Raw genomic sequence first — 142,371 nt, forward strand, 5'->3', positions numbered from 1 at the left:
GAGACAGACGCATAAACACAGGATTACTGTGCACTGTGGTGTTACAGCAGCATTCTCTCTATATAAAGAATTCTTCCTAGGGAAGGCAGAGAGATGGGGAAACAGTGCAGGGATTAAGAAGCATAATTGGTAGGTACAAAATAGGGAGATGTTAAGAATAATATAGGAAAGGGTGGAGCCAGAGAACTTATATGCATGACGAATGGACATGAACTAAGGACGGGGGAGAGGATCGCTGTAGGGAAGCAGGGTACTGGGCAGAGGGGAGCAAAGGGAAAAAAAATGGGAAGAACTGTAACAACATAATAAAATATACTTTTTAAAAAAAAGGAATTGTTCCTTTTGTTTGCTTCCACACAAAGAGTTTTTTAAATCTTATACTTTAGTAGTGTTATGAAAAAAGGATCAAAGTGTGGTAGGCAGCAGTCCTGATGTGAGCAGAGCAAGGACCCTAGGCTACCTGGGGAAGGTCACCAGGATGGAAAATTCCTGGTATCTAGGAAAGGGCAAAACTCGACTGGGACTTCAGCCCCAGGGTGACTTTCCTCCCCCTTGTGTATTGCTGGTCATGAGGCTTGGGCCCTCCCCTGACCTTTCCTGCCTTGGCATGTCGCTAGTCACGCAGGAGAGACCTCCCCCTTAGCGGGGGAATGAACAATGAGGTCGGAGCAGAGCCCGTAAGCATTAAGGCCGTAGCACAATGAGATTCTGCCCCTTGTACATCTAGGCTTCAGCCCTTTCAGCTCCAGGCCCAGAAAACGCTCCCCACCCCACCCCCTCTCTGTCTCTTACCCCATCCTGTATTTCTGGGAATCTCCGCAGCTCATCCCCAATGGGCCATCTGGTTTGGATGGAAAATAAGCCCAATAGGTAGAGCACACCTAGAAAGAGAGGGTCTCCGAAAGGGCTTTGCCCTACTTGCCAGTGGGCAGGAGTGAGTACTCAGTTTCTCTTACTTGACTTACACAAGTTCCTCCAGGGCCCTGGGGCTAACTCGGAGCAGCCCATTAAAACCATTCCTTTGGTGTCTGCAGTTTTATCTTTAAAAATGCAGGCGAAAATATGTCATTGGTATTTAAATAAAAAAGAAAATGCAGGCGAGTTTTATATTCTACTGCACAGCATATCCCTGTTTGTTTCAATATGGACACGTGTAAAGTAGCCTACTGGTTAAATTGCTTTAATTCCTACTGCCAACTTTTTTCCCCCCGACAACCAATTTTTGGGTAAAAAAGAAGTTCCAGAAGCAGCTTTGGTATCTCTCAACACCCTGCTGCTGTGTGCTCCCGAGAAACCAGCCCTGGGTGATCCCGCCGCTTGCCCAATGCCTTCCAGAACAAACACAGAGTGTCTGGACGCTCTCCTCTGCCCACTGAGGGTGCTTATGGGAACCAGAGAGGCTGGTGGCAGAGAATGTCTGCCCGCTCAGCCCCAGGGCCTGGCACAATTAAGGGGATGGTTATGATTAAATAAGAAAACAGCATTTCCTTACTTGGGGATAAAACTTCTCTGTGAGAATGTTTAAATTTTGCATTTCCATTTTGGGGATATGTTTTAAAAGATGGGTAGGCATATGAATGCCAGCCTCAACAACTGTATTCTGTTAGCACGTCGAATCAGGGTCCCAGGCTAGTACTTTCAATATCACGGGATAAGGAGAAAAGAACCAAGGGTGACTTCGCACAGATTGTGGACTGAATGTTTGTGTCCCTTCAAAATTCCTATGTTGAAATCAAATCCCCAATGTGATATTTGGAGGCAAGGCCTTTAGGAGGTGATAAGGTCATGAGGGTGGGGCCCTCACAGAGGAGGCCAGATTTAAAAAAGAAAAAAAAAGAGGCCGAAGAGCCAGCCTGCTCTCTTTCCACCATGTGAGGATACAAGAAGTAAGCAAAGGAAAAAAAAAAAAAAAGAAGCGAGCAGTTTGCAACCCAGAGGAGGGCTCTCCCCCTAGAAGCCAGCCGCACTGGCACTCTGGTCTCAGACCTCCGACCTCCAAAACTGGGTGAAATCAATTTTTGTTGTGCATAAGCCACCCAGTCTATAGTACTTTGTTATAGGAGCCCAAACGGACCAAGACAGTATGTAAGCAATGCATTTGCACCAAAGGAGGGCCAAATGCAGCACAATGTGCTGCTCTAACAAAGGAGCCAAAGCTGTGTCATGGGGAAAGCACAGTCTTTTCCCTAAATGGTGCTGGGAAAACTGGGCAGCCGTGTGCAAACCGGTGAAACTGAACGGCTAGTTTACACTACACACAAAAAAATAATTCAAAATGGATTAAAGACTTGAATGTAAGACCTGAAACCTTAAAACTCCTGGAAGGAAACATAGGCAATAAACTCCATGGTATCATCTTGACAATGATTTTTTGGTATTTGATCAAAGCAAAAGCCAAAAAAAAAAAAAAAAAAAAAAAGTAAAAACAAACAAGGAGGACTACATTAAACTACAAAACTCCACAGCAAAGAAAAAAATCAACAAAAAGAAAAGATAATCTATCAGATGGGAGAGAATATTTCCAAATCATCCATCTAATAAGTTAATATCCAAAAATCATAAAGAATTCATATAACTCAAGATTTAAAAAAAAAAACAAAAAACCAACCCCAATCTGATTTAAAAATGGGCAGAAGGTGTGATAAGACATTTTTCCAAAAAAAGACGTACAGATGGCCAACATGTAAAGGTGCTCAGCATCACTAACCATCAGGGAAATGCAAATCAAAACAGCAGTGAGGTATCGCTTCACACCTGTCAGAATGGCTGTCATAAAAAAGACAAGCAATAGGTGTGGAGGATGTGGCGAAAAGGGAAGCACCACGCATGGTTGGTGAGAAGGTAACTTGGGGCAGCCATGGTGGAACACATTATGGAGTTTCCTCAAAAAATTAAACCTGGAATTACGCACCCTGCAATTCCACTTCTGGCGTTTATACCCAAAAGAATTAAAATCAGGGACTCAAATAGACATTTGTACACTCATGTTCACAGCACTATTCACAATAGCAGAAAGATGGAAGCAACCCAAGTGTCCATTCACGGATGAATAAGTAAATAAAATATGGTATAAATATACAATGGAGTATTATTCAGCCTTAAAAAAAAAGGATATTCTGAACTTCCGGCCAAGATTGAGGCATAGGTAGACATGCTGCATCTCCCTCCACAACCATAAAAAGGAATATAACTACCTCCAAACTAAAAACAACCAGAACTACCAACAAACAAAGATGTAAAGAAGTAACACTCTTCCAGACATGTAGGAGGGGTGGTGGCTGTGGTGGTGGCAGTGGCAGCAGCAAGGCACTGGCTGTGGCCAGGTGGCAGAAAGCACAGTCATGTATTATAAAAGCTGGGAGGGACACCTGGGGAGTGATCCCAGCCCCAGGCCAGACCGCACAGCTCACAGTTCCAGTGCTGGGGAAAAGAAAACCTCAGTACTTCTGACTGAAAACCAGTGGGGGGTAGGGGCAGTGAAAGAAACTGCTGGTCTTGCAGCAGAGTCTGTTTGTTTAGAGGGTACCCATGGTCCTAGAATGGCCACGGACCCACCCATTCTGGGAACCATGACCATAGCAACAGCTAGAGAGGTGCCAGTCCCATAGGGGAAGCAGGAGGAGTACCTGGAAAAGGGGCGAGTGCTGAGCAAGTGGCTTTATTCCCTCTCAGACCCCTCCCTAACATGTAGCACTGAACATGGTGAAACAGGTCATCCTGTACTGATCAGTACCTAAGGCTCCACCCCTTACAGTGTAACATGTATGACAGCTCTACCTAAGACACAGAGGCAAACACAGGAGCCTATCAAGTTGAGGAGACAGAGAAGTATGGCCCAAAAAGGGGAACGGATCAACGTTCCAGTGGAAGAACTAAGCAACAAGAAGATAGCCAATCTGTTAGGTTGAGTTCAAAACACTGGTAATAAAGATGCTCACAGACTTGACAGATATGCTTGAGTACAGCAAACGCAGAAGGGAACATGTGAAGGCTATGCTAAGTGAAACAAAGGAAAATCCACACAAAACTAATGATGAAGGGAAGGAAACTGGAGTTCAAATCAATGATTTGCAACACAAGGAAGAAATAAACAGTCAACTAGTACAGAATGAGGAAGCAAGAATTGAAAAAAAAAAATGAGGAGAGGCTTAGGAACCTCTGGGACAACTTTAAACGTGCCAACATTCAAACCATAGGGGTGCCATAAGAAGAGGAAGAGCAAGAAATTGAAAACTTACTTGAAAAAAAATAATGTAGGAAAACTTCCCTAATTTGGGGAAGGAAGTATACATACAAGTTCAGGCACAGAGAGTCCCAAACAAGCTAAACCCAAAGAGGACCACACCGAGACACATCATAATTGAGATGCCAAAGTTTAAAGATAAAGAGAGGATCTTAAAAGCAATAGGAGAAGAGTTACCTACAAAGGGGTTCCTCTAAGATTATCAGCTGATTTCTCAAAAGAAACTTTGCAGGCGAGAAGTATTTAAAGTGATGAAAAGCAAGGACATGCAACCAAGATTACTCTATCCAGCAAAGCTATCATTTAGAATGGAAGGGCAGATAAAGTGCTTCCCAGACAAGGTAAAGCTAAAGGAGTTCATCATCACCAAGCCCTTATTATATGAAATGTTAAAGAGATTTGTTTCAGAAAAAGAAGATCAAAATTGTGAACACTAAAATGACAACAAACTCACAACCATCACCAACTGAATCTAAAAAATAAGAACAAAATCCAACTAAGCAAACCAGAACAGAAACAGAATCATAGGTACGGGGGTCATTTGGAGGGTTATCAGCTGGGAGGGGGAAGGGGGAGAAATGGGGACATGGTGCAGGGACTAAGAGGCATAATCGGTTGGTACAAAATAGACAGGGGGAAGTTAAGAATAATACAGGAAAGGGTGATGCCAAAGAACTTACATGCACGACCCATGGACTTAAACTAAGAGGGTCAGATTTTTTGGAGGGAATTGGGTACTGGGTGGAGGGGAGCAAGGGGAAACAAAAATGGGACCACTGTAACAGCATAATCAATAACATACACTTTTTAAAAAGGGTATTCTGACACATGCTACAAAATGGATGAAGCTTGAAGGCACTAAGTGACGTCAGTCAGCCTCAAAAGAACAAACACTGTATGATTCCACTTAGATAAGGTACTGAGAGGAGTCAAATCCATAGAGGAAGTAGGAGCGCGGTTGCCAGGGGCTGGGGGAGGGGAAATGAGGCGTTGTTTAGTGAGCACCGTGTCTCAGCTGGGGACGATGGAAAGGTCCTAGAGAGGGTGGTGGTGGTGGGTGCGCAACCACGTGAAGGTGCTTACTGCAGCTAGACTGCACGCTTCAAGGGGTTGAAATGGTGAATTCTGCTATGCGTATTTTACCACAATAAAAAACACAGGGAAAATAGTTTAGCAAGTCCATATTCACAGCAGCAGAAGCGTGACCTGGCTCTCAGATCTCCTCCCAGCACACCGGTAGCCGCTGCTTACTTCCCTGGGCCCACAAGTGCTCTGTCAGGCACTCTGATCCTCCGACGAGGGACTTACAGGGGGCCTCCAAGGCCCGAGGTAAACACAGCGAGGGAAACCAGCCAATGTGCAGTGCTTTCGAACTGAAGACCAAGGGGGCCTGGTCAGTCTGCTGAAGCTCCGCAGACACACCATCCAAGTCAGTCCTCGATATACGTTGTGGGGCCCTACCTCAATTTAACACTGTGACGTTCTGAGTAACAATTAAACGGTCGGATCTACGATGGCATTTTCCAGAGTGCATTCCATGGGATGTTCATAAATGTTACCTGGGATGAGAGAACTCGGTGGTCACATACAGTTTGGAAACACTGGATTAAAGCAGGGTAACCAGCTTCTTTCCTGCAGAATTCTCAGAGACTTTAATGCGCAGTGTGTGACCCGGGTCCCCAAGGAGGGAGGCTTGGATGATACGCACACAGTGTTTGCCAACTGGATTTGACCACACAGCGCTTTGTCACGATCATGTGAGGGACTGATGTTCCATAAACACACTTTGGAAAAACTTGCATTTAGAGAAAAGCAATAAAATAGGAGATGAATATACACAGGCCAGGGGGTTGGCAAACTGTCGCCTTGGGGCCTAATCCCTCCAGCTGCCTGTTTTTGTACAGAGCTAAGAATGGGTTTTACATGCTAAATGGCTATGTTTGAAATAGTTATGCAAGTCCTTGCATAACCTTCTGGGTTTGCCTCTTGGCTCCCAAAGCCCAAAATATTTATTATCTGACTCTTTAAGAAGAAGTTTGCCAACTCCCGCATTAGGCAATGAAAATATTTGAAGACTATTAATTCTAGGGTGAATCATACATTATTTTTATTCACCTTCACACCTCTGTTGGAAGGACTTTCTCGTCCCCATTTTACAGAAGAGGATGCTACGTATCAGAGGTACAGAGAGTTACCAGAGCCAGAACTCACACCCAGCTCTGCGTAACCTCCAAGTCCGCAACTGTTCCTTTGTCAGTGGTTTACAAAGTGGGGTCCTTGCATCCTGGGGTGGCAGATAAGACTTTCCTCTGAAGCACGGTAAGCAATTAGATCTTTTAATTATACATTTTTTAGCTTATCCTTTAGACACTTCAGTTTTGTATATACATATTTTATTATGGTAAGTCAGCTAAAATGAGCCTAATCAGCAGCCAGTCATTTTTAAGGAGCCTAAGAAAGTACCCTCTTTTCTCCTCACCGGAGTTCAAAACTGAGCGAGACAGAGAGGGATCTGGGAGCCGGAGAACAAAATGTCATCTTTATTCTTGAGACAGCCACGGCTGCATCTGGCTCGGGTGAAGTGGCCTGTATCCCAGAATCAGACATACTCACTGACCCAGGCCCAGGCGCCCCTGAAAAGCACGGGACTCCTTTGGTGGGCACCCTTATAATCATGAAGCCTCCCTGTTAGGAGCTGGGTGGACAGTGTACTCCCTGAGGCCATATGACCCCACGCAGAGGAGATGGAGGGGCTGAGCTATGTGTGCCTGACTCCTGTTCTCCTAAATATCAGCCATCGAGATAATTTCCTCTTCTTTCCTAGGGAGACAGAGAGGGCTGGAGCATTGGTCTAATGAAGGGTCCCTCACATGAACGGGAGGCCAGGCATGCTGTGTAAAAAATTTCCCACCTAACAGTCTTGGACATGATATATTCATTTAGTAAACCTGAAAATTCTATCGATAGCACACAATGAAAAATGTCTGAAGAGCACTGTTCTATATACTATACCGTACAAATGTGTAGCCAACTTCCATACAGTTGAAAGGAATTAGGGAAAATGTAGTTTGTTGGAGGATCTGGGCATCCAGGGTCTTAAGAGATGAACCGGGGGCCTTATTTACTTGAATTTGAATGCTCAGAATACTACCATGAATTTACAAGTCTCTAAAGGAAAACTTGTTTGTGAGAGAACAAACCCCCTTCCTGGTGTATTCTCGGAGCAGTTTCCTACCTGTGGCTGTCTCCCAAGGGGAGATCCACTCAGATTTCTCCGAGTTAGACCAATAGCAAACAGGAACTTCAGAGAAGTACTGGGTGCTATGATGCTGTCGAAGTTAGCATTGAAGACTGGGTTGCACGCAGAGGGGTGTCACAGCTGGAGTGAGTGGAACTAATTAGTGGGATCAGCTAAGGGTGAGCGGGGAGAGTTACAGCTGGAATGAGTGGAACTAATTAATGGGATCAGCTACAGGTATGATTCAGAGAGAATCGAAGGTAGGGGTGAAATGTAAAATCTGACGTTTTCCAGGTTTATTAGTTTTCCGGCATGAAACCCTGCTCCTGCTAGATAGATGCTCTGTGAATGGCTTCATGGTCAGGTCCGTTTGAACAATACTGCACATTATTATATAATAGGCTTTGAGAAGGCCCGCCTTGAAGAAACTCTTTTTATCACCCAGCATTTATGAAACTAATGGGCCCACTGAACACTAATTTCAAAATATTTATTGATATTTGTTCTGGAAAACACACTTTGGAAAATGGTGAATGAAGATTACAGATTTGGGAGCTTCCAGGTCTTACAATGTAAGGGGTTTTGGAGTTACATACCCAAGTCCCTCCTCAGATTAGCCATGACCATGGGTAAACTTGGTCTCTCAGACTATTAATTTCCGTGAATAAAATGGGTATAATTCCTACCTGGATGTGTAGTGAAGATTAAGTAGGTATCTACAAGGTTCCCAGCCAATAGCATGTGCTCGACAAAAGTTAGACCTTTTCCTTAGTTAGAACTTAGGTTTTTGAAAGAGGAAGTGTTTTTTGAGGATGATCGTGAACCCAGGAAATAATGACATCAGGGTGAGATCTGTGCTTTGATTAGCATTTGGGAGGGGGCACAGTATGGGGTACAAGGCCATGCATAGGACCAGACGTGGCACTAGCTCTGGGAGACTTGACCCAGTGCCTTCACATGCAAAATGCAGGTGTGTACTTCTTCACGGAGAATTTTTAGGATGAAATAAAAGTGTACGTAGCATGGCCCACAGGTCTAGAACACAGCACATGCTCAGAAAATTAATGGCGACATTGATAATAGTAGTACGAAACACTTTTTCACACTCCAGACTATGCCAGGTGAGGTGCTGAGTCTGGCCATTTCCCAGAAATGGAACATGCACCCTACTTCCTCACAAAGGTTTTTTTTAAAGATGCAGACTCCTGCTGATTCCGACTTCCAGGGGACGCAGCCCAGGAAGGTACACTTTGACAGCTCCCTGGCTAATTCTTTTTTATTTTTAAAAAGTTATTTATTTACTTATTTTTAGAGGGGAAGGGAGGGAGAAAGACTGGGAGAGAGACATCAGTGCGTGGTTGCCTCTCGTGCATCCCCGACTGGGACCCGGCAGGCAACACAGGCATGCGCCCTGAATGGGAATCGAACCAGTGATCCCTTGGTTTGCAGGCCAGGGCTCAGTCCACTGACCCACAGCAGCCAGGGCTCCCTGTCTAATCCTTATGGTCACTAAAACCTCAGGGCCATTGACTGGGAAGCATGGGTAGCAAGAATGTGAGGAGCAGATGGACACTGAACTGGACGAGGGATGGACATTAAAGACCCTGGACTCAGAGTGGCCCCACAAATTCACCATGACCCTTTGGAGGCGGGTGTTGGCAGGTGTGTGGTGAGAGCTGGTGGTCGGTGCAGCACTCCTGGAAAAGTGTAAGGGGAACGATGGGCGCTGGTTCCAGGTGAGACCTGCAGGAAGGGGTTGGGAGGAGCGCCCCTGGGAACAGGTCAGGTCTGGTCCCTGACCACGTCCAGTCCCCATCCCTTCCCATCCCATGAGGCCCCAGGCCCTCTGCACCTGCCGGGGAAGCCCAGGCCATCGGCACTTGTAGTCTATGGCTAAATGCTCTTAGTTTGGGAGATCTGGGAGATCAGGGGGGCCTGAACCATGTGATTTTCCTTCCAGATGGGAACAGATATAATAGAGTATATGAATGACCAGTGCCCCTAAGCATGGTCTGCCAGAGGGCACTGCTTTCCTTATGATGTTTCCTCCAAGGGAGGATGAATAGTGGGTGTAACGCCCCTTCGCAGCTCTTCTGTTCAGGGGCTCTGCCGCTCCTATCCTTCTCTCCCTAGGAAGCTGGGTGGTGGTGTCATTTTGTTTAAAGACCGACCGGGAACCAAGAAGGCTCCACATCGGGGTTGGCTTGGTCTTGGCTCTGTCCTTGGGGAAGTAATAAGAGGTCAGGCAATGGCTTCCACCTCCAAGGAGCAGGCGGCTGGGCCAGTCCCTGCGGAGCCTCTGCCCTCCAGCACACACTCCTGCGTCGGCAGGCAGCAGCGAGGAGCTCAAGACTCCCTGGCCGTGTGAGGGTGGGCAGAGCTGAGAACAGGCGGGAGACACCCAGCTTTCCCTTGGCTTCCAGATGCCGTAGTTAAAAGAATCAAGGTGCACTGGGGCCCGAAGAGAAACGCCACTCGTGTTTCTGGGCAAGGCCCAGACATCAAAGCTCACACAGACGTCCGTTCTCTGATCTCAGAACTCCCAGCCGGGACGCCGGGACCCAAAGCTGGGCGTCCTTTCTTCAGCCAAAGCAAGTGCACAGACACTGCATCTTCCCAATGAAGCTTGAAACCAGTCAAGCACTTTTTTATTTAAAAAAAAGAGAAAAAGTCTAATGGTAAGTACATAGTCTATACATGCTACAGCTACCTGCTCATCTGCCCTCCCCCTCACATTATATATCCTCATGTATTTTTTTGTGTTAAAAGGAAACAAAAACCACCACCAGAATTTGTCTGTTTGCCGAGGGTACAGGGGTCTCCAGCATCATCCCGTGAGGGGACACAAGGTGGCGGGCCAATGCCGTCAGAGCCCACTGTTCCCGGAGGGATGCAAGAAATGGCCTACTTCCTTGGTGGCTCCCTGAAGCAGGACATGTGGGCTCAGGTGACCCCTGGAAGAGTGAAAGGGGCACCATTAACAATGACATGGGCACAAAGGCATAGATAGGCCCACACAGGGGTCAAATATGGACACCTTCACGGTCTTTAGAATCGCTCGTTGCTGGAACAAGCCTGGCGGGCACCCCCCTGGGTGAGTCTATAGAAGAACCCAAAGTGAAGGCTCCTGGCCGTGGCACTGGGTTTGGCTTCTTCTAGGAAACAGAGACTGAGCCCTCTCGTCCCTGAGTGGAACAAGGAAGGCCTCCCTTGGGGTAAAGAACATAAATGGGAAGGAACGTGGAATGCCGAAGCACGAGGAGAGGCTCAGTAACCTGCAGGGGAGCACCGGAAACCAGACATCACCCCACGGAGCTGGACGGTCACACCTGTGGGAAGGGTCCTCAGCGGGTGGTCCGTGAGTGGGCAGCCAACGCCTGTGGGGCCTCCTGGTTTTAACTCTGCAAAGTCAGAACCTCAGCCAAGTTCGAAGCAATTCTTCTAGGCTAAGGGAGGGCGCCCTGCACCCTCCAACCTCAGTGTGAGCCAGTGACCACTCATTCAGGCCACAGTTTGACACCAGGGGATGCACGCAATGGCTGTTTGAAGCAAAAGTCCTGAAGGATGGGTCTGGACAGCCAAGGGGGACAAGACTGCCATGCATGGCTAAGGCTGCTATGTGCCCACTGTCACAGTCCAAAGGGAAGGGCAAGGCTCCCAAGAGCAGGCACACCCAACACTTAAGAGACTCAGCACAATGGAAGGCGGGGAGCCAACCACAGGCCGTCTCATTCTTGACGTCAAGGTGCAGCTGTGTGAGGGCAGGAGCAAGTCCTTGTTAATACCACTCAGTGCTGGTACTTGGTACAGGCTGAATAATACTAGACGGTCCACGCCTCAGGTCCAAACTGAATATGGCGTTTGTCCTTCTCTGTTCCACCTGGTGACGAAATCCCAGTGGGCTCAGAAATGTTTTCAGGCCTAGGACGCAGCCTAAGAAATCGATGATGTGGCGAGGCTCCCAGTGTCGACTGCGAGGCTGACCTGGGCCCTCGTCATTCCTCTGGAGGTGACGGCATTACAGGTGGCTCCAGCTGGAGCCCACCTCTCCCCGAGTCCCAACCTGGAACAAGGACATGACCCCACCAAAAGACAAAGAACATATGAGTGAAAAATTTAAGCCAAGGCCTATTTTATCAATGGGTGGCCCTTAAACCTCAACATTGTCTGAAGATTTGGGGGCACCACCAGCTGTAGTTCTCCTCTAAGATGTAAGATAAAACAGAGGAAGTAAGTGGGGATGAGGAAAGCAGACAACCCCACCTTTGTCTGCCTTTCAGACTGGCATTCACTAGTGACCTAGTGACACGTGTAATCGTGGAGCGGTGGAGGAGAAACTCAAAGTCAGAGGAGGGTCACCTGCTTCCCTGGGAGTCCCAAGCATGTCTCACTGCTGACGGCACTGTGGGGACACCCCTGGATTCAAGTCTCAGCTTGGTCACTGGCACTATTTGGATAAAGCTAGGAATGGGGACCTCACCCCCTGAGCTTCGGCTTTCTCACTGCAGGTTGGGACTGATGCCATACACCTCACAGGCTTATCGTGGGGACGGAGTTAAAGGAGGGAGCGTGTTTGAACCCCGGTGACCTGGCAGAGCTTGGCGTGGGGGCTGTTCCTCAGGCCCAGGCCATTTCCACGGCCGTAACTCCAGGGGAGTTTTGCCTGCGCTCCGTCAATGGCTCAAAAATAGTGGCCACCGTCCTGGATGCTGTAAACCTAAGTCCACAGGCAAGGACAGCGAGGGAGAGCCATTGCCACCAAGAGCCCCAACTCCCAGGCGCCTGGGGAAGTGACCACCGCTGTGGCAATGAACTCGAGAGAGGTGTGCTCAGGACACAGTGTATCCCGAGGAAGAAGTGAACAGAGAGGAACGTGGCTTCAGTACCTTCAGTTCCCATCAGGATAATAACAATAACAACAACAACAATAATAATAATAAAAGGCAAGTTCTTTCATTTGCAGGAAAATGGTCTGGCCAGAGAAAGGAGGAAGCAGTCCCTTCCCACCCAGCTGATCCCAGGAGGAGGGAACGAGATCCAAGTCAAACCCCTCTGGCAAATCAGCAAACACCCTGCCAGGCAGGGAGCCGCACACAGCCTGGTCTACACAGCCCCTAGCACATGGTAGGCACTCACAGAATACTTGGAAATGTCGATAAAAGCAGAAAGTGACTCAGAAAAAGAAATTTTTGTTTTGCCTTTTGAAATGTATGAGTCAAACCCTAACAGCTTCATAAAAGCGGTTTAAGCCAAAGTGGATCACTCAGGAAAACATGCTACGGGACCTCCCCCTGAGTGAGGGGACGGTGAAGAGGTGGGTGGCCCTGCTCCAGGCACCTCTGCCTTCCCCCCAGGGGTCTGGGCATAGGGCCAAGGGGTGAGCAGGTGCAGTGAGGAGCACTTGAGGGCCCGGCCCCAAGGTTCTCGGGGACAGGTCTTACAGACTGACTGAATGAATAGGAGGTACTGTAGGCCTGAGGGAGCTCCTTCTCCTGCAGAAATACCCAGAGGTCATGTGATGGGGGTTGGAGGAGGGGAGAGGACCTTTGGCATTGCAGGTGGACAGCAAGCATCCCCAGGAAAGCTGATTTTGTGGTTCCAAAAGCACTGCAGCCAATGGACCCTCTGAATGGGAGACTCTGGGGCCGGACAGGGCCACTTCGTCTTCTCCTGCAGGGCAGGGCAGGATGGGGAGGGGTGCGGCCCGCTCACCCCCAGACGGCCTGGTGCTCAGGCAGAAGCTCCGGTCTGGGAGGTGGCAACCCGGGGTCCTGGTTCTAGTTCTGGACGTGACCGTGACTCTAGGTGAACCGCACCATCACAATGGGTGGGAAGGCTGCCCTAGGTCCCTGCAGTGAGACAGAGAGGGCGAGTGCCCAGGGACCATGAACTATGAAAGCCAGAGAAGAGCAGAAGCAGCAGCAGAGAGTGACAGGAGGTGTCGGCCTGGCCCTTGGGTCCCTGTCCCCTGAGGGGGCCACTGCTTGTTACGCTCAGCTTGATGGAGACCCAGTAGCTGCTGCTGGAGCCACCAGGGTCCCTGGAGGCTGGCATGAGAGACCACCTCAGCTCCCTTGGTGCCATCAGCTCTCTCGCTCTGGGACACCAGCGCAGGAGCAAAAAACGGGGCTCTGGCACCCACACTTCTCCCTCCCGCTGCCTGGTCTGCCCCTTCCAGGGTGAAGGGCACAGGCTCAGAAGTCGGGCCAGCCTGGATTCAAATCCTCTCCCCTCCTCTTCCTAGCCAGGTGCCTCGGGCACCCTGAGCGGAGTTTCCTCATCTCTAGAACGCGTGTTCTATGACAAGAGAGGTGGCTGTGACCATGAATGTCAAGTGCCGCCTACGGACCCTGGCACTGACTAGCTACTCAGCAGAGGCGCGCTCCTCCAGGAGCGTGGCTTATGAACGGTCCCCCTTTTCAAACAAACATTGAGATTCATGCTCCATCTCGACAGTGAAATGCCCCAGGGTGGGGCGGGGGTTGTCCAGGCTGGACCTTCAGGGCTGGTCAGGCTCCCAGGACAGAGGATGGGAGGCAGGATGGCCGAGGGGACCTCCGGGCCCACGAGTGGGCCAGCTGCATCTGGCCTGAGGCCTTGGAGAGGACACCCCCCGCCCTGGGATTGGCCACAGAGCCCACTTCTACAGTGTGAAGTCCTTCCTGGTGCCAGGCGTTTTGGAAACTGGGTGAATCAAGTCACTGGGCTTTTAGAGACATGGAGAAGTTCACAGACCAGATAAGGTGCCAGGGGGCTGCCCCTTCCTACGCTGGGTCCAGGCGACGAGAAATCCTCCCCGCAGTGTCTCCAGATGGTGGGTTCTGGTCCTGGTGGCCTTGAAGAGTCACAGTTCCACTGCCGGGCGGGCAGGGAAGCTCAGTGTGAAGGCCACCGGCCTCAAGGCAGAGCCTGTGAGTGGAGAGGAAGCAAGCGTGTGGCCTCTGAGCCTCCAGGGGCTGCCGCGGTGGGATGTCCAAGTCCGCCTGCGGGGAAGGAAGAAGCCACAGTTCTCCGGAGCCTGCCTTCCCTCAAAGCTGCATGGAGAACGATAAATTAAGAGGCATATTAAATATGTGGGCAAAACCAGCAGGGGACACAGGCCATCCGCCGGGGAGGGAGGAGGCTAGGGCTTCTTTCTGAGATAGTTGGAAGGAATCCACCCTTCCCAGGAGGGCGCCCCGCTGAGGACCTGGCAGAACCACCAGCCACTGCTGTTCTTCTCCCGGACCTCGAACACTGTCCCCTCCTGGAAGCTGCTCGCGTCTTCATCTCCTTCAAAGTTGGCCACGGCCACGTACAAGTCCTTCGGGCTGCTGGCACTGGGGCAGGGGGTCGCGGCCGCTCTCTCCCTGTTTTCTCCGATCTTGCCCACCATCCGCGGCCCCAGCCCGCCTTTGCCTTGATGGTCATCTTGCCCCCCTGAGGAGTTGGAGAGAAAAGGCCTGGCTTTCGGAGGGACCAGCAGGGCCCGGCCCGGGGAAGGAGCTGCCCTGCCTTCGCCGGCATCCCGCTGCGGCCCTCGGGCCTCTGGGATCGGCCGGGCTGAGGTTTTCTTCGGGGGCGGTGGTCTGCGGGGTGGGATCATGGGTCGCTGCTGGGGAGCCTCTTGGAGAGGTGCGGGCACATTCTTAGGCACAGGATCCGTGGCCTTGGCTGGCCTCGGCGGAGCTCTGCAGGGTATCTCCTTGGGGCTGAGTCCGTCCTGTTTGCCTGTCCAGTCCTGTGCACGACCAGGCCCATCTCCTGGGGGGACGCTGCGGCTGAAGGCCACGTCCTGGCCCCCGACAGCCTGGGGGCTGCTCTCTCCATCCAACAAGGACTTCTCTTGGGACTTGGCAGGCCTGAGCTTGCTCCTGAGGTTGCAGATGTCCACTTGGTCTTCGCCCTGAGGTGGCTCTGTCCTGGGGGAAGGGGCTGGTTTTGGCCTCACCTGAGGTTTGGACTTTAAGAAGGGATTCTGGGGGACAGCTTCTGGTTTCTCCTCCGGGGGGTCGGCTTTGGGTTTGGAGATGGGCCGGAGGTTGGGCTTCTTCACTTCCTTGGCCAATACTTTATGGCCACATTCCAGCCCCATCTCATTTTTCAATTGGAACAACTTGCTTTTGTCAGGTTTGGGCTCTGGCCTCCGACCGTCGCGGGCCGGGGGGTTGTGTTTAGCTGGAATCATTGGCAAAAGCATGCCGGGAGGCTTGGGTGGGGAGCCCCTGAGCTGCTCCGTCCTCTGCCGCTCCCGCTCCTGCAGCTCCCCTTCCGACTTGATGATGGATTCTTTCCGGGGAGGGAGGCTGGGCTTCTCCTCCAGGTCGCGGTCCGAGATCTCCTCGTAGCCCGCACACGACGTGTCTGAAGACGCCTTTCTCAGGACCTCCTTACCGCCCTTCCAGTCTTTGGACCATGGGACCCCAGAGTCCACGGCCCCGAGCGGTGCGTCGGGCAGGGGCCGAGAGGGGCCACTGGCCTCACTGCCCGCGTTGTTCTCCATCACGGCTGCATCCCCCAGCCGGAGCTGCGTCACCTCGCTGGGCAAGGGGGCCAGAAAGTTGGGTCTCGAGGCATTGCTGGTCTTCTTATACTTGTCGATGAAGGTTGCTGGGGCCCATCCTTCCTTATCTTCAATCTGAATGTACCACCAGCCACTCAAGTTCTTCTCGATCACCTGAACAGGAGGACAGAGGAAAGTACTTAGTAGGTTAGGATTCCAGAGCCAGTGGACCAGGACACCGTAGGAGACCCACATGCATCTGAGTTCCAGAAGCAGGGATTTGCGCTCAGAGGGCCCAGACAACATGTCTGGTGGACCAGCCATGGAGACTGCCATGTACAGGAAAATCTCATATGGGGGATAGGTACTTGTCTCTAACTTCGGATTTTCCCAGAAGCAGTCTCGGACACCTGGACTTGGGGATAGGTAGTTCACATGAGAGATGGCTTCACGAAGTGACAAGTGAGGGAACGGGGAGTGTGAGGCCCTATTATGAGCTTAATCCACCAGGGACCCACCAAGAGACCATGAAGAATCAGACTGTCCCACTGCGGGTGGAGACATTTGCCTCTGGACTTAAGAGTTCTGCCCCGACCCAGGTTATTAACTCCTCCCTTTCTGGGCAGTGCAGTCAGGCTACATAGGAGATGGGAAGCTGTCGGCTGCGGGGACCTGTAGCAGCTGCAGGTCACCTCAGATGGGTGAGGCTGCAGGGTGGGCCCCCATCGGTGTCCGCTACAGTTCTGAAGAAGGACAGGTGAAACCCGCATACAGCCCACACTGGCCCTGGTTGCTGAGCCTTTGGTTGCATACCAGATCAAGTGGTTGGCTGGTGCTTGCAAGCCTTGCTGGGTGAGAAATGCGTATCCTTAAACGTGCGAATCACACTCCGCTCAAGTTTACATACAGGGGAACTGATGTAGAAGGAGGGAAAACAAGCTTTCCTCTCATTGCCTTCTCCCTCTGGGATACACACCCACCGAACGGAACAGTGGGTAGAATCACCCACGCCATTTAAGACGCTGTTACCTGTTGCCTTTCATTCAGTACCGTATGTCTAAATTCACACAGGTGAAAGGGATGCATGCTGCATGCTATGAGCTGAACTGTATCCGCCCAAAAGTACCGTGTTGAAGCCCTTACTGCTGTACCTTAGAATGTGGTTCCATTCGGAGATCGAGGCTTTGAAGAGGTAATTGAGTTAAAGGGGCCCATTAAGGCGAGCCCTAATCCTGCATGGAAGAGATCAGGACTCAAGAATTAACATACAGGATGAGGGACAACCATGCGAGAACACAGGGAGAAGACGGCCATCTACTAGCCAGGGTGAGAAGCTCCAGGAGAAACCCGCCCTGCCGACACTTTGAACTTGGACTTCCAGCCTGCAGAACTGCGAGGAAATAAGTCCCTGTTGTTTAAGCCACACAGTCGGTGGTCCTTTGGGTTGGCAGCCTGAGCTAATTAATACCCGCAGTTCTCTGGCAGGCTCTGTGCATAGGCGATCTGATTAATGCTCACAACAGCCCCATGAGGTCAACCTCCATTTGACAGAAGCAGAACCGAGCCTCAAGAGCGCTGAGGACTCTCAGAGAGAGGGTCAGGGGAGTCAGCGGTGGAGGTGGGAGTCAAAGGCAGGCTGGTGGGCTCTACAGCCTGAGCCTTTTCCACTCTCTGACCCTGTCCCAAAAAGGGGGCCCTGCTTGGGGAGGAGCTGGGCCTGGGATGACAAAATGCTGGGGGCAAAGAGGGCTGCGGGCCTAGTTCTGCTGCTGTGCTCTGCGCCCAGATCAGAGAGGAATGGGGGGCACAGAGCCGGTGCAGGAGGCAGAGGCTAGGCTCCGGGGCCTGTAGTCCTGGGTTCTCGTTTTGCCTTCCCCACGTACGGTTTGAATGGCCCTGCACAGACCACATTCCCGAGATTCCGCAGCACAAAAAAGAGATAATAGTAAAAAAGATGACGCACGTGCAGGTTTTCCTGATGATCACACAAGCCAAGACAGATGCCGAAAGGTAAATGTTACCTATTATTAACTTACAGCAGAGATTACTGAGAGAGCAGGACACACGTGACAGGCATATACCTAAGTCCCACTGGACTCTCTCCAGGAAAGGGCATGAGAAATGTAAGCCCTTCACCTGAAGGTGACTAGCATCTCATCAACACTTGGTAGCTATGGTAACAATTAAGGTGATTCTGGGCATACAAGTCATTGTGGGCACATCCATGAATTCAACAATTCTAATACTAAGTATGAACAAGAATCAAAACGAAATATATCAGTGAGGCTTTACTAAACTTACACACTCTGCAAAGTATTATGGCAGAAGCTCTAAACACTTGTGTTATTAATCACAACGTATGGGAGTTTTCATTTATTAGAGAGAAGCTAAGAGCTATTAGGAATAAAAGCAAATGCAAAACCAAAAGAATGAGGAGAAAGCAAAAGAGCCTGGGCTTGAAAACCAAACAGACCTGGGTTCAAATCCCAGCTCCACCACTTACTACGTATGTAACCTGGAGCAATTCACATAACCTCGCTTTGGGTCAGGTACAGCTGTAAGATAGGCCGAAGACAGTGACTTCTCGGGACTCTGATTAGTCACCAAGTATGTAAGGTACCTGGTGCAGAGAGATATCATCACCATCATTAAACATGTTATAAAGATGCACAGACTAGGCAAGGAATTAGGTGGGCTAATAGCCCCATTCTAATATCTATAACACTGTAGCTCCATTAATGAATACTGAAGGCTAATGTGTTGTTGAAATGAACCAGGAAGCAAAACTGGAGAAGAGGAAAATTAAGTATACAAAATTTATCACAAGAAAACAATACTTCACTTCTGGTCAAGACAGCTGTGAAGGCAGATATGGCTCACCTCCTCCCACAACCACATCAAAATTACAACTAAAACCTAGAACAACCATCATTGGACATCAAACTGAATGGAAGTCTGACAGCTGCAGAATTAAAGAAACCACATCCACCCAGACTGGCAGGAGGGGCACAGGCACAGAACGAAATGGCCCCACACCCATGTGTGGTAGAATAAAATTCGGGAGGGCTATCTCAGCAGTGAGGAGTCCCAGTCCCACCCCAGCCCCCCACCCCACCCCCCAACCCCGCCCAGGGTTCTAGTGCCAGGAAGGTAAGTCCTCACAGCTGCTGGCTGCGTAACCCAGTGGGGATTGAGTCAGTGGAAGAAATTGTTAGAGCCCCAAAGGTTCCTCTTAGAGCACCCACACACAGACTCACCCGCTCAGACTCACTCCCTCTGAGCTCTAGCACTGGGGTAACAGCTTGAAAGGCACCAGTGGCTTACTGGGAGGAACTGAAATGCCTGCCATCAAGGCGAGCAGAGGCCATGGTCCCTTTCCTGGACCCTCCCCCCATATAGCCATAGAGCCAGCAAGCTGGTGCTACATCTGAGACTCCATCGACCTGGCTGACACTGTTTGACCCGCCTTGGAGATCCCCAGAGATTCCCCCCAATCCAACTTACGGGCCCACCCAAGCTGCTTTTCCATATGAATGGCTGGTCTTGGCTCATGCTTCACAACTTCTTAAATCCTCTCAATTAAGCAACAGCCGGCCTCAGTGAGCCCCAGGCCCGGCACTAGCAGCAGCCAGCCTAGATTCACAGCTTGGCTCTGCCTGGGAATCTCCAAACCCAGCATAAGTAGTAGCCATCTCAGATTGCTATACAGCTTAGGCAGGGTGGCCCTGGGAAAAACACAGGTGGGGGCTGACCTTGCCCTGCACCACCTGGGAAACCCCAGGGTCAGCACACCCACGGGACAACTATGTCAGAGCACCACCACCCTGCCCCTGCTCAGCTGACCCTCCACGGAGGGTGGAGGTTGGTGGTCAGTGGTCACAGCCAGTCCTTGCAGCTGACTGGCCTGGGTAAGTCCCTCCCATTGACCTGCCAACAGCAACCAAGGCTCAACTACAAGAGGAGGGTGTACTCAGCGCACACAAAGGGCACATATTGTGTACCCACCTTGGGTGAAAGGGGAGCTGTACCACTGGGCCCTATAGGACACCCACTACATTAGGCCATGCTACCAATATGCAGAGTCAAAGCAGCTCTATTTTATACATAGAAACAACACAGGGAGGCTGCCGAAAACAAGGAGAAAAAGAAACATGGCCCAAATGAAAGAACAGATGAAAACTCTGGAAAAAAGAGCTAAATGAAATGGAGATAAGCAATCTATCAGATGCAGAGTTCAAAACATTGGTTAGCAGGATGCTCAAGGAACTTAGTGAGGACCTCAACAGCATGAAAACGATCGTCAGAAATGAAGGATTCACTAACTGAAAAAAAGAACCATTTATAGGGAATCAGTAGTAGAGTGGATGAAGCTGAGGATCAAATCAATGATTTGGAATATAAGGAAGCAAAGAACAACCAACTAAAACAACAACAAGAAAAAAGAATTAAAAAAAAAAATTAGGATGGTATAAGCAGCCTCTGGGATAACTTCATGCGGTCCAACATTTGCCTCATAGGGGTGCCAGAAGGAGAAGAGAAGGAGCAAGCCACTGGAAATCTATCTGAAAAAGTAATGAAAGAAAACTTCCTTAATTTGTTGAAGGAAATAAGACATCAAGGTCCAGGAAGCACAGAAAGTCCCAAACAAGATGGATGCAACATGGCCCACGCCAATATACATCATAATTAAAATGCCAAAGGTTAAAGATAAAGAGAGACTCTTAAAAGCAGCAAGAGAAAAGAAGTTAGTGACCTACAGGGCAGTTCTCACAAGACTGTCAGCTGATTTCCCAAAAGGAACTCTGCAGGCAAGAAGGGACTGGCAAGAAATATTCAAAGTAATGAAAGGCAAGGACCTACAGCCAAGACTGCTCTACTAAGTGATTATGATATGAAATGTTAAAGGAACTTATTTAAGAAAAAAAAATCAAAACTATGAACCATAAAATGGCAGTAAATACATATCTATCAACAACTGAATCTAAAAAACAAACTAAGTAAACAAGAGCAGAGACAGAATCATGAATATGAAGGTGTTTTGATGGTTGCCGGATGGGAGGGGACATGGGGGATGGTTGCAGAGGGGAGGGGACTAAGAAGTACAAACAGGTAGTCACAGAATAGCCATGGGGATGTAAAGTACATTTAGGAAATGGAGCAGCCAAAGAACTTATATTCATGACCCGTGGACATGAACAATGGTGGGGGTGTGGGAGGTGCTGGGTGGAGGGGCACAAAGGGGGAAAAATCAGGACAACTGTAATAGCATAATCAATAAAATATAATTTTTTTAAAAAAGAGAGAACAATACTTGGTTAAGCCAAAAGCCATATAATGCTATTAACCAATGTTACCACAATAAATTTTTTTTAAAAAAGGATCTCAGGTAGGCAAAAAGACAGCAGGTCCGCTCACCTCGACCTTCAGGCCTGCCTGGAAGCTGATGCCATCGGGGATGGTTGTCTGGAATTCAGCAATGGTGTAGTACTCTTCCTCCACTTGGGGTGGGATGGGGGGCTTGGGCAGGTTGAGACCTCGAGGCTGGTAGGATTAAACAGAGTGCTCAGTCCAATGGAAGTCCATTACGATGGCATTGAAAGGGGGGAATGGGAGGTGCAAAGGGACTGGGGCGCAAGATCATCCTCACAGGGGTGCTGCTGAACCCATGGGACAAAACAAAGAGGACCCCTCAGATCACTGCCTCCTCGATGAGTTATTGGCCCTTCAGCTTTAGAGCGAAAAGAAGAAACATTTGCCTATAATCATGAAACTTTGAGGCAAGACAATGTTCTTCTCTGAACTTAAGAGGCAGCGAGGGTTGTGGGAAGAACACAGGTTTGCAAGGTAGACCCATCTGGGTTAGAAACACTGAGTATGTGTGTGGCTGGGGAGCCTCAGTTCCGTCTCCTGTGGGACGCAGATCATAAAAGCATCTACCTGGCAGGGTCACCATAAGCCCCACCTAAGTAAAGGCAGCGACCCACGCAGCACACTGCATGGCACCCAGCAGGTGCTCACTAAATGGCAAACAGTAAAAAAAGATGACCCATTTTTCAATGTATTGATTAGAAAGGCACCAAAAGAATTAAAAGTGTATGAAAGGAAAATACCAGAATGGCACCACAGATGATTTTTGTGCCTCATCCCAGTTCCGGTTGCAGGCCCCCTTATTTGAGAAGGCCGACCTAAGACAAAGGGAAGCAGGCTCAGGAAGCAGAGGACACATCCCAAGGCCTTGGTGTCACAAAGCCACAGGCAACTTGTTATTCCACCTGTTCACGGGACTAGCGCCTGTCTGGCCTGCTTCATGAGGTCACCATGTGGACCAGAATGGAACTTTTTTGGAAAGGGCCAGGTACGTGTGAGAGGCTGCTGTCAGGTCCAGGGCTGGCTCCCCAGGAGCAAGGGCCCACTTACTATGGTCATATCCCGGCGAGGAGGGGGTCTCTGCCTCATCTTGGGCGATCCTGTAAAAAGACAAGATCTTATTTCACATACGTGTCGGACTCTACAGATGAAATTCCTGAGGTGGATACCAGGAAAGATCTGTTCTGTCTTGTACAAGATAAGGCGCAACACTCGGCACATGCCTTAGGGAACTGCTGTGACCCTTCCCGTGAGAAGAGCTGGATCAGGAAGGGGCTGTTCAGAGTTTGGCTCAGGACGGCTGTGGGCTGAAGCACTGGAAAGCTTTCCAGGAAGGGCAAAAGTGGAGGCTTCCGAATAACGCAAAGGTGGGCTTCAATAAGCTACTTAACTCTTTGAGCCCCAAGGCCCTCATCTGCAGAAGGAGAGTAACACCTGCCTCCCAGGGGCAGTGGTGATGAAAGTAAACAATATGTGTGAGGCTCTTGGTACACAGCAGATATGCCATATCTGTTACCACCTCTGGCTTCGTGTTCTAGAACGAATCCAAATTAAACAACATGTAAACAGAACCAAACTTGGGCTGATGAATTCAGGAGTTTTGACTCTGGAATTGAGTTGCCCTTACTCTGGGCCTCAGGCTCAGGAGGAGGATGACTTTGCAGTGGTCCAAAGCTCCTGGCTAAAGGCAGAATATTGAGAAAGGCATCCCATGTATTGCCAGAGCTGGTTTAGCATGGGTCTACACAGAGGTGTAGTTTGGCAGTTGGGGTGTTTATTTAATCTCTTAAATAAACACTTCTCCTGTCTTCTATTAGTATAAATGGCAACAGAGGTTTAGCCAGACACTTAGTTGCCTGTATAAAGACTACATTTCCCTGATTCCCTTGCAGCTAGGTATTGCCATGTGACTAAGTTCTGGCCATAGGATGTGAGAGCAGGAATAGTGTAGCTTCTGAGTCTAGTCAGCCATCCAAGATTAGGAAGGTGAGGGCAACCCTCGATAGATGCAGCATAACAAGATTCCTTATGGCATGCAGTTGCCATAATAGCCCCGGACATATATCTGAACTCTTTTATAACAAAGAAGCAAATATCTAAATGATTTGTTATTGGGCATATATATGTGGTCTGGTGTGTGGTGTGTGGTGTGTGTGTGTGTGTGTGTGTGTGTGTGTGTGTGTCTTTGTTTAAGTATCTGAATGGACCTTAACAAGGGGTGTCAGATTTTTATTTGCTCCCCTAGGTTCCTGGGAATCCTCCTGTGCTCTTGGCCATGACAGATTAGAATCCCAGAAACTAGGTGCTGGACAGAACCGCTGCCAGGGCTTGTCAGTGCTTTCTGAGAGCAGCTAAGCAGAGAATATGAGACTCAAGAAGTTCTTGGACTAAAAGAGTCACATAAACAGCTAGAGAAGCCCTGCCAAGGACAAGTGACTTCGCCCCTATAGCTAATAGGAAGCCGCATGCCCGAGGCCGGAGCCCGGGGAGTACAGCAGACAATAGGGAACTCTCCTCCCCTCAGGTGTGCTGGGAACAGTAAGTGGTGAAACACAAACTTGCTTCGAAAAGCAAGACGGATAAAGAACTGTTGTTAGAGTAAACCCAACTTAAAAGGGTCAATTTTTTCTTCCTCTGGCTCAGAAATGAGGCCATGCGGAGAGAGCCCTGGCACTGGAGTCAGACGGGCCTGGGTTCAAGTCCCGGCCCCACCATGTACTAGCTGGGTGGCCTTGGACAAACCGCTGAATTTCTCTGTTTTCCAATCTGTAAAATAAAAGTAAGAAGGGCCTCCAAGGCAGTTATGCACAGTCAGCGAGACTATTTATAATGCTCCAGGCACACAGCAGGGGCCTGAGAAGCGGCAGCTCTCTGATCATCACTAGATGGTGGAAAACGCGGTCTGTCTCCATGCCTCCGGTTCTATGTTGCTTGTTTGTTTGTTTTGTTCATTAAGTTCCTCTCATAGGTGAGATCATATGGTATTTGTCTTTCACTCCCTGGCTTATTTCACTTAGCATCGACCAGAGGGGAGGGGGAAGGGAGATAACGGGGAAGGAAGGGGAAGGGTCTAGTCGGGGAACAGGTATAAAGGACCCGTGGACACGGACGGCAGGGTGGGGACTGACTGTGGGAGGAGGATGGGGCGGGGGCAGGGCAGAGGAGAGCAATGAGGGGAAAAGGGGACACCTGTAATAGAACAACAATGAAAAAAAGAGAAAGAAAGAAAGAAAAAAGAAAAAAACATGGTCTGGAGCAGGAAAGCATCGTTTTTCCACCCAGGTTCCGCAACTTGCTGGCTACATGACCTGGAACGAGTTACCCGGGGTTTCTGAACCTCTGCTTCCTTATCTCCAGCCCTAGGGACAGTAGATGAGGAGCACTGAGCACAGAGCCGCAGGCTGGTCCCCCAGCCCCTGGGACGCGGGTGGGTGTCACTCACTCGGCTTGACGTCGCCGTCTGGCACCGGGCGGCCTTCAGACCGGCAGTCCCTCTGGTTGCTGAGCAGCTCCTTCTCCCGGCCCGCCAGGTTCTGCGGCCGCGAGACTCCATCCAGGTCAAGGACGCCCACGTGGGCGGACGAGCCGGGGCCCAGCTTTGGGGGCAAGGGCTCCCCGCTGCTCTTCTTTAGGTACGAGGCTGGGGCCCAGCCCTCTTTGCCCTGGTACCTGGGAGGAGGAGGAAGCATGCTGGTCAGGCTACGCCGCCACCCACGGGGAGAAGCCACACTCCTGCTGCGAACCGCACTTCGGGGCCCGGACGGCAGGAATGATGGGCTGGTCACACGTGCCCAGGGCCAGAGGCTGGCACGCCGCCCACTGCCTTGTGATGACGCCTAAGCCCACTCAAGGCCTTCCAGCCTTGTCCCCCACAGCAGCCCCCATGTCCCGCCCACCCACCCCACTCAGCCTGTAGCCGCGCGGCCACCTTTCAGCTCCCTGCTCCTGCTCTTGGAGACCCTCTGCCTGCAAAGCAACGCCCCCGCCCCTGCTTCTGTTCCCCAGCACTGCTTCCTACCATTTCCCCTCTCAGGCCTTTCCTGAGCCTCCCTGAGAGCGAAGCCCTCCCTCCAGCATGCCCCCTCGCCTGCACGCACCACCGTCCCGGTACCTACAACACACGGACCCTTGGTGGGCTGGCCCCCCCGCTCAGAACGCGAGCTCCGGGGCCGGGCCACGGTTGGTCCATCTCTGTGTGTGTCAAGGGTCTCAGTGCTGGAGAAGTGAATAAATAAAAGGACAAGGGGACCAACTGCAAACGGGCTTGGCAGGGGGAGTTGCCTCTGCTGTAGCCGCTGTCCCCTTATGGCCATCGCTGTGATGACCACATGATTGATAATAATGACAATAACTGGGACTTAGTGGGCACGCACTGTTCTGCGCTTTGTACTTGGTAGCCATTGATGGATCGCACCCAGCCGGTCCTGCAGGAGGTGGACACGCACTCAGGCCCGGGCTGCCAGCACCTGTCTGTGCGCCTGACTCCTTGGTTAAATGGGCATTCGGATGGCAATGAAGCAGGTGGGGCTGGTCCCTGGTCTTCGCAAGGACCAGTGGGGTATCCTTGAACTGCAGACTCACAGAGATCTGGACAGACCAGTTCCCCAGGTTCTAAAGGGAATCACTTAATCCTCTGCATGAGCTCAGTTTATGGCATGGCCCCAGGGGTGGGTCTGGACCACAGGTGGCCTAGAGCTGCTCACTCTGTGACAGCCAATGGCACATGTCCCTTCTGAACCCCATGTTTAAAGACATCACACTGGACGCCTGAAATTGGCCATGGAGGGAGCACTAACATCATGGAAACTGGCAAACACCGAGACTCCGCATTTTTCCCTTGGAGAGCAGTCGTTAGACACCCACCTGCACCCCAGTGGCCTGGCCTGGAAAACAGGTGCCTACCCCTTTGGGGGAGTTGGGCACACCTGGCTGACTGTCAGTGATACACCATCAGGCTAAGTATCTTGTCAAGAATTACTTTAAGAACTAAATAGCACTGTGTTTCAATGAAAAAAGGTCCTTTTATAACTAAAAACAAATTTATAAGGAGACAGAAGTCTGCAGAGTTTCTCATCTACCAATCTTAAAATACCTACTCGCTGAGTGGGAATAAATCTTGTCTAAACTGGAAAATGGCACACTATATACAATCTTAAGCCTCCCATACGAGACAGTTCATTTGGGGACACAAAGCCATAAGCAGAGAGGTAACCCATGCAGTGGTGAGTGGGCTTTGGGGCGAGGAAGGTAGGGGTTCAAATCCTGGTTCTGCCACTTTCTCCCTTCAGTCAAACCTTTGGACGACTGCACCTTTGCTGACATCGTGCTGCAGCCTCAGGACAGACCCAGAGCCAATGAAGCCATTCCCTAATTCCAGAGCCACAAGTTTTGGGATACATAATCTGTTAGGCAGCAATGTAGCATATATGCTCAAGATGTTATGTATCACGTCATTACTCCTGCAGACCGCAGTTCTGAGGGTCCCCTCGCTCAGGAAGCCTTCCTGGCCCCTGGGCTCAGAAGCCCCTGTTCTGTGCTCCAAACTCCCCTGTGCGTCTCTCCGGCATATCCCGCACCAGCCTGGCCTGGGATGGTGTGTGAGCCTGTCCTCAGTGCCCGTTGCCGTGAATTACTACTGGCTTGGTCCACTGTTGACTCCCCAACTCCCAGAACAGTGCTCGGCCCAGACCAGATCCTCGGTGTGTGTTTGCTGAGGGAACAACTCAAGAACCACACACTCAGCCCCACATGAGTAGCTCGAACATGCTGCCTCATGTCACGGCACAGACGCTGGGTCACAGGGACCTCAGGCTTCCTCTCTTGCCCCAGTTTCCTGTGGTTATTGCCTGGCGACTAGGGTGACTGAGAAGGGGGTTCCCAGGACTCCTTCCTAAAGCTGGGAAAGCACCAGGCAGACCAGCTCGAGTTGGTGTCGTGACACAGGCGGAGAAGCTGTGACCAAGTGTTTGAAATGCCTTCCCCGCTGGACTCCGAGAGACCTGTCCTGGCCCCAGAGCCGGGTCTAAGAGGGGAGTCACACGCGCAGCAGCTCCGCCTTCAGCTACTTGTTAAGAGGAACCTCTGGGGGAGACCAGCCTTGCTCAGCAGGGTTGCTGCTCTCTGTGGTTCCTTGTGTTTGGAGGAGGTTTTGCTTACTGTGGATTTTGAGAGAAGGATCTGAGTCGGGAGGGAAGCCAAATGGCACAGAGGAGAAGCGGCCCTTTATGGCTCAGGCCAAAACCTCACCCCATCGGCAATGGCTTACCGACCTCTGTGCAGCTGCAGCCCACGTGACCTGAAACCCACCCAGCTGCAGTGGGTACCTGATCTTCCACCAGCCTTCCAGGTTTTTCTGAATGACCTCCACCACAGCACCTCTCTCCAGGTTCATTTCATCCTGGTCACGAGCCGTGTACGGGTAGATGACTGTGTACTTCTCCTCTGTGGGGACAAAGGGATGCTGGGGTAAGTCGAGGACACTGATGGCCAGTACTGTGATCTGTGAGATGTGCTTGCCCATCAGATGGAAAGATTTCCTTGAGACTTCTGTGCACTGCCCCCAGGTCCTCACGTAGCCCTGGATGATCGTGCGCAAGCAGCAGCGGGACCGAGGGAAGATGCCACACCTGTCACGTCACACATTCCTCTCACCTTCTTCAAGTGCGTACTTCACGGTCACCGTCCACGACCTCGCCTTACGCAATATTCAGGCCCATGGTAGCCTCAGCACCCTTACCCAGGTCTATTTTCCTCCTCTACCAGGAAGTACGTTCTAATACACCATATCGTTTACTTATTTATTGCGTTTTCTTTGGGGTCCGTTTCTCCTGCTAGAATATGAATGCCCTTAAAGGCAGGGGTCTGTGTCTTTCCTGTTCCTCACTCTGTCTCCAGCACTGGGAATGACACCAGGAGTATTGAGTAACTGCATAGTAAGTGACAAGTCCCGGAGGCCTGGGGGAGCCACCTCATTCAAGCCAGAGGGGACTAAGCCCTCCCTGGCTCACTGGGGGAGGGTCAGGGATGAGCTTGGTCAGGCAGCCCGTGGTCTCAGGCTGAAATCAATCACTGCCTCGGAGACAGCCAGCAATTTTCACCATCTAGCCCCTAACTGATCTTTTGTCATTAATTACTTTTAAGCCCTTGGGTCCAACCATGCCTGAGGCTCAATGTTATTTTTTAAATGAATTTTTAAATGAAGATATAATTGACATCTAACATTGTATCACATTTAGGTGCACAAACATCACGATTATACCTGTATCTACATACATGTATAGCTCACAAAATGATTACCTGCTTCGATTTTCATGAATGGGATGGGGTGTCTTTCACCACCCTCTCCGATTTTCACTCCCTCCCCCAAGGCCATCGGACTGTCATTAGGGCCCCACCCTGTGGTGAGAGAACTGCCTCTAGCTCTGTCCCTCCCACAGCAGGGACCCAGACTTTGCCGAAAGGGCTGCTTTATTGTCACGCTCAGGCAGGGCCCTCCAGAGAGCAAGAGTGGCCCCCATTCCCAGTACCGCAGTGTGGGGTCAGGGAACAGCTGAGGGTCCCCAGGGAGCCCAGAGCACAGAGCAGACGACTTTCCTGTTTTGGTTACATCCCGCCCCCCAGGGAGTGAACGAGCCAGCTGTGGGCTGGTGTGGATAGTTTGTGTGGGGGGCTGACTCTCCCGTTGGGAAAACACCAGCCTGCCTGTGGCCCGCCCAGCTGGTGCAGAGGGAGGCGGAAAGCACACAGCACGTTTATTTATTTATTGATCTAGCCCACTGACCTGCTCCGTGGGGGCCGAGCTGACTCAGGTTGCACAGATCCTGTGTACAGCAGAGTCAGCTGCTACGCCGCTCAGGGAGGCTGCAGGGAGGTGCAGGGGAAATTCAACCCTGTCCGCGCACAGAAGTTCTGTTTGGTTGGGCCCCCGACCAAGGGCAGTTAGTCCTCCAGGCCCTGGACTCCTGGGGCTGGCCCCCTTCAGCTGAGTGGCATGAGGGGATCCTCTAGCCCAGAGGCCCCTGTAGGCTCGGTGGGACCCTCAGTGATCCCTAACAAAGCTTAAGGTAGAAGACTTTGTAGCCTGCATGGTGGGTACCTGAGGGCAGTGCCACTCAGCAGCCACCTGCCCTTCCTCTGGTGCCATCACCAGCCTCCGTTTGGGCGAGGCTGACTTCACCACCTCCTGGAGGGAGAGGAGGGTGTGTGACCCTGGCCACCGTGATTGGTTCAAGGATGGCATATGACCCACGTGGGTCAGTTGGAACCCATCCTGGGAGTTGTGTTCGGTGGGTGTCCCTAAAGGGTTCCTAGAACTACTCTTGCCATGAGAGAATGGCTCCAGCAAGGTCAGAGAGGTGGCAGGGGTGTCTCAGGACCCCAGGATGTTTTCAAGCCCCTGGATCCAGCCATGCCTGAAGCTACACCGACCCTGGGCTATTGAGTAATAGGCATCAATATACTTCCCTTTTTTGCTTAAGCCAGTTTGACGTGGGTTTCTTTTCCTTGAAACTCAAATGTGCCTGATGAAAAGAACAGGCCACTAGCTCAGCATTACAGAGGCCCCCCGACATCATCCTTTAACCTGGGAAAGTTTAAGCTCCAGGATCTGTCCTCCCAAACCTACATGCCAACACACACATGACACAGACAAGATCACTGTTTCTCACATGCAACAGGCACAGACTGTCCCAGAGCCGGGAGATGCATGCAGGTGCAAGGACCCAGCTCCGAACCCCAAAGGGGGAAGAAAACTCCGAGGCAAGACACCTTGACGCCAGCTGATGGCATACAAGTCCCCCAGGGTCCGGCGGCGGCCCACGGGCCGGGGCAAAGACCAGTACCTCCAGGAGCCTGGACGGGCAGCATGTGGAGGTGAAGGGGAGAAGGCAGAAGTGAGAAGTCAGCATTCCCAGGGTCTCCAGGCAAAAGGGGCACCAAGCACGTGTCCCATACAAGAGCAATGATTTCTGCGTCTATGCCAAACCCAGGTGTCTCAGAAGGCCTGGGTCCCTAAGGATTAACCTTAACCTTAAGTGAAGGGGCATCCAGGAGACATAATCCTACCCCTGGCACGAAGAGAGAGATACTGAGAGACGCTCTTGTGGCAAGGGGAAGAAAAACATACAAATCCTTGGGAAAATGTGGTCTCTCTCCCATCTCCTGGCTGTGTGACCCTGGGCAGGTGTCTCTACCTTTCTGGGCCTGTTTTCTCATCTGTGAAATGGGGATAACCATCAGCCCCTTAGAGAGGCACGCCCGTGTGGTTGTCATTAACAGTCTAGAGTAGCTAGAGCTTCCACACAGCACACCACTGCCCCTAATCTGGGTTCATTCAGTGGCATGTTCCTGGGTGAACCCAGTCCCTCCTGGGCCCCCCAACGCAGAGCAAACCAACAGGCATTTTCCTCTGAGGGCTGTTGGCCATAATAAAACGAAACAGAAAGCCGTATATAACGCTCGTTGCTATCTTTCGAGCACCAACACCCCCCTTTCCTCTCACCCTCTGTCCTGATAAATATATAGGAAGCGCGTTTGTGTGGCCTCAAACACCAACTAGGGGTCCCGGATGTACAACCCTATAGGCTAATAACCGGTCCTCATTACTTACTATTGTTTAGGTCCTTTGTCAAGTGCTTTGCCTGTGGGATCTCATTTAATTTTTAAAAAATCCCGTGATGCAGACATCATTTCCCTCTGTTGAGGAGCAGGCTGAGCGGCAGAGAGGTTCAGTTGCTGGCCCGTGTTCACTCGGCCCCTAAGTGCTACAGCTGAGATTCACATGTTTGTCAGGCTGACCTTAAAATCCTCTGTTTATTAGCTAGACAAGCGCATACTCTAGTTTTAGGAATGCTTCTGGAGGGGGGGGAGCCAGCAGGGCCTCAGTGTTTTGGACAGGACACCTGGGCAGGGGGATGGAAGCCCGTGGGGGCCACTAAAGGGGGTCAGCTCTTACCCTGACACCCAGTCCAGGCCATTAAGCCAACAGAGCAAGCAGAGATCTTTACAGATGGCTGCCGTGGTCCTGCAGATGAGCTGGGAGCAGCCCCGGTATTGTGGCCTTCAGAACGAGTCAAAGGAGGAAAAGTGACCTTGTTGACGGAAACCAGGCTGGGGCCTCCTGGAGTCCCATGGAGGTGTCGGGGCCCAGCGCCAGCCAGACTCCGCAGGATTGGCTCCCAAAGGCCTCTAAGAAAGGGCAGCTTGCCCGTGAACCCTGACCCCAGGCTACTCGGACGCAGACCCGAAGAGAAGCGCCCAGGGAGGAGGCACCCACGGGGCGATGGCCAGCTCCGGCCTCCCCAGCAGGTCCGAGGCTGAGCTCCGGCCTACCTTCCTCGGGCTGCAGGGAAAACTCATCCTGCCCACCGTCCTGCCCTTCGAGGCAGGTCGCGGGGACCCAGCCTTGCTCTTCGGCGGTGCTGACGAACCACCAACCTGGGAAAACGAGAGTGCAGACCGATGTTAGCTGGGCCAGGCGTGAGGTCTGGGCGTCAGGATACAATGACGTGTTTCGGCATTGGGTGTGTCAACACTCAGGGAAGGCTACAGGGGCACCATTCCACCGGGGACACACGCCGCCCCACCTCAGCTGGCTGCTGGCTGGTGAAGAGGGGCAGAACACACCCGCCGGAGCCCGGGGCGGCGGGGGACAGAGGCTGTCCTGAAGGCGAGCGTCAAGAACACAGCTACCCGCACGGGGGAGTGCCAGGGACGCAGCCTCGTACTGGCATCGCCTGACACCACCTTCACTGCACAGATGAGGAAACTGAGGCTCCGCGGGGCGGACACACCTGTCCAGGTTCTCCCTGTTTACGGCAGAGCCGCGATGTGCCCCAGTGCTGTCCGATGCTGAAGTCACCGCCCCAGTAACTCACCTGATCCCGCATCTGTCTGTGCCGGCTTCCACCCTCCCGCCCAGGTGTAACATTCATGGGATTCACTTCATCGTGATATTTGAGGTGTTTGCTTTATTGTGTAGCACCAGATTGCAATATCTCAAAGGTATGACCGTATGCACACACATGTATGTGTGTTGTGTGCATACAATGATCAAGAAGAATTCATACCAATCTAACAGAAGAGCTATCTGGGGTTTGGAAAAGGGACTAGGGTTGAAGTTAGTAGGAAAAATAGATTTTAACTTTATCATGAGTGTGTTCAAAAGAATGGATCCATATATTACTTGGATAAGTAAAAAACATATAATTAAAAATAAACGTTGCCAGTTTGTTGGCCACTTGAAGATCTGACTATCTGCTCACTCCCCCCACCCCCCATTAACCTCTGGACATACCAGTCTTGTCCCCAACCCTTCATCCTGACTTCTACTCTTCCCCTGCAATGTGTTCTTAGTGACATCATTCAAGCAGGTGGCCTGGATCGGGGAGGGGCACTAGTTTCTTTAGTCCCCATGGAGCATGGTAGCCACACCAATAATTTGCATACACTCATCCCCAGATACTAGAAAGTCATGTGGCCTGGGGGCCAGCTGGAATTGGTTTGGAATTCCAGCTCAGCCTCCTGCCAGGAGATCTTGGGGGACTGACCAAGTCCCTTGGAGCCCTGATTTCTTCAGCTTTGAATCAGGGATAACAATTGCTACATTGAATAATTAAGGACATGTGGTTGGCTAAGCCCGCTCTAACGATGAGTGGGAATATAATCCACATGCTGCTGGAAACACAGTCTTCCCACTGGTCGTTAAACCTTAACTAGTCATCGAGGTACCGAAGAGACTGGCCTGCTAATGGTATTGCGACCAATGTCACATCTTAGTTATCACAAAGCCAGGGGACTTATGTCCCCACTCTGCCTCCAGCGGCGCCAACGGCTGCTCTGTGGCCAAGGGAGGCCGAAGGGAAGGAAGCTCCCATTTTTGAGCACCTACTGTGTGCCCAGCACAGGTTCAGGCACTCTCCAGAGTATCTCCTTTAATCCTCATAGCAGCGCTTGGGAGCAGAAGTGTCCTTTACGTCACAGACGAGGGAATCAATGGTCAGAGACAAGCAGCAGCCCGGATTGCTGCAAGATGCAGAGCTGAGATGGAAACCCAGGCTAAGCGTCTCGATCGTGCCCTATCCTGTCCCACACCTGGCCGGTGGACTTGAGCAGCGGTCCCTGCAATGGGCAGGTGCACTAAGGAGACAGGCAGTGTGTCCGGTCCAGACCAGGGCCCAGGGCTGATGGAACCTTCGTGAAGACACCCGTGGTAATCAGAAAATCAACTGAGCAAATTTGCAGTGGGATGCCAGACTCTGCGTCTCCAAGGGCTTTGAAACCAGGAGGAATGTTCGTGAAATGTGAACCTCAAAACCAATCAGTGACATCTGACCCAACAGGACGCTGGCAAGTTGTGACCAGGCAGGATACCTGAATGCTGTGACCAAACAGGAGCAGCTTTATAGGAGGTCAGCAGCCTGACCTGTGGACTCAGACCAGCCTGGGCTGCCTAATTGCAGCTTCTGGGTTCCCAGAGGTCCCCCGTCCTCGAGGCTCAGTGACAGTATGGGGGTGGGGAAGGAGGTGGTCGAGGCGCTGACCTGACTCATTCTTCTCAATGATGTCCACCACCTGCCCCACGCTGAGGCTGATCTCTGAGCTCTCCTGCTTCTGGTAGTCCGCCACCACGACGTACTGCTCCAGGACCATGGGGTCCACCGAGGTTGGGTCACTCCCTGGGGACAGAAAAGACTCTCGGAGGTCCCATCTGGCTACCACCCATGTGTGAGGGAGCAGGAGCCGGGGTGGGGAGGGTAGGTCAGGAAGACATTCGAAATAGAGAAAGGAGCTGTTACAGTACAAGCCTCGTCCATTCATTCTTTCATGCATTTGCTCAGCCACACAATTTACCCAGTGCCTGTCCTACGCAGGCGTGATGCTAGGCACTGGAGGTTCATATTAAAATATGGTACTTGCCCTGTTCTCTGACAGAAGCTTTTAGACGGTAGTTCCCTGCTATTAAGTGGTTCAGAAGAGAGTGCACGGAGTTGATTTTTCTGCACCAGTTCCCCCAGAGCAGGCTGCCTTCAGCACCCACACACCCACAGGACCCAACTTATCAAAACCAAGAAAACTGTACCAGGATTTGACAGCCTGAATCTCAAACTGGGCCTCAGGCCATTTAGGTGTCATGTGGCGACACCTCCTGGTGGACTGTGATATTGCAGCCAAGCTCTATAATGCACAGTTAAGGGCGATACCCAGAAGCTGAGGCGGGCAGCTAAGTCCTGGGAGCCGCAATTGTGAAAGGAAAGGGTTCCCAGGTAAGGAACGTCATTCTTGTGGTCCAGCAGGAAAGACGGGAGAAGAAAAAGGTCAGAGAAAGGAGGGGAATTCCACAGGGGAAGGGTGATTTTACCATTGAAGAAGTGCCATAAAGTATTCTCAAGAGGTAAGTGCCTAATCGACTACAGACTTTTCTAGTTGGCCATGATGACATACCTTAGAATTAAAAAATAACTGCTACGGACAAAGCTGTATCCCTCCAAAAACCATCTGCTGAAGCCCTAACCGTCCTGTGATGGCATTAGGAGGGGGGCCTTTAGGAGGTGCGGAGGTTAGATGAGGTCATGAGGATGAAACCCTCCCACGGGAGGCTACGCCCTTATAAGAGACAGCAGCAGGGAGCGTGTTCTCGGTCCCCGCCACGTGTGAGGACACAGCCAGGAGGCAGCAGTCCACAAGCCAGGGAGAGGGCTCTCTCCAGACCCCACCCAAGCCCCCACATCTGTGCGAAAATAGCTGCAGCAGCCCGAGCAGACCAACACAAGGAGGAGGAACAGTGAAGCGGGATCTTCTCTCCAGAAATCCACTCCACTGCCAGTCTCGCTCCGTCCATAAAGGGGAGACCGCCAGGAAGAAAGACGCTTCTTCCTTTATAACATATCCCACTTATTCCCCCTTCTCCCCCGCAACCACCACACGGTTGTCTGCGTCCATGAGCCCCTTTTCCTTTTTGCTCCATCCCCCACCCCCTGACCTGCCCCCGGCTGTCACCCTGTTCTCTCTCTGTGAGCCTGCCTCTATGTTGCTTGTGAGTCCAGTTCGTTCATTAGAAAGATGCTTCTTAAAGAATCACATGACCTATTAACTTTCGGTGGAGGGTGTGTTTGTTTTTCCTGCAGGATGAGCAGAATTTGAGACCACATTAGCCAAAACCCGCCGGAGCCGGCCAGCCAGCTACGACTGGGAAATTCTGAAGACAGAGAAGCCTTCTCCCAGCTCAGAGCTCTGGGCACAGAAATGTCAGGGCTTGGCTGTCAACTTTAAATCCCCTTCAGATTCAGTCAAGGAGGCCGGTTCTAACATTAAGGAGGTGCTCCAAGGTCAGGTAAAAAAATAAATAAATAAATAAATAAGGCTCATCCCAGCGTGGGTCCTTCATCTGGATGAAGAAATGCTATTTTCCACCCGGCTGAACTATATATACATCGTTGCAGGTGGATGAGGTAACCGTGGTTTGCTGCAAATTAGAGCCTCTTCTCTCTTTTCCAGACTGGTCCCCTCATCAAGCCTGTCTGACGGGATACTTCTGTTTTCGCAAACCAGAGCTGTCTCTTTCCTCTCTGCCTCCCACCGGGTCCTTCCAGGAAAGGCTCAAAGCCATAAACTCTGTGACCAGCCCAAGAGTCGCCACTTTGCTCTTTTCTAAGAAACGTATCATTAGCCCCGAGGCCCGAGGACTATTTGCAGCGGCAGCAGGATGCCGGGCTCTGGCCAGTGCCTATTAAGCCAGCGAGTGGAGCTGTAAACAGTCTGCTTGGGAGGAGGCCAGAGTTCATCTCAGAGCCCTACCTTGAGGCAAAGGGAACCAGTGCCTGCCACTCTTCCTTGCATGGATGCTATGGGGCCTGTAAAGCTGACTGGCCTTGGACCCAGGGGACCAGAGCTGTGGAAATTGCTACTGATGCTGCCCAGGGACACCATTTTCTTTGAGTTAATAGCAGCAGAATAAAAGCAGCAGCAAACTTACAATATGCTACTTCATACAAGTAATGATAAATTCTGCAATAATCCTATAAAGCAGATTACTATTATTATCCCTATTCTACAGGTGAGGAAACCAAGGCCCATGAGAGGGGGCATCCTTTTTTACTTCTGGGACCTCTGCTGGGTCCCCTTTTCCTCATCCTTATCAACCCCCTCAAAGCTCCTGGAGTCCTAGACAAGAGAACTTAGAATTCTGGATGCTCTGAAGGCCGCTTTGGTTCCAGGTGTGGGGCAGGCCAGGGCCTTTGCAGATGCGGGGGATGATCTTGAGTGGCAGGCAGAGAAAAGTCAGACTGATTCACCCAGGCCTATGAGAACCCAGCCATTCCTTTGCGCGCACCCAGATCCCATCTTCTTTTTCCACGATTGCTCTTGACAGAACAGCGGTGCTGGGCGGCAAAGGGCAAGAGCCTGAGGAAGAACTGACTTTGCGATGGTGGACATGAGAATGGGAGCTGCTTGAAACAGCAGGTGTCACAGCCCCGAACAGTGGTGACTGGAGGTAGTACAGAGGTGGGCCTGGAGCTGAGGATGGCGCGTGGATCGCGGCCCAAATCTAGTGACCCTTCCGCCTCCCGGCCTGCACACTGACTGTCCCCTCAGCCCCGAATGCTCTCTGTTGTGTGCAAAGATCTGCTCACTCTTCAAGACCCAGGGTCTCTCCTTTTTGACTCCTTCCCAACACCTGAGAAGGACGCTCTTAGTTCTGAGTTACCATGCTCCTTTGTCTGGAGTAGAAGAAAGGCAGTTAACATCCTACAGATGGGTGGGAAGCTATCCCATTACCCCTCCGAGGGGTTTGCTGGGAAGGACACAGGTCTCATCCACTTTGTAATTTTTTGGTATAACATGAAACAACCTCCAATCATTTTTGGGGGGGAAACAGGGTGGGGTATCAACCAATCAATAAGTAATCAAGTATCCATCCATCCTTCCATTCATTCATCCATCCATCTATCCAACATCCATCAGCCATCCATCCATCTGTCCACCCACATGGCTGTGTCCCCACTGCGGAGCCCAGGGTCTGACACACACATCATAGGTGCTCGAGCAGTAGGGGTGTGATGAACACTGAATGCAAAGAAGAAAACGGAAAATATCCTTACCGGATTTCTTTTTCCCAGCATGCTCCCTGTACAGGATAGAATAGGGATGAGAAAGTCATGAGTCAGTGCCTGTTGTGTTTTTGACATAAGCCAGTCTGTTAGGAAACTGAGATTCTCCATCCCCTAACATGCCTAGTCAGCAAATAAAGCTAAGCCAGCCCCAGGGACCCAGATGCCAGATTCCTTTGGCGGGGGGGGGGGGGGGGATTCCTCTTCATTTTCCCCCTTTCCCAGATAAGTGCTCTGGCGCTCTGGGGTGGGGGTGGGGGTAGGGGGAGCTGGTGGGTGCAGGGCCTCCACATTGCACCAAGCTTAATGGCCACCTCATCAGGCACCAGGGAGGCCCTGCCCCACTTCTCGGGGTCCCTAGGGACATAGACCTGGAGCAGAAAGTGCTGGGTGGTAGGCGGAACACGATTAAGACTGGGTAGGAGTGAACGAAGAAGCCCCCCTCCCCCATGGTGGTGTGGGGGCGCCACAGCGGGCTAGGATGCATACGGAATGCGGAGGGATGGCAGCTCCCTCACTCTTGTGATCAACTCAGAGTTCGTGCGTGCAACCGTGTGACAAATGCAGCATCACAAAGGAGGGCTTGCCAAGCACCTTTCAGGTGAACTACCCCGTTAGCAGGAAGGTTTCCAGCATTACGGGAGAAAAGCGGGGTGACAGGTGGCCGGGCTGGGGCAGGTCTTGTGGCAACAGTAAGATTAGCTTGTTATTACTAGTAATTACCCCATGCCGGTACCCAGCTAGGTTCTCAGAAGAACCCTAGAAAACTGGTACTCTTTTTATGCCCATTTTACAGATGAGGAAAATGAGGCACAGAGAGGTTAAGTAACTTGCCCTAGGCCACACAGCTGGCAAGTAGCACAGCCAGGGTCGGAGCCCAAGTCTCTCTAATTTTTAAAAACTGAGCTGTAATTCACATAGCATAAAACTCATTCTTGTAAAGAGGACAATTCACTGGTGTTTAACAGTCACAAGATTCTATAACCATCACCACTATCTAATTCCAGAAAATTACCACTGCCCCAAAAAGGAACCCGCATACCCACTAGCGGCCACCCTCCGTTCCTCCTCCTCCCAGCGCCTGGCAACTACTAATTTGTGCGCTGTCTCTAATTATTTGTCCATTCTGGATATTTAATTGGAATGAAGTCATGTGACAGGTGGCTTTTTACGTTTGGCTTCTTTAATGTGGCATAGTGTTTGGGGGGCCCTTGTGTTACAGCCTGTATCAACACTTCATTCCTTTGGGGTCTTTCCTGGGCTTTCTGCGTGGGAGGCCGTTGCAGGGGAGATACCTGGGGGACGAAGGCATGTGACCGAGCTGACGCTGTCTTTGCTGGGGGGAGGGGGAGGCGTCTGGAAGGCTTGCGACTCTGGTGTTCCTGGATGAGAACAAGCATGTCCACGTGGTGCCCGCTCCCACCAGACGTACAGCAATCAGGCAGACCAATCAGCCCCTCTGTCACCGTCCAGGAAAGACTGTGAAACCCAAGTGCCTTGGGCCCTGACAGCCAAGGAGCCGTGACAACTGGCTGAGTGCCTGCCGGGTGCCGGGCAGCGGGCTAAGGGCCCCATACACATGTACGCCGGCCTCTCTGTGGTCCTGTGAGGCAGACCATGACTTCCGTTTCAGAAGTGACGAAGTGGGCTCTCCTGACAAGCCAGAATGAAACTCTAATGCTGGGAAGCTGCAGAAAAGGTCTGTCCCTTGAATGACCAAACACAATGGCCAAGGTGGGGGCATGGCCACCGTTTCAGCCCCAAACTTGGAAAACTCACTGCTGACCACGTCCTACGTCTCTCACGGCAGCCTCCCAATCACCCTGTGATGTGGCTGGGGCGGGGGAAGTGACCTCATTCCGCAAATGAAGCAACTGAGGCAGAAAGGGAGGGAGGTGACCCATCTATCTGTCCAGGTGTGCGAGGGCCCCAGGGGTGCACTCAGCCAGCCTCCTTCACCTGTAAAGCCTGACTGTCATTACCCACCTGCAGTGACAGTGAAGGCTACCTGAAGTGAGGCCTGGGGTGGGGAGGGGGCGCTCAATCAATGGAATCCATTTTAGTGTTTCCTTTGCTTCCCTCCAGGTCCTCCTAGGAATGGCTGGGCACGCTCGAGGGAGGCCCACAAACCAACTTACTCTTTAGGGGGATTCAGGTCCTCAGGTCGTGTCTCAAAGAACTGCAGCACCTCGTCACACTGGGAGATGTAGGGGGGCAGCTGGATCAGGGCCTGGAGAAGAGACCCAGGTGAGCGCGAAGAAGGGAGAGGGATGTCAGGTATGCCCTAAGCTTGGGGTTCTCCAGCCTGGGGAGGCAGCAGGAGCCCGGCAGGAAGGGGGGCAGCTTGTTAAAACACATACTGCTTGGCCCCACCCCCAGATTTTCTGAGTCAAGTCTGGGGGGGCCTGAGACTGTTCATTTCTAACATTCTATGGTGCTGCTGCTGGTTTGGGGACACCCACCCCCCGACACACACACACACATACACACACACACACACACACACAGTGTCTGTACAGGGTGAGGCATAAAGCAGGTTTAGTTGTGAACACATGAGACAGTCTATTCTCCATTATCATTTATTAATTATTGTATTATTTTCCATTCAAACAACTATAAACCTACTTTTGCCCCACCCTGTATGTGCACATATATATTACCGGCATATTTGCACAAATAATATGCACATATTCAGACACGACAACGACCCGTGACCTTCATGCCATGTTATTATTCTTCTACCACACCACCTATCCTGGATGGTGGGCGTCTGATGTTTAACGTACTACACTGCATTCTGCTGGCTGCCTACCAGGGATCATGCCTGCATCCACAGTGTAACTAATGGATCTGAAGTGTTGAAGTCAAGGTACTGGTTAACAATTTTTAAATATGTCTATTTATTGTTTTTAGAAAGAGAGAGAAACATCCATCGGGAGCCTCCCGCATGTGCCCCGACTGGGGATCGAACCTGCAACCTTTCGGTGCATGGATGAAGCTCCAGCCAACAGAACCACCTGGCTGGGGTGTAAAGGGACTGTTTCACGAGTTAGGCAGAGGTGAGACGTTCCCAGGTTCATGAAGTTGAGACACCCAAGTCCATGCCGTTTCGCCACCTGGGCTCATCAGTTACAGGAGCCTCAACCACCTCTTCCATCAGGAGGAAGGAGTGAGTTGGGGGGACACACAGCAGGACTAGGCCTTTGCTGTGCTGGTTGGTCTACCAACAGGTATTCACTCAACGACTCAGTGGACATTTCCTTTATGCCCAGCGCTGCGCTGGCTTCTGTGCCAAACAGGAGAGACGTTCCGGGTACATGTGACCATGGACAGATCTGAAGCTAAGACATGGCTCTGCAATAAACAAACAGCTCAGCTTAACAAATATTTACTCCAGCCGCCTCTGACCCCGTCGTGAGGACACAGGTCTGAGTGCAGGAGAGCTGTTCTGCGCACACACTTCTTGACAAACCCCTGTGCAGGGAGAGTCGCCTGAGCACATGCACGCGTTTGAGCAGCACAGGCGACCCTGCCAGCCAGTCCCCCCCCCACAGCGGAGGCTCGGGAGTGACGGTGGGGGTGGGTGGGTGTGTTCCTGCTCTCTTTGCAGAAGGCCTCCGTTCCCTGGGGCCTCCCACGGGCCTCCCTGCCGCCCTCCATGGGAGGCTGGGCTGGAAAAGCCATGCCCCGTCTCTTCTATGCAACGAGCCTATAAAAGCTCCCCTCCCCACCCTGCACAGTGAGGCTGCGACCCTGCTCCCGGACGACGGGGGGCTAACGGAGAGATGGCTGGGGGTCTCCCTGTGGCACTGCCTACAGCACTTCAGGGGTAGTCTGGCCCTATATAATGTAGCTTCCCAGCTTATAAAAAGTTTTAATTGTGCTAAAATACACATAAGCTAAAATGTACCATCTTAACCACCGTTAAGTGAACAGCTCAGTGGCATTAAGCGCATTCCCACTATTGGGCAACCCTCCCCGCCGTCCAGCCGTCTTGCAAAACTGAGACTCTGTGTTCATTAACCAACTGTCCACCGCCCCTCCCCCAGCTCCTGGCACACACCGCCCTACTGTGTATAAATCGTACATGTCTCAGAGCCTCAGGTAAGGGGGACTATACAGTACTCGTCCCTTTGTGACCAGCTTATTTCATTTAGGGTCATGTCCTCAAGGTTCATCCATGTTGTAGCCTGTGTTGGAATTCCCTCCCCTTTCAAGGCTAATTAATAATCCGTTGTATGTCCGCATCACATTTTGGGTTGCTGACCCCGTATGACCTTTGAGCGAGGCTGTGAATTTAAGCCCCGCCTTCCCTACAGGACACCTGCCCTAGACCTCATGTGGGCAAACCCGGCAGGCGGGTGCCTTCCCTGTCACTGTCCACTCTGTCCTTCTGGAGTGAAGGATGCTGACCCGGTTCTTGTGGCTCCTGTCCTGCAGCGAATCCCCAGGACGTGAGCTTTTCCAGGCCAGAAGCAGAGAGCCCAAGAGGGAGGGAGCAGGCACTCCTCGCCTCCCATTGCGGGCCGCCTCTCTTTCTGCTTCCAGGCAGCAAGTACCCATTCTCCTGCCCAGGCTACGCTGAGGTCCCCGGCCCCCGGTGGGTGTCCTTCCTCTGAAATCCTGCAGCTCTTGCAGTCGGAGCCACATAATGAAGGAGCTGATTACAAGCCGGACTGCGGTGCGTCCTGGCTGCTTCGTGGGCAGAAATCCTGCGGCTTCCCGCAGACTGCAGTAACAACATCCCCAATGTCGGCTCAGCACTTGGCCCCTGAACTGCGGCCGTCTGTGCCGCTTCAGACACTCCCGGGCCGGCTGGCCCATTTTAGAGATGGGGATATGGAGGCTCTGGGGAAGCGCCCAGGCCTTGGGACCCCAAAGCCACAGAGGGCAGGGGCATGTGGCTGTTCTTGCTGCGCCTCCCCTACATGTCTGCACAGTGCTGGGGAGACCCTGATACTTGGTCGAAAGAAAGAGGGCCGGATGTGGCCATGTGTGGTCCTGTTTGGGGCGAGCTGGGGGCGCCCTGGGGTGGCCATGGTCTCTGCTCATTGGGCAGAGGCCCTGAACGGACCAGGGGACAACGAAGTCCATGGAAACCTCCCGACAGTGCCAAGTCCTCTTCTGGTTTTGAGCAATTCCTAGTAAGTCAATGCCAAACCAAAGCCCCAAACCCTAACACGCAGCCAAGTTACTAATGCGAGGCTGCAGCGGATGCTTTGATGTTTGCCCCTTTCATTTCAGAAGGACAGGCTGACAGGGAAACTGTGACCTGGGGCAGGGAAATAACTCTGCCCCTGAAATGTCCCAGAACTGTTCTTGTGCGTGGTCAGTAACGGCAAACCACCACGGTCCCAGGAAAGCCCGGTTCTGTCCTGCGTGCAGTCCAGGCCCCATGGGCAGATGTGGCTGCCTGATGCAGGGATAAGACAAGAGCAGGTAGTGCCTGTGGAGGGCCATCCCAGAAGGTCAGACAGGTCCCGTTTCTGATTCTGGCTCCGGTCGCTCCCATCACCTCCCCGACCCCTCAGGTTGCCCATCAGTAAAATGGAAATAACGAACCCTCATCCCAGAGGGTTGTGGGACCGAGTAAGCGAGGAAGTGGCTGTAAGGGTTCCGTCATCCGCGAGTCAGTCAGTCCTTTGGCTTTCTGTCCTGTAGCAAGTACGATATTGTGGCGATTTCCGGAGGTGAGTCTGGAGTCAGCAAGACGATTATGTTAAATGACAGGCCTGGGCCCGAGAGAAAGCTTCGTGGTTTCCCAGGGCTCCTGCAAGCCTCTTTAACTTCAATCATAGTGTCCCAGAAAGTTAACACTTCTCTCTCTTTATATTTTAAAAGTCGTACTCTACTGGGGTAAGAACACTCACCAGGGGATCCGCCCTCCTGACAAATCTGTAAGTGCACAGCCATCGCTGCTGGCTGTTGTACGGAGGGTCTCTAGAGAGGATTCATCTTGCGGACTGAAGCTTTATGCCCGTGGGTTAGTAACTCCCCACTGTCCCCTCCCCTCATCCCCTGGCCTCCCATGTCACTCTTTCAGTCTATGAATCTGACCCTTTTAGATCCCTTGTACAAGTGGAATCATTACAGTATTTGTTTTTCTGTGACCGGCTTATGTTATGAGCACAGTGTCCTCAGGGTTCATCCGTGTCGTCACGTAGGGCAGAATTTCCTTCTTTTTGAAGGCCAAACAGCATCTGAGTGTACGGATATGCCGCACCGAGTCTCTTCCCCATCTTAGCTGTGGTGCGCAATGCTGCGGTGAACCCCGGTCACAGGCGAACAGAGGGTGGGTGGGGGGCGTGGCCAGGGCCGCAATCAGGGGCGGGGCCTGTCTGACCTTGTATCATGAATCCTTGGCAAACACCAGATTTCAATTCTTCTGGGTGCATACCCAGAAGTGGGATCGGTGGGTTGGATGATAGTTCTGGTTTTAACTTCGTGAGGACCCTCCATACTGTTCTTCATAGCAGCTGCGCCAGTTTGCATTTCTACCAAGGGTGTGTGCAAGGATTCCCATCTCTCCACATCCTCACCAACACCTACCCACTCCCCCCACCCCGAGTAATCGCCATCCTATCCTACCAGGAGTGAGGTTATATCTCATTGTGCTTTTTTCAAAAGGTTTATCTGTGATTCATTTTTTAAAACAGATTTTATTTATTTATTTTTAGAGAGAAGGGAAGGGAGGGAGAAAGAGAGGGAGAGGAACATTTATCTGTTGCTTCTCACATGCCCCCAGCTGGGGGCCTGGCCTGTAACCCAGGCATGTGCCCTGACCGGGAATCGAACCGGTGGCCTTTTGGTTCATAGGCTGCACTCAGTACATGGAGCCACACTAGCCAGGGCACACTTTTGCTCGACATCTTCCTGATGATCAGTGAAACACTGAACATTTTTATGATCAGGTATCTGTACCTGCTGGTCATGTGTATAACTTCTTAGGAAAAACGTCTATTCAAGTCTTTAGCCCAATTTTAAAATCAAGTTATAGGAGTTCCTTTATATTTTAGAGATTAACCCCTTATCAGATACGTGGCTTGCGAATATTTTCTCCCACTCCATAGGCTCCCTTTTCACTCTATTATTTACTTTGCTGTGCAGAGCTTTTTAGTAATGATGTAGTCCCAGGTGTTTATTTTTATTTTTGCTGCCTGTGCTTTTGATATCATATCCACAAAAAGCATTGCCAAGAGCTCAGAAATAAATCCATGCCTTTGGTCAACTGAGCTTTAACAAAGCGCCAAGAACACACCATGTGGAAAGGGCAGGTCTCTTCGACAAATGGCGCTGGGGAAACTGGACACCCACATGCGGGAGAATAAAATCAGGCCCTTATTTGATACTCTACATAAAAATCAACTCAAAACGGAGTAAAGCCTTAAACATAAGACAAATTCTCGGAAGGAAACACATTTCTAACTTGCTTCCCGAGAGCAGGACCGGGCTCTGCAGAGCCTCAGCCATAAGATTTTAAAACATTTTTGCTGCTGTTGTTTCGTTTCTATTTATTTTTACTTTTAGGACTCATGATACAAGTTTTACTTTAAGGTTCTAATATAAAATTTCCCCCAAAAGATATACTTTTAAGTAAGTTTAAAAAGTGAGTTCGTGTAAAGAAAAATATTAATAATAATATGTACAGAAGGTAATAGATGGTAAAAAATCTTGAAGGGCGATCTTAAGTGACTGGAGTCTGTGGTAAACACTGTTATATTGCCTATAGTTGACTCGAAAATATGCCCTGGCTGGTGTGGCTCAGTGGATGGAGTGCCAGCCTGCAAACCAAAGGGTCGCAGGTTTGATTCCCAGTCAGGGCACATGCCTGGGTTGCAGGCCAGGTCCTCAGTTGGGGCACATGAGAGGCAACCACACATTGATGTTTCTCTCCCTCTCTTTCTCCCTCCCTTTCTCTCTCCCTAAAAATAAATAAAATCTAAAAAAAAAAAAAGAAAATACTACAGCATGGGCATACAAATTCATAGGCATGTGTGTGTATGTGTGTGTGTGTGTGTGCGTGTTAGATTTAAGCTGCACCCTAATGGCGGCTAGTTAATAACTGAAGAACCGAAGTCCGTCCCCTCATTGGGAATGAACATCTCAGCAAGTAAAAGACTAATCACGAGCGCTCACTTCCGAAAAGGCTCCTTCAGAGCTTCAGCCATCTTTAGCTCTGACCAAGACCACAGCCTTCATTCCCCAGCCTAACAGCCGTGAGAAATGGTTTTCTCTATGGGGAAACGAGGGGCGCTCTAGAAATCCTCTCACATGCTCTGGCCCCCGCAGGACCCGGACTCGGCGAGCCCGGCACCGGGCACCCGGCGGGAGGCAGCTCTGGCCCAGGGTGGCTGAACCCTCTGTTCTGCCTCTCCTTGCGGATTTTACTGTCAGACCGTGGTTAGGACGAGCTGATCCCGCCTGTGTCTCGAGGAAACTTGCACGCAGAGTGGTGCCAGACAGACAGCTGGTGTTTCAAGCGCTTATGGAGCCATCTGAGAGGCTGTGCAGGGAGCTTGCAGGTGTGGCAGATTCGGCTGAGCCTTGTTTTCACCATGTTGGGATGAACAGAAGTTCTTAAGTTTAATGGAATCAAAGAAGTCAACCATTTTGTGTCTGGTATTTTTTCTGTCTTTAGAAATCCCTCTACACTGAGAGGTTATAAAGACATCTTCCTATTTTTATCTTTTAGTACCTTTTATAGCACTGCCTCTTACATGTAGGTCTTTAATTTCCTGGGAAGTAATTACATGTGTGGTGTGAGGGAGACGTTAGTTCTTTCTGCTTTTTTCACATGTGGATGTCCACCTACCAAGGCATCTGATCTCTCCTCAATGATCGGCCATGCTGCCTTTGTCAGGAACCTATGTATCCAAATACGCATGAGTCTTCTTCTGGATTCTCTATTTTATTCCATTGGTTTACCTATCCTTGTGTCAGCACCATAGTGTTAATTACTGTAACTTTCTTTTTCAAACATTTTACTTATTTATTTTTAGAGAGAGGGAAAGGGAGGGAGAAAGAGAGGGAGAGAAATGTCAATGTGTGGTTGCCTCTTGCACGCCCCCACCTGGGGACCTGGCCCGCAGCCCAGGCCTGTGCCCTGACGGGGAATCGAACCGGTGACCCTTCGGTTCGCAGGCCAGCACTCAGTCCACCGAGCCACACCAGCCAGGGCTAATTACTATAACTTTATACTAGATCTGGCAGAGCAGAAAGTTTCTTCCATTGTGATGTACACCTGGTCGCTAGCATCATGGGCATCTATAGCCCTCATCTAACTACCTAGAGGAAACCACCAGTTTGTATTAAAATAAAGGTAACTGTGATAGATCGGACTGGTTTACAATGACATTAACAGATACCAATGCTCTGCAAACGCCTATGCAGTCTGTAAAAGACTCGGGGCAGTTTCACCCCCTTCCGGGAGGGCTGTTCCCTGGAAGCCAAGCCCAGGGAATGTGGCCAAAACTAAAATCCCAAAATATCCACTCTGCCTCTCACACCGCTTCAATAGCCCGGGGCGGTCACTTCCACGTGGCTCAGAGAACATATGCAGTTTCTTCCCTGTGGTTAATGCATGTGGATTCACGGTCTCTGCACAGTCCCAAGTATCAGTCAGGTACAGGCAGCTTCTGCGGTCCCTTGTCATGTCAGGATTTTACATCTCCTTCCCCAAATCAAACGTGCAGCACTTACGACCCCCTGGGTGTGAGGAAATGGTGACGGAGAGAAGCCCGGCGGGCTGGGGAAGACGCAGGAGGGTGCGCTCTGGGCTGTGAGGTACCAGCTGGAACGTCCCAGCTGCTCAAGGTGACCCTCAGAGTCCAAGTTCCTGCCAATGGCTCGGACAAAGGAATTTTAAGCTTTAGATGTTTGGAAAGGGACGGACAGAGCTGGGAGACGGGAGCAGTGTTTTTGCGCCTGAGCGCCTGTCCCTGTCCCTCACCCCTTTTTCTTAGGAGAGAGAAGGGTGTGAGGATATCTGCCTCTATGAAATACATGCTTACATATTTCGGCCTCTTGACTTTTTACTTCCTTAGAGAGGCTGTGTAGGGTATGGGAGTGCCAAGGCCTAACAGGACTGGTTCAACTCCCAAACCTGCCAATACCGCTATTGTAAGTAACTTGCCTCATGTACACAACGGAACAATAAAACCTACTGCCACGGTTACTGGAAAGATAAAACAAGGTCACGGCTGGCGAAGAGGCGCCATCAGGAGTGATGTTCTGCCCTTCCATGATGTCTCCCGTCATGAGAGGGGTCCTCAATCCTCCCACAGCCCCCCTTTACATTTTAAAAAACTTACGTAAGTATAATTTATGTACCCTAAAAGTCACCCGTTATAAGCACACTAAACTGGATGATATTTAGTAAATTACAGAGTTGCGCAACCATTACCACAGACCCGTTTCAGAATTCTCCATCACCTCAAAAATTTCCCCGGCCTCATTTGCAATGGCTCTCTACTTCCAGCGCCCCAGACCCAGGAAACCACTGATCCGCTTTCCGTTTTATAAATTGGCCTTTTCTGCACATTTCATATACATGAAATCATACATTATGTAGTGTTTGTCAGCTGGCCTTTTCCATTTAGCACCACGTTTTTGAGATTCATCCACATTGCAACATTTATCATTATTTCACAGCATTTTATTGTAGAATGATATTCTGTTGTAGGGACAGCCCACATTTTATCTGTTCACCCAATGATCAATATCTGGATCGCTTCCGACTATGAGCTCTTATGAATTAATATTGCTATGAGCATTTGCATCCAAGTCTTTGGGTGGATATAAGCTTTTAAGTCTCTTGAGCATATGTCTAGGAGTGGTCATATGGATAAATTTTACTGTTTTCCGAAATGGGTTCTCGTCCCATGTTCTCAGCACAACGAAGGCTCCAGTGTCCCTGCGTCCCCAGTAACTCCCACTCTTCTCTGTCTTGCTGATGACAGCCTAGTGGCTGTGTGGGTATCTCATAATGGTTTCATTTCGCATTGCTGTAATGATCAATGACGCTGAACTCCTTTTCATAAGCTCATTAACCACAGTCTGTCTTCCTTCTGTTCAAATCCTTTGTTTTTAAGCTGGGTTGTCTTTTTATTACTGAGTTTCAATAGTTCCTTAAATAGCGTCAGTACAAATCTCTGATCAGATATGTGATTTACAAATATTTTCTCCTAATTTGTGACACACCTTTTCATGTTCTTCATGGTATCAAAGTGCGGACGTCTGTAAGGTTAAAGAAGCCAAGTTTATCAATTTTTGTCTTTTGGAGTCATATCTAAGATCTCTTTGCCTAAACTAAGGTCACAAAGATTTTCTCCTATGTTTTCTTCTAGAAGTTCTATAGTTTTCACTCTTAAGTCTAGGCCTATGATCCACTTTGATAATTTATTTATTTGTTTTTTTTTTTTTTTTTTAGAGAGACGGGAAAGGAGAAAGAGAGAGAGAAACATCACTTTGTGGTTGCCTCTCACTTGCACCCCCAACTGGGGACCTGACGTGCAACCTGACTGGGAATCGAACCAGCGACACTTGGCTCGCCAGCCCTATGATCCACTTTGAGTTGATGTTTTGTGCACAATATGAGGGAAGAGTCCTACTTATTATTTTTGGCATGCCGATGTCATATTAACCCACACCGATAAAAAGATTATTCTTTCTTATTGAATTTCTTGGTACTTTTGTTGAAAATCAATTGCCTATAAATTTGTAAGCATTTGCTTCTAGACTCTCAGTTTTGTTCCACTGACCTAGATTCCTCTCCTTATGACAGTACCACACTGTCTTCATTGCTGTAGCTTTGTAGGAAGTTCTGAAAAAGGGGTAGCACAGACCCTCCAGTTTTGTTCTTTTTCAAAATGGTTTTCACTATTTTGGGTTCTTTGCGTTCCCCAAACACTTTGGGATCCACGTGTTAATTTCTACAAAAAAAGCCTGCTGGGATTTTGACAGAGTGTGTACTGACTCTGTAAATCATCTTTTTCACGCTATTGCGAGCAGAATTATTTTCTTGTTCATTACTAGTGTACAGACATACAATTGATCTTGTATCCTGTGATCTTGCGAAACTTGTTTATTCGTTCCGAAGGTTTTTGCTGGATCCCCTTTGGTTTTCTACAATAGAATCATGTCATCTGTGAATCAAGGCGTTTTTATGTCTTCCTCTTCAACCTGTATGCCTTCTCTTTCTTCTTCTTGCCCTCCCGCCCTGGCTAGAACTTCAAAATAGAACAGAAGAGACAAGAACAAATGTACTTGCTTTGCCCCTGATCTCAGGGGAGCGAGATCATTAACTGCTCCATTTTTAAGGCATCTTGCTGTTCCTACCCTTTTCCCCTCACCACGGCTAATGATGTCAAGTTGGAGAAATAAATACTAAAGATCAGGGAAGCTAAGTAAACTAAAAAAATATGCTTCTTTCCCAGCCACAGCCCCAATTCAAACAAAATATAACCAAAAGCAGGCCCCTTGTTTTTTAAAACATTCAGGAGATTGGAAAACAGCGGCCTTGAAATAACTTTTGGATCATTCAAACACAGTGGGACACTATGCACCCATTAAAAGTAGGCTGAAGACTCAGGCTTTTTAATAGCGTGGAAAATTCTTACATTATAATGTTAAAGAAAAGAGAAAGAGCCACAAAAATAACACAAATAGGATGGTCTCAACACCATAAAGAAACGCATGCAAGAAAGAAAAAGAAAGAAAATACGTAAAAACCTTCCTAACTGCTGCCTCTGAGCTGAAAGATCACGGGTGATGGTTTTTTTTCTAATTTCTTTACATTTCTTTCAAGGGCACAGATTTTCACAATAAGCAGCTGATGGCCAGAAAAGGAAAAGGAAAAACCCTCCCCACAGAGCAGACACAAGACACCGCGACGCAGGCAGCGCTCACTCACCTTACAGTATTCATCAATCGGTATCAGGCGTTTGACGGCCACGTCCCGGATGTGGCTTCGCCGGAAGAGAATTTTGCCTGCACAAAATGAGAACGCACAGCATCGGCACGGAGCAGTGACGGGCTCTCAGCGAACAGAGGGTGTGGTGGGGATGTCTCCGGTAGGCCGGAGTGGTACCCAAACTCCTGGCTGTCATCAACATCCTCTGTTGGACATGCCCAGGGCCTGGGTAGCCCCATGTGTGGTCCTCCAGAGCCCTGCTCACAGCGCTAGTGCAAAGGCTGGAGGGAGAGGGACCCGGTGGGTAAGCTTCAATGAGGTCAAAGAGGCTGGAACGGATCCGTGGAAGGAAGGCGCTCCTACTCCACAGAGAAGGAAGGTTAGGCCTGCTGATCTGAGGTCCTCTGCCCAGCTTTGGGGTTCGCAGGCTGCCTGGGCAGATACACCCTCAGCTAACAGTCCAGTCTTCTTTCCTCCTACACCTCCTTTCTGCTCTAGATTGATGTTCCCCAGGACTTCTGCTGTCCCATGATTCGGTGTCTTTCCCTCTGCCTGGAACATCCAACCTCATCCACCGTCCCTGCTGGGAAACTCCTACCTGCTTCACATGGTTTACGAGCTTCTGCCTCCTTCTGACCACACACAACACGTATTTAGTGGTCTTCCTTCCTACCAGCCATGGCGCTCTGGACACATAGGGACTGACTGGACCATAGTCCATTTTATGCCCTCACCACCTGGCACTAACATTTGATCAATGGATGAAGGTGGCTTCCACATGCAAAGATGACCAATCCCTTGAATTTCTTCCCTGACTGGTGTTTGTAACAGAAGGAGTCCTGCCTCATTGATGACTGAGGCCCCTCCGCTACTTGCCCGTGACATCCTGAGCACGGGGGTGAGGAACCACAGCCCCCAGTATGACAGAGAGGTAAAGGATGTGCGTCACAGGCAAACACAAGTATATACACAATGCCACCAAGTGTCCCCGGGAATATCCAACACCCTGAAATGCAATGGGGGAGGGTTGTTGAAAGCAAATCTGTGGGATCCCGTGAGTCCCATCAGGAGATGGTAGCTAAGCGCATGTGCTTCAGGTTAAGCTAGTCTGGGCTCGTGGTTCTGAACGTGCCACGCACGGGCAGGGGTGGGAAACATCAGAAAAAAGACATCGTGAGGGCCAACGAGGGAGGAGATGGAGACGAGCCTCTCTGCCATGATGCACAGCCTCTGAGGTCAAGGCACAGGGAGACCACAGCTCTCCAGAGCAGAGCATGGGAATCTTCTAAAAGCTTCACCAATTCTGGTCTGAGGTCAAGGAGAGGAGCTTGGGGCACAAGGCTGGCAGAGCAAGGAGAGATTAAACACAACAGGGCCCCGGCGAGACAGCGGTCTCCGCAGCTCAGGCTTGGGTGAGCAGGACCAGGGGCTTCGGGAAGGTTCACGTTCCCACGGTAGCGCGGAATCGGAAGGGGTGCCGGGAAAAAGCCGACTGATGTTAAAAGACTTGCAATGCAAGCTGGCAAGGACGACTGGTGGCCAAAAAGACCATTTAGCTAATTCAGCATTTAAAATAATCCAGCAACTTGCTTCTGGGTAAAAAAGCACTATTAGGAAATTAGGTAGCTTAATACAGTCAGCTTAATTAAGACTTTTTTTGCTCATTTCCACCAATTAAAAAAAACACAGTGAGATAAAATACATATTCCTCATATTCCTTAGTAACTAGGAATCTCCTTTCTTTATCATAGCGATAGTTTTAATTTGGCTTAGGAGTCGATCAAATTTCTGATACACCATGCTTATTAGAAAAGAAAAGTCTAGAAGAACATGCATCCCAGGGTTCAGAGGGTTGGCCTCTGAGGGGTGGAAGAAAGAGGCTTTTGTTTTCTTCTTTATACTTTTGCCAAAGTTCCTACCATAAACATTTAAGGCTTCTGGAACCAGAAAATTTTCATGTCACTGAGAACAAGAAGGGCAAATAATGCAGCAAAGTGGGAAGGGGTTTGCACCCTGGCTTGCCCAGAACTGTACCCCCTCATTCACTGGGTGGGTGCCATCTCTACGGGGACCCTGTGTGTGCCCGCACTCGGGGCTTGCCGTCATGGCACTGACGGTGGCTGCTCCCCAGCACACAGGGGTTCCACTGGCATTTAGGGTGAGGGGGTCCCTCCCTGTCACGGAGCGCCCCCACCTTGCAGGATGTTTAGCATCCCGGGCCCAGATCCAGGGAGAACTGGTAGTCTTCCCATCCCCCGGCCCCTCCCACCCCGCAGTTGCTGTGAGAATCAATTTACTGCCCTCGTGGGAGGGAATCAGAACCCCTAGCCTCCTCCGTCCGGAGCCTTCAGGAAGGCAAATGCTTCCTGCCCTCTAACCTACCTCTCAGTGGGAGAGGAGTCCCTCCTGAAAGGGTTTGGTCCCATTTGGGTATAATTTCCCCTTCTGTAAGCAAGGGGAAGGCTGGGGAGTGGGGTGTCCATGCTTCTCACTGAGAAGGTGAGCCGGCTCAGAATCTTCACAACAGGCTGGGTGCTAGCACCCCTGCCCCCCAATAGCAAGGCGGGCCCTGAGTCACCAACACCAAAGGGAATTCAGGAATTCACCCTCCGCCTAGCCTGCAGGGACTGGGAGATAAGGACGGAGCACTCAGGTGCCTTCAGTGTCCCCAGGGGCTGTGACACAATGACAAAGGCATCGCTCCTCCTCCTGTGCAGCCTCAGGGGGACAGGAGTCTCTGGACAGGAGCCAGGTGACCTGCCAACAAGGCGGCCAGGCAGCCTTGTGTGGACCCGGGAGTCACCTCCTGCTGGGAGAGGCACTGCCATCCAGAGGCGAGGTCTCCGCGTCCACACCCTCTCTTCACGGCCACCTCCGCCACACACCCTGCAGGGCTCAGACCTTCCCAGGGGGGAATTCTTTCTGGGGTCCGAGCCTCCGGGCAAAAGGCCGATGGAGCAGTGGCCCCTGGTCTGCACCCGATGTGAAGTGTTTCTCTGTGAGTCGTGGGGAGGAGGGCCAGAGAGCCTGCACCCCTCCCTTGCTGGATGGCCACCCACCCGCTCGGCCAGCCTGCCTGAGGCTGGAAGGGTGCTCAGTGCAGAGAACAGCCTTTGGTGGGAAAGAGCAGGCTTTTGTTTTCCACCGTGGAGGAAGGCCAAACTGTAATTTTTAATTTTCAAGCTGCGTCCTCTGCCAAGTTGGCTTCCCCAGCGCTGGCTGGGGTGGAAAATTGCAGAGGGCGGTTCTCCCCTCCCCCTGCCTTTGTGTTAACATGAAACCTGCTTTTGTTCTGCTGACGTGGCAGTTTTGGCAGAAAAGTGACCCCTAGCAGAGGGGCCGTTTCTCCCACAGGTCCCTGACCTTGGCCCAGGCTTCGAGGAAAAGCTAGGAGGTGGCCAGCGGCACGTCTCTGAGCGACAGCGGGTGTCCTGAGCAGGAAAGTCAGCTGCGTCCCTGAGAACAGCATTTTCATGAATTCGTGGGTGGAAAAGAATTACGTAACTGCAAAAGCTTTCAGGGGCTTGGGAGAGGGTGGGCTCGAGTTCTTCCCTGTCCTGGGAGGTTTTCCCAGAGCCCGTTTTGCCTTTCTTCCAGTAAAGACGTACAATGCATTGCTTTCCTTCCCTTCCTTGGAGGAAAACTCACAGGTAGGGCCCAGTTCAATGTGAATATTCAGACTGACCACTTAAGTACAACTCCAAGATATGAAATACCAAGAAATGCCAAAGGCATGGCGCCGGACCCTGTTTCTGCCTTTACTGAGAACCTACTACGTGTCCAGGACAGAAGGATGTGAAGCGGGATCATATCCCATTTTACAGATGTGGAACTTGTGGCTGGGTGGGAGGTGAGGTGGAGGTCACAGGCCTGGTCGGTATGAGGCCAAAGCCCACGTCGGGAGCACTGACATTTGCCTGTTCCTGCTGGCACCTCCGGGTTTCTCTAATAGGAAAAAAAAAAAATTCCAGTGTGATTGCACACTTTCCCCATGGAAGAACTGAAAACGTCAGCTCTTTAGGCAAATGATCCTCCCAGCGGATGGGGGGTCTGGCAAACACATCTCCCCCGACTCTAAACCCGCTCAGCCATGACGACATCTAGAAGAACCCTGGAGTGGGGGAGGGGAGCGGAGCCTGGGCTGCTGTATGACCTGGGGCTCCCTCTTCTGCAGAAGGAAAAAGCTCTGAAGGGCCCTTCCAGCTCTAAAGCCTCGTGACTTAGGGCGACCGTCAGTTTGCTGATGATCTGTATGTAAAAATAACAGAAGGGCTTGCCTGCTGCTAGCTCTGCGCCCAGGCACTTACCTAACTCGGACATTTCCATACCAGCATCATCTCCAATTTGCAAATGAAGAAGTGAAACTCAGTGTGCCGAAGCAACTGACCCGAAGTACCAGAAAGCGTGAGGAGGAGCACCGGGATTTGAACCCAGGCCGCCTCACTTCGGGCATGAGTTCTGAATCCCACTCGTACTTTTTCTGGGCCCCAGTTTCTGTAGCTGTGAAATGGGCATATTAGTCACGCCTACCCTGCGAGGTGGTTCTGAGGACTGAGTGAGGTCGTGAACGCCAAGTACTAAGCCCGGTGACAGGCACGCATTAGACACCCGATCCGTGGTTGCTATGGAGACAGTGGCACTGGTTTGGGCAGCCCGCTTTCTGAGCTGAGGCCGGATGCTATTCCTTTGGTAAGGGATTTTGGGGGATGGGGTGGGGTGGGGAAGGGACCTGAATGCCTCAAGAGCAGGGGCCCTTGTCACGTTAACTCTTCCATGGTGCCTGGCACCCAGGAGGTCTGAGGCAGGTAGGCAGATGGAGTTTCTAAAATGCCTCCCCCCACAAAGGTGTCCCACCCTAATCCCCAGAGCCTGCGACCACAATGGGGTGTTGCTGTTGCGGTCTGGGTACAGTACGTGCATGGCTCATTTTAAGAGAGGGGGGTCGTTCTGCATCAGCCAGGTGGGTACAACGTAATCACAGAGGGCTTCCAAGCAGACAGCTTTCTCCAGTGAGTTGTCCAAAGGGACACTGAAAGGATTCACTGCCTTGCTGCCAGCTGGAGGGTGGAGGGGCCACGGGGGAGGGATGCAGGCAGCCCCCGGACGCCCCAGCTGGCAGTGAGCAAGGAGACAGGCATCTCGGTTCCAGAGCTGCAAGTCGCTGAACCCCTCCCCAGATCCCCCACCTAAGAGTCCAGCCCCGCCAAGGCTTTGATCTTGACCTTGTGAGGCCCTAAAGAGAGTACCCAGCTGAGCCCACTGGGACTTCTGACCAAGGAAACTGGGAGATAATAAACGGGTACTATTTTAAGCTACTAAATTGGTGGCAGTTTGTTACGCAGCAATAGAAAACTGATACAGTAGCCATAAAGGATGCCACTCATTATAAAACTTTATGAGCTTCATGATTCCCATTTTAGAGGCAGGAGAGACGGAGGCTCCCGAGGTGAAATGTCTTGCCTGAGCTCGTAAATGGTGTAGCATCTAATCCCAAGGCACATACTCCTAGCCACTAATTCCCACAGACGACTGAGACTCTGGTCACTGGGCCAGTGCTGCAAGGAGGGACGCGCGGAGAGATCCAGGAGCTACACCGGGCCCCCCGCAGGCCCAGAGCACGCATCTCACCTACCGGGCAGAAAGGGAATGATCCGTTGTTTGGGGTCCTTCTGACCTCCTTCCATGGGAAATTTGTCCAACATCTGCATCTGTCAAGGGAGAGAATACCAAAAATTATAAATGCATCCCTGACATTTAAAGGAATTCTCTGAAATATGTGACCCGTTGTATAACAGCTCACTGTTCAGCTTTTCAGAAACCCAAACTGATGGGGAAGGGGATGTAAACGGGATCAGGATCTCCATGGAGACAGGTCTTTACGTTCATGGCTGCCAAGATCCGCGAAGGCTCAGAGCCTGGAGAGACCATTCTCGGTTTTCTCAGGGGTCTCCAGCCACAGGATCCGAATGTGACAACACCTCCCAGGGCCACCAGAATTCCGTGCATGACAGACCATCCTGTTTCCTAAGACTTGCCAGGCGGTGCTGAGGAACAAACCGCTGAGGCCCAAGCACTACGCTCGCCCGCCCCACCAAGAATTCCCCAGGTTGGCTCAGCAGACCCCACCATCTGGAGAGGAGGCTGAAAAGGAAATGGAGCATGACAGGGTAGGGTAAGAAGCACCACCGGAGGGAGGTGCAGGCTGCTGGGGGGGACAGAAGGAGAGCGGAAACAACTCCAGACGAAAACCTTTACTCATGTAATAAGCGCCCCTCTGACCTTGGAAGGAAGGAATGTGCAATATCTGATCTGATACATAAAGTCACAGGGATCTGGGACTTGTGGTCTCAGGGAAGTGACATACCTTGGGCCTCATCATTAAGTTAGTCATAATGATACCAACTTGCAGGGTTACTCTATAGATGGAAGCTGGGCTGTGGAATCATTCACGCTTTCCTCAGATTTCTGGTCCTACGCCGGCGCACACGGTAGATTTGAACCTCCCCGTCCCCTGGAAGTGGGAGGTGGTCAATTAAATGTGAGCAGAGGACACATGCGTCACTCAGGGTGGAAGAGTTATGAGTGGCTCATAACTCTCCATTTCCTTCTGCCATGGTGACTGCCCCCACACTCCAGATGGCGGCTTCTCTGCCAGCGAGGGTCCTGGAGTGAGGGTCCTGAGCCCCTGACACCCTTTGATGGACATGTAGCCTGAGTGAGAAATAAACCCTTGTACAGAGAGGCTGTCATAGCAGCACATGCTAACCCATCCTGACTAGTCCATGAGCCCAGGACTCAAGCAGAGAGAAAGCCACCCTCGCACTCAAGATAGAATGGGAGAAGCTTCCAGTAGCCCGGGAGAAAGAAGCACAGCTAAAATGCAGGCATTTAGGGGGCAGGAGAGGACTTGAGGCAGATGAAAAGAAAACCATGAACATGTGCCAAGCACGGACTAGATTCCCGAGACACATGCTCTCAGTAAATCTTCAGAATACTCCTTCAAGGCAGACATCACTATCCAGGAAACCGAAGCCCAGCGGGGTGAAGAAATGTTCCGTGAGCCTGTAGCCAGCAAGAGACGGGGCCCGAGACTGAAGCCCATGTGTCCTCTGCCACCGGGTCACCCACCTCTGAGATGCTGTGCAGACCCCTAAACAGGACTGCCTCTCAGCACTCAGAGCTCCCTGCCCACTCCGTGCTGTGGTGTGATGCCGCTGGGGAGGGGGGCCAGCACCCCACAGGGCTGCCCAGGGAGGCTGTGGTTTTATTTGTGGCTCCCTACTCCGTGCTGCGGGGTGATGGGGGAATGCTGGGTCTGCGTCCCTCAGCAACTGGTGAGGCCACAGCGGGCCTCGCTGGAAAAGGCAGGCTTCCCTTTTGGGATCCGGGAGCTTTTTAATATTGGCACAGAAGAGGTCCTCAATAAAAACGGCCAGAAGCAATGAATGCAGCTGAGCGAAATTTGATGGGGAACAGCTTCACGGGGTGTTTGCCGAGAATCCCAGATTAATAATATTCCTACTATTCATCTTAAATAACAATGAGGAATCCCTGCTAACATCTGACGGGCAGGTGCCTGGCAACATGCTTTCTCCTACATGTGACTTTATCGGACCTTCATCAGAACACCGTGAAATAAATGCGCGATCCCCATGTCACAGCTGGGGACACTGGGGGGCAGAGAAGGACAGTGCACTGCCTCAAGTCACATGGCTAAGTGCCGATCTAGCCAATTCAAATGCCTTAGCCTACCTGCCACTCTCCTTCCTGAGGGACACTCTCTTATGCAGTTCTGGGGGGGTCATGTGAATGTGAAAAACCAGCCCCCGATGGGAGAAGTTTCATATTCCATGCCCAGGTAAACAGCACGCTTCCTTTTTATTTTTTAAATGTATTTATAGAGAGGGCAAGGGAGGAAGAAAGAGAGGGAGAGAAACATCGATGCGTGAGATACATCTAACGGTTGCCTCTTGCGCACCCCCAACTGGGGACCTGGCCCGCAACCCAGGCACGTGCCCTGACTGGGAATCGAACCTGCGACCTTTCGGTTTATAGGCCCGCTCTTAACCCCCTGAGCCACACCAGCCAGGGCAACACATTTTCTTTTTAAAAGCAGGGTGATTAACCCGTGTCTGCTTTAGAGTGTTTTGAGGATTTACAGGTTTTGTCTAACATTATCTCCTTTTTCCCTTCTCAATTTTGTTTAAGACAATGTTGGAACACCGTGACAAGGAATTTTAAAAAACAAAAAAGGTACGCACCGGTAACCTGTCCCCCCTACCACGGTTATGTCCATTCTCCTGGGTGCGCGCCGGGCCCACCTGAATGTGCCCACCCGCGCAGAGGCCCCACCCAGCGCTGGAGTTCAGTCCTCCCGTGGTCTTCCCCACTCTCCCACACCAAGTTACTCTCGCGATTTGTCCTGATTTGCTTTTACCCAGAGAAGCGTGGCCTGAAGAGCAGAAGTTTATTTATTAATTTGAGGCAGCAGGCGTGGGTTTAATGCTGCAAAGTCTAACCGCAGATATTTCACCCCTGGGGGCCCAGCGGCCCAGAGTCTAATCCCGGGGCTTCCTCACGCCAGCTGCATGTCCGTGGCCAGACACCCCGCCTGTAGGGTCTGATTTACCACCTGCGTGATGAGGAACACAGGCCGAGGGGGTGTGGAAGTGAGCGCCGAGTGTGAGCTCTCTGGGGGCGTCCTGGGTGCTCACCCAGAAACCCTCCGTCCTTGCACTCTGCCCATCATGAATATTGATTTGGAAAGTTTGGGGGAATAGTTTTTAGTAGTGTGTGAGGTTAAGTGGGTTTTGTTCATTGTGTTAAGTACACATAATACAAAACTGATGATCTCAACCACTTTAAGAGTACAAGTGAGTGGCCCTAAGTGCATTCTCACTGTTGTGTAAGCATTACCACCACCCGCCTCCGGAACCCAAACAGAAACTCTATCTGTTCAACACGCAGCTCCCAGTCCCCTTCCCAGTGCGGGGCGGGCACCGTCCCACTTTCTGACTCCCTGAATCTGACTGTCCTCGGCACTGCATGGAAGTGGAGCCATACAGACTTGCTCTTTGCAGCCGGCGTGTTTCACTGAGCACGTCTTCAAGGTTCATCCGTCTTGTGCCATGTGCTGGAAGCTCCTTCCTCTTTAAGGCTGAATGATATTTCATCACGAGGCTCTGTTTTAAGGCTGGCGAAGCTCAGGCTCCCCAAGTCCCCTCAGTGGCCTGCGCTGGGCTGTCCAATGGGACTTCCTGCCATGATGGAGACGTTCTAGATCTTGCTGTCCCTGACGGGAGCCACTAGCCCTCGGTGGCTGCTGAGCATTTGAGATGTGGTGCCTGTGACTGTGAACCTCAACTTGTAATTGTATTTAATTTTAATTAATTTAACTCTACATTTAAATAGCCTCACACGACTAGTGTTCACTACACTAAGCAGGGCAGGGCTGGACTGAAACACTCATACTCCCCTTTTGGCCACACCCAGTTATACTTCATTTCTTTTATCATCCTACTAATGGGACCTGCTGTTTGCAGGGACAGGAGATCAGAGGCCTGGGCGCCATGGTGCTTTTGGTTTTAGTGCGTCTGTGTTCCCAGGCCCCAAGCTGCTTCTATCCAGGTAACGGCAACACGCGGCAGCCACTGACTTTGAAGCAGACCAGGCAGCATTCCCCCCACTCCATGGGGACCCCAGACCCAGGCTGTCTGCAGCAGCAGGACCAGAGGCATGCCCAGCCACATCCCACCATAGATGGTATCCTTGGACACCAGAAAAACCATGCCCCTCCCCCCGGATAATAAAAGGAAGTGGCGCTCAGGGTGAGCAGGACTAGAAACCCTGGGAGGCAAGTGAGTCACTCTGGGGAGCAGGAAGGGAGAGGGAGCCACGTCAAACGGCCGCAACACAAGTCTCCCGCAGGAAGGAGGGAACACTCCATCAGCAGTTTTCAAGACCTCAGCTTGTGGTCGAGGGAAAGGAGACTTGCTATCCAAGGAAAATACTGTGGGAGCTGGCGTGGAGGCGCACACGTGGTCCGTGTTAGCGGCAGACTGGACTTGGGGGGGTGGATGCCCTCAGTCTCGCAAAAGCCCTGTGTCCCAGAATAGCCGGAGCAGACTGTGCAGAAGGGCTGGAGTGACTGTCACATGCAGCGGCTGATGGATGGGAAGCCACGTGGTCCTCCGAACAGGATGTGGTAATGTACCTGGGCCTGCTCCACAGTACCTGGTGGATGGCCTTTGAGGATTCTGTCCCCTTCATGAGCTGGTTTGTCTAAATGCCAGTGTGCCCTGGCGTCCTGCCACCATGCCACAAAAAGCTTGCGACACTCCTGTCTGTCCACGTCTCTCACCCTCACAGCCCGTCCCCAGTCCAGGGACGCATTTTCTCAGCCCGACCCCCTCCACCACCTCCTCCCTGGTACATGGCAGGTCCTTGGTAGATATTTGTGCAAAGAATGAATGAACAGAAAAGTGGTCAGCGGGTTTGCTCAGCTACGGTTGAGAAGAAGAGAAATTACGTTCCAGGTGGCAGCGACAGGACCTGGATCGGGGTTCAGATGCACCTGCCCGACACAGTATCGCCTCTTCCTATTTTACAAATAAAGAACTCTGACTGTGAGAAAAGACCACGACCATGTTTTCTCAGCTCCCCATCATTGATAGGCAACAGCTCTTCAGACGGAAGGGGAGATTCCATCACACATATACAACATGTGGGAGGCGCACCCCAACTTCAGAAGGTAACGTCTAAGAGAAGAGCATACCTGAGGGTCCGGACACGGCGGGACTTGGATAAATACGTTGGTGCAATGCCCGCAGGTGCTGGCTAGGGTCCCGCTGGGGAGCCTTCCCAGCTGGGCAAGGCCCACACGGGGAACTCCAGCTTGCCACCTCTATACCTGCCCTCGGAAAAGAGGGGAGACCACACTCCCTCCCCTTTGGCTTCTGGGGTGGAGCATGGGGGCTTTGGGGGAGACAGGTCAGTCCCATCTCAACGGAAATGAAACAAATGATATTCGTGGTGCAATCGGGGACAGCCTCTCCCATCTCCACACCCCCGTTCCCTTCTTGGGGGAGAAAAGAAGGTGCAGACTGAGGCGCATGCCGTCAGCTCTGTGATTTGGTGCGTCTCGCAAACAGCTCCTCCCGAAAGCAGCGGCGCTCTCTGGGTCCCCACAGCACGCAGTGTTCCTGCTCACAGGACACATGGCGCTGGCGCTTCTCCCGAGAGCCCCCTGCCAGGCAGAGTGACGCAGCGGGCTCTGGGCCCCGGTTGTCAGAATTCTGCAGGACGCCCAGCTAAGAGTCCTGCTCCCTCACATCTCTGCACCTTTGCACACCTGGATTCCTCTAGGTGGAATGCTCTCCCCCATTCTACCAAGCGGATCAACTCCTTACTCACTGTCCTTGTCAAGGCCCTGCTCAAATGTCACCTCCTCCAGGAAGCAAGCCCCGTCTGAGCTCCCTGGCTAGGACAGAAGCCCATCGCTGAACAGCTGGGGTCCAGTTCAGCAAACGGGTAACCGTGGTTCCCGGAGGGAAGCCCCGGCTCCAGGGACGGCCATGACCCTTGGCCTGGGGAACACCAGGAACCAGCGGGAAAACTCAGAGGGCAACGGCCACATGGCGCAGCGCAAAGCGGAGCCCCCAGACACCGGAGGCCGGTTTGTGAAGGGACCGTGTCCTGCTCGGGACGGCGTCTTACAGGGGGTGCCGAGCGGGCCTGTGGGCCTTCCAAGGCAGCTTTAGGCAGAGGTAGGAGGCAAAGGCACGTTTGAAAAGGTGGATTCGAAGGCACCGCTGGACCCCAAGGAGACAGCGGGGTGCAGACTTCAGACTCGCTGCTCTCTGGGCATGTGCCCCTGCCCCTCTGAGCCTCAGTTTCCCCCTCTGTGACAGACGCAACACCAACTTCAGGCGTGCGAGGACCAAATGAGATGACCTAGAATGGCACCCGGCACACCTTGGGAAATCGCCATCAACAGAATTATGACATCACTCAACCGACCCACATGTCCCCTAGGCACTGCCCTCGGCTCTGGGGCAGGCTGGGTGTCCCCAGTGTCCTCTGCCACACTCCGAGGGACCCAGGCTGGGGCACGCAGGTTGGCGCAGAGAGGCGGAGCGGCTGGTGCAAGGCCACACAGCTGGTAAGATAGACGGCTAGGACCTCACAACAGCGTGTCCCATTCCAAGTCTGGGGCTCTGCTGCCTGCAACCTGCATGTGCGGGAGACACGTGGCAGATGTCAACCAGTCGTGACGTGCCTGACTCTCAGGGTCCAGCGTTTCTATGACCAGAGAGTTAGGAAATCACAAGGGAAGGTGGATGGTCATAAAGGGGACATCTGTGAGGGTGACTGCAAGTCTCTTTATCCTACGAAGACGCCTGAGTCATGCTCCTTCCTTACCCCAGGAAGCCTCTCTGCCCGAATGTCCTGCCCCACCGGAGGGGACAGTTCACTGTTCTCTGTCACCTTCAGGCTATTCTCCTTTTCTGGAAGCAGTTCTCTGATTTCTTCCAGGAAATCATCTCTGCTGGCCCACACAGGCATGATGCTGATTTCACTCCAGTCCCTGGCTTGGTCCTCATTGGCGGGCTGCTGATCCAAGACGAGTCAGGGAGACTTTTGCTTAAACTGTTGGGGACTGTCTTTCCCCTGAAGTCACTCACTGAGCGGAGCTGCTGGCTACAGCTTGGGCCTGTGGCCGCCATACTAGACAATATGTGTCCGAACATGAAGAAAGTCAAGCGGGTCTTGCTAACCCTGCGGCCCCTAGATCCAGCCATACCTGAAGCCACGTCCCCTTCATCTCAGCTACATTTAGCTAACCAATGTTCTTTTCAATAATCCATCTTGACTGGGTTTCTGTCATCTGCAACAAAAACATTCTGACTAAAACAAGATCTTATGGACAGAAAGTGGCAGCACTGGGATCAAAGCCCAGGACCTTCCCCACTCTACTAACCTGGCATCGTCCCCTGCTCTAAGCTATGCCAGTTACTGAGAATCCCGACAGCTGACATTTGCTCAGCAGCCCAGAAACTGCTCTCAGGCACCCCATCCCTTCAAAAACAAAAATAAAAAAACAAAACAAGAAATTCGGATTGACTTCACCATAAAAGTCACCCTTTAAAAGTATGCAATTCAGTGGTTTTTAGTGTATGTATAGGGTTGTGCAACCATCCCCGCTAGCTAATTCCAGAACATTTCATCACCGCAAAGAGATACTAGTCTCTCCCACGTTCCCCTCCCCCCAGCTCGTGGCAACCGCGAGTCTGCTTTCCGTCTCTCTGGGTTTGCTCTTCCCAACACACATCATCATGTTTAACTCCACAGGAACGCCATGAAGCTGCCACTGGGGAGAAGAGCGCTGGATGGCAGAGTGGCTGCGACTTGGGCCCCCAGTGTCACCTGCCCAGCTTCAAGTCCAAGTTCTGATGCTCTCAAGTGGTGTGACCTTGGGCAGACCGCTTAACTTCTCGGAGCCTGGGTTTCTTCATCTGTATAATGTGATGAGTTTGATTTGAGGATTAAATGAGTCACTGCATCTAAATGCTGAGCAGTCCGTGCTCCAGGAATGCCTGCTCTTTCTATTACCATCACCCCGTGTCACTGATGAGGACCATCAGACGGAGAGGGGTTAAGGGGTGTGCCCAAGGCCACACAGCCCAGGTGGCTGAGCCCCAAGTCTCCTGACTTTTTCCATTACACCACACTGGCTTAGCTGTTCCTCCACGAAAGCGTGGCCCTCGTTAAGCCAAGTTATTGCTGAAAAAACCAAGGCTACTCGCCAGACCGGAGGGAGGGGAGGCTGGAATCATGAACTCATCCAGCTCTGAGGTGCTGTGGCAGCGCACAGCTGGTCTCCACGCCCGGTCCTCGGGAATAGCTCATGCTGGGTCCTGCCCTAACTTCTTCCAGCTTCGCCCCCGGGGCTGCGGGGGTGGAAGGCAGGCCATTTCCAGGATAGCGGGACCCTCTGGAATTCCATGACGTCCCCCTTCCAGCCGCCCATCTGGGATCCTTTAAAGGCAGCTGAAGCCCTGTCTGCAGACAACTTTGTTTCGGGAGGACGGTCCGAGGCAGTTATTTATGTGATGGCAATCCCCCAGTTATTACCAGCTAGGCTGAGTGGGCCAGAAAACCTCACCTTTAAGGTCTGGCAGAAATAAGAAAGTTGAATCGGACCAGGAGAGAGGAGAGAGCACAGGCTTTGGACCAGGGAGCCCCGTGATCCTACCTTGGCAAGCACTCCCAAACAATGTCGCCTCAGGGCAAGTCCCATCTGGGCAGGGGGACAGCAGCTAATGCGTTTATTGAGCAAGGTACCACTCTGGCACGCTAGATGCACAAGGGAAGTGCTTTTGTCCTTAATATGCAGATGGGGACGCTGAGGCTCAGAAACCTACGGAGGCAACACCGAGCCGAAACCTAGAAGTGAAAAGCTGAGATTTGAACCGAGGTCTGTCTAACCCCAGAAGTCAAGGTCTGAGGCCCTCGGCTATCCTAGAATAGAACCGAGGACACAGGCTGCTCACACGCTGCCATCTCCCTGCAGGATTCTAGGGCCCCTTCCCCATACCTCCTCCTTGGACGTCCTCCCCAGCTCACGCTGTGCCAAGGACCCCACTTCTCCAGCCACAGCGGATAGGTGCGAGGGGACTCTGGCCCAGGACAACCCGATTCTCAATCTTAGACATGGGAATCAGCACCCAGAAACTCCAGGGCATTGACCTCAGGGAAGGACACTTCCCCCTGGGGACAGAAGGTGCTGTTTTGGGGACGCCGGCCAACAGGCAAGTGGAGGAAGCTGGTGGAGAGAAGCAGCGGGGAAAAGGAGGCAGGCTCAAGGGCAGACCCGGGGGCCACAGTGACATGGGCCCGGGAGCTGCCCGGCCTCAGCAGGGTCCTTCTGCTGCCGGCGCTGAGCCTCTGCGGGGCCGGCCGCACTTCCTGCTCTGGGTTCCACGGGGCCCACCTGCCTCTCCCATCGACCCGCCCCCCTCCCCTCCCTTCCTGCCTGAGCTGGCTGAGTGGGTGTTTGCTCTGTGGTGTCAGTAACCCCTAAGAGAGCAGTAGTGCCTGTCACTGTTCTTGACCCCCTGTGTCCTCTCTCGGAGGCGTCACGCAGGCAAGAGGCCTCTGAAAGCAACATACAGGTAGCCCTCCTGTGCAGACCCTCAGGATGTGAAAGATGACTCTAGCAGCATGCAAAATGTGTACCCAACCTGCACTCTGAACTGAACACCATGGTCTGGGTAAGAGGGTGTGGGTCTCAGTCACTCTCAGACAGGACTGTGTCACCTGTCCTGCCCTTCCCTCGGGGCTCAGGCCTTCCCCGCCCCAGGTCTGCTCCTGCTAAGTCCATGTTAGACGGAACCTTCGCATCTTTAACATACAGGCTTGCTGTGCGTTTACATTAAGTCCATGTTTGCTGCGGCTCAGAAGCACAGCCTAATTTGAATCTGATCCTGTTTGGTTTTGTTACATAGTGAACACAAACTATCACTAGTTCATGATGGGGTCAAAACTTAGGTACCTGGTGCCTCCATTCCTTCACATGGCGCAGCGACTCTTGGCAGGTAGGCAGGCGCTGGCGACTGTTTTAGTGGTCACTACGTGGGAGCACAGTACCCCTCGAAAATAATGGAACACGGGCTCTGAAAATTTGGTCTGGCATTTTCAGGAACAGACAAGTTCCTGTGGTTAATACCAAGTGACTTTCAGAGAGAGAGCAGGTGAGGAAAGGAGGCAGGCTGGGCAACACCACCTTTACACCTGATCACAGCTGCTCCCTCCAGGCTCGGGCTCCACCCCCCAACTCCAGGGGCCGAGCGAGCGTGGACCCAGCTCAGCCCGCTGGCCATCATATTCCTCGGTCCTCCTGCCAGGCTTAGAGATGAGCCTATGAAACACAACCCCGCGTTTGCTGCAACTTTGGGGAGGTGACCTTTCACTCTTTGCTGCTGAGCGTGTCTGCCTAGAGCCTTTTGCAACCATGTGGGGTCCGAGGATAAAGCCAACACCCTGGAAACAGAAATGCAGACCGAGAGGATGGAGCTGGGTGAAAGGACGCAGTGGGACACCCCGGATCACACTGTGTCTGAAGCCCGCGAGGTTTCTTCTTCTTCTAGGACATTCAGTTACACCAGCCAAAAAGGCCCCACTGACTTCCGCCAGTCTGGGTTGGGTCTCTGTCACTTGCAACTAAAGCATCATAACTGGCACAGAGAGGAAAGGGAGAGAGTCAGCTCGGGATGAGCCCCACACTTCATAGCAGGGAGGACTTAACGGTTTAGGAAGCTGGGCAAGCTCCTGTCTCCTCCTGAGGCCTGTGTTTTCTAAAGAACTTGATCATGTCACATTGGGCACTGTGACTTCTCATGCAGACACACTGGCTTTGAGTTGCTGGCCTTTGGTGACATCAAGGTACAGCTCCTGCCCCAGAGATTATAGTTCTTTCACCCCAGTGGGGGTGGACGGACACTGAGCTGCCCACATCGGCCGGGCGCCCTGAGACAGGTGGCGCTCATGGCTGCTAGTTCATTTATTCATTCACCAAACATGCCTGGACCCATCTGTGCCCTTGAATAAAACAGAAGTTCAAGGTCTGCACTCCAAAGCCATACATATTTCCAGGCCAGTCTCCACTCTGGAGCAGTCAACAGGTAGCCTTTCTTTTATTTGGAAAAAATTGACTATCAAAGCAGAAAGCACGAAAGCACGTGACTTATGTCCCCAAAGTAATGGACACTTTTAAAAAGAATATGAAATGCCCCACAAATTTGCGTGTCACCCTTGTGCAGGGGCCATGCTAATCTGTATTGTTCTAATTTTAGTATATGTGCTGCCAAGGAAGCACATGGACATCACTGTTCGTTCTAGGAAACTAAAAAGAACACTGGACATCCACTGGGGGGGGGGGGGGAATCTGGGCTCTGAAGTCAAAACGGAAAGTAAGTCCAATTAAACTTTCCCACCCGCAGCTCACCGGAGGCCCAGAGGCCTTACCTGGAGATCGAAGAACTTGCTGTAGCGCCGGTAGATGGCCTCAGTCGTGCCGCTGGACCATGTGACCCGGATGATGTAGACCTGCAGAGAGGGACAGAGGAGACAGGTGTTAACACCGAGGGGGCCCTTTCCATCTCCAGGACTTGGGAGCAAAGCACAAGGTTCAGTCAGAAAGACCGGGGTTTGACTCTCAGCCCTGCCGCCGACCGGCTGTGGCCTGGGGCGTGTAACTGGTGCTCCCGAGCCTCAGCTTCCTCCTCAATAAAATGGGTATAAAAACCTGCACATCCGGGAGTTGTGCAAAGGGTTAAATGCAATCAGTGCTGGCGAAGCGCCGGCATCCTGCCCATCTCGGGAGGCCTGTGGTTTCTAGCCCCGTAAGGATCGCTTGCTCCCCACAGCGCAGAGAGCCACGGGGCTATTTTGCCAGTCATTCTTAAAACTTGGACTTTTGTGAGAAGTCGCCGGGACCTGCAGCCCTAACCCTCCTCCTGGTTCTCGCAAGCTAAGCCATCCCACTGGGGTCTCCCAGGAGGGCCCGGTCAGGTCGCCTTCTCCCTCTGAGGGCCAGTTTCTCCCCCTGTGAACCGGGTCACCAGCATCTGCTTAGTGTGACACTGTGAGGAGCTGACGTGATTGAGAAGGGGAACTACATTACACACACAGGGCCAGGCACCAACGTGGTCACAGGTCACGCACGCCTCGAAAATGAGACAATGATGACAAATTCAGGCAAACTGAGGGGGCAGCAGGATCAGAGGCACCTAGCTGGGGGCTCCGGCGACCTTGGACTCCCCCACCTGGATGCTCAAAGGCTGCGATCAGCACACCTATAACCCATTCCTGGCTTGCACAATCATCTGCTGTTACAGCGTAGTTTGGACAATTACAAAATATGGGCGGGGCAAACATAGGATTATAGTTGTGAGTACGCAAAACAGTTTATGCTTGTATTTTTGTTTATTAATTACTGTACTATTGTCCAGATGAACAACTGTAAACCTAATTTTGCCCCACCCTGTATACATGCGACTGCTCTTTGGAAGCAGAGAAATGTGGTTTAAACATGCGGGGCTCAGTGTTATTAGAGTCCATGGGGGTACACAGGCCGGGCGCCGGCCCCCCACACGCCGAGGGGTAGCTGGAGAGACCACACACATGTAAGTGAAGATAAATAACATGTGGATGGTGCACATCTGTTCTTTTTTGCCCGGTATGGATTAACCTTTCTTCCAAATGGAGCACTCTGACTTTCTTCTGAGGACCTCCTCCCCGACCTCAGCACAGTTCCTTAGACACAGAGGTGGGCACTGCTCATGGGCCAGGGTCAGTAGTTGAAGGGGGAGCACATGACCTGCACTGGGCCAATCAGAGGCAGTGACGAGTCAGCCCTGGGACTTTTGTCCCAACCCCCAAGAAAGAGGCCCAGAAAATAACATATCAAAGGTCCCCCTCCCCAGGGGATGTTTAAGCAAAATTTGGATGGCCAACTGCCAAGAACAAAACAAGAAAAAAGAAAAAAAAAAAAAAAAAGGAAAGGTCATCAAAGATTCTATTTTGTTTTAAACCCAACAAAAAGCACACAGCCATAAATGGAAGAAAAATTCTGCTTACATGATGCTTCATCTCTTTCTTACGATTTTTGAAGCTCTGTACGTTCAGCACAAGGACTCTGGGGCAGGTCTAATTGGTTTATTGGAATCAGCCTCTGAACACAAGTGGAGGTCTGCGTTTTTAGGCCCAGACCTAATTTCCTAATGAGAATTGTCCCAGCACAGGGTTCTGGCGCTGCCCAGGGTTTGGGGGCTGGCGAGAGAGCGGGCACACTGGGTTCCCATGCCAGCTCTGCTGCTGGGCTAGACTCCCAAGGTCCCAGCCTCTCCGGATGCAGTGTCCCTCTCTCTAAAGCGGGGGACAGTGACCTCCCCTGAGGATTCGCTGCAGCGACTGATGGATGTGGGACCTTGCCCAGTGCCTGCCGCACTTGCCCTGATAGCAGTTGGCTGACGTTCCTGCTCATCGGGTACTGCCCCTCCTCCTGCTTTTGGTTAATAGCGCCTGATTTCCTTGGAGGGCCACCCCTGCCTCCCGCGCCTCGTCTTTGTGAGACGGAGTGGGCTCAGGTCCCGGAGCTGGCCAGCCAGAGTACTGCCTGTCCCTGGGCCGATGAGACTCTATTATGGGACTCGGGATGGCAGGACCAGGGAAGGGACCCTTTTCCCACTTCACTGGCATCACAACGCAAGCCCAAACCTTTCCCTTCTTGTTTAAGCTCGTTTGAGTTAGTTTCTGTTCCTTGAGACCAAAGCAATCCTAACACATGAACCCTGGCCTTCAGAGCATGTCTCAGACCCATGCTTCGTGAACATAGGAGGAAGGAACCCAGACACCCAGCGGTCAAGCCCCCCCAGCCAGGAGGCCTGAGGTCTGTGGGAAGGGAGTCGGGCTGCCCAGTGTCCTGCTTCCCCACGACCCCTCCCCCACCCCCACGCAGAGCAGTGCGTCTCAGTGAGCAGCTGGGGCTGCGTCTCTCTGGGAACCAGGAACCACAGAGCCCACACTGGCGTCTGAGGGCCTCGGAGCCTTTTCTCCTGCCCCTTCCCCACCCCATGGGTTCTATGATGCACGACAGGGTACTTGGCCTTGCTGTGCATTCCCCTTTGGGCGTGAAGAGGGTTTCTGCAGAATTCCATGACGTATAGGAGGAAGCTCAGGCACTACAGCAGGTAAAAGGACAGGCTCATACAATGCACTCGCAACCTCAAAAAGCATATGTACATTGTATACAAATACAAGTCTGTGCGTAGTTACGTTCTGTCAAGTCAGCCTGAACACTGACTGAGCGAATGTTGGGCCACTGCTTCTAGGGGAAACAGGAGGTTAGGTTCCTACGAGCTTCTGGTCACATTTGCATCAACCAATCAGTACACAGCCTTGTGTGTTTCTGCTTAAAGAAACCTTATTTAAAGTACGTTCATTCATTAGCATCGAACCCAGGGCCAGCAGTACTGTACCTCACGCCTGAATGATGCTCACCTAACACTTGTATTTTCCCTGTAAGGCACAGCCCAGCCCTCCTGAACTGAGGAACAGACAGTACGTCAGTGCTACATTTGGGGACCATTTAAAACAGTAAAATGACCAATGGAAAGCACAAAAATGTAAAGAAAAATGTGGCACAAAGAGAGAGCATAAAAAAGACAGTTGTTTGGAACGTAAGAGGGAAAACAGGAAGGCAGAGCGTCACCTTACTCAACCTCAGCTGGGAACAGGGACACTGGAGGACACAAATGTTTTGCTGCTATGCACATGCCCATGTCTGCACATGACCGTGAAAGTGCTGTGTATCGATGTTGGATTAGAAATAGATTTTAGCAAGCAGGCAAGTTCCCAAATGTGAATCTGTGAATAATGCAGACTGACCATATTATATAGATATATGTGGATGAGCATGCATACAAACCATTGAGATATATATATATTTTGCTCTGGGTTAGCAGGGATAAGTAGAACTTTTTTTTTTTTTTTTTAATTTTGGTTTTTCAATTACAGTTGTCCCCTTTTCCCCTAATTTCTCTCCCCCACCCAACCCACCCCCTCTCCCGCAATCATATCCCTCCCCGTATAAGTAGAACTTTTAAAAATTCCATTCTTGAAGCTTTCTTGTATTTTCTACAATGTATTTTTTTTTATAGTCAGAAAGCAAGAGAGATGTCCTTTTCCTAGGAGAACAGGGAAAAACCCGTCTGTGGCCTTGGAGCCCAGGCCCCCTTCTCTCACTACCCCGGCTCAATGGTGGGGCCATCACTCTGTAACATCCTCCCAGGTCAGGGAGCACCTACTGGGTACAGTTGCAGCTGATGGCGTAGGTGGGGCCTTGGCCCTGACCTCGTGCTGAGTTAAGGCGAGTCCCTTGTCTCTTTGAGCGTCTGTGTTCTCAGGAAAATGGGGATGCTTGTCCTTTCTACTTCATGGGCGATTTTGTAAAGATCGCATGAGGTTTATTTTGAAAGCTCCCGGAATGGAATCTCCATCAGGTAGGATTTCTGCTTCTGGCTGGACTGCAGGGCAGTGTCTGATGAATGCGTCTTCCCTGCTTCATCCTCAGCTCCCTTGGTGGGTCCACCCCAGCCCAGTAGTGTGGGGCTACCAGTGCCTGGAGGACCCCCTTTAAGCATGCAGGAATTTAGGTCCCATTTCCAAGTGACAACAGCCAAGGAGTCAGTTCATCCATGAAAAAAGATTTAAACCAGAACAAAGCTTAGAGGCCACTGAAAAATGCCAGAAGCCAGGCCTGGGCCAAGCTAAGTGGGGGCCAGAAGTGGGCCAAGAGCCTATGTACCCTTGCTTAACGGGTCTGCCCCCCGCCTGCCGCTCCGGACAGGCCCCAGGAACCCACGGTCACATCATCCCCACCTCCAGAGCACTGTGACCTCATATGCTTCCGTCACATGAACTTGAGACCATGAGGTGTTTCTGCCCATGAATCAAACCTCTGAGGCTCAGGGGAATGCCCTCCAATATCAGTTCACTTTGCAAATCTATTTGGTGGGGTTTCAGGGCTGGCGAAGGACTGGCTGAGAGTCCCAGGCGGTCCTGATGAGAAGGGGTGGGCAGCCGCGGTGGCCGTAGGACAGCCTGATTACATTTGGTTCCGGGTGGCAGTGGCCAGAGGGGCTAGGAGTGGGGGTGCGGAAGGGTCTGGTCTAAGGGCTTTTTGAGATGATGGGTTTTCCTTAATCCCTTTGTTTCTAGGAATGCAGGCGCCCGAGGTACAGGGGCTGGTTTTAGGCGACACGGGGCCTCCGGACTGACACGCAGGGAGTCCCGTAGTGAGAAAGTTCGCGTCTGCCAGTCCCTTCACATCCTCAGAGAGGTGGCAAGAATGGCTTTTCAACACCCTCTCCACCACTTGTTGGCCTCTTAAAGGAAGGACAGAAGACCTCAGGGCAGGCAACGCTGGCCAGGAAGAGCTCTGACACATTGATTTTCTTTTTCCTTTCTATTTAGTTTCCTTCTGTTTCTGGCAAGCAGGCTTGATTTTCCATGTATGGTAGACAGCTAAAGTTTCCCTTTCAAAATAACTTACGTGAAAAAGAAAAATACGGACTTAAGAATATAGAACAGGGGGGTTGCAGACACGCCCAGCCCCGAGCCAGTGCGGGAGCGGGCCCGGGAACGAGGGCAGGGCTGTGGGCATGGGACCTCACCATGCACACGCCACGTGGAGTTCTGCTGTTCACAGGTCAAGGAGCCCAGCACACGCCCCCAGTTGTAAGCCCCCTCCTGGCTCTAACATGCTGGTGGGCGGCCTGGAATGACCTGGGGACAAGAAAGCATGTAGAGGGAGCACCAGCGGGGCAGACGGGCTGAGGTGTGAGAAGCGGCCTCAGCCAGACTGAGCTCTGGGATCCGCTGGCAATGTCCGCACGGGCACCAGAGTGGCGGGGTGTGCTGAACGCCACGCATCCATGGCTGAGACCAACCCCTCCCTTTTGGGGAAGCACAGGGGCCGAGAGGTGCGGGGACGCGCTCAGGGCTGCACTCCCTGCTGTGGATTCTTCCCACTTCCATGACAGTGTCCAAATTTCCTTGCAAGATCCTCAAGCCCCTCTAGGCCTCCTGCACAAGGACTTGCCCAGATGACTTTAAGTCTGGAGCGTTCTTAGACGTGACTGGGCTGGCGGTCAAACTGGCCTGCGAGAAGCCCCAGGGTCCCAGGGAGGGGCGTGGGTGTCTGGGCTCTCTTCCCCACTTTCCACCGGGCAGCACCACTTTGAGCATTCTGCATGTGGAAGAGGGTGTCACCCGGCAGCCTGCAGGCCCCACCGCCAGACCTCATGGGTTCCCACTGCCACAGGCAGCCATCTGCAGAGACTTGGGGCAGGCCTGGGCTCCTCCACTGCCCACAGTCCTCCTTGGCCTGCACAGGCCAACGGCAGGGGGTTCCAGGACCTTCACATATTGGAAAACCCTGCTCTAGACCATTGCTTATTTTGTAGTTGGAGTGATGAGTTCCGGGAGGCCACGCAGCCAGCAGGGAGGAGGGCTGGAAGCAGCCTGAGACACAGCAGAGCCCTTTTGAGGTGGAGGGAGAAGGGTCTCTCATGCAGCACACCGAGGGGCAACAGTTTCTGCTCACAGGCCACCAGGTCCCTCAGCAAGTCCCCAGCCCAGGACAACGCAAGCTGTCTTCCTCTGCAGCCAAAGCAATGGAAATACCAAAGCACATGCAACCCCGAGTTAGCAGCAGCATCAGTTACAAGTTCCAGATGAACCTCCTTCCTGCAGAGGAGGCTCCCAGGAATGCGTCCGAGGGGGCCCAGGAGTCTAGAGACCTCAGTTTAAAAAGAACAACTTGAAAAGCTGGGTGGGATCCTGCACCATCCCCACCAGGTTCCCACATGGGTTGGGTGTCCGGGTTGGTAGATCCTGGGACCAGCCTGGGAATGACTGGCTGGGCTCCAGATCGCCTCTCTGGCAATATGCTGCTCCAGCCGAAGGTGGAGAAGCACAGACAGAGGGGGTGTGAGGCGGGGAGGAAGAGAAGGAGCGGGGGGGGGGGGGGGGGGCAGGGGGAGGGAGACGGAGCCAGCCGAGCACTGGCAGTTGGATGGGCTCCGGGCTCCGCGGGCTTAGCTAATGGGAAACATGATTCTGCTGCTCCCCGAGGAGCCCGGCGTTCCCTCTGGTCCCCCCAGCTGTCTGCCCAACATCTGGCCTATGTAGGTCAGCGCTCCCAACCTCGTTTTGGAATTGCAACACCCCGCTGAGTTTGAGCCCCCCGACACCGCAGAGCAGTGCCGCCACCAGAAGTGCTGAAGAGCATGTGTTTATGTCTTCAAGTGATTCCCGGAGAAATGCTGCCAAGTGTCCTGACGCTTCTGAGTCCCCGGAGGGAATCACGGGACGTCGGGGGAGGCGGGACCAAGGTGACTGAGGGCGGGAGACAGACTCAGCGACTGAGCTGGGGAACAGGGGGCGACGCGGGTCCCGTGCTGGGAGCTTCATGAAGAACGTGTTCTGTCCTCCTGGAAGGCCTGGCAGGGCGGTGGGGCCACCTCAGGGTGGAGGGGAGGCGGCCCAGGCCCAGGGCGGTGACGCCAGACCTGAGGTCACGCAGCTGGGAAGCGGGTGACATCAGACTCAATCCCAGCCCCTTCAGCCTCTGAGGCCCCGTTTCTCCCTCCCAGCGCTCCAAGGCCAGCGCTTCACTGCCCCTACGTCAGCCTCAGGAATCAGCCAGTGACACACCGGGGGTGGCCAGCTGCCAATTCTTTTCTTTTTTCTTTCTCAATCTTTTCAATTAAGTGAATGCTTGGCCTGGGGCCTGAACGCAAGGGCTTGCGGCAGGGCAGACGCTCGGCCCGAGGACGAGGGCGGTGCGCCCTCAGCCCCCCAGTCCGCGGGGCAGGCAGCGGATGCGCGGTGGACGCCGGAGCCGAGGGTCTCTGGCCTGCGTACCTGGGTGTGGAGGGTGCCAGCGGGGAGGTGAGAGGGAGCAGCGCTTTCTCTACAGCGGAAATCTAGCTGTGTCTCGGTGCTCCCCTCCCGGCGCTGCAGCTCATTCATTCATTCGTCCAGCAAGTACAGACAGAGAGCCTCCCGGTGCCAGGCTCCCGTCCGCCCGAGGGCTGGGACTATGGCTGTGAACCAGGAAGACAGAAGCCCCTGCCCTTCTGGCGCTTTCAGCCTCATCTGGGAAGACAACAGAGGCCCGTCGTGCGGTTTCGGTGGCCCCTTCCTGCTCCCGCCTGGCCACTGTCTCCTGCCTCTCCCTTCGCCTGCTTAGCTGTTCTTCACTTCTCGGAGCTCAGCTTACCTTCCTGTCGGCACGCATTCTAGCCAGGTGACTGTCACCCCCCAACTCCTCCGGGAGCCCTCAAGGAGCAGGGACCAGGTCTGTCTAGGTTGCCACAGTCCTGCCAGTGCCTGGTGCCATTTGGGTTCTCAGGAAATGTCTGGTGGAAAACAGACAGGCAGAAGACGGACAGACAGGCAGATGGACAAAAAGCCAAGACGGGGCCACCCAGTCCGAAGTCAAGGTGACCTCACTCAAGGCTCTCCGTGTCTGGGGAGAAACAATGCTCTTGAAACGGCTGAATGAACAGCTCTGCTGCCAAGGGCACTGGAAACAGCCGGCTTTGTCACTTTGTCACAGAGGGGAATGCAGGCAGGGGGCGATGCTGGCAGGCACGTCCACGCTCCACCCCAGAGCTTCTCTGAACAGGCAGAGGACAAGCACAGCAGGGCGGGGAGCAGCCCCCACTCCGAGGGGATGCCTCAGCCCACCGCATGAAGTCAGGCTACCCAACGGAATTCTTCGGGGGTGACGGAATTGTTCTGCATCCCAGCTGTGCTGGCGGCCACAGGAGCCCACGCCTGCGTGAAAACTCATGGCACGCCAAACCAAAAAAGGGAATTTTCCTGCACGCATGTAAATTAAAAAATTTAAATAATACTCACTCTTGATTGTCCTTTAGCGGTAAAAAAAAAAAAAAAAAAAGGCACTGGCTTTACAATAGCTGGGCACCTCCGCTTTATACCTGGAGGCGGCTGTGCGACTTTGCAGGACACGTTATGGCCCCAAGCCTCCCCTGTCCCATCTGTGGTGGAGAGAGCAACAGCACCTTCTCTCCAGGGCTGGCGGAGGGTTCCGCGAGCTAGTGCACAGGGGTGGTCGGCCCGCTGTCGGACGCCGGGCAGCGGGCAGGGCCGCTCCTGATAACCCCATTAGGGGGGAGGCCCTGGAGCTCAGTCTGCCTCCCCTGGGCCAACTCAACTCTTCCGAGGTAAGCGGTGCTAACAGGCAACGTCGGGAATGTCACACTCTGAAACGGATCACTGCCCCCTACCTGTGTGCCCGCACACACAGGGCCACCCACCCTTAGAGCCCATCTTCCCCAAGCTGCCAGTCTTATCCAGGTGGCTGGCGGCAGGAACCACCTCCAGGGGACCCCGGCTGAGCGCCCCCATTGTTCTAGACACGGGCTGGTAGGAACAGGCCCTGCTCCGAGCGTGTAGTTCCAGCCGGGACCTCTGGCTGCCAGCTCACGTCCTCTTACACATCTGGCCCGCAGCGGCACGGGAACTTTCCAATGACCAGCAGAGGTGCTGGCAGCTGGAGCCCACGCCCGGCCGAAACCAACCTGCAGGCTGGCTTTCTAGGAAAGCCTCCAGGGCCGTGGCGCTCCCCAGGGCTGCCAGGCCTCCCTCCGTGGAGCGCAGGGCAACGGAGGAAAGAGCAGTGAGAGAATCCAAGTCAGGGCCTTGCCTGTGTTAGCCAGGCTGCCTAGAAACAGCTGGGCGGCCAACAAGAGCGCCCACTGTGTGCCAGGCGTGCAGGCGGTAGGGGTAAAGCCAACATCTAGCCCACAAGAGCACCCACTGTGTGCCAGGCGTGCAGGCGGTAGGGGTAAAGCCAACATCTAGCCCAGGCCACGACAAAGTGGGGAGAAGCCCCAGACACATGGTCATACGGGTCTCGGTTCTCACCAAATGGGCCAGCACAGTGCCTGGTGCATAGCAGGTACTCAAGAGAGAAGACGTGAGAATTCTCTCACAGGTGACGGGTGCCCTAAGGAGCACAGAGCTGATGAGGGCAAAGTCTGCTGGTGGAGCTGGGAGAGGTTGTCCAGAGCGGGGAAAACTGCTCTGGATCTTGAGGGATGATCAGTTCTCAGCTGAGGACCCCCACCTAGGGGCGCTTAGACTCGCTAAAGCCCCAGCACCCTGCTCTCAGGAAACCCTGCGGAGTGAAGCTTATCATCTGCCCTGTTTCACCACAGAGAAAACGGACGTTTAGAGAGGCGAAATCACTGGCGCAAAGCGGCACGCGGCTGGGTAAGGAAGAGGCCAGGGTTTGAACCCTGGTTTGTTTGACTCCAGAATGCCCATTCCTAACCAACAAAACAAATGAGACATCTGGGCTGTTCTTTGCTCCTGGCTCTCAGGCGCAGCAGAGCTGAGTTCGAATCCTGCCCCCACCTCTAACCAGCTGGGTGACTTGGGGCAATTACTTTCTGTTTTGAAAAGTAGATGAGGCCCCACATGTGAAGCCAAGCACCACATGGGTGAGCAGTAGGTGCTTCATAATGTGTAGGTTAAAGGAGCTCAGAAGCTAGGGCATGGCGATGACCCCATTCACCCCCCCGACCCCCCAGTGGTTCTCAAACCTGGTTGCTCAGTGCACCGGAGGGTGCTTGTTTAAAAAAAACTAAGGGTTTGACCCTAGCCAGCCCCTCACACTGCCTGGGTTCAAACCCTGGCCCGGTGACTTCCTAGCTACACAGACCTGGGCAAGTTCTATCTCAGCCTGCTTCCATACCTGTGAAATGGGGGCGTAGTGGTGCCTACCTCATGGGGTGATAGTAAGGACCAGACGACTCCACGCACACAAAACCCTAAACCCAGCACCTACCACACAGCAGGCAGCGCTCCATAAAGGGTGGCTGTCCCATCCCCCCACCTGGAGTCAGGGGGACTGGTCTCGATCCTACCAGCCAGGGGTCGCGAGACACCCCAAAGTCTGGCACCTTCTAAAACCAGGAGGTCAAATGGGCAGAGGTGGGACCTCCAAGTTGGAGGGGACTCCCATCTCTCCTCCAGCCACAGAGCCTCGGCTCGGCCCCAGGCCACCTCATCTTACACGCTGCACGCGCCCTCCTTCCGGCCCTCCGGCCCTCCTAGGGTCATGCTGGCTGTCCCTCGGTGGGGCTGCGGGCAAGGGCTGGATGGGGAGTGGGGTGCTGTGCCTGGGTCTAGAGCTCGGATGCCGGGCCCAGGATTCCACAAGTGAACAAGGAAGAACATCCCCAAAGTTTGGAATGAGAGCAGACCCAAGTGCCTCCTGTCGCCTTCCAGTCCCCCAACCAGAGCCACAGACACAGCAGCAGCAGCCAGCTGCAGAAGCTGGGACAGTCTCCACCAGGCTGAGACATGTGGGTCCCATAGGCAGCGTCCCGGGGAGCCTCAGGCCACAGCCACCGGGTCTAAGGGGCCCGCGGGAAGGCCGGGCGCTCTCCCAGCGCCAAAGCGAGGCCCCGCCGCGTGGAACCGGCAGCCCAGTCCTGAGAGAGCGACATTGCGAACGACTGGACCCAGCTGGGTCCCAATCCCGACGACGCTGCTTCCCCAGGCAAGCTCCTTAGGCGCCTCCGTTCCCCCGTCTGTACCACGGGGACGCTAATAATCGTGTCACCTGTCTCTCAGGGCTGTTGCAAAGTGTCCGTGGGATAATGTCCACGAGAGGTCTAGTAGAATGGTGGCCCTCAACCCCTTCCATGTAAGCATCATGGGTTCCTTAGGCCCCAATCAAACCCAGATCATTAGGCTGAACCGAGGGAAATGGCCATTTGTAGAAGTTAAAAATCGATGATTTCCTATGGTTCAACCTAATTGCACCCCAGGGAGTTGGAGGATGCCATCTGTGACCCCTGGGCTGGACTAACAATTACAGATACTTCTCTCTTGAGCGTTTACTAGGCATCATACACTGGGATACTCCTCCATTGAAAGAGGAAAAAACCAGGAGTATCTGGGCAGTTAAGCAACCCACCCCAAATCGCACAATTAGAAAGTGGCAATGCTAGGATTTGCACCCAGCCTGGGGTGTCATTAGGCAAGTAGGGATTCCAGCACCCAATACTGCAGAGGGGGCTGCATAAGTGGGTCCCAAACTTCGTACAGCCAAGGAGTCCCATTTCCTGCATGAAATCAAGACGGGGCCCCTGAGGGTCAGGTTCTGTGGGTAGCCTTGGCCACCCCATCCCTGCACCCCTAACCTGCTGGGCTCCTCACCTGGCAGAGGCTATTTTTCCTGCCTCAATTTGAGCCCCGGTGTAGACTTGTTCTGCCAGCTTCTTGTGCCCCATACACAAATCTTTAAGACAGGAAAACCATGGAGCAAGGGAAGCAGGGGCCCCTCCTTCTTCCTCCCTCCTGGAAGCCTTCCTGACTCCACCGTCCTAGACTGCCCCCTCCACCCTAGAGAAACCTGGGGTAATACATGAAAATGTAACACAATTTAAAACAAGGTAATTGTTCGCCACACCAGCTACACCGTTTCCAGTCTACAGTTCCAAGGCCTGGGGAGGTCCACTTAGGAGGTCAGTCCAGCTGGTAGTAAGCAGTCCATGGTTTGAACGGCTGTCAGCGTTTCCACCGCCAGAGAAGGTGCTCTGGCCACATTTCTTCCCAGCCCCCTTTTCTATACAACATTGAAGTATTTTTTGACATCAAGATCACATTGTATACGCAATTTGTCTTTTTCGCTAGTATTATACGGTGAGCATTTCATTAAACATTCTTGGAACAAACCATTTTTAAAAGATCCTTACTAGTCCAATGTAAGGCTATATATCATTTAGTTAATCATGCCTCCAATGATGAACATTCAGACTATTTTCAAGGCTGTTTTAATAACCACACTGCTGAATATTCAAATCTCTAAGTCTTTGGGGAAGACCACTTTAAATCTGAGGGGTGCATCCCGGGCGGGTCCGTTTAGAGTATGTCTCTCAATGTGTGGTCATTCCAGACCCCCTGTGTCATACCATCTGGGCTGAGTATTAAAAATACATATCACTAGTCAGACAATGGTGATGGTAAAGGTAATACTAAAGGGTAACTAGCACTTTTTTAAAAAGATTTCATTTATTTAGTTATAGAGAGAGAGGAAGGGAGGGAGAAAAAGAGGGGGAGAAACATCAATGTGTCAATGTGTGGCTGCTTCTCACGCCCCCAACTGGGGGCCTGGCCCACAACCCAGGCATGTGCCCTGACTGGGGATCGAACTGGTGACCCTTTGGTTCACAGGCCGGTGCTCAATCCATTGAGCCACACTAGCCAGTGCTATTTAGCATTTTTCTGTGCCAGGTACTGCTCTAAATCCATTACGTGAAATAACCCCCAGTAGGTACTATTCTCACCCTCATTTGAAGAAACTGAGGCACAGAGAAGTTAAGTCACCTATTAAGGTCACAACATTCAGCCAGTAACTGGCAGAGCTGGGTCACACCCCTGCCACCTGGCTTCCAAGCCCAACTTCTGGAACGTCTACCCAGAAGTCTCATCTTTTCTCTGCACCACAAACCCTTCTGGCAATCTGATGAAACCCATGGGTCCTTTCTCAGAATGATTTAAAATGAATAAAATAAAGCTCATAGGGTTCTAGGTGAAAGTAATTACATTCAATTATAATAAAAATGTTTCCAAAATAAAGTTACGTACATCTTCATCACTGTAATAAATGGCAAGATCTATCAGTGGATCAAGTAACATCACCATTTTGAAGTAGTGATGAATATAAAGGATCTACTGGGATCTATGCAAAACTATAAAGTGATATAAATACTGGTGAATTTCTCCTGGTGACAAAGTCACAGGCATCACTAAAATCATCAAAGGTTGTTGGCTTCATTTATAATGAAGGTAACGCTAAATTACTGTTGGAGGCTTGAATAAAGATATACTCCCCCCTCTTCCAAGTTCAAGGACCCTCTGAACTCTATCCATATAGGAAGAACTGTGCTAGTCAGCTTTCCCTGCCCCAGAACACACGTCCCCTTTTGACCCCAGCTCAGAGCACACCTGACTATCCCAGCAGGGAACGGACCATCCGGGCCTCAGACCTTTGCCCTGTCCCCTCAGCCCCACGCCAGGCCCCGTCACAGCCCTTATGCTGTGGTGACATGTTCCAGATGGTGACCTCTATGAGGACAAAGGCTTCCTGGTCAACTCTGTGTTGCTCCAGCTCAGCGCCAGGCCTGGCTGAGGGCAGACCAAAAAAAAAACACATCTGTGCAACTGACCCGCAGCCAAGGGTGGCCGAAGCCACAGGCTGCTGATTCACACCTTCGCTGGGACGGAAGAAACGGTGACGCCACTGCGTGGGTTTCCGGCTTTCTTGCCAGAGCAGTAAGCGGGGGTCCACGCTATTCTGCTTAATTAAGCAGAATAGAAAATATTATCCTTGTGTGCTTTAAGGCAATGTTTCTCTTTGAATCTTGGGGTGAGTTGACTGTACCCTATTTATAGTCAGTGACAGGCAACAGAGCCAAGTGGGATCCTGGGGAAATCACTTCACCTTTCTTTGTTCCTTCCTTCCTTCCTTATTTATTTATTTATTTTTTAGAGAGATGGGAGGGGAGGGAGAAAAAGAGGGAGAGGGACATTGATCGGTTGTCTCTCTTACGCACCCCAATGGGGACCAAACCCGCAACCCAGGGAATCAAACAGGTGGCCTTTCGCTTTGCAGAACGAAGCCCAACCAGCCTCTAGAGCCTCCTCGGTGAGAGCGTCTTCAGCTTTCCAAGCCCCAGTCCCTACGCTGGCGAGACGGGCTGTCCCAGCACCCGCCGAGCAGACGTCTATTGTTCCCACCTCATTTCTTTTTCTTCTTCTTTTTTAGTTTTTGAAATTTTATTTTTGTTACATACATTTCACAAACAGAAACCTTCTACCACCACCTACAATTCCATGACCAAAGGTTCCCATTTTATCCACATTCTTTAACTATTGACAGCCTTCCCTCCACAAACGTGCAATCCCAATCCAAGACGTCTTGGCTCCACGCCCCCTTCTTCCGGCAGCCGTGCCCTGCGCCTCCTGCAAGGACCATCCCTCCCTTCTGCTACTTGGACTGCCTGTCACAATGTCCTGCCCTTGCTGGCCCAGGGATGGCCAGGCAGACGCCCTCTTCCTCCAACTGGGCTCCTGCGTGAGGGGCCCTGGGGGCTGGGGGAGGCAGCTGCCACCTGCCTTGCCCGCCTGTACTTCCTACTTTCTGGATGGTAACTTCCTGTGACGAAGTGTTGAGTTTCCCCTTGATTCTGGCAGAGCCATCTTTCCAATACGCTCCCTGTGGCTTAAGTGAGCCAGGTCCGGAGCCCTGACTAATAGTCCTTATCTCAGGGCTGCTGAGCAGGTCCGGTGCTTTATGCAGGACAAGCCTTGAGCACATAATAAGCACGCAGATAAAGATGAGCTATTCGCCCTGGCCAGCTTGCTCAGGTCAATGGAGCGCTGTCTCATACACCAAAAAATCGCAGGTTCAATTCCTGGTCGGGGCACATATCTAGGTTGTAGGTTCAATCCCCAGTTGGGGTGCATATGGGAGGCAACTGATCAGTATTTCTCTTTCTCCCCCCTCTCTCCTTTCCTCTTTCTCTGGAATCTTTTTTTTTTAAAAAAAGCTGTTCGATAATCATAAAACAATTATTATTAAGCCTTGAGAACAAAGCAAGTCTGGAGTAATTTAATCCCTCCCAAATTTGAGACTTCCTACCGGCTTCCACAGTTCCCCCTCTCTCTTTCTAATCTCGATCTTCTCTCTCCCCACACAGCCCTCCTTATGGACACGCTCTCTTCCTCCAGCCTCTCGTGTCTGTGCTGTCCTTCCGTTTTTCCTGTGAAAGGCCTTCCTCTCCACCCATCAAGCCAAGAACCAGCACCTCTCAGCTGCTCCTGTGACTTCCATCTTGGACACCTCTGGTCCTGAGTCCGGTCCCCGGCCGGTGAGCACTGGGGCCTCGGCCCTCTCGAGGGTGAGCTCCATGCTTGGTATTCTTTCATGGTTCTTGACCCAGGCAGGAGCCCCCAGACACTTCTGGCCCCTGACTGCCTGTCAACGCTCCCCTCCATCACTCAAACCTCCCCCGCTTTTTCCAAACATAGCACAAGCCAGGGTTTCTGCCTCCTTACCCTCATGCTCTCTCTACCTGAGATTCCTTCACCCTTCTCCACTTGGCAACATCCCCCACTGTGTTTGTGAACCACCGTGCGTCACCTCTGCTGTGTCCTACTTCCCAGAACGCAGCACAGGCCTCCACTCACTCCCCAACTTCCAGACGAGCCCCGAATGACCCGTCTACCTCTTTCCTTCAGGCTACTGACCCTGAGGTCTGAATGCCCGGTGCGCATACCTGCAGGTCACCACTGAGCTCACAGGTGCCTGGCGCTGGAGGGACTGATGTCTGTGCAGTGAAGCCTCAAGAAACACTGTCGATATTAAAAAGTACAAAGGTTTCTGGGTTATTGCTCCTTTTTTTTTTTTTTTTTTTGAACGTGCTGGTTCTGGGAGTATAGGATGCCCGGTAGAATCTGAATTTCAAGTAAACAATGAATACTTTTTTTTAGTATCAGTATGCCCCTAATTGTGCAAGTTTATGTGAAATTCACATTTAACTGGGCTCCCTGCATTTTTCAGCTGGTGAAACCCGGCAACCGGGGGCCCTGGGATGGCCTGAGCCCGGCTGCAGAAGCGGGTGGTAGAGCTCTGCCCGCACACACACGAGATGCACCTCCAGCCCCGTCTCCCCTCCCCGCGAAGAAGGCCCTAGGCGTGGGCTCACTGTCCACAGGCTTGCGCCTGGGCCAGCACGTATAGGGAGACAACACCCTGCAGTTTGGGGAACAGGGCAGAGGATCAATGGCTTGTGGCAGAGCTCGGGCCTGCGGGCTCCCGGCCGAGGCAGAGTCCTGGAGGAGTGAGCCACACCAGCTCCTGCCCCCCGGCCAGCTGTGGGGAACACTGAGCCTCCTGAGTCTCTTCCAGCAGCCAGTTCCCACGTCAGGACAGGGGGCGGGGATGCCAGCTCCAGCCAGGGTCCGGCTGACCGCACCTCAGGGCCCCAGCTTCTGGGCATTACCCCCGGCTACAAAGCTCCAAGGACAAGCAGCCCAGTGGCACCCTCCCCCGGGCGTTCTGCACAAAAGTTCACTTGATTTCCTCGCTAAAGCCACCCACTTCCCAGAGGAGAAGGCTCAGTGCCAGCAGCGCGTGAACGACGGAACCGGACTCAAACCCAGCCTCGGAGCGCAGAAGCCACGCTCACAGTCCTCCCGCCACACGGCCTCCTTAATGAGCCTGTCCCCTCCGCTTCGGCCACGGTGGGTGCGCACCACTCGCTGCTTGCACCCACCAGGCTGACAGGATGCTCAGTGGGTGGCTGCCCTTCCTGCAGCTGCAGTGACCCACAGCTGGCCCTCATCTCCAAGGGGAAGGAGAAAACTGAGTCATGCAAAGCAGCACCGGGCTCCCGACCACAGCCTCTTCTCCAAGGAAAAAAGCATGCACAACTGACGGCCAGGATATGAGTGTCCTGGACGAGAAGTGCGGTGCCCCTGGTCCTTTCGGGCAGTGTGCTAACGGTGCTGCTGACTGACTGCTGTGCACCTCCGGGTGGGTGACAAGCGGACGTACGAAACCCCCAGGGAAGTGGGGTGCAGGGCCAGCTCTAGCCTGGATGGTCTTCCCGGTGCCCGTGACATTGGCGGGCACAGCACTGAACTCAGAGCTGCAGTTCCTTCCAGCCCTACTAAGCAGCAGGCGCTATGGGATGAGAGCCTGGGCCTGCTGAGCAAGGAGCATTTTAACTAGAAAAGCATCTGCTCAGGCCTTCTCCTGTGGTATTTTAAACTCATCTCTTTCCACTTCTTGGGCTCTCAGGCTGGAAAGCCACGGGCAGACCTCCCTCTGCGGCAGGAGGCGGGGAGGAGTCTGGGCAGCCGGAGGACAGGTTCTCGGAGGAGCTGGACAAGCCCCTGGTTCAGGCCAGGCCAGGCAGCGGGATGTGAAACCTGGCCGGAGCCACACAGCCGGGCACTGCTTTTTTCAAACGAGCACTTGCTGTTTTTCTATTTTTACTAAAAACAGGAATGTGTGTTCACAGCAGAACGTTTGGAAAACAGAGAAAAGCACAGACAAGCGCAAAACAAAAAACCAAAGCAAAAAAACCAGTGACATATATTTTATCAGCTGTAGTTCTGTGCTCACACATATAGAGATTTTCATCCTTAATTTGTCATCAGGTGGGAATCAGCCTGAGTCTATTGTTTTGCAGGCAGCTTTTCCTACTTACTATTACCAGGACAGAAGACAGGATACATTTTTACTATCTTGATGGCATTCTAGCAGGTAGATACAGTATATAGGAGCACATTTTATCTTGTCTCCTACCGATGGTGTTTAAGTGGTTACCAACTGCTTACTCTCGTAAACGACACTATGTACTCTACATTAGTGCGCAGCGTATACTGTGTTAAGATACCATGTTAGGACAGCTCATCGTTACAGAACCTTACTATATGCTAGCCCCATGTAATCCGCACAGCGGCCCTATGAAATTGAAACTGTCACTATTCCCAGAGAGGTAAGTAATTTGTCTGAGGTCACTGCTGGGAGGGGATTTGAGCGTACTTTCTCTCTGCTTACCAGAAGCACCGAATGGCACAGATTCAAAGTTTGAATTAAAGAGACCTGTCGGTAATCTGAGGATATAAAAGTGCCACCCCGTTGGCGCTCGAGACATCCGCAGGAGCCCAGAGTGTAAGAGAAGCAGGCCGAGACATCACTGAGGACGGTCCCTCAGGTGAGGTGACCAGACCAGGATGGCGCGCCCTGCCTGATGAGGGACACTGTTTTTCAATCACAAAAAAAAAAAGCAATAACCATTTTCTTTTCAAAACCTACCCACAGGGCCTTCAGGCTGACTGGGGACACTGTCTCTGTGTGGCACAGCCAGAGCGCAGGACAAGAACATGCCCGCAGAGCAGGTAGACAGGCTCTGCCTTGCTCACGGGTCTGTCCCAGTGGCCGCAAGGTGTCCAGCTTCCGGCAGGCACCCTATAAATGCTTCTTGAATAAAAGAGCTCAGAAAATTTGCAGCATGCCCCCAGGGCAGCTAGCAGGAAAGGGGCAGAGAGATTTGGATCATGGCCATTATGATCATTACTGTTACTTTTCATAACTAGCACCCCAAGTGCCTTTTATACAGGAGGCATCATAATCAGTATTGTGTGAAAAGAGTGAATCCTCACAACTGCCCGGACTGTGAGTGAACACTATGACTACTTGCATGTCACAGGCCCCAGAGGGCAAGGCCATCCAGCTCAGGAGTGCCTGGAGAGGATTCAGGACCAGGTCTTTTCATCTTGAAGGCCATGGCAGGTCCTAAGAATGGTGTAAGTAGCTGGCATCCATCCCATGAGCAGGAGCAATGGAGCACAGATTGAGGGCCTAAGTTATCAAAGAAGTACACAGTAGTCCTGGAAGGAGGACCCTGAACTCACGTTGCAGATGCAGAAACTAAGTCAGAGCGTTGAGTGCCCAGATGTGTTTGTCTCTAATGCCCAAGTTCTTTCCACTCAAGTTTGCTGCCCTGCATGTTCCTGCACAATGGGGGGGCGGCAATTGGTGGCTGGAAAACAGAAGGCAGCTAATGTGGGCAGCAGATTCACAGTCTGTCCCACACCACTGAGCTCACCGGCCAAAGGTCTCCTGTAGAGACAGGGAGAGAATACCCGCAACGCCTGATACAGTGCGGCCTACCCTACAGATCTCAGCTGCTCAGGACAGTGACCTCTGGGCTCTCAGAACCTGGCAAAGGCAGGAGGGAGGTTTCCAGGTGGGCAATACAGGGCCTGCCAACTGATCACTCCAGGGGCATAATCAGAGCTCCCCTGGAGCTCCCATTTCACGCATCCAGGTGCTAGGAACAGGGGGATGAAGAAAGGGCCAGCACTGAGGAACTGGGGCCCAGAAGCTTAAGTGACCCATTGAAGGTCACGTGGCTCAGGGGTGGGCTCCATTCCTTGCTGTGTGACCTCAGACTGTGCCTCCACCTCTCTGAGCCTCCGGTCACAAGGGGAAAGGGGAATGCTAATGTAATGACCTGACGGATTAGGGTCCTGAATGTATAAATACATTTTACAAATAAATAGAAGACAAATAACCCAATATACCGAAAGGGGGGACAAAAAGTAAAACAGGCAATTCACAGAAGAGGAAACTTAAATAGCTGATAAAGGTGGGAAAAGCAAATACCACCATTAGATACTATTCTGCATCCCCCAGGCTCGCAAAAACTAAAAAGTTTGACAATTCAGAATGTTAGTAAGAACCTAGAACAATGGGACCCACAGACACCACTCCCGGGAATATAAAAGAAAAGGTGAAAATGCAATCCCACTCTGGGCAAATGTGCGTGGGAGCAGCTCCATGAACGTGGACTGCTAAGAACACCCCCAGGAGCTCAAATAAACAGCCGCACACTCATAAGTGGAATACTAAACAGCAGTTAAAAAGGAACCGGAGCCAGAGGAGCAACAGAGATCTCCAAAGGGTAATGTTTTCATACAGTTTTGAAACATTCGCTACAAGATTTGGGGGGGTTGTTAAAAAGGTAACAGCATTAAAAGGTGCACAGGGTGGGAGGGGGAGGGGATTGACCACAAACAGGTGCAAGAGATCTTTTTGGGGGGGGGGGTGACAGAAATGTATAACACTGGACTGTGGTGATGGCTGCACAGCTCTATAAATTTACTTTAAAAATCAACAAATTGTACACTTACGATGGATGAATTTTACCATATGGAAATTATACCTCAATAAAGCTGTTAAAGAAAAAAAATCCTAATTGTCTATTTTTAAAAAGTGTGTGGGAACAGCAAAGTCAGGACGTTGGTGTTTTGGAGGGGGAGTGTGGAGGAGGGTACACAGGGGGCTTTGCATCTGTAATGTTTTACTTCTTAAAAAATAAAAAGGACACCCCAATAAATTCAATAAAAAGAATACAATAAAAATAAAAAATAAAAACGATCTGAAACAAGGCAAAATGTACAGCTCTGACAGCTGAATGATGGCTAGGTATTTGTTTTCTTCTCTGTATCCACACATTGGAAACAATGTATCGGTGTAATTAAAAAGTACCTATTTGAAAGCGCTGTTGTGATGACTAAACACACAGAGAGCTGCATCCAGCACCCGGCCCACAGCTACGGATCACAGTTCAGCTATTATGACTATTGCTGCTCTAACGACTGCTGCTGTCTTGCTCTTAACATCTTGTTCTTAACATCTAACGACCCCATGACAGCACTAGCCAGCACCTTGGGCCCCTGATGATGAAGTCTCCTCCAAACCCCAGGTTCTGTACACCCCACTCCAGAGCAGGAAATGCTGTAATCCAAATAAAACCCACAAAGACCTACAGGGGCGCTTCCTCCTTCTCCCTGAAGCCAGAAGATGACCCAGTGGCGGAGGGTCTCCTCCAGGTGTCACACCTGAAAGACCGCTCTCCACATATTCAAAAAGCCCTGGCTCTGGGGCAGGAAGGGTGCTGGCAGAGAAAGGCAGCAGCTCCCCAAGTTCACCTCCCTGCCTCCCACATAGGGCAGCGGCTCCAAGGGAGCCATCTCCAAATACTGTCATCGGAGGTGATAATAAAAACAGGAATCACTACCCACCCTCCGGGGCCTCAGAGGCCCTAGGAGCTTCTACCCCTGCCTAGACACACTTTTGGTTGTCACAGCTGAGGAGGATGATGATATTGGCACCTAGTGGGTAGATGCCAGAGATGCTGCTAAACATCCGCCAATGCATAGGACAGCCCCCACAACAAAGAATCATCTAGCCCAAAATGCCAACAGTGCTGAGCTGGAGAAATTCTGCTCTAAAGGCAGGTAGCAGCGGTGTCTACAATTTGCAGATTATAGAAGATGGAGCCAAGAGAAGTAAATTCACCAGCCCAAGGTCACACAGCAGGAAGTAGCAGAGCCCAGGACTGTCCAACTCCCCTGCTACACTCTCTCTCCAGGGTGGTTGGGCCAGGTTTAGCAAGGAGGACACCAAATGGGATGAAAGTCCAGACCCACCAAGAGCTGAAGAGCTGCCTCACACCCATTTCTCCCAGAGTGGTGGGGTGGGGATGGCCTAAAACAGGAGTGGGGGCTACTGGCAGTTTCTGGTGTGTCCAACGCCCCTGCCACCATGGCATTAAATCTGCTCCATCCTTTGGAGGACTCACACTTCAGTTCATACCATTGCCTCTCGTCATCTGATGAACCCAAGAGGCCGGAGAGAAGGGAGAGGGGCCACCTTGAATCATAAGAGTGACTAAAGGCACATGTAGAAAAACAAGTTCTTGGTGAAATCCCTTCCCATGTGACTCCAGCATGTTCCCAATCACAGTGACATGAACACCACGGGGCAGGGAGGCAGGCATTGAACAGCTATGGAAAGCCAACCCTGCCAGTCACATGGTCCCTCCCCCTAAAAAGTGGGCACCCCCGCCAAGCTTATGGATGAGGAAACGGAGACTCTGAGAGGCCACACAGCCAGCACGTTGTAAGGCCAAGATTTGAACCCAAATCCATATTTGAACATGTAGAGATTTGTCTCGAGTCTCCTACAAAGAGGTTGAAAGATGCTTCTCAACACTGCAGAACCTTCAAAAAACCAGCAGAAAGTAGTCTGGCTAAGCAGAGAATGAAAGCTTCAGGGTGGTCCCAAATGATGGCAGACTTCCCAGTTTTTGAGGCGGCCTTGCTAAGGGAAACTCTGAGGGCATGGGATCTGGGAAGTGGTGTGGGCTGGTGGAACACCACTTCGGGGGGTCCAACAGACTTGGATTTACACCCCCGCTCTGCCATGGCCTGTGGCCTCAGGCATGGGACCTCGCCTTCCTGAGCCTCAGTTTCCTCATCTGTCAAGTAGGCTCAAGAACCTCTGCCTGATATGTGTGTGACGAGAGAGAAGAGAGTGAGCAGAGGGTGGAGGCAGTTCTTGGTGGCTGTATCTATTCTGGCTCTGCCAGCTCCCAGACCTGGTGGGAGGCAGCAGGGAGCACTTCAGATGCCAACCTCTTGCCATGTTGGGGAGACACTCATACCAAAGACGCGGCTCGATTACACACTCAACAGGCTCAAACAAGAAACCCCGATTTGGCAGTAATTTGAAACAGTTCACAAAATGTTTGTTTTTTTTTAAACTTAAAGAAAGGAAAGAAGGCAAAAAAAAAAAAGACAATTTCACTCAGTCCTGGAGTCAAGGGAAACTTCACTCTATTTAAAGATGCCACAGGTACAGGAAATAGCTCCCCACCGCTGGCGAAGGGCTGAAACACCAGCTGCCCAGCCAATAACAATACAGACTCACACAGCACACCCTTCCTCGTGGAGCGGAGTGGATTCCAGCTCTCTCCTCTCAGGAGTTTATAGGCTACTCAGGGAGGGCACGTCGATCTGCTCTGGAAGAATGAGGCTCTTAAGAAAATAGATCCAAAGACGACTTGCCGGAAGGCCAAGGAGCGGAGTTTCACCAGCCAACGCCCTTTGCTATTCATTGTTCCACTCGTCTTTGTTAGGGTTTCTCCCTCCCTCTTGCTCCTTCTTCCTTCCTGGTGGACTTCTCTGCAACTGGGCACTGCCGGGGGGCCCCCTTCTCAGCACCAGCCCCTTTCCCTGCAGCCGGGGGGGGGGGCCCTCCCCTGGGCCCAGCACCCCACAGCCGCATTATCCCCCTACCCCGAGCCTCTGAGATGATCCCGGGGCCCCTCAAAGCCCCCGGACTCAGCTCCAAAGCTGCTGGGGAAGCCATGTCCCACCTGCGGGCCACTGTCTGCCCCAGTCAGACCTTCCGGAGGCAGGCAAGAAAGACCTGGATTGGGCGCCACCTTCCAGAACCTGCAGCCTCTGAGAACCTCAGCCTTCCCATCTGCAAAATGAAGCTACCGGCCCATTTCCTCAAGTCCTCACCAGCACCAAGCCAGATTCCCCGTGTCACACAGAGAGAGACACCAGGAGAAAACTTTCATACATTTTAAAGCAGAAGTCACTGGAGAGAGGGGGGCAGGGACTTTTTTTAACCCTTTGAAGGCGCAGGCACCCAAAGGGTGCCTTCTCAGAGATCTCCTCCACCGCCCAGCCTGGCTCCTCCAAGAGGACGCGGCTGAACTTGGCGATCGCCGGCAGGGCTACCTGTGGCTGGTCACCGCGGGGCGAGCGCCTGCGGACCCGGGGGGCCTGAGAACGGGCGCCCCCTCTCTCTTTCTGTCTCTCTGTCCCCTGCATCGGCTGGGGCCAGACTTTTCCACGGATGGGTAGGACAGGAGGGGGGGTACAAGGGGTAGGAGAAGCGGCCCAGAGGCGAGTGGGGGCCGAGGAGGGAGGCAGGGAAAAGGCAGGACGGGGGGAAAAGAGAGGAGGGGGAGGGGAAGGGAGGGGAGGAGCCGGGAGAGACCCGGGCGGCGCGGCCGCAAGGCGGAGGGGGCAGAGGCGGCGAGGTGGGGGAGAGGGGGCAGGAGGCAGAAGTTTCCAGGGCCGGGGGGCTCCCGTCGCCCCGGCGGGGACGGGCTCGAGAGGGGGCGTGGGGCCGCGCGGCACTCACATAATGCTTGTTGGGCACCCGCCGCTTCTGCACGTCCAGCACCTTCACCTCCACGATGCTGCGCCGCGGCGGCATGGCCGCTCCTCCGCGGGGCCGAGAGCGGGCAGTGGGGTAGCGGGGGGCCGGAGCCGCGGGTCGGGAGCCGGGGCCGAGCGCGATCCGGAGCCCGGGCCGAGCACGAGAAGCCGCTGCCGCCGCCCTCCGCTCCGCGCGCCCTCCGGCCTGGCCCGGCCCGCTGCGCCCCGCCCCCGGCCCGCCCCCGGCCCGCCCCCCGCGCCGCCGGCCAGCCCCGCTTAAAGGGCCCGACCCGCAACCCGGCGCCGCCGGCGGACCCAGCTGGCCCACGTCCGGTCCTGGCAGGCCTTTGTCCCCGCGCCCAGCCACCGCGACAGGGGAGGGGACGGGCGCGCATCTGCTGTCCGTTTGCTGATTGACTCCTCGATTCATTCGATTGAGGGCGGTGTTCCCGGGTTCAAATTCTGGCTCTGACACCTTGAGCGAGTTGCTTAACCTCTCTGGGCTCGGTTCCATATCTATAAAATGGGCCTGGTAGTGCCGCGTTCCAGCCAGGGCTGTCCTCACGATGACATGCACGTGAAGCCCTTGGCAGGGTGTCAGTGTTGATAGTTGTAAACCCAGCCCCAAGCCCTGGGGATCCAGGGAGGAGCAGGGAGCCCGAGGCTCCTCCTGGGCTTCCAGTCGCAGAGATGGGGAGAAAGTGCGAGAACAACCGCCACGTGGGCAGGGTAACAGGGTGGTGCGAATGAATGAGGGGCCAGTGGGTGTTGGTTAACAAGGCCACCAGCCCCCCCAAATGCAGAGCCCTTCCTCCATGCCAGGGGCGATGCTTCCCTCTTTCCAAAACTGTTCTCTGCATTCTCAGGACAACTCTTGGAGGAACAGAGGGCTGGCGAGCCCACTTTAGAGACGAGGTGCCCGAGCACAGCCTCCAGACTCCCAGAGCCGGTGGGGGTATACTGTGTTTCACCAGTTGGCAGCTAAGGGTAGCTGGGGCTGCTCCACACTTCAGCCAGTGCCTCCTAGTCCTGCTCTGGCAGAGTCCCTTTCAGGAGAGGTGAGCAGAACAAAGGACTGAATGAACCCACACATCACCCACAGATAGGAGGTTTGGGCCCCCAGCCAGTGCTCTCACACTAGGAAGCAGGGCTCTTTCCAACAAACCACACAGCCCTGCTCCAGGCCAGAAAGAGCCCCAGGACTCCCTCTAATCCCGGGTCTCAGGTCAGCCTTTGGCCGCAGGGGGGGTCACCAGGAGAGGACGCTGCTTGGCAGCCCTGGCCAGGCTGCTGGATGTTTCGGTGCTGGCTCACTTTGGATCGGCCCCTCCATCTGCCCCTCCGACTTCTTGATCAGGTCTTGCCACCCTGTTCTGGTCCCAAGGCTGTCCTCTGGATTGCTGTTGGGCTTGGCCAATGGGAGGCCCTGGCAGGAGACAGAGGGCGGGAGGAGAGAGGTCTGGGTATTTATTTCTTGGAGCTCCCTTCCTGCAAGGGCTGTCCTTACCAAAGGCACCTTCCCCATGCTGGCTCCGTCAGGGCTCCCTCACCCACACCATCACCCCTTTTGTTTCCCCCAGCCCTGTGTACACCTCTGTAAATAGACTCTTGGTAAACTTTCCTTGGTGACCCAGTTCAAGTACAGTATCTGCTTCCTGCCAGGACCCTCAAGGGCTTCATTCATGGAAGGCATGTTCTTCTGACGCACGGTGTCAGTCCAAGGGTTAGCAATGTCCAGTATGATGAAGCCGGCCTTTCCCGTGCCTCTTACCTCACCGTCTGCATGAGTCGAACCTTCCTAATAAGGCCGAGCCACAGAACACAGACGCTGGAGGAAGCCTGTGAATCAGCCAGCTTCCTCGCTTTTCCCAGGAAGGCCGTGAGACCTGCTCCCAGTGGCACACGGAGAAGCAGAGCCGGGTCTTCAGCCCCGCCGGAGTGTGTCCACCTCTTCTGCTGTGGCAGGCCTAGCCTGGGAGGACACCACCCACCCTGCCACCTGCCTGTAGCTGAAGATGCAATACTGATGTGTTTCCATCCCCTTCCTTTGTCTTCCTTTTCAAATTGTAGTAAAATATGCATGACTGAACACGTATCATTTTAACCATTTTTCAGGTACAGCTCAGTGGCATTAGGTACGTTCACTTGGCTGGGCAGCCATCACCACCATCATCTCCAGAAGTGTTTTGATCTTCCCAAACTGAAACTCTGTCCCCATTAAACATTAACTCCCCATTCCTCCCCCACTTCCCGCCGCTGGCAGCCACCACATACCAAGTGTGTGACCTAGGCCATGTCACTGTCCTCTCCGCACCTTTCTATCCTCATCTGTAAGATGAGATGTGAGAAGAATAACCCTGACCCCTTAGGTTGGTTCTGAGGTCTAAATGAGATAATACATGTAAAGCACATGCATTTTTGTTGTTTTGCTATTAACCAATCTAATACAGTTAAATGTTCTCTTTAACAGCATTTAAACCCCAAACCTGCCCTGGCTGGTATGGCTCAGTGGACTGAGCACCGGCCTGTGAACCAAAAGGTCGCTGGTTCAATTCCCAGTCAGGGCACATACGTGGGCTGTGGGCCAGGTTGCCCAGTTGGGGGAGGTGTGAGAGGGACCCACTCAATGTATTTCTCACGCACTGATGTTTCTGTCCCTCTCTTTCTCCCTCCCTCCCCCTCTTTAAAAGTAAATAAATAAAATCTTTAAAATATATATAAATAGATCCCTAACTTAATTTTAATCCCAACTCTGTCTTGAAGTACATCCACGCTTCCCTAGTCCTGGCCTTCTTTTCAGCCCTTAACGGTCTGTGCAGCCTCGTTGCCCACCAGGTGCCTCCCTTTTCCCCACGTACCAACCACAGACATGACTTGTGATCTATAGAGGAAAACACCTTCTGTTTTTTCCCCTTATCTGCACACCTTGGCATAAGCTACTCATTTCCCCACTTTGTCTGCCGGTGACCTCTTTTACTCAGCCTTTAAAGCCCAGCTTGGATGTCACTTCTTCCAGGAAGCCCTGCATCCCAGATAGGTCATTGCTTTCTCCCCTGGCTGTCACTGTGCCTTGTCACAGCCATCATGGCCTCTTTATTGCGCTGACTCCCCTGACAGACTCTGGGCTCCCAAGGAGCTGGAATGGGTCTTGTTTGTTTCAAACCTCCCGGCACCTGGCACCGACCAGGACGGAGAGGCCCCAGGGAAATGCTTGTGAGGTGAACGTCCCCATCCCCATCTCCACAACTCTAACCTAAGTCCTCACGGGCTAAGCAAGCCTCCAGGGCTGGGCTGGCGCTTGTCCCTACCTATTCCCCAGAGACCTCGTCACGCCAAGCTTCACTGTGTCCACCATGCTTCTGGGAACACTGGCATTTTCCCTGATTGGGGTGTGGGGAGGACAGGGTAGAGACATAAATCTGCTGCCTTCGCTGATTTATTCTTCTAAATTCCTCTTCCAGAAGTGTGTCGTGCAAGCTGGAGAGCTGCAGACCGTAGAAAATCAATGCTGGAGCCGACGAAGCGCAGAATTCCATATGGTAGGTTGAGCTGGGAGGAGGGCCACACATCCAAGGGGGCACCGAACCCATCATCCTGAATTAGGTCCTGGCCTCTTTGTGATCGCTGGTGTCTGCCAGGCTGGCAGGCCCAGGTTCCCAGGATGGCAGCCAAGCCCAGCAGGCTGAGGCCTGCTCCTTTGCTGCCTCACCCCACCAACGGCTTCTAGAAGGAATCAGGCTTCATTCCAGGACAAAGGCAGGGGACTTGGAAAGAGACACTCTCCCTCCAAGACTGCTGTCTGATTGGCTGGCTTGGCAAGATGCTCATAATTAACACAGCCAAACCTGGAAATATTTAGTGGTCCCAGGAACTAGATCATGGCTGGAAGAAAGCTGATTTTAAAGCAAAGTCCTAGGTTCCCAGGCTGCAGGAGAGAACTCAGGGGTTGGGGAGGAGGTTGAGGGAAGTTATATCTCAGGGACCAAAAGAAGATCACAATTTTTTTCCCTTCTATCTTCTCCTTTTTCCCAGCTGCCAACATGATCTTCCTCCTAGAAGAAGCTCTGTTAGTGGTCCTCCCAGGCTTAGAAACCCTCACTGGCTCCCGCTGCTCACACAGGGTCACACGCTTGAGGTTGGCATTCAAGGTCCGCACGACCCAGTCCCTTCAGTACTGCGTTTGTCTCTGTCTACTTTGTGTTTATAAATTGTGCGCATACCTGTCTTTTTCCTGCTTTGTAAAGGGATATGTGTGTGGTGTAATATGGCTTCTGTTGAGTACCTACCATGTACCGTACCAGCCATCCCACATTGATTTCTCTACCTAATTTGCCCACCACATCTGTAGGGTGGGTATTCCGTCGGCAGCCGTCCGTCTCGAGAGACGATGGTGTAGCTTCTTAAGAGTCTATCTGCACCGCCGAGAATGGCTGTGCAGTCCGATTCGGGAGTGACACGGTATCTGTCTCCTCCCGTGTTGTATCGACATCTTGCGATGACGCTGGAGTGTCCTCTCCAGTGACGCTGAAGCTACAGAGCCTGGGCAGGGTGATATGGAGGGTCTGCTGTTGCCCATGCAGCAGACCCCCCCTCTCTTCGCAGCTGAAGGGTCCAAGGGAAAGACGGAGTCAATACAGCTTGGGTTCAGGTGCGCCGCAGGAGTTGCCGGTGTTGACTACAACGTCAAACCGCCTTAGGGACTCCGGCTCCGGATTTTCTGTCGGGGTTTACTCCCTTAGCCTTTCCCCTGAAGAGGTATGCCGCAAGGCAGCGGAGGTTTTTAGGGTGGGTATTATTTCTCTCATATTCAGCAGAGGAAAGCAACGCTTGGAGAAGTTGTCCAGGGTCATGGCCCAGGAGTGTGGCAAAGCTGGGATTTGAACTCAGATGGACTGGGCTGCTTGACCCACTTGAGAAAAGGACTGTTATCCTCTAAATGTTTGTATTCTCTCCCCTCCACAAGTAGGTGCCCTCTGCTATAGACTGAGTGCTTGTGTGCCTCCAAATTTCATGTTGGAATCTAACCCCCAATGTGATGGAATTAGGAGGTGGGGCTGCCAAGAAGTCATTAGGTCATGAGGGTGGAGCCCTCATGAATGAGATTAGTGCCCTTCTGAAACTCCAGAGAGCTCCCCTGCCCCTTCCACCGTTCGAGGACATGGTGAAAAGATGATCGTTGATGAACCGGGAAGTGGGCCCTCACCACACTGCCAAAAATGCTGGCACCTTCCTCGCGGAATTCCTAGCCTCCAGATAGTGAGAAATAAATTTCCGTTGTTTCTAAGCCAGCCCGTCATTAACATTCTGTGATATCAGCCGAAACGAACTAAGACACCCTGTGAAGCTTTCCCTGTCTCCAGCTAGACGGAGCATTAGAAAAGGTAAGTTAGGGCAATGTCTATAAAGGTCAAGTCCTCTCATAGTCCGCCCTCAAGGCCCAACAGGAGCTGGCCTCCGCTGACCTCCTGACCTCACCTCATCCTCAGCCCCCCTAGGCACACCCCGCTCTGGCCACTTGGGCCTTGGCTCCACTCCTACAGCACTCACCACTTAGCACGTGCTCTTTCCTCTGCCTGGAATGCATTCTCTCCGGTGGCCCATTCCTGTCTTTCGAGGCCTCAGTTGAAATGTCATCCCTTCGGAGCCCTTCTCTAAAGCAGCCCCTTCATCTCTCTCCCACGTGTATTTCTTTACAACGTTTACCACCGTTGGCATCCTCTTATTGATCTGTTAACTAGACTATCAGCCGCAAGAGGGCCGCCAGGTCTGTCTCGTTAGTTATCACACACCAATGCCAGCTCAGTGAGTAAATGGATGCTGTTTCTTCTATTCATCCAAGAGGCAGGGGCTCTTCCTTCTCAGAATGTCTGACCCCTAGTAACTGCGGGACAACTGTTCCTCAAAGGAATGAATGGATGGATGGATGGATGAGTGAGTGCCTGAAAGATCGTGTTGGTCACAAAACTGGACTGCATTTCAGGTCAATGGGCGTATCCTCCACAAGACTCTGGGAGGGTCATGCCTGGTGACCCCCATCTTGTTCACAGAAGCCCAGAGAGACTTGCAGAGAGACGAAGTGTGTGAAAAGGTAGAGGACCCCGCCATGGAGCAGCTCCCGGCAAGTCGGATCGGGTGCACTTCCTCGTTGTATCACTAGGTGGCAGCCCATCCAGGCTGTCCCCAATGCTCCTGGCCACCCTTTCCCCGAGGAGCCGCAATGGCTGTTGAATGTCTCCAGCGCCACCCCAGGCCCACATTCCCAGGCCAGGCTAGCTGCTTAGCTATCCTGTTAGTCTGTGTTGCTGGATACAAAGGTTATGGTTCAGCCTCACCTACTCAGATAAAGCGTGTCAGAGTGTGATCCCAAAGTGCAGGTAGCTTAGGGAGCCCTCACGCAGTCACTCGTATTTATTTGCACAAGTACTGATCATTTGTGTAAATAAGTATTAATTGAGTGCCTAATATGTGCCAGGCACTGTACGAGGTGCTTACAACACACCAGAGAACTAAACAGGTAAATATCTTTTTTCTCGGGACTCTCACATTCTAGCAGGGAAGACAGATGATAAGAAATAAACATAGGGAATAAGGAAATTATACAGCACAGCAGAAGGCAAAAAGTTTTATGAACAAAACAGAAAAAGTAACACAAGCTAATGGGGACCGGGGGGCTGGGGTTGGAAGGGGCAGGAGACAATTTTAAATAGAGTGGGACAGATAGGCTTCTTTGAGAAGGTGACTTTGAGTAAAGACTTGAAGGAGGAGAGGCAGGGAGCTGCAGGTGCCTGGGGGAAGAACCCTCCAGAAGGAGGGAGCAGCAGTGCAAAGGCGGGAGCGTGGCTGGCATGTCTGAGAACAGAAAGAGGTCAGTGTGTCTGGAGGGGAGCCAGGAAAGGGAAGAGAAGCAGGGCAGGTGGGGTCAGAAAGGTAATGGGCACCTGGTTCCACAGGGCCCCTTATAAGGACCATGGCAGCTCTGCCTTTGACCCTGAGGAAATGGACAGGGGCAGCGTGATCTGACGTATGTTTTACAGACATCACCCTGTCTACCAGGATGGGACTAATTTCTAGCTCCTGTTGGGTGCTTGGACTGCAGCCTTCCACCCTCTAGAGTTCAGAGTGGAGCATGTGACTTGCTTGGCCATTCATATGTGAACAGGAGTAAAGCCATTCACTTCTGCAGAAGGGTCAAAAGGCAATTTGGCCTCTACTCGGTGCCTGGTCTCTTCAGACGGTGCCTGCTCTGCCAGCCTGGGTCTTGAAGAGTCTAGGATGATGCTATGACCTGAATGTGTCCCCCCACCTCAAATGATATGTTGAAACCTACCCTCGAAGGTGATGATGTTAGAAGGTGGGCCTTTAGAAGGTGATTAGGTCATGAGGGTGGAGCCCTCACAAAAGGGATTAGTGCCCTGATAAATGAGGCTCCAGATAGCTCCCTTGTCCCCTTCTGCCACATGAGGGCACAAGTTTCCTGACCATGCCTGCACCTTCATCTTGGACTTCCCAGCCTCTACAGCTGTGAGAAAAGAAATTTCCGTTACAGGAGTCCCTCTCTATATCGCGGTTCACTTATCACGGCTTCACTGTACCGCAGGATTTTTAAAAATATTATATTTAATTATTTATCGCAATTTTTTTGCGATATCGCGGGATTTTGTGGTACTGTATACGTATGTTGTTGAAGTTATGTAGGTTTAAGAGTGTAGAATAAATGTAAGGTTCCTACTTCGTGGGGGGATCTGGAACGTAATACCCGCGGTAAGTGAGGGATCACTGTATTTATCAACTCCCCATGTCTGTGATATTTTGTCTCAGGCCAAGTGGACTAAGAGAGAGGGGCAGAGCCCCTCTCCAGGCCTGTATTGAAGGTGAGTGCGGAACAAAACCTTTGCTGGTTAAGTGACTCGTTATCTGTTATGGTAGGATAACCTGGCCTGTCCTGACTGCTAGAAGCAAGAGGAGAAGGAGGAGACCAACTGGCAGGATACTGTAATCATCAAAATCAGAGACAGTGGTGGCCTAGACAGGGTATTAGCCGTGGGGATGCTGAGGATGGTGGGTTCTGTATATGAATTTTACCTTCTTGGATGTTGGATGTTACTGAGTTCATTTAAATGTTCTTGAGCCTTATTCTGGGATACAGTTATTTGGAAGCAGCGTGATCCTTTTACATCTTTATGTGTTTTAGGCAGTACCAGGCTGCATTTAACCTTGGGTTCACTTTTCCCCACTACTGAGGCAGGAGGCTTCTTAGAAATTCAAATGATGCGCTGTGAGTTATGACAGTTTCCTCTCTTGCTGCTGGAAATGGGTCTTAATGAGGTCTGTGCCCATTTTGTTCCAATCTCTGGAGGTGATTCTTCCCCGGCCTTGGCTAGTTTCTTCATGTGCGTGAGCTGGTAGCTCTCAACTGAATACTCAGAGGGGACCCTCTGCAGGTCTCTGGGGCTCCTTCTGAGAATCTTTCTCCTCTCAAATACTTTGCCCTGCAGAATCTCGCTGTCTTGGCTTCTAGCATGCTCTCAGCTTCTTTTCTGCGACTCAGACAGGAGGCCTTTGGTCAGGGCATTGTAGGACTCCTCTCATTTCCCCTTTGTCCCTCAGAGGCCACTGTCCTCTGTCGTGTGTGTTGCTATCTTGACTGCCATTGTTCTAATAGGTGTCACTGATATTCCAATTATATGGATAGAACACAGTGATGTTCAACCATTCATCAGTGGGTAGTTTCCACCTTTGGGCTGTTGCGAAGAGTGCTGCTGGTGCCACCAGACTGCCCAGAGCAGGCCTGCCTTGGGCCAGCCGGTGGTGTGTGGGCCCTGGACCTTGTGCAGGAAAGATTTCACAACACGCACGCAGGTGATTTTACGAGTACGTTTCTTAAAGCTGGAGACAGGACACCAGGGAAGGGCTTAGGGTGGGAGAAGCAACAGAAGAGGGTCTAGGCAGTGCTCTGCTTTGGCTTCCTAGACCTTTTATAGGAAAGAAGTGAGCTAAGACGGGGCTGTTTTAGCTGACTGGGAAGTCAGGGAAAAGGGGGCCTGAGAGGCAGGTTCGCAGGGCAAGCCCAGAACAAGCCGCTGCCGCCCGCTGCTCCCCTGGTTACAAGTCTCATGAGGACCCTTAGAGTCTAGGAGGAAAAAGTGAAGATGCAGGGCTGAGACGGAACAAAGGCATGGGTGGGCCCGCATCCTTTGTCTTGAGGGTTTTTATCTCTCTTCTGCAGGCCTGGAAAGCCTGGTCTCATGGGAGGTTTGCACAGAATATTCATTAGTTTTCCAGGTGTGTCCTTCACTGTGTTCATTCATCAAAATGAGCATATACGGGAGTTTAGGATCATTCTTGGGTCAGTGCTGCTGCTGTGCTGTTATCTTAGGTCTGTCTGGCTCTAATCAGGTTTCTGTTATCTGTTTCCCAGACTTCACCCGTCCTTAGGTTTGACTGACACAAATGTCACAAACCGGACCTCTGGTGCCTAACTCCCGGACCAAGGTGTTTTGAGCTGCGTGCTCTCTGGTTAGGGAGGAGAGGTATAAACCATTTGCTCTCAAGAGTCTATGGTTAGGGAAGGGAAGTTCTCGCGATTCACTAGCTGGCCATAAATTGGTCCAATTATTTGGCCCTGTTACCTTAATTTGTCTTAGTGTCCCTGTTCCACCTGCCAAGGACTTTCCCTAGCTCCTTACCATCCAGCCTCACTATGAACGTCGGGGTATAGGTTTTTGTTTGCACATCTGTTTTTAATTCTGTTGGATACATACCCAGGAGTGGAAATGCTGGGTCACATGGTAACTCAATGCTTAAGTGGCTGAGCGGCCGCTGCATGGTTTTCCCTGGCGGCTGCCCCATTTTGCATCTCCATCAGCAATGTATCCTTGTCAATAAATGTCTCCATTTCGCACCGTGTGTGGCTGGACACTTTCTGGACAGACCTCTCATCTGTGATTTGTTAATGCTTTCTCACATTCTGAAAACATCAGAAAACAAAAGCCATTCTTCTTAATAGATTTTGGATCCAGGAGGAACTCAATAAATGTACTCCCATTGTGGTTAAGAAGCTGAGCACATTCAGCTTCATGTCCCAGGGCCCAGGGGGGGACTCGGTTTCCCAGTGTCCAGTGCCCCCAGGCCGTCTTCTTTTCTCAGCAGGGTCAAGGACAGGCAGTGGAGGTTCCCTGGGGTACTGATAGGCACAGAAGGACCTGAGGACAAAAGCCAGGGAAGAAGAGCCACCCGGGAGTGGAGTCAGGATCAGGATGGCTTTGGCTGTGGCAACAGGCCCTTGTTGTAAAGTCGGTTGTAAGGGAAGTTAAGATGGAGGTTTTACAGATGGCCGCATTACATGGCACTGGGGACAATGGGAAGTCTTATATGGAATGGAGGTCAGTATTCGGTGCTTTCAATTGAACAGGCCAGGAAGCGAGAGAGTAGAAATGGACCTAGAACATCAAGGTTCTGAATGAAAAGCAAGTACAAATACGATGGGAACTGGTGTGTGTGTGTGTGTGTGTGTGTGTGTGTGTGTGTGTGTGTGCATAACTGCATTATGAAGTAAGAAGGGAAAAAGGAGTGATCCAATTAGAGAAAGGTGAATGATTGAGTTGTATTTAAAAGGCAGCTAGCGCAGGAAGGGTCTGGAACCAATAGAATGAAGGCTGTAAGAATGAAATGGCACAAAACCAGGGCTCTTCTGACCTCCAGCCATGGACCCAGGGCTGTGTGAATATGCCTGAGGACATTCTGGACATCAGCTTGGGGCGGGCTCGCACGAAGGGTCAAGCTTGGGCGGGTTCTAGTCAAGGCTTTCTGTGTCCCTGTGCTGGACCTGGGGGTTGTGGGCCTGCAGCACCTGTGCCTGTGATCCAGAGTGGGGCGCCCACAGAGGGCAGGGACGTGGCCATGCGCTTGGCAGGCGTGGCGCTGGGGATGAACTGAAGGCCTCTGCTCTCAGACCCGGCCAGTGGGGTCTTTTGTGCACAAGGGTGGGTTTTGCTGGTCACTTCCTGGTGTGAGCAAGTTCTCTTGTGTATTTTATTCTTTCCATAATGTTTTGGAAGGGAGAGTCACACAGTATATATATTATAGCACATAATATATATAATATATAATATATATTACAGTATATATAGCATTAACACATATATATATAACATATACATGTACTCTATAGTACACTATATATTATATGCTTTAAATACACATATACCTATGTGTGTATATATGTGTATATATAGTCTCTAAATTTTTTATATACAAATAGTCTATATATTAGGCTATTACATATAATATATACATATATACATATACAGGCTATATATATGCACATATACATATATGAAATATGTATAAAATAATGTAAATATTTTTTCACATAAGAAAGGCAATCTCTGGAGCACCTAAATATGCAAAGAAAATCCTAACAGAACTAAAAAATGAAATAAACAACAACACAGTAATAATTGGAGACCTTAATACTCCACCCTGAGCATGGATAGGGCATCCAGACAGAAAATCAATCAGGAAACAGTGGATTTGATCAACATCATACACCAAACAAACCTAGCAGACACATGCAGAACATTCTGTCCAGCAGCAGAATACACATTGTTCTCAAGCATACACAGAGCATTTTCTAAGATAGATCATACTCAGGCCACAAAACATGTCTTAACAAACTCGAAAAGATAGAAATTATATCAAGTATCTTTTCTGACCATAATAGTATGAAACTAGAACTAAATAACAGGAAAAAAGTGAAGAATTCACAAACACATGAAAATTACAAACAGAATATCAAGGAACAACCAATGGCTCAAGGAAGAAGTCAAAAAGAAAATATTTTTAAAATCTTGAGACAAATGAAAATGGAAACATGACATAGCAAAAGTTGTTCTAAGAGGATAGTTTGTAGTAATAAATGCATACATTAAGTAAACAACCTAACATTACACCTCAAGGAACTAGAAAAAGAAGAATAAATGAAGCCCAGAGTTAGCAGAAGGAAGAAAAGAATATGATTAGGGCAGATATAAATGGAATAGAGAAAAAAAAATAGAAAAGATTAACAAAACAAAGAGTTGTTTCCTTGAAAAGATAAACCAAGTTGACAGACCTTTAGCTAGACTAACCAAGAAGAAAGAGAGAAGGCTCAAACAAATAAAATTATACATGAAAGAGGAGACATTATAATCAATACTACTGATGTACAAAGTATCACAAAAGACTACTATTAATAATTATGTGCCAACAAATTGGACAACCTACAAGAAATGGATAAAGTTTTAGAATCATACAACCTATGAACACTGAATAATGGAGAAATAGAAAATGTGAACAGACTAATAATGACTAAGAAGATTGAAATGTAAAAAAAAAAAAAAGCAACTCCTAACAAGAGAAGTCCAGGACTTTTATTTTTATTTTTTTATTTAATTTTATTTTTTGGTTTTTCAATTACAGTTGTCCCATTTTCCCCCCATTGCTCCCCCCCCCCAGACTTTTATAATTCACTGGTGAATTATATCAAATATTTAATGTAGAATCAACACCAATCCTTCTCAAATTCTTTCAAAAAAATACAGGAGGAGGGGACACTTCCAAACTCATTTTGTGAGGCAGCATTCACCTGATGCCAAAGCTAGATAAGGATGTCACATGGAAAGAAAACTACAAGCCAATGTCCCTGATAAATACAGTTGAAAAAAATTCTCAGCAAAATACTAGCAAACTGAATTCAAAAGCCCATGAAATGATCATACATCATGATCAGTGGGATTCATATCTGAGGTGCAAGGATGGTCCAACATATGCAAATCAATAAATGTGATACATCACAGTAATAGAATAAAAGATAGAAGTCATGTGATCGTCTCAATAGCTATAGAAACAGCCTTTGACAAAATTCAACATCCTTTCATGATTAAAAAAAAAAAAACTTAAGAGACTGGGTATAGAACTTCTGGCCTAGATGGACACCTAGACAGACACGCTGCAACTCTCTTCACAACTAAGAAGGAATACAACTACCTCAAAACTAGAGACAACCAGAAGTTCCAGAAAATTGAGCTGCATGGAAGTCCAACAAACAAAGATATAAAGAAGAAATACTCACCCAGACAGGTAGGAGGGGCAGAACTGGGGCAGAGAGGACGCGGTGTGGTGCCAGCAGCAGTGGTGGTAGCGGCAGGCTGCCAGAAATCGCAGTTACATGTTTTAAAAAGTCAGGAGGGACACCTGGGGAGCGCTCCCAGCACCAGACCGCACAGCTTGCAGTCCCAGCACCGGGGAAAATCAAGCCTCATTGCTACTGACTGTGCAAACCAGTGGGGGTTGGGGAGGAGGAAGAAACAGCCAGTCTCTCCACAGAGCCTGCTTGTTTAAACAGCCCCCATGGTCCTAGAACATCCGCAGAGACACCTACTCTGGGAACGACGGCCAGGGCAACAACTAGAGAGGTGCCAGTCCCATAAAAAGCGAGAGAGGTGCCTGGAAAAGGGGCGAGTGCTGGGCAAGCGGAATTGTTCCCTCTCAGACCCCTCCCCCACATACAGCACCACAATGTGGAGAAACGGTCACCCTGTACTGACAAATACCTAAGGCTCTGTCCCTTACAACGTAACAGGAGCGACAGCTCTGCCTAAGACACAGAGGGAAACAAACACAGGAGCCTGTCAAGATGAGGAGACAGAGAAGTATGGCCGAAAAGGGGAATGGATCAAGGTTCCAGTGGGAGAACTAAGTGATGAGGAGATAGCCAACCTAACAGATGAAGAGATAGCCAACCTAACAGACACAGAGTTCAAAACACTGGTGATAAAGATGCTCACAGGCTTGACAGATATGCTTGAGTATGGCAAATGCATAAGAGAAGAAGTGAAGGCTATGCTAAGTGAAATGAAGAAAAATCCACACAAAACCAATGGTGAAGGGAAAGAAACCAGGGTTCAAATCAATGATTTGGAACATAAGGAAGAAATAAACAGTCAACCAGTACCGAATGAGGAAACAAGAATTGAAAAAAATGAGGAGAGGCTTAGGAATCTTGGGGACAACTTTAAACATGCCAACATCCAAACCATAGGGGTGCCAGAAGGAGAAGAGGAAGAATAAGAAATTGAAAACTTATGTGAGAAAATAATGAAGGAAAACTCCCCATATTTGGTGAAGGAAATAGACATACAAGTCCAGGAAGCACAGAGAGTCCCAAACAAGCTAGATCCAAAATAGAACACACCAAGACACATCATAATTAAAATGCCAAAGGTGAAAGCTAAAGAGAAATTCTTAAAAGCAACAAGAGAAAAGCAGAGAGTTACCTACAAAGGGGTGCCTATAAGACTATCAGCTGATTTCTCAAAAGAAACTTTCCAGGCAAGAAGGGACTGGCAAGCAGTATTCAATGTGATGAGAAGCAGGGACCTACAAACCAAGATTATTCTGTCCAGCAAAGTTATCATTTAGAATGGAAGGGCAGATAAAGTGCTTCCCAGACAAGGTAAAGCTAAAGGAGTTCTTCATCACCAAGCCATTATTATATGAAACGTCAAAGGGACTTATTTAAGAAAAAGAATAAGATCAAAACAACGAACATTAAACTGGCAACAAACTCACAACTATCAACAACTGAATCTAAAAAATAAAAACAAAATCAAACTAAGAAAGCAGAATAGGAACAGAGTCATAGGTACAGGGGTCATTTGGAGGGTTATCAGCTGGGAGGGGGAGGGGGGGAAATGGGGAAATGGTGCAGGGATAAAGAAGCATAATTGGTTGGTACAAACTAGACAGGGGGACGTTAAGAATAATATAGGGAAGGGTGAAGCCAAAGAACTCACACTCATGACCCATGGACATGAACTAAGGGGGGTGGGATTGCTGGAGGGAAGGGGGTACTGGACGGAAGGGAGCAAAGGGGAGAAAACTGCAACTACTGTAACAACATAATCAATAAAATATACTTCACAAAAGAAACTGGGTATATAAGGAACACTCAACCTAATAATGGTCATTCACGACAAGCCCAGACCATCATTACGGTCAATGGCGACGAGCGGAAAGCCTGGGCTGTGGGATGCTTAGGTCTGGGTTTGACCCTGGTTCTGCTGCTGAATAACTGAGTGGCCTTTGCCAGAAGAGCAAACATGTAGGAACCCCATATTCTCTTCTGTAGAATGGGCCCCTCTCAGGGTTACTCTGAGGATTGAATGGGATGGTCTGTGAAGAGAGCCTGGCACATAGCAGCTGGTCATTAAAAGTTAGATTTAGCAGCTGGTGCGTCAGCTTAGGGCTGTTGGGGCCTTTGGCGCTTTACTAGTGAGCCCTATATGCCTGGCTCCTGCCAGATGAGGGCAGTCTCTGCCTTCTTATTCCCCGTGTGCTGGGAGGCCCGCCTCCTACAGCTGGCTAACTGGCCACCAGAGGGCTTTGTCCCTGCTCTTGAGAGCATCCTTGGGTGGACAGATAGACAGTCTTGAATGAATGCAAGGAGAACCCATCGGGGTCTGATTGGTTTCTCCATCGATTGCTTGCTCAGCTGAAATGAGGGGTCAGACAGCCCGTCACTCCAAGCTCCCTGTGCTGGGGGCTGCACCCCTGCTCCAGGCCGCCTGCCCCACCAGATACTCCCCGTATAAAGGAAGTCGTCGGGCAGCGGTGCTGAGCTTGACGCTCCGTAAAGATGTGCGCTCAGCCCATCCATCTGCCTTCTGCTCCGCCGGCCTTTGTGGATGCGCTGGGTGCAGAGGCATGTCAGCGCCAGCCTTAGGGAGTCATTCACGATTTATGAGGGTACCCACGGGGCCAGTGAGGTTAGAGCATGCTGGGCGAGGAGGGCCAAGGTGCAAGGTGAGGTCGGTGAGGCCAGGGGAAGAATTGGGAGTTTAATGTTAGTGTAATGAGAAACCTCTGCATGATTTTAGAGCAAGATGTGGCCCAAACTTGCCACTTTCTAGAGGGAAGTCCCTCTCTGAGCTCTAGGTGGCGGGGGCTACAGTATCCAGCCAGGAGCCCTGGTGTTACTCTGGGGTTCACTCACCCACAGTGAGCCCCCTTCTGGTCTGGACGTGGCTTTCATTCTGCCCACTGCCCTTCTGCACCTCCACACTGCTTCCAGAGGATCCTTGTGAAAAGCAGCCCTGCTGTACCTTATGGTTCCCATCACCCACTGGATAGTCCAGCCGCCATGACCCAGGCCTGCTCACCCCCCAGCATCACCCCTTGCCTCTGCCACTTACTCTTATGTGCTTCATGGTCTGGGACCCAAGGGACCCTGTTCTTTCAGACCCCTGTGCCTTTGTCATCCTCTTTCCCATGGTCTGGAATGCTTCCTCCCTCTGGCTGATCTACTGAACTTCTAATCATTCACGGAAGCCCAACTTAAAAACACTTCCTCTTAGAAGCCTGCCCTGATTTTCCAATGCTTGGCAAGACAGAGGCTGATTTAATGGCAGGCGCACCGGGCATGCACCCTGGGCCCCGACTTCTGAAGGGCCCCGCTAAGCCCCAACTTTACGCTTTTTTCTAATGACACCAAGTTTGGTTTCATGACTACGCTGCATAAAATATGGTCACCGTGTATTTTTATTTTCCCTGTCTCTTTTTTTTTAAGGGACCCAATATTTTCTCCTGTGTCCGGGGCCTCAACCGACCTTAACCCGCCTCTGTGGCAAGGTGGCTGCTTCTATTGGGATACTTCGGCAGAATGTAACAGAACGCACCAAAAAGCAGTTGAAGCAATGAGCAGTAATACTTGGTTGAGCAAGTAGCGGTCCGGAGGTAGCACAGTTCCAGACCTGGTACTCTCTCAAGAACCGCTGAGGGTCGCCTGGTCAGCATTAGGTCACCTGCACGTTCTGAAACAATCCAGGTTAGGACTATGAGATTGCCTGATGCACTCCCATCGATCAGCTTCTCTCGGAGCTAGGGAGGATGTCAGATGATTTCAACTGTCTGATTGAAATCGGGTTTTTGTTAGCAAGGAAGGAGGGAAGGTTGTTACTGAGCGTGGAGTCTGCCTCCAAGGTGGCCCCAGCAATCCCATCTGCTGGCATGCACGCCCTGTGTAGTCCCCTCTCACATCACACGGGATGGCCCACGTGACCAAAGCACAGGACGGGAAGTGATGGCGTCTGTGTCTCCTCTTCCCCCGCAGGCTTGTGATGCCTGGACTTCCCACTTGCCCAGGCTCAGGGGTCAGAGCGTGTGTGCACGCGTGAGTGTGCGGTCCGGTTGCCAGTCTCCTGCTCGAGGCTCCTTCCTGCCAGGCTGGACTCCGGAGTGTCCCATTTCCTCTGTGTGTCTGGAGCCGGCACGGGCCTTGGCACAGAGTGGCCTCAGAGCATGCGGAGGGAATCAATGAAATGAACAGGATGCTGGGGCGGGTGAAACCCACTTGGCTGCCATGGCAACTGAAGCGTGGAGAACTCTGAGCAGCCTGGGCCCCTCTGAGGAGCTGGGAGGTTTGGAAGTAATTTTTCTGCGAAATGACTCAGGAAGGGGAAGGCAGTTTCTGTTCTCACCCTCCTGGAAAGAGGGTACGGGAAGCATGGGGGCGGGTGGGTGGAGGCAGACGAGTGTGGTCCCAGCTCAGTGCACTGCCACTCCGTGTCCTCAGCTACGCCCCACCGTAGCCCCTCCAAGTCCGCCTTCTGTTTACTGACCGCCTACTGTGTGCTAGTTGCTTGGCTGCCCATTTTCTGCCCAGCTCTGGTCTATAAGCCTCACAAGGGCAGATGCTATGTCTGTCTTGTCAATAACGTCATGTCTGGCACATAGTAGGCATGTGCATTTTGTGAACGAAAGAATAAATAATATGAGTGAGTGAGTGAGTGTTCTGTCTCACATAAGAGATAAAAGGAGATTAGCTATGGGAAGAATTAGGCACCAGGGGAGTAGGCGGAAGCGTGGGTAGGATGGGAGAAATATTCCAGGCACAGGAAACAGCATGTGCAAAGGTCCTGGGGTGAAAAAAAGCTTGTGCTGGGAACCCATGCCTCTTAGGCTTCATAAATGGCTCTTCCCTTTTACCCCATGGTCTTAAGTCCTCTTGTTAGCATCCCTTTTTAATATGAAAAATTCTTCCATCCCTTCCAAAGAGGTTGAACTTATGGATGTAAAGCACTTAGAATGTGCCAGATGTTATCTTGTCGGGGGGAATGCAGCTCTGCAGAGGCAAACCACACTGGGTACATTTGGGGGGGCAGCTGGGACAGGGGGAGGCTAACCATCCCCCTGCTGGCCCCTCTCCTGCCTGATCCCCTGCTCCTCTGCCCTGATCAGATGGGACATTCGGTGTCAAGGATTTGTCCCTTGGCATGAGGGCCCTCGTTCCTGAGAGTTGAAAATGATGTGCAAGGCCCATTGTCTCCATTTCCAGGCAATCCCAGACAAAGCCAAGCGTGACTGCTCTATGGGACAGACACAGAGCTGCTGCCCTAAGGCAGCTGCGGAGCTCCAGCGTGTCGTGTGCTCTGTCCTGAGCTGTCGGGGGCTGGGGTGGCAAAGGGGCTGGGTAAGGAGGGGGACCCTCGCCTCGGCTGACTCTCAGACAGACCCCAGGAAAGCCAAGATTGATGAGGAAAGCAGACAAAACGGGGGGACCCCCAGTGGGGCATCCTCACAGAGCAGAGAAAAATGTAAAATCACAGGCCATGCAAAGCCCGTAGGACGTCATTAAGTGGAACAAGACGGTCACCTTCCAAAAAGAACTAGATGGGGAGTGTGGGGCAGAACCTCAGACTCATCAGGATTGCTTGAAATTTGAAGTGAATCTTTTCCTATATTACTTATGTGATTAAAACACAGAATAACAATGTCTTTTTGAAAATATCCTGAAAGGCTTCTTTGACCCTGGGGTTGGATTTGTCCACAAAAACATTTCCCTTTTGAGTTCAGACCTAATAAATCCTGAGCTCTCCTCTCTGGGGCTTCATCTCTCCACCCCCACCATGTGTTGAATTTTGTGAAAAAAAAAAAAAGATGAAAATGTGAACTAGAAGACACCGCTCTCTTTGCCCAAAGGCCGTGAGAAGATGCTTGTTCTCACGGATGTCTCAGCCTCCAGGAAATTCCCGAGCCCTCCCGAGCACTGGAGGCAAAGCCCATGGGTGATTGGAAGTGGGGCCCTGGGGGTGGATAAATGCCCCTGAGTGGAGGTGAGTCAGGTGTGTGTGTCGGGGGAATCACCCCTGGGATGTCTTTATGGTCCTGGTGGCCTGGAGGAGGGTGTAGGGACCAGGCTGGGCCCTCTCTAGTCTGATGTGGCCCCAGTCCCTGGCCTGAGAGACTTCCGGTTACTCCCCAGCACCAATCCCACAGGCTCTCCCTGAATTCTTAGTGTCATCTCTCCAGCGTCATAGGAAGAACGTGGAAGAGTCAGACAGATCTGCTGCTCGCTGGCTGTGTGGCTGTGGGCAAGTTCCTTCACCTCTCTTTTGCCTTCTAAGCTGTATAATTAGACTAACTGCCCCTTCCTCTCCAGGAGCTCATGGGGAAGGATGGAGATAAGTGAAGTGCCCAGCGTGATGCCCACCCATGGCCAGTGCCCAGCGAACGTGCGTGGTTCAGGTGGCATAACAGATGGACCACCCCTGGGCACATGTCTGCCCTTGGGGAGGCTCCAGGCTCTTGGGGAGGAATGTGGGTTGTGCCTGACGTCTGCAGGTGAGCTGGAATTGTTTCTAGAATGATCCAGGCCAGCCTGGGCACACCACATCTGGGGGCCTGTCTGCCCACTGGCCACCCACACTCTGGGGAGATGCTTCCCAGCCCTGCCTCTGGGGCTCCAAGGGGGGCCTTAGGTTGCCCTCGAGATGAGCTACAGGATAAAGATTGGGTGACTCATCAGAGAGAGGGAGGCCCAGACAGGGGATCAAAACCAGACAGAGAAAGACGTCTTTCCCCCAGGGATTATGAGACAGTGGGGAAGGGACCCACGCTTCATCAATTATTCATGGGGCCTGAAGGAACCCGTGCAAAGAGCCCTGCCTGGCTGGGGAGCAGGGCCGAGTGATGGAGTAAGAAGGGGGAGAGGCCTCACTCCATGGCAGCCCCTCCCAGCCTGGGATAAGCCAGGCTAAGGCACTTGGAGGTGACAAGTGTCACCTCTCCTAGAGGTTTGTGTTGGGAGGAGCATGCGGTAGCAGGTCTCCGGAGCACCGGCCCTTTCCACAGCCTTGTGTTGTGACCATCTGACCGCGCTGGGCAGGTCTTCAAGGACGCTGATCCATCTGCTGCTGGGGTCCCTGTCCCCAGACCACGGCCCCCCATCTTCCTGCTCAGGCAGAGCACCAGATGCTCCAATCACCAGCTTCCCTCTCGCAGACTTCTCCAGCGACCTGGGCACCCCATTAGCCACTAGCATTATCAGCCTCTGATAGGGAACCACCGGCCCCGCTGACCCGGGGGTGTCTGGTGAGAAATTCCATCTCCACGCCTTCCTGACGCACTGCTCCCTGGGCAGCTGTGAGGGTGGACCCTGGGGACACCTTCAGAGTGAGAATGAGGCTGGAGCCATTTAGAAGCAGGTGCCAAAAGTCTTAAAATCTTCTCGTATCCTTTGGGCCACCCAGAAATTCTGCTTCTTTGAGCTTCTCCAGGGGAACTCACAGGGTGTGTGCAAAGAGAAATGTACATGAAGTGGGGACACATGCTGTAGCCAAATAGCCATTTGTGACCGTGGCCATTCCAATTGGTTGGAGCCCAGATCCAGACAACCCCAGCTGTTACATATTTTGAAAGTTAACCCTGCATATAGTGATGTTAATTGCGTCCTTAACGTCAATAGGGAAAGACTGGAAACAACCTAAGTGTCCAACAAGAGGGGATTGGTTAAATAAGTGGTACATATATAATTTAAAATACATAGCAATTAAAAACTGCACTTCTGAAGAATATATAAGGTTATAAATAAATCATTATAATGTATTGATAAATGAAAAACAGTTGCAAATTAGCATGTCCCCAGTCTTGAAGAAATAAGACCTATTTTTCTGATTCTGACAAGATGGCAAACTGAGCTGGCACTTCTCCCTCACCACAACCGATAGAAGCATCTAGAACACCTTGACATGGCCTTACCCAACACACGTGTAGTTGAGACGATCAGCTGACCGACCAACCAAGGTTCAAGCCCCTTTACATATATGGTGTTGGTGCAGGGAAGTACCTGCCCAGCCAGGAACTACATTTCCCAGCACCCCTTGCTGGTCATGTGACTAGTTCTCACCAATGCAATGTGAGCAGAAGGGGTGCTTGGCACTTTGAGGATTAGGTGCTAACTGGTGGCAATGCCATCTTCTTTTTCATCTCCTAGTCCACTGTTTGGATGACACCAGGATGACCTGTGACCCCAAGATGGCAGAGGAGCCACAAGAAGGAAGGGGACTCTGTCCTGGGACAACCATTGGAGAAAAGCCACCCAGGAGAGCCAGGGGCCAGGGGCATGAGCACTGGACTTTGTAGGAGTGAGAGAGAAACATACGTAAATTTTGCAAATATACAGTAGTGGAGAGCATAGTATGGTAACCCACTCTATTCATCCATCATTCAGCTTCAAAATTATCAGCATTTCCCGTCTTTTATCCGCCAGTCTCACGCTACTTCTAAAATGTGTTTGCTGGTGTCTTCTTTTTTTTTTTTTTTCTTTCTGCAGAAAGCTTTATTGTTTCCATTTGGTCCAAGGCCTGGGAGAGGGCTCCAGGGTGGTTAAAGGGGCGTCTAGTGGTTTCAGGGAGAGGCTCAGGCAGAAGGTGGATACCAGGGAGATGCAGAGGGGGCCCTCCAAGGCCTCTGGGCTCCAAAGCGTCCTGGCCGTGCTCAAGGGGGAGCCTTTTGGAGACACTGGCCCATCCCAGCCTGGGGGCCGGCCTGCCTGTGGATGTTTGTCAGGTGTCGCCCATCTTCCTGATACGTTTCACCTGCTCATCCAGGACGTGGCTCTTCAGGAAGCCACAGAGCTGGGGGTCTGTGCGGGCAGAACCCAGGGCCTGCAGACCCGAAAGGGCCTGGTTCAGGTTCTTCTCCAAGGCCAAGGCAGCTTCCGTGGTGTCCTGAGTCTTACCCCGCTCACCTTGGGGAGGCCTCACCACGTCCTGGAAGAGAGCGCAGCCACCGTGTTGGTTTTGCAGCTTTAAAAGACGCTCAGTGCCCTTGCGCTTCTCCTTAGCCAACTCTCAGAAGAAGTGGCCCGCGCCCTGCAGAGCCACATCATCCTGGGCAGAACAGAAGCCCAGAGAGAGGTAAGTGTGGGAGGCCCGCAGGCGCAGGTTGGCCAGGCGGTTGGCGGAGGCCCCCGTCTCGGTGGAATAATTCTGACGAATCTGGGACCTCATGGTTGTTTGGCAATGAAGATTTAAGGTTAAGAAAAAATACCAAAAAACGGTGTTGGCTGGTCTCGGAGGCTGAGGATGGCTCACGTGGTTCCAAGGGTGGTGACTAGAAAAGAGGTTACAATGTACGTAGTTGGAAAGCAGGTGCGTCCCTAGCCCTGTTCCATCCAAACCCTGTTGAAGCAAAAGACGGATCCCAGGACCGTGGAGGGTACTGTCACTGGGGTTTTTCAAGCAATTCCCAGACACACAAAAAGACAGACCAAACGAAGCAAAATTTCGAACACCCCTTGGAGAGCTAAGCCGGAGATGAGAGGCTGTTTTTCACAGCAGGGGGCCCCGCCTAATGCCGCGGACACTAGGTACCCAGCTGTTGAATTGAACGCCACTGACCTATTTTCTAGACTGTGCAGCGCAGAAGAATGTGTCTGGGCCTAGAGCAGCAAGCAAGCCAAGTCTTCCCTCTCTCTGAGAAGTAGTTCTCTTTGCTCCCTGGCCCACCTGCACCCAGCCGCACCCACCCCACTGGCCCCTGCCTCCTACTCGTTCCTCCTTCTAGGCCCTGGACTGCTCAGAGAACAAGCAGACCCTAGATGGGATCTGGATTAGAGGGTTTTCCAGGCCATTTCCCGGCTTGGGCTCGGCTGGGTGTGGCGGGGTGAGGCTGGAACAGAGAGCCGGCAGAGGGATGGATGCTGGAAACCCAGAGTTTAGCGGCAGGGGCTGGGGCCTGGGCAGCAAAACCTTCGGTGCCTTTCAGCTTGGCCTGTGTTCATGACCCTCAAGCTTAGAGGTAGGACGGAGGTTTGTGGTCAGACCGGGGGTGGGGAGGGGTGAGTGCATTCAGAAAGTCTTTGTGATTGAGCACCAGTGGGGCAGCTCTGTGCCTGGCGCTGGGACGTGATGCAGGCTGGATCCTGGCTTAGCCACGTCCGGCACTGTGACCTTGGGCATGTTCCCTTACCCCTCTGAGCCTCAGACTCCCCATATTGAAAAAGAGGACGGAAATCTCAACCTCACCAGGCCCTGGGGAAATCGGCCATGATAAAAGCCTGGCACCCAGTCTTGATGACTCATAGCGATCGCTATTGATTTCTGTTAACAATAATGATAAGTACAGGGAGCGGGAGCGGGCACCCGTCCAGGGAGCGGATCAGGGGGAAAGGATGCTGAGCCCCACCCTCTAGGGAACTGTTTCCAGACTGGGAGAAATGGAGAACACAGGAGCCAAAGGGCTTTTTCTGGGAGCGGCCAGATCTAATTTTGCATGGCCAAGGAGCGAGGTGGGTGGGATCCTGCAATTCAGGGGCTCTTTCCTGGAAGGGGCTGGGTCGGCCACAAAATGCTTCCTCCCTTGGAGATAGGCTCACAGCTGTCAGGAAAAAACAACTGTGTGGCTTCTCTTCAAAGAGGTGGGCCCTCAGTCCGGCGGGGACAAGGGCAAGACAGGACAGAAAACAGGAATTCCCAGGCAAGTGTTCTGGGGAGGGAGAGACTGGGTTCCAAAGCCTGGGTTCCTGGCTGTGTGACTTGAGGCAAATCCCTTCACCTCTCTGAGCCTTAGCTGTGTCAGGCTTTAAATGGGGATAGTGATGCTCATATCACAAGGCCATGTGAGAAGCAGAAAAGATCATGGTCTAAACTGCCTTGCACAGTGCCTCCTGCCGAGGAAGGGTCCTTGCAAATCCCTCACGCCCTAGGTCTAAATGAAACTCCCTCCTGCTCCGAAGCAGCTTCTAAGTATCCGCGGTCCGGTTGCCTCTTCTCTTTCCTGCGTTGACTCTCGGTGTGGGCTCTTCCACTTGTACAACTTTAAACCCATTTCCGGGACATCGCCCCTGTGGATGGCATTTGAAGCTACGGTGCCCGTGCCGATGCTGGTCACAGAGTCTTGATGTCCTTAGGCTGCTTCCCCTCCCCCAGCCTTTCCCACCCGGGGGAAAGAGCCTCCATTCAGCGGAAAGCAAGCTTGTGGTTATTCTCTCTCAGCCCTGAAGTCCAACCCACAGCAAGTCCTGGTGCCTCAGCCTTCAAATCTCCCCCCCACCACCTCCGCTGCCACCTCCCTGTCCTGCTCTGCACCGCCCCCTCCCACGCTCCCTGGCCCACATCGCCTCTCCCCCAGCCAGACCCCCACACGGCAGCCTCCCCGTTTACTTTTAACTGTTTATCTTGCTATAAATCCTGGACTTAAAGGAAAATTGTAAGAACAATAAGAACATTTTCCATATGCTCTTCAGTTCCCTACAATTTATTTATCATTCTAGTCACACACACACTCAGGCACACACACACATTTTTTTCTAAAAAATTGGAGAGTAAGTTGCAGACAGGATACCCCTTTACCCCTAAGTGCTCCAGTGGCTATTTCCCATAAATTGGGGCTCCCTCTCACATCGCCGCAGGCTGATGGTCAAAAACTACTGAGGCAGCGCTATTACGGGTCTATAGACCTTAGGCGCGCTCTGCCTTCTGTCTAGAAAGAAAAGTCAAGAGCACGCATTGCATTCTGTTGTCATGTCTTTGTCATGACCTTGGCATTTTTGAGAACCCAGCATGTCCCTCAGCTGGGTTCTGTCTGATATTTCCGCTCTCTGCGAGCTTTTAAAAGGTAAATGAGATGTCCCCACTCTCCGGCGACACGGGCTGCTGCGGACTCCACATTCTGACCTCCCTCCTTAGACACACCTCCCCCTTTGCGCCCCACTTTCCCAGCCCCCTCTGGGTTACTCTCTGTCCCTGGTCCTGCTACATTTTTCAGTTCCACTAGCCATGGGACGGGACCCCGCATCTTCTGCCACTAGCCCGTGGGCCCTGGCAGGGCAGGGACCTGGCTTGTCTCGCCTGCCCCTGAATGCCCAGCACCCTGATCCTCACACTCCTCTCTGGGTCCAGTGAAAGGTTTGGGGGTTCCAGGTCTTCTCGCTTCTTGCTGACCCTTGACCCATGGGAGCGTCCCCTCTTTTCCAGTAAAGCATCTTTCTTCACCCACCCCATGCGATGTTGTAAGGTTTGGCTGAAGCCCACGTGTGTGATCAGGGGAGACCCCTGAAGGATCCTTTGCCTGACACAGTCAGACCTGGAGTCCAATCCACTGTGTTACTCCCTAGCTGTGTGGCTTTGGGCACGTTGCTTAACATCTCTGACCTCTACATTCTCATCTGGAAAGAGGAAATGAGAATACTTCCCTCGGTGAGCTGTTAGGTAAAGCATTAAGGTAACGAATGTCGAAGCACCTGGCACGGCGCAGGTTTTTGCCCCGTCTCTCCCTGGTTGGTGAAATGAGATGACCCACGACATCTTTGGGGGGAATTGGAAAGGGGCGGTGGTGGGTTGGATGTGGCCCCCCAAAAGATATGACCATGTCCTCATTAATCCTCAGGACCTGTGCTTGTGCCCGTGTTTGGCAAAAGCCAATGGAATTAAGTATCCCGAGGTGAGGTCACCCTGGGTTATCCGGGGGTCCCTCCAGCCCATGACAAGTGCCATATTTATGTCCAGAGGGGAAGACAGAAACACAGAGGAGAAGATGTGAAGGAGGATGCAGGGACTGGAGGGATGCAGCTACAATCCAAGGAATGCCGGGGGCTGCCCGCAGCCAACGGGCGCCAGGGGAGGGAGCCAACGGGAGAGACGGCCCAGCCAGCGGGGGCCGTCAGCTGCTTGGAACCAGGCAGAGGGAGTCGGCACCCACTGTTTACGGGGGTTGTCTCAGAGGCTGACGGCCAACACTAGGGTTCCTGGGGCCTCAGAGTCCGGTGGGAGGTCACAGTTCCTCTCAGTGGGAGTGGGGAGAGGGGGTCACTGGCTTGTGGGGGCAGGCGGCTGCCCTCGGTAGCCCATGGCCCGGACATCACGGAAAGAGGGCGTGAGGCCCTTTAGATAGCTCTGCCCACCGCCCCCGTCCTTCCCACGCCATCGCGCACTTCTCTGGAGCCCTTGGCATCCTTCACCTGAACCTAACACAGGTGGGCCGGCACCTGCCACGACTCTGTCACTTCCGTGGCAGCTCCAGGAAGCCACAGGAGGCAGCACAGAGCCCACAGTCCTCGTGTGACTGGACACCAGGCTCGGGCTCACTCCCATCCCCCAGAGTCTCTGCAGCCCCCAGTGGAAGGCCACGCATGCGAGTGGGTCCCAGGCAGGGCAGAGCTTGCGATAACACTTCTTTGGTGAGGTTCCCTGCCTGAGCTTTCTTCTGGGAAAAGCCACCTCCCAGCTGGGGACAGAAGGCAGGCTGGGGCACCCAGGGTACCTGCATGCTCTCCCCACTGCACCCCCCAATCAGGGCCAGCTCACAGAGCCATAACGCTGTCCCCTGTGTGGCTCATGCCCTCGGCAGGAAGAGGAAAGCTGCTCAGGACACAGCAGACCCCAGGAGGCCCATGGGGGAGGCAGCAGAGGCGGATGTGCCACACCCTGTCACAATGGAGGTAGCACTTTCCTTTTGGGGGCCTGGCAATGCGACCTAGTTCCTTCTAGCAAGGATGCTAACTCAGCACGTGGATGAAAACGGCAGGTGAGGATGGGTTCCTCCCCAGGCGGGGCAAGAGAAAGAAAGGCCCCGGCTCCAATGTGAGCCTCACATTTTCCCCCCGCCTAGCCCCCACCCTCAGCTTGTCATCGGGAAACCCCTTCCCTGTGCTTTGTAAGCCAGCTGGGGACCCCCCTCCCCGCCCGGAGCAGCCTCCCACCACTCTCCATGCTGAGCTGCCCATGCTGGGGGTGGTCGCAGCCTCTTCAGTTGGATACTGGCTTCTCTATCTGGATGGGTCAAGGCTCTGCCCATGGTAATGAGAGGTCAGGGCAAGGAGGGCAACAAACCTCAGCAGCTGCCCATGGTTGGCTCCTTTCACAGCTCCTTGCCAAGAGCAGGCAAGGTCCCAAGGGACGGGGTGATGAGGGCGGACCCGGGGGGGAGAGAACAGGGCCCTCCCCCCTTCCCTGGCCTGTACTGTCTGGCCCCAACGTGTCAGTGTTGGGGACCTCCTTGGGCCGTCCTGTGGACTGGGATGGTCATGCCCAGTATCCCATGACCCTTACTCCCAGCTGGCCACACACGGTAAGCGTGGGGCCGTGGAATCTACAGGCCGTGGAATTGAAGGTACTCAGGACAGTTTCCCCTTGAGTGTGTGGAACAAAGGGGCCCCCATGAACACCTGACCGGCAGGAGCAACTAGGACAAAATGACGTATAATTAGGTCAACTTGGAGTCGGGTTTCAGTAGAACCTGGATTTTCCATCAACAGCTTCAACTCAGCTGCCCACGCCTGTCCTTGGTCTGGTGTGGCTGCATCTGTTGGGGAATTCGTACAAGTGAGCGCTTCCACCCACACCATCTGCTGGCCACTTCCTGACGCGTCAGATGGCAAGAGTGGAGCTGGCTGGGGATGTCACATTTGACCTAGTGATTCTTGTAGGGCAAACGAAGGTGAGGTACGAATCCCCCCCCCCCCTCTGCCTTATATTGTCCACACTAGGATTTTTTGTTGCAAACAGCAGAAATAAACCTGGGTTGCCTTGAGCAGGACAGGAACTTATTGCAAGGAGGCTGGTGGGCAGCCTGAGCAATGGTGCAGAGAGGCCATTCCCAGGGCACCATCCAATTAGAACGAGGACGCTGCCCCTGGCCGCTGGACTGCTGGACTCTCAACTCCATGCCACTGTCACCCAGCACTCAAAAGTCCAGATGCCACCCCCCTGGCCATGAAGTGAAACGGGAAGGGCTTGTGCTCATCTCTGTCCCTCATCCAGACCTGTGTTTCCGACAGGGTCACCCGTCGGGCTGGTAGAACCGTGGGGGTTGGGAAACACTTGCCCAGGTCCTTCGGCCTCTGCAAGGAGGGGTGGTGCTTGTCAGGACCCACATGGTGGTCGTTTCTCCAAACCCAGAAAGGGGGCCTCAGGAGCTGGGCAGCCAACAGCCAACAAAGTGATGAGGACATGCTGCATGGTCACCCGTCCGGGGCTGGACACCAAGGGGCGGTGGAGAGCCAGGCCCCTGCCATGGGGTAGGACAGCAGAGGCATGAAGACGTGCAACACAGGGATCAAAGGCCCACCGTGTTAGCGCAAAGGAGGCAACCATGAGTCTGGCCTCAGTTTCCCCATCTGTAAAATGAGCGCAGTAATGACAGAGCTCGTCTCATGTGGCTGTTGGAGGAATGAAAATCGCGTATGTAAAACACCTTCTGTTGTACTGGCAAATGAGGGCACGTCTTCTCATTAAAGGGGCAGTTCCACAAACTGGTTGATGATGCTGTCGCTCCTGCTTTGGGGTTCCGGCAGCCCCCCAGTATCCTCCAGAGGCAGAATAGTGGGGAGGTTGAGACCACAGGCTCTGAAACCAGTTCTGACACGTATGAGGGCGGGGGCCTGGGTGACTGACTTTGCAACTTTGTGCCTCAATTTCCCCATCTGTAACCTGGGAATACACGTGACTTACTTCACAGGGTTGTTGTGAGCATCACTAAGTAACACATAAAGGTTTCTGATCAGCAGTGCCTGGCACGTGGTTCCGACCTCAATAAGCGTTAGTAATTTTTGTTAGACGTCCATTGCAGGCAGAGCCCCGACAAACTCCAGACAGCCCCGTTTCGAATAGAGATGATTCACACGTGATAACAAAGTGACCATGTGGCACAGAGTTTCTAAAGGTCCAAGGAAGCTGTTCAAACTCTGCGTCAGCAGCCGCCCCCCACCCGCCCCCCGCCAAGCATCACGGGCCCAGGACCTCAAGTTCACAGGCTGTGTGAGTTTAGCGCTCTCTTGCCGTTGCCAGCTCCGGCCAAGTTCCCACCGGTTCCCGAGTTTCTGGGCCTGCGTGGGGCCTGCCCTCTTGGTTTGGCGTCCTCACGATGTTCCACCACACGTCCAGACTTGCTCAGGACTTTGAACTCCACCGAAGACTTGAGGGGTAGTAGAGGGGAGTCTGGACCTGTCTCCCGATCTCCCGTTCCAGGTCTTCTTTGGGAGCAGCCCGCCACCTGGCCTGCTTTCTCCTTCCTCTAGGCCACACTTGTTGATGCCTGGAGACATTTGTGGTTGTCACAACTGGCAGGGGGAGGGGCGCTGGCTACTGGTAACTGGCAGACAGAGGTCAGGATGCTGCTAAGCTCCCTACAATGCACAGGACAGCCTTGCACATCAAAGAACTTTCCAGTGCCATAGAGCATGTTCCAAGGCCGAGGCCGAGAAATCCCACCCTAGGAATTCTGCTGAATAACATGGTCTATGTCTTGTACAAACATACAAAGGAGAAAACAGAACAACCCGACTATCACTACCCAGAGACAACTGCTGTCTACATTTTGGTGACCGTCCTTCCAGATTTCTCTCTCTGCACACGTACATGTAGATTTATAGACGTGTATGATCTGATAGAAACAAGCTATTCTGCATGGTCTCCCCAACTTTAATCACTCAACACCATACCATGGGAACCTTTTTACTGTCAACAAATGTAGATTTGCAGCATCCTTTTTAGAAGTCTGTGTGGCATTCCATAGTAGGGATGTAACACTTTATTTAGACAATCCCTTATTGATGGCTATTTAGATCATGTCCAGTATTTTGCTATTATAAACACTGCCGTGATGAATATCATTGTATATACATCTTACTGTGCTTGTCTGAGTAAATCCTGAAGACAAATTCTAAGAGCAGAGTTGCTGACCAAAGAAAAACATGTCCTTTTAGGACCTTGGGTACTCAATGCCGAATCACCACTTGAAAAAGAACATTGATTTACACCGCGTCTCACAGGGCACAGAAGTGTCCCTCTCTCTGCCCCTTCGCCCACTCTGGATATTATTAATGGTCTTAAACAGCAAAAGGATTGTTTTAAGCACTAGCGGAGAATAGCCAGGCATCCTCAAAGCTAAGTGTGGCAGTTTCTTCTTGGCAGTTGAATCCTGGGATTTGATGAAACCCTTCTGGAGCCTGATTTTGTCTCCTCTCCCTGATCCCCCCTCTCCTTATGGAGTCCTCAGACGGCCAGGGTGGGTGAGGGGAACTTGGAGAACAGACAGCGGCTCCCCCCACCCCACTACTACCCATGGGTCTCCCCATCTGATTGGAAATGCTCCTCGGTCTCCCTTTCACTATGCTCCTGATTTTTAAGGACTCAGGAGTGTGCACCCATCAGGGCAGTCTCTACCTATGGCCTTGACCTGAAGCCCCCTGCTCTTTATGCTCTAATTGGGGCGTCCTCTGCTTCTAGCGAGGACTAACCTATAAGAGCTCATGGACTAACCTATAATAGCTCGGTTTCACATTTAGCGTGCGTGGGTTTTCTTTTGTTTGGGGTTTATATTATTCCTCCAAACAACCCCCCAAAACAGTTACGATTCATCTCCCTGCTTTTCACAATGCAGCAGCTGAGGCTCAGAAAGAGAAAATGATTGGCCCACATCCCACTGCAGGTGAGTGGCAAGGCTGGGATTTGAACCCAGGCCTTCTATCCTAAAATGTCCCCAGGAATTTTTCTTAACCAGGCATTGTAAGACATGCAGGCACAGAAAGGATCCTCCTGGTAGAATCAGTTTACACTCCCAGGTCCCTAGAAACTGGAGGGACTGCACGCCACTCAGGGCCACGTGGGGAAGCACCAGGGCTGGTCAGGAGGCAGAAGGAGCAGGGAAAAGCCTGAGCAAAAGCCTTTACTGCCAGAGGGGCCTCGCCAGCAAATTCCCGGCCTTTTATTTGAAAGGCTTTATTTAGCATGTGTGTACCGCATTTCATTGCCCTGGCTGGTTTGGCTCAGTGGATTGAGCGTCGGCCTGCGAGCTAAGTGTCGCTGGTTCGATCTTCCAGTCAGGGTACATCAGAGAAGGAAAACTCTGACTCCAAAAAACCTCCGCTGCCTTGCGGCATACCTCTTCAGGGGAAAGGCTAAGGGAGTAAACCCCGACAGAAAATCCGGAGCCGGAGTCCCTAAGGCGGTTTGACGTTGTAGTCAACACCGGCAACTCCTGCGGCGCACCTGAAGCCAAGCTGTATTGACTCCGTCTTTCCCTTGGACCCTTCAGCTGCGAAGAGAGGGGGGGTCTGCTGCATGGGCAACAGCAGACCCTCCATATCACCCTGCCCAGGCTCTGTAGCTTCAGCTTCACTGGAGAGGACACTCCAGCGTCATCGCAAGATGTCGATTCAACACGGGAGGAGACAGATACCGTGTCACTCCCGAGTCGGACTGCACAGCCATTCTCGGCGGTGCAGATAGACTCTTAAGAAGCTACACCATCGTCTCTCGAGACGGACGGCTGCCGACTACGACTACTACGACTACCGCATTTCAGAATGGTGTGGGGTTTTATGCTTCTCAAATCAGAGTGGGCCTTGTATCTGAAGTGTACATTTCATATGTTGCCAGGCAGTAGGGTGTATCAGTTAAAGAAAAGCTCTGTTATTGGGTGACTATAGTTCAATTCTTGGGCCTACCGGTTCTTAGCTACATGATCAAATTATTTCACCCTGTTGCAACATGGTGCTAGTCACAATAACCAACTCATGGGGCTGTTACAGGGAACACATAAAATGGCTCTGGTGGCACGTAGTCTCAGTGGATACTAGCTATTGCTTTATTTGTAACCCCTAAAGCCCAGCTCCAATGAATGGTTGTAGAGTCAGGAGTCTTGACCGGAAGCCACAGAAATGGACTTTTATAGAGACAGGGGACTTTTAGGAGAAGCACTGGGGCTCACGAAATTGACGGAGACCGTTCTCCCTGCTGGGCCCATCCAGCCCCAGAACAGTCAGTAACAGCAGCTGGCAGGTGAGACAGGGGTGAGCGGGGAGGGGAGAAGAAAGACCTGCCCTCCCCTCCTCACAGAAGGCAGGCAGCTTCCCTGCTGCAAGCGTTGGCTTTCATCCAAGCACCCTGTAGACTTTTCTGGGACACCAATTTGAAACCAGGCTCTGGCTGGGTGTTGGGGGTAGGGTCATGGGTGGAAGGGAGACTCCGTAGAGTCCAGGAGAGGCCCTGTCATCTAGGAGCGCATATTCTCGTGTAAGAGGCTGGCATCTGAAAGATAACTGCCCCGGAGTGGGGTGCATAGAACATAAAGACAGATCGTTACTGAGCACGAGTGTGCTGGGGGCTTTGCCTGAGCGATCTCACTTAATTCTCCGAACAATCCTGGGAGATGGGAATTGTGATGCCCGTTTCACAAAGGAAGAAAGTGGAGCTCAAAGACGTTAAGCAGATTTGAACTTGGGCCTGTGTGATTCAAAGGCACACTCAAGAGGCAGCCGCTATGGTTGAGGTGTGGAAAACGGGGTTTGGGAAGATGTGCTGATAAGAGAAGTACATTCCAGAAAAATGAACCGGCGTTTTTAAAGGCTGTGTATTTGTGTGGGGGCAAGACGCTGTTTGTTTAGCTGCTAATGAGCATTTATTGAGCACTTATCACATTCCTCACAGCTTGCTATATATATATTCTGTTCATTTTTAAGTATATTTTATTGATTATGCTGTTGCTTTTACAATTGTCTCAATTTATTTCCCTTTGCCCCTCTCTGCCCAGGACCCCCCTTCCCTCCACCAGTCCCCCTCTTAGTTCATGTCCATGGGTCGTGCATGTAAGTTCTTTGGCTTCACCCTTTCCTGTATTATTCTTAACTTCCCCCTGTCTATTTTGTACCAAGCAATTATGCTTCTTAATCCCTGCACCATTTCCCCATTTCTCCCCTTTCCCCCTCCCAGCTGATAACCCTCCGAATGATCCCCACACCTATGATTCTGTTCCTGTTCTGGTTATTTGCCTAGTTTGTCTTTGTTTTTGTTTTTACTTTTTAGATTCAGTTGTTGATAGTTGTGAGTTTGTTGCCATTTTAAAGTTCATAGTTTTGATCTTATTCTTTTTCTTAAACAAGTCCCCTTGACATTTCATATAATAAGGGCTTGGTGAAGATGAACTCCTTTAGCTTTACCTTGCCTGGGAAGCACTTCATCTGCCCTTCCATTCTAAATGATAGCTTTGCTGAATAGAGTAATCTTGGCTGTAGGTCCTTGCTTTTCATCACATTGTATACCTCTTGCCAGTCCCTTCTTGCCTGCAAAGTTTCTTTTGAGAAATCAGCTGATAGTCTTATGGGAACTCCTTTGTAGGCAACGCTCTCCTTTTCTCTTGCTGTTTTTAAGATTCTTTCTTTATCTTTAACCTTTCACATTTTAATGATGATGTGTATTGGTATGGTCCTCTTTGGGTCCAACTTGTTTGGAACTCTCTGTGCTTCCAGAATTTGTATGTCTATTTCCTTCGCCAAATTAGGGATGTTCTCTTTCATTATTTTTTCAAATAAGTTTTCAATTTCTTGCTCTTCCTCTTCGCATTCTGACACCCCTATGATTTGGATGTTGGTATGTTTAAAGTTGCCCAGAGATTCCAAATTCTCTCCTCATTTTTTCCAATTCTTGTTTCTTCTTTCTGTTCCGGGTGAATGTTTACTCCTTCCTTTTGTTACAAATAGTTGATTTGAATCCAGGCTTCCTTCCCATCACTGTTGGTTCCCTGTGTATTTTTCTTTATTTCACTTTGTATAACCCTCACTTCTTCCTTTATTTTGTGGCTATACTCAATAATTTCTCTGAGCATCCTGATCACCAATGTTTTGAACTCTGCATCTGATAGATTATTTATCTCCTTTTCATTTAGTTCTTTTTCTGGGGTTTTGTTCTGTTCTTTCATTTGGGCTATATTTCTTTGTTTCCTCATTTTGGAAGCCTCCCTGTGTTTGTTTCTATATATTAGGTAGAGCTGCTATGACTCCCTGTCCTGGTGGTGTGGCCTAATGTAGTAGGTGTCCTGTAGGGTCCAGTGGCACAGCCTCCCCTGTCACCCGAGCTGGATACTCGAGGTGCACCCTTCGTGTGGGCTGAGCACACCCTCCTCTTGTGCTTGAGTCTTGGTTGCCCTTGGCAGATCAATGGGAGGGATTTACCCAGGCCAGTCAGCTGCAAGGACTGGCTGTGACCACTGACCACCAACCTCCACCCTCCGTGGAGGATCAGCTGTGCAGGGGCAGGGTGGTGGTACTCTGATGTGGTCTGAAGCTGCCCACTGGGTGCGCTGGCCCTGGGGTTTCCTGGGTGTTGCAGGCCAAGGTCAGCCCCAACCTGTGTTCTGCCTGGGACCACCCTGCCTAAGCTGTATAGCAATCTGAGATGGCTGCTGCTTGTGCTGGGAGTGGAGATTTCCAGGCAAAGCCAAGCTATGAACCTAGGCTGGCTGCTGGTAGTGCCGGCCTGGGGCTCACTGAGGCCGGCTGCTGCTTGTTTGAGAGGATTTAGGATGTTGTGCAGGGTGAGCCATGACCAGCCATTCATATGGAAAAGCAGCTTGGGTGGGCCCATAAATTGAGTGTGTGGAGTCTCTGGGGATCGCCAAGGCAGGTAAAACAGTGTTAGCATGATGGAGTCTAAGATATGGCACAAGCTTGCCAGCTCTGTTGGGGGAGGATTTAGAAAAGAGACAATGGCCTCTGCTGGCCTTGATGGCAGACACTTCACTTTCTCCCTGTATGCCACTGCTACCCCGGTGCTGGAGCCCAGAGGGAGTGAGTCTGAGTAGGTAAGTCCTTGTGTGGGTTCTTCAAGAGGAACCTTTGGGGCTCTAACAATTTCTTCCACTGACTCAATCCCCACTGGTTTATGCAGCTAAAAGTTGTGGGGACTTATCTTCCTGGCACTTAAATCCTGGGCTGGGGCTCCTCACTCCTGAGATATCCGTCCCTAAGTTTTAGCCACCACACACGGGTGAGTGACCAGCCTGTTCTGCATCTGCGCCCCTCCTACTCGTCTCGATGGATATGGTTTCTTTAATTCCATAGTTGTCAAACTTCCATTCAACTCGATCTCTGATACTTCTGGCTGATGGTTCTTCTATATTTTAGTTGTAATTCTGATGTGGTATATGAAGAGGAGAGCCACGTCTGCCTACGCCGCCATCTTGACTGGGTCAGTGCTATATATTTTTATTTGAATTTGTATAAAGAGGGGCCTGAAGCTCAAGGAAGTGTGGCCCACAGACCCAGTGATGGTAGAGAGGCCAGAACTAGAACCCAGGTTCTGGCTCACCCCCAGAGGATGTTCTTTCCACTATGTCAGCCCTGTGGCTGGAAATTAGCAGCCATGGGGCCCACCCCCTGCTCCTGACCTGCCACTCAACATACCACCCCTCCTCCCACAGCGACTGGCTCAGTTGTGGGCATGTGACCCAAGCAAGCCCAATCGGATTGAGTTGTCATCTTTGAAAGGTGCTTCTGGAAAGAGGCTTTATTCCTGTCTGCTCTGAACCGGGTTGCCTGGGGCTGAAGATTGGGTTGTGAAGGAAATGAGATTGGGCTGTGGCACCAGCCTCGCGCTGTGGGGGCCAGGCTGCAGACAGGGGCCGTGGGAGAGCCCCAGTGCCCAACGCATTTAGAGAGTTGGGGGAGGGTGGAATCCTGGCCCTGGCTTGGCATGTGGTGGCCAGCAGTGTCCCTGATTGAACCTGGCAAGCAGAGCCCATTGGTGGTGGAAACCAAGTGTTCTGTTTACCGGGAGACCGTGCCGTAAACGACCCTGGGGAGAAGCAGGCGCTGCATGTACTTTCCCTAATAACCGCCCACCAGTGTCCCACGTGGGTCCTCAGGCAACTGCATTTCATGTCACAGTAATAAACAGGAGGCTGAGATCACAGTAACAAAGCAGTTGGGACTCCTCCGTGGGATGGCACGGTGCCTGTCACTCTGAGTGATGATGCGTTCTTTCCGTACCTGCGGCGTGCCACGTTCGCTCCAGCCTCTGGCACGCCTGAGTCTCCGCCTGCCGCGTTCATCCCACGTCTCTTCCCCTGGCCACCCCGGTGTCTAGGTCTCAGCGTCAGCGCCACTTTTCTCGGAGTCCTCCCTGGACCCCCTCCGGGCTGGGCTGGAAGTCCCCACCCACCTCCCACAGTTCCCGTCTACCAAGCAGAGGTCAGCCTGCCTGGCAGCCAGGCTGGAGCTTCCCAAGACCAGTGACACCTTTCCGTGAGGTCTCGCCTGTGACAGTACAGTCACATTAGACTCTGTGCTCGGAAGGGCCCTGTGCTTGAGGTTCAATGCTCCATGGGCTCCATCTTGAAAATCTTATTGACTGTATCTTTGAATTTGCGTCTGTAAGTGCTGTGTGGGAGGACATGGAGCATGCGTGGGGCCTTGGAGCCTCAGCTCATGTGTAGCCCCACCTTCCACTGCCTTCTCAGGAGGGGTTCCTGGATGCGTACTCCTCAGCCCTGTGATGCCCAGGATGCTGCCTGGCCTGCCCCTTCCACCCCAGTCCCCAGTCATCACTGTCCCCTTGGTAGTGTCTTGCAGCGGGCATGGTCCCCACCCCGGGTCAAGCACAGCAGTAGTCTGGTGGGCAGCCAGCCGAAGGCTACATCTCAGCAAGGTCTAGCCCGGTCCAGGTTCCAAGCCTGCTTTAAAGATCCTCAAGGATTGCACATCGGCTGTGGGGAGGGGTAGCAGACCGTGGCTGGATGTCCCCAGACCCTGCCATGTGGTGTTGGACCAGCGACTGGTAAAAAGGGGAGCCCTAAGTCCATCAGACCCAAATCAGAATGCAGGTGCCTGTGATTTCCTGTACTCGTCCTGCTGGCCCCCTGAACCCGGGGTGCTCCCGCAGCTGCCTGTGAGAACAGAGGGTGAGGAGGGGTTGGGGGGGGGGGGCTCAGAATCTTCTTTTTCTCCTTCTAACCTCCTGGGTCTGAGTTGTTTATCTCTGTGGTTCACTCCAGCCTTCCTCCCGGGATGAGCCCCCAAAATACAAATAATGGAATTGCAGTGATTTTGTTTCTGCATTAAATGCCCCAGGATATCCATTGAAAACTGAAGTCACACAATATAAAGATGAACAGTAAATTTATGCTGATAGTTTAGAATTTGCATATTTCTTTACGTAGAAGGACACCAAACAGCAAATGCCAAGCACGGTCAGATAGCAGAAGAGAGCCCGTGGAAGAAAGAAGTTTCTTTACCAGGACTTTTTCCTGCTCTTTAAACAAGGAGTTGCATGTTTTTGTTTTGCACTGGTTGCCCCGGCTCATGTTTGCTGAATGAGAGACGAAGGAAATAAATATTTTTATTAAAAAGTGGGACACGCTTATTATCTTCTATTTCTGACAATGTTGGTTGTCATCAGTATCGCTCACAAATTGTGGGATACAAGAATATCTGAATAATGCAAGTACTCGTGAGTCATCTATGCCTATTGTTGGACAGATTTGTCATATGTCTGCAAAGCCATCGCAGTTTTCACAACGGCAACACGCTGGCCTCACTGCGGGCCCGGTTCTCGTCCTGCCGGAAGAGCGTGTATCAGGCTAAACCTTCCACAGATGGCCGTTATCAACTCGGGGCAAAATTTTAAAACAACGATTGAAAGAGGTCAGAGAGCAAACAAAAGCAGACAAAAACTAGAGGGACTTCAACCAACGAGGACAGAAAACCTACTGCCTGCACCGCACGTCGCACAGACATGCACACGTTACAGAGAGACTGAGTTCTGCAGCAGGAAGACCATTGTCCATCTTACTGATGGCACACAGTAGATGCCCTGTCTGCTTCTATTGCCAAACGAAGGTTTGGCTCTGTGCACAGCTTTTTCTTCAGCTCGGGTTTATTGAAGCCTACTTTCCACAAAGCAGAATTCACACTTTTAATTGTGCCCTTTGATGAGTTTTGATAAACGTATATAGTCGTGTAATCTCATCGAAAGTCTCAGGGGCTGGCGTTGAAAGAGTAAGGGCTGCAGACTGGATTGGCTCTGAGCTCCACTCCTTACATGCTGGACCTTGGGTTTCCTTTCTGTGGAACCGTGACACTGTGGGGGTGGTCCGGTTGTGTGGCTCTCTGCCTTCCGTGTACACGGTAGGATGGCATGTTCTGGCCTCCCTGGGATTGGATGGGACCACATGACTAGTTGTGGCCATTGAGCTGTGAGTTGCTAGCAGAAACGTCACATGTCACCTTCCGGTACTTCATTCCTTGAACCCAGTCTAACCTTTTGTGTCTTGGCCACCCTGCACATAGAGACAGAGCCTTAAGCTGGGTCACGGCTTACGAGTCACTATCTGTCCCTCTGATGGCCCTCACCTTGTGCCATCATGCCCTTTGCCCCACATTTGCTCCATACCCCGAGTCAGGGTGCTCTCCCCGGGGCCAGGACTATGGTGAATCAAGTGAGGTTCTGAGCACCCTTCCTTCCGGCCACACAGAGGGGAAACCAAGACGCAGCCGGGCCAAGCGGTCGCCTCCTGATCCGGTGCGGTGGGTAGCCACGCTGGGGCAGGGCTTTGCTCTTCACACCCCGAATGGCCCCATCCCAGGTGGGGAGGCCACAGGCCTGCTGGCACCCGGCAGGCCCGCTGCTGCCCGCCTGTGCTTTGTGGCAGGACGGTGAGCGTGGCAGCTGGGCTCCGTGGGCCAGGTGGCTGAGGGGCGAGTCTGTCCCCTGGGCATTGGCAGCCACTCTGGTTACCCTCTTGGATTTCCTCACTCTCCGGGCTCTGCACTAGGTGGGCGTTTGGGGGCCGGTGACACACTCAGTGCCTGCACTGCTCTCTGCTGCTCCCAGGCCCCGGGGTGCCGCCCGAGCTGGGGGGGGGGCCCTGACCGAGACCCCCATGGAGAGAGCACGTCTGCAGAGAATCTGCCTCCAAAGGCTGCAGGGGCGTTTTGAGACCCTGTCCCCGAGGAGTAGGCTGAAGGCCAGGAGCTGCCAGCAGCTGCAAGGTAGGGAAGGCTTCACCAGCCGGGCAAGCCCCCACCCGACACCCCAGCACACGCCCTGAGCGGGACCAGGCTGGGGGCTCTCTGAGGGCCACGGTGGGGACCACTTGTGTAACTCACCCTGTCCAACAGCGCCCATGGGTGCAGCCCTGCCTCGGGCCTGGCCTGGTGCTGAAGCCTCCGCCTGCCTCGAAGCAGAGTTGGCCACGCCTGGGTCCCCAGGCGCAGCAGGAAAACAAGGAACGCTGGGGAGGGAGAGGCCTCCCACCAGGTGTCAGGACGGTCAAATCCTCTTTTTCAAAACAGGCGCACCAAACCGGACTTGTGTTCCACAATTAAAACGTACCGGGCGCTGCGTCAGTCTGCTGGGGCGGCCCGAGACAAACAGCACAGGCCAGGCGCCTTTAAGGACAGAAGTGGGTTTTCTCACAGTCCCGGAGGCTGGAAGTGCCAGATCAAGGTCGGTTTCTGGGGAGAGCCCGCATTCTGGCTTGTAAACGGCCACCTTCTCTCTGTGCCTTCACGTGGCCCGTCTCTGAGCACATGTGGAGAGACAGCGTGAACTCTCTGGTGTCTGTTATAAGGTCGCCAACCCTGTGGGCTCAGGGCTCCACCCCCATGACCCCCTTTCACCTCCAGCCCCTCTGTAGAGGATAAACTAGAGGGGGTGTCGGGAGGAAGCATAGGTATTTCAATGCTCCCCCAGAAAGGACAGTGGGCGCTTGGGTCAGGGTGGGAGACATGAAGATGTGGTAAGAGTGGCCAAATTCTGGACATGTTCTGAAGCAAAGTAGATATGGGGCTGGGGAGATACACCAAGGATGGTCTGAAGGGTGTTGGCCTGAGTGGGAGTCTAGGTGCCGTTGGCCTGGGCGGGGAAGGGCGTAGGAAGCGCAGGTCAGGGGCCGGCAGCTGGAACCGAGAAGCAGAGAGACCAGCCTGGTGTGTATCGAGTGTGCGTTGCTTATTAAACCAAGTGTGGAGAGGTTGGATAGGTGAGTCATTTCAGGGGAGAGGTCCAGGCTAGGGACAGAAACGGGAGGGTCTCCATCCCAGGTGCCTTCCTGTCTGCCTGGGACAAGGGTGTCTTTTCACCCAGGAGGGCTTAGGGTGGTCACCCTAAAAAGCTGTGTCTAGTAAATGACTTTCCTGCTCCAGGCCCGGGCTTGGCCCTTCACCCGCATTCTGTCTGCTGTTCCCAACACCATTAAGGCACCACTGTCACCACCCCCATTCTGTACATGGAGACAGGGAGCCTCAGCAAAGAGAACCGAGCTGCCCAAGCTTATCACGGAGGAGAAGGCTGAGCTGGGATTTGAACCCAGGTCTACAGGGATGCCAGGGGACCAGCAAGGGTTAAGCTGGATAATGGCCAGTTAAATTCTTACTGTTTTGGCCCAGGAAGGTGGATGCCATGATTTCCAAATCATTCTGGTGGTAGGTGCCCCTTCTAAGTGGAGCCGGGTTCAGAGCGTCTGCCAGGGACCACCAAGTGGGGATGGGGGGTAGACATCACATGGCCAGGAAACTTTGAACTTGCTCAAGGCCTGGTATTTCCAAACCTTTCACTTTAGATGTCCCCAAGGCTGACCACTCTGGGGAAACTGAGGCAGCACCCCCACTGTGCTCCTTGGAAGCTTGGTCTAGGTCAGCTCTCTCTCTGCGGCTGACCTAGGACTTAACGCAAATCCCTTACCCGCATACGGGAGGTGAGGGGCTCTGATCTTCGGGGCTGATCACAAATTTGGGAAGGGGAGCCCCTCTTTCATCCTCTGGTAACTTCACTCTCTGGGCCTTGCCCGCCGAAAGACCGTTGCACCGGCTGGCTCTCTGAAGCCCTCACTTCTGAGCAAGGTTCGCCAACAAGGTGTGTTTGTGGCTACAAAGAGGGCATGCGCGGGATGGCGGGGATGCAAGGGGAGCTTCTCTATCCGGATCCAGTGTCTTGAACAGATGGGCATGTGAGCCGCGGCTACCCACCAAGAATACCTGTCATCTCCCCTGAGCGCCCGGCTGCCATCCAGCCTCCAGCCGCAAAAAAAGAGCGCTTTGTTTCTCCTGCACCAGAGCGGGCACTTCCTCATCTGTTCATTCAGCTAATAGCCCTGCCTGATTGGGAGCCATTCCTAAAGGTGCCTGTTTGGACTTCATAAATAGATCTGAATTCCCAGGTCTTCCAGGGCATTCCAGAAGCAAACACAGCCAACCACTTCAGAACTCCCACCCCAGCAGGACAGAGGCCGGAGGAAACCGGAAGCGCTAGAAGGGAAGCGTGCAGAGCAAGCACCTGGCATGTAGGGACGACCCACTGTGTGTCGGGGAAGGCGGCCACACCTCGCTGGGGAGTCAGACAGACCTGTGTGTACCGCTGACCACCTGTGTGATCTGGGGCAGAGGACCCCCCCCCCCCCTTTCGGAGCCAGCTTCTTCACGGGCCCTGAATCACTAATTGGTCCGTTGGGTGGTGTAATGTGTGCAGAGCAGCTGTCTGGTCAACCCCATTCACGCCTCACTCTACGGAGTAGAGATCAGACCTGTGCGCTGTACAGATGAGGACGCTGGCACTCGGGGTGAAGTCATGCCGCTGCGAAATTAGCTCGGCTGGGCTCCAAAGTCACTGCTCACGGCCAACAGCTACCTGAGACCTTAGGCAGGTGGGCTGGCCCGTTCAGTGATTGGCGTTGAGAAAGCGACATGACCTCTCCCGGCTTGTTGACCTGGCTGGCGGCTGCTGGTGGGCTGGGCGAGGGACGCGGGCCTTCTCCGTGGACTCCAGGCCTGTCCCAAAGTGCGGGTTTGGGCCTGTTGGCAGCTCAGTCAGTGTCGGCACCGCTGGCTGCTCTCAGGCTGCAGGCCGTGGGTGCACGGCTCCGCTCCCCCTGACGCCGTGGCGCTGCTGGGGGCTCCCGGCCGGCCTGCCCGGACGCCCATCTGGGGCATGTGGATTTCCATGTATGGACTGGACGCGGCTCGGCCAGGCCTCAGGTTGACTTTGCACACAGATGTCTTCTTTTCCCTCTCTCCGCAGGCCTCCTGGAAGGTGGCCCGTTTGATTTTTATAGGCTCTGTCACCGTGATTAACCTTCACTGAGAACGGGCTCAGCTGCTTCTGGGAAGGACTCACGCAGCCATTTCTCATTCCTGCCACTTGTGTGCTGATTGCCCGCCCCCCCCCCCCATGGGGTTTCGCTCCCCTGAACTTTAGTTTCCGCACCTGGGAAATGAACACGACCATGTTGAAAGGCGTTAATGAGATGACATTTTATTTAATCCTGGGGAGGATTCAAGGCGATAACGCGTGGGCCTGCCACAGGGTCGGGTACATCCGTGAGGGACAGCAAACCCCACTCAGGCACCCCGGGTCTGCCCTGTTCTCTGCTGCATCCCTAGCACCTAGAACAGGTCCCAGCAAGGCTCAGTAAGCACGTGTTTAATAAATTGTTGTAGCTACTGCCTGTCTCTGGGGGCTTCCACTTAGAGCTTCGTAACCCTGGGAGAGGGTCCTCAGAGAAAAGACAGATGGAACAGCTCACATATACAGAGATGCCTGCAAGGAGGGGGCATCTAGTGAAATCGGTAGCCAAGTGTTTAAGGAGCATGACTGCTCTGGACGAGTGGGAGGAGAAGCTTTCCTGCCTGGGTATGGGGTGCCCGGAGCAGGAAGGGGTACCCAAAGCTTGGTGCCTCCTACGTGCCAGGCACCACGCAGGCTTTTTATATACCCAGGCTTATTGAATCCTCTCCAACGTTCCTCAGAGTTAAGGTATCACCCCCATTTTGTAAATGAGGAAATTAAGGATCAGAAGGGGACGTGTGTGGCTTGTCCAAGGTCTCATTCAGCAGAGGTGAGGGAGGAAGCCGGACAGAGGCCTTGGAGTGTCTTTCTGTTTCTTCCCACCCCACCTCTGCTGTCTTCCTCGGGCAGCAGCACCCCTATTTTCCTTCAGGGAAATCCTGTCCTCTGCACATGTGACCCAGGCGTGGCCACTCCGAGTGCCCACCTGCTGGCAGTTTGCTCCGGAGTGGACACAGAGACAAGAAGGGCCAGGAGGGGTCCCGGAGAACAGGAGCTCTGTCTGCTGTGGGGACAGGGTGGCCGTGGATGCTGGTGGCCATCTCACCCCTGTGGGAGGGCCTCCTAAGACTGGAGCCAATACAGAGGACAGCAGAGCCCCAAATGCAGTTCCAGATGACATGGCTAGACCCCTGAGGCCAGCTCTACGCTTGGGCTTTTCAGTTTTGGGAGCCAGTAAATGCCTGCTTCAGCCGAGGCCAGCCTGAGTCATGTTTCTGTCACTTGCAACCCAGACCACCGCGGCTTGTCTTGTATGATCTCGTGTGGGAGACCAGGTGAGCCCTGGAAATGACAGACAGGAGGAATGGGTGACAGGCACGGCTGAACTGGAGAAAGGGCTTCCTGGGTAAGAGAGAACCAAACTGTGCCTCGAAGGGTCAGGGGGCAGGGGGGTTCAACCCGCCAAAGTGAAGCTGCTTTGATCTTTTCTCTGTCCTCGCTTCCCCTTTTTCTCATGCTCTCCCTCTCCCTTGTGCCCTCCATTTTCCTCCTGTCTCTGCCTCCCTTTCTCGTTGGGGCAAAGCCTGAGGGTCACGGACAGCTGGGCAAAGCTCTCTTCCTGGCCTCGCTATTGAGCCCACTGAGATAAGACCCTACAAGCTGAACAAGGGCTGTGGGAGAAAAAGTGATGTCTTCCCTCTGGGGCACCTCTGCCAGGAGGAGGGCCTGGCAGAGCAGCAGTATGGGCCCGAGCATCAATAGCTCTAGGCACCGGTTGGTTCCAGAACCCCCATTTCTCAGAGCTGGGGGGACTTGGGCAACCTCTCAACCCAACTTCCCAGGGCCTCTGTTTCCATGTCTGTGAAATGGGCACGTGCTAGTGCTCACAGGGCTGTGATGGCAAACACCACGCGGGCATGCCCGGTCTGCCCCGTCCCCTGCCGTGTCCCTAGCACCTACGACAGGTCCTATGGGGCCTGGGAAGCACATGTTTAATAAGAGTCATTGCCTGTCTCCAGGGTCTTCCACTTAGAGTTTCATAGCCCTGGGGATACACAAGTATTGGGCATTTGCTTAACAAACTGGAGGTCAGGTCAAGAATGATGCATGGCCCCCAATCTTGAGTTCGCTCTACCTGGAGAGGGGAGGGGAGGAAAGCGCCTGGCACGTCGTGTCTCCTTCTTTACCCTTCCTTAAGAATTGACCGAGGAATTCACTCGGGTGACAGGGATTGGCGCCGAGACCACAGAACCAGCAGCCAGCAAGTGCCTCCCAAGCCAGGGCCCGGTCCCGAGCTGCCACTTTGGGGGAAGGTGAGGAGTGGCTACGTGTGAGCTCTGCAGTTGGGGCTGAGTCCTGGCTGCCCCCCCCCTCTGGCCCTGAGTCCTTGAGGAGCTTACTTTACCTCTCTGAGCCTCAGCTCCCACATCCGTACACAGGGCTTGTCTTTGCCGCTTGGTTATTGCAAGGCTGATGTGAGATCGAGTCACCCCTCAGATAAACATCGGTTAGAAAGCCAACTAATTATTTTTATTATTTCATCCTGACCACATGGCGGGGAGTTAGAAAGTATCAAGCCCATTTCATTGAAGAGGAAACTGAGGCTCGGAGAAGGTTCCTGACCCATAGGAATGGTCTCATTTTTCACGTACTCTCCCAAAGGAAGTGTGCACAGCCCGGCTTCCCATTCCAGGGCCCCTGCGAGATCGAGGGGTGCTGGGGTGCAGGCATAGGCATCTCCGGTGAGCCCAGACCTCCTCCCTTTGCTGGCTGCCCTGCCCTCTGTGCGCCTGGGGCTGCTAGCTACTTGCGAAGGGGCCGGGCTGAGCTTGCCCCCTTGTGCTGGCCCCAGGAGCCCCAGCCAGGAGAGCTGATGGGTCTGAGGAGACTCCCACCCTGAACGGTTCCTACCCGGTGTCCCCAGCCAAGGGCAAGGAGAATGAGGAACAGCCCAGAACACACCGACCCGTCCCAGGGCTCACACCCACGGGGGAGAGCTCTTTCCCAAAGCCTGGGGAAACGCCAGGGCAGCGCTCTTGGCCAAACCCCCACCCCCTGTGCCCCTCCCGCCCTCCCTCATTCTTCAGCCGCTCCTTCCCCATCCCTCAGAGGAGCCGAGGGGCCCAGAGCCAGCAGTTCTGAGTGTGGTCCCTGCCCCCACGGCAGCTGTGTCACCTGGACGCTTGTCAGAAAGGCCAGACTCCAGCCCCGTGCCAGATCGCCTGTCTTGGGCTGTGTCTCCTGCCCTCGCAGAACACCGCGGGCTGGGTGGCTCCAACAACAGACATGTGCTGTCCCACCACGCTGGGGGCTGGATGTCCGAGTCCGGGTGGCAGCAGGGCTGGCTTCTCCCGAGGCTTCTCCGCTCAGCTTGCAGGTGGCTGTTTTCTCACTGTGTCCTCGGCAAGGTCTTCCCTTCGCGTGTGTCTGGTGTCCCTCGTTGCCTGTGTCCTGAGTCCTCTTCTCAAAAGGACCTGGTCCGATAGGGTTAGAGCTCACCCTGCTGAACTCACTTTAATCAAATCACCTCTGTAAAGGCCCCTCCCCAAATACAGTCAGTGTCTGAGGAACTGGGGGGTTGGGCTCCCACATAGGCATTTTCAGGGGACACAATTAGCACCTACTGAATCAGAAACTCGGGCAGAGCAGTGTGAGTTTTAAGGAGTCCTCAGGTGGTTCTGACAGGGGCTCAAGTGTGACCGTAGGCAGCCTGGGGCGCATGCAAGGCAATGCCTTGGGGTGCAGAAAAACAATAAAATCCCTCTTCATTTTTTACCTTATAGTTAATTTATTTATATTGTATTTAAGTATGTTTTCTATCTATACCATAGGTTAGCAGAGTGGTACATTAATAATTTTTAAATTAAGAAGTATATAGACATCGGGGGGGTGCTGAACAATTTCTGTGCATGGGGTGCATTCGGAGGTCACAGGTGTATATACACAAAGACAGGGCGGCTGGACAGAGCGGGGGTGGCTGGGGCGGCTGGTGTCCAGAAAGAAGTGGGGCAGTGGGGAGACCTTGAAGGGGTCTGAGCCGGAGAGAGCTCAATCAGGTTTGCGCTTTAAAAAGGATAGCCTGGCTTCTCTAGGAGGGAGGATGCAAAAGAGGCAGGAAAGCGGTTCCAACCTGCTTCGCCAAGGCCCCTGTGTCCTTGGGAGCAGCAGCCACAGGAAGGGGCAGGATGTGGAGGAAAAACACGTTCTGGAGGCCCCCCCGGCCTTGCTTCAAATCCCATCTCTGCTTCTTGTCAGCTGTGTGACCTTGGGTACAGTGTTCAACCTCTCTGGGCCTCGTTTCCTCATCTATAAAATGTGAGTCATAACAACAGCCCACAGGTGGCTGTGGCGAGAATGAAACAGGGTCATGCCAGTAAAGGACTGAAAGCAGGGCCTTCCCAGAAACGTGCCCTGTGTGTCTGTTATGATTATTGCTGTTGCTATTGTTGCCTCCGCCATTCACCTGCGTGCACGTCTAGGGGGGACGCTGTCTGTTCCACCCTGCGTCCCCAGCAGCCTGGACCCTCCTTGCCTTGTGCTCTCAGGCAAGTCCCTTCTCTGTTCGGAGCCTCAGTCTCTCCTGGGGCACAAGGAGGGCCGTGGCTCAGCTCAGTGGTTTGTGCGCTGGGTCCTGGGAGCCCTGGGATTTGGTGGAGATGCTCCCGGGGAGGGGCCAACTTTATGCTCATTTATCTTACAGACGAGGGTTACCTTTCCAGTTTCGTTTGAACACAGGAATCCAGTGCTTTAACAAAAGCTTTTAAAAAGCTTAAGTACCAACAGATGAGGTGTTCTCCAAGGGCCTTCCTCCCAGGCCCAGAGATGAATCTTGTTGCAAAATCATAATGGGCGAGCAGTGAAGTCGTCCATTATAAATGTCTCCCTGGCACAGAGTTCGAGTGTCCCGTGTATAATCCCTGTCCCCATTAGGCCCGTAATGCCCGCACCCAGGATATACAATGCCTCTCAGCCGGGCTGCAGGCCGTCCCCCGGGATTTATGAGTGGTTGCTGCTTTCCGTCACACAAACCCTGCCTCAGCTCCTTCCATCTTCCCTAATAAGTCAGCTTCCACCTCCCTGGTACTCTCTCCCGCTTTCCCGTAGACCGCCTCCAGCTGGCCTCTGTTCGTGCAGCGGGCAGGTGCCCGTCGGGAGAGCTGCGGCCTCAGCTCAAATGGGCCGTCTGAGCTCTCCTTGGGACTGTGGCGCTCAGAGCTTTGGGAGACACCAGAATCCCCTGGGAAATGTGTTTACAATGCAGTTTCCTGGGCCCCAGTTCTTCTGATTTCGGGGTTGCCAAGGGGTTCAGGAACCTGAAGGTTTAAAGAACCCCACACAGGATTCTGAAGGAGCAGAGACATTGGCCTGGGCTTAGAGCAAGCTATCCAGCTGGAAACCACCCTCCCTTCCACTTCATTCACTCATTCATTCATTCATTCATTCAGCCAGCCAGGCAGCATTCGCCAAGGGCACGGGACAGCTGGGGACCTTCCGACTTCACGTCTGCTAGAGCGAGGTATTAGAGGCAGCCGGTCAAAGAGGAGATGACCAGCCTTTGGAGTAAGACAGACAGGCCACTCAGTAACTTAGTGACCTTACGAAAATTACTTAACCTCTATGAGCCGTGTTTTCCTCAACTGTAAAATGGTGACAGTGGCAGGATGTGCTGCTCGGGGGAACTGGGAAGATGGGACGGGGTCACGTATGTGGAACTCTTAGCTGACGCAGCCATGATCTCGTCTTAGGTGGAATTCGCTCTTGATATTTAGTTTCCTCTTTAATCACCCGAGTCATTTCCCTTCCAGAAAAACATATTTCTAAACTTTGGTTTTTATATTTCTTTTCAGATCCAGGTCCCTTTTTCCCAGTACGCCCTGGGCTGGGGTGTGATTAGTTCTTCTCAAAACAAGTCCTTGGCCAAATCCGCTCTTGGATGGTGGCTGAGAGCTTCAGGCTCTGGCACCAGGGGGGTTTGATGACTGACTCCAGCTGTGGGACCAGAGGCAGCCTCTTTCACCTCTCTGAGCTTCAAGCCAGCATCTGCATCACAGTATCATGGAGGCATTAAATAAAATTAGATATACGATGCTTATCTGGGCACGTATGAAGCCGTCCTGAAATATTAGCTATCATTAGTCATTCACTGAATAGAGACTTATTGAGTGCTTGCCATGGGTCCCATGCTGGATCACCCACAAGGAATATGGCAGTGAATCCCAAATAGGTCTAATGGTACATGAATCATAGATATTCTGGCCTTAATTTCTTTGGAGACAAAGCAGGGCAAGGAATTGAGTTTGATGGGGTGTTGGGGGGCAGTGCTCATCTAAGATGCTCTAGGAAGTCCTCAAGGAAAACATATTTGAGCAGGGACTGGAGGAAGAGGAGAAAGTGAGCTTATCTCTCTGGAAGAGTATCCCCAGCAGAGGAGACAGCATATGCAAAGGCCCCGAGGTGCAAGTGCGTTTGGCGTGTTAGAGAAAAACAGAGGGGGGCCGTGTCCCTGGAGCCCAGGCAGTGATGGGAGGATACTAGACCAGAGAGGTAAAGGGCAGGGGCTGGTGCGGGCCACAGTTAAAACTTGCCACAATGCTGTGAGTGGGGTACAGGATGCTCAGAAATAGAAGATACTAGCTTCTGTTAGGGAAAGTCACTGAAAGGTGAAGAGTCTGAGCTGAGGAAGGGGACCATTGACTGATGGAGTTACCACAGGGTGAATTTGGGTGGCATTTTACTGCGCTTTGGATTTCATCCTGGGCAAGTTGGGGTGGAAGCAGGGAGACCATTCTGAACGTTATATTCAGGTGAACTGTGACAGTCGCAGACCAAGGCGGAGGTGGGGACAAGGACTGGACGGTGGTTCCGTTTGACAGCAGGTCTTTTTCCATTAAGGTTTCTTCTTTCTAGCCCCTCAGGCTCCCTGGCAGTGCTTCCCTTTGGCAACCTCAGGAAGCTGAGAGTGTTCCTAGGCCCGGGCTGTCTCCCCAGCCTTCTAGTCACCAAGGGGCTCACAGGGGTAACCCCTAAGAGCCATGGGATGAAGACACCCCAGGAGTTAACTAGGGTGCTGAGCTCCTCTCTCCACTCCAGCCACATGTTTAGCTGAACCTCTGACTTCTCTCTCTTGACTTCTCCTCCAACCAAGCCGATAAATGGCCTCGCTCGGTTGGGCGCGCGGCTCGGGCCGCCATAAATCAGCTGGTTGCAGGCGCATGTACGCTCCAGCTCCCCCAGCCAGTGCGAGCCTTCCTGTGATAAAGCACCAGGATTTATCTCCGCCTGTCCCGTGTGTGTCCTGCAAACAGGGATGGTCTGGGGCCGGGGTGTGTTCTCAGGATTGTGGTCTGTTCTTCTCCTCCCCCAGAGACTGCCAGGACGAAGCCAAGCCAGGGCTAGGCTGACACACAAACTGACGTGGTCTAAATCAGGAACCCTCCGAGGGCTGCTGAGCGCCATGATCCCCGACCCAAAGGCACACCCCTCTTCCTCCTTCTGAGGACACCGGCAGTGTGCCAGGTGACACCCAGGGATGCAGATGGGGTTCAAGGTCCCTCCTGCCCTGACAGAGCTTGCAGGCTTGTGGGGAGGGCTGACAACTTTAACCCAGGACAGAAGTTACCACAGTCATGACAAGGAGACCTCTCTGGATGCCAGAGTTATTCCAAGTACCCAGTTAACATCGACAACAAGGACAGGGCTTGTTTCTATCCATCGCGGATACTGACCCAAGACAGACCTAAGAGGGCCAAGGGGGCAGAGCGGGTATGACCCTTGGTCTGGGGTCCAGCGGCTTTCCAGAAAGAAAACACTCGATTGAGCCTTGTTGGGGTGAAGAGGCGGTTGACAGGTGGCAAGTTACTTCAGGCAGAAGGACCAGTGAGGGCCAAGAAAGACACATGTGATCCCATTGAATACTCTCAGTCACCCCAAGTCCTGTTATTGTGTCATTTCCAGAGACCAGGGAGGTTGAGTGAGTTGCCTAAGGACACACAGAAGGCTGTCTGGGATTCCCACATCCAGTGGATAACTACCAGATCTTCCGGCCCCGGTAACACACACCACAGCCACGCCTCACGCTGGCCTCCTTGAAGGCTAGTTCTGGGCTCAGATGGCTGGGAGTTTGGCCCAGGCCGTGCAGGGCCCTGCAGATTCTGTTCGGAAGCTTGACTTGACGTAGAGTGGATGAGTTATAAGCCAGGTCTACAAGGGCAGGCTCTAGAAGGTATGCTTGGGGGACTCCGGCCCAGTGGCCCTGACCCCAGCAGGAAGCGCAGCTCTCCCAGACTGCAGCCCGCACGTCCTGCCACACTCACATCCAGCCGCCACATGCCTGGCCTCTGCAAGGGACAGGATGTGACACCAGGGCCTCCAGACACCCCCCTCCCTGAGGCCAGAAATCCCCCACATCCTTCCTTTCTTCCCCAAGGGCCTCCCGCAGGAGGGATGTTTGCGTGCGAGAACTCCGCTGCTTGAGGAGGACGGCTGGCTGTGCTGGGGGGACTCAGAGCCCGGCCCAGCCTGTCACCCTCCCACACTAGGGAAGGTGGGGCGCATCAGGGAGCCACAGGCAGAGTTTGAGGAATGGGAGCTCAGAGACGGTTGGGATGAGGCGCGCCTGGGGGCAGGGTCCTTTCTGTAATGGAGGACTCTAAGCCCCTGGGGGCTCGGTGGGTGGGAGTGAGGGTGGGCTGTGCCCACCGCAGAGCCTCAGTTTCCTCACCTG

The 142,371-nt window shown here is 52.3% G+C and overlaps 1 protein-coding gene, 1 long non-coding RNA gene and 2 pseudogenes across 2 annotated transcripts; 1 reads left to right on the forward strand and 3 right to left on the reverse strand.

Moving 5' to 3' along the window:
• Positions 1 to 14,096: 14,096 nt before the first annotated feature.
• Positions 14,097 to 91,713, reverse strand: SH3PXD2B (SH3 and PX domains 2B). The gene is made up of 13 exons (XM_090288583.1): positions 91,538 to 91,713; positions 67,372 to 67,452; positions 55,979 to 56,054; positions 50,347 to 50,423; positions 39,575 to 39,666; positions 37,428 to 37,453; positions 33,870 to 34,004; positions 31,660 to 31,764; positions 27,654 to 27,771; positions 24,773 to 24,999; positions 22,381 to 22,430; positions 21,379 to 21,504; positions 14,097 to 16,137 (listed from the first exon to the last, which is right to left on the reverse strand). The coding sequence occupies exons 1-13, from the start codon at positions 91,610 to 91,612 to the stop codon at positions 14,605 to 14,607; spliced, it is 2,721 nt and encodes a 906-aa protein (XP_090144709.1). The 5' UTR covers positions 91,613 to 91,713; the 3' UTR covers positions 14,097 to 14,604.
• On the reverse strand, positions 67,122 to 67,222 carry LOC150001010 (U6 spliceosomal RNA; annotated as a pseudogene).
• Positions 91,714 to 110,638: 18,925 nt separating the features above from the next.
• Positions 110,639 to 113,119, forward strand: LOC150001011 (uncharacterized). Its single transcript, XR_016513607.1, has 3 exons — positions 110,639 to 110,705; positions 111,032 to 111,213; positions 112,865 to 113,119. It is a non-coding gene; the product is annotated as an uncharacterized LOC150001011 (long non-coding RNA).
• A 174-nt stretch (positions 113,120 to 113,293) lies between these two features.
• LOC150001012 (ferritin light chain-like) lies at positions 113,294 to 113,882 on the reverse strand (annotated as a pseudogene).
• Between the last annotated feature and the right edge of the window lie 28,489 nt (positions 113,883 to 142,371).

The sequence above is a fragment of the Furipterus horrens genome, unplaced genomic scaffold, assembly GCF_987537825.1.
Source record: "Furipterus horrens unplaced genomic scaffold, mFurHor1.1.pri manual_scaffold_10, whole genome shotgun sequence".
Classification (NCBI taxonomy): Eukaryota; Metazoa; Chordata; class Mammalia; order Chiroptera; family Furipteridae; genus Furipterus; species Furipterus horrens.

Excerpts from the sequence above, each read along its gene's own strand:
- SH3PXD2B (XM_090288583.1), bottom strand. The coding sequence starts at position 91,612 with ATGCCGCCGCGGCGCAGCATCGTGGAGGTGAAGGTGCTGGACGTGCAG. Across the intron at positions 31,765-33,869 it reads CATTGAGAAGAATGAGTCAG|GTTGGTGGTTCGTCAGCACC; the intron begins GTCAGCGCCTCG and ends TCGTTTTCCCAG. Across the intron at positions 21,505-22,380 it reads CTCGCCGGGATATGACCATA|CCTCGAGGTCTCAACCTGCC; the intron begins GTAAGTGGGCCC and ends TAATCCTACCAG.